General features: G+C 52.2%; 6 protein-coding genes, 1 non-coding gene and 1 pseudogene across 13 annotated transcripts; 4 read left to right on the forward strand and 4 right to left on the reverse strand.

Moving 5' to 3' along the window:
• Positions 1 to 12,246: 12,246 nt before the first annotated feature.
• Positions 12,247 to 24,053, reverse strand: TOB2 (transducer of ERBB2, 2). The gene is made up of 2 exons (XM_069581672.1): positions 21,808 to 24,053; positions 12,247 to 16,122 (listed from the first exon to the last, which is right to left on the reverse strand). The coding sequence occupies exon 2, from the start codon at positions 16,024 to 16,026 to the stop codon at positions 14,989 to 14,991; it is 1,038 nt and encodes a 345-aa protein (XP_069437773.1). The 5' UTR covers positions 16,027 to 16,122; positions 21,808 to 24,053; the 3' UTR covers positions 12,247 to 14,988.
• A 5,978-nt stretch (positions 24,054 to 30,031) lies between these two features.
• Positions 30,032 to 39,366, reverse strand: PHF5A (PHD finger protein 5A). Its single transcript, XM_069586113.1, has 4 exons — positions 38,911 to 39,366; positions 38,456 to 38,479; positions 37,794 to 37,960; positions 30,032 to 30,708 (listed from the first exon to the last, which is right to left on the reverse strand). Exons 1-4 carry the CDS (start codon positions 38,960 to 38,962, stop codon positions 30,619 to 30,621), a joined length of 333 nt encoding a protein of 110 aa, XP_069442214.1. The 5' UTR covers positions 38,963 to 39,366; the 3' UTR covers positions 30,032 to 30,618.
• ACO2 (aconitase 2) lies at positions 39,202 to 85,004 on the forward strand. Its single transcript, XM_069586111.1, has 18 exons — positions 39,202 to 39,532; positions 64,050 to 64,186; positions 68,259 to 68,517; positions 71,617 to 71,709; positions 75,127 to 75,285; positions 75,515 to 75,665; positions 76,015 to 76,119; positions 77,010 to 77,101; positions 78,068 to 78,173; positions 79,322 to 79,479; positions 79,593 to 79,666; positions 80,258 to 80,369; positions 81,407 to 81,529; positions 81,709 to 81,864; positions 82,659 to 82,850; positions 83,240 to 83,372; positions 83,877 to 83,998; positions 84,472 to 85,004. The coding sequence occupies exons 1-18, from the start codon at positions 39,497 to 39,499 to the stop codon at positions 84,604 to 84,606; spliced, it is 2,343 nt and encodes a 780-aa protein (XP_069442212.1). The 5' UTR covers positions 39,202 to 39,496; the 3' UTR covers positions 84,607 to 85,004.
• TRNAS-GGA (transfer RNA serine (anticodon GGA)) lies at positions 43,267 to 43,338 on the forward strand. The gene has a single exon. It is a non-coding gene; the product is annotated as a tRNA-Ser (tRNA).
• LOC138438504 (small nucleolar RNA SNORA11) lies at positions 61,590 to 61,741 on the forward strand (annotated as a pseudogene).
• On the reverse strand, positions 84,863 to 97,405 carry POLR3H (RNA polymerase III subunit H). Its single transcript, XM_069586112.1, has 6 exons — positions 96,939 to 97,405; positions 94,175 to 94,271; positions 89,113 to 89,199; positions 88,663 to 88,726; positions 87,207 to 87,408; positions 84,863 to 86,343 (listed from the first exon to the last, which is right to left on the reverse strand). Exons 1-6 carry the CDS (start codon positions 97,047 to 97,049, stop codon positions 86,290 to 86,292), a joined length of 615 nt encoding a protein of 204 aa, XP_069442213.1. The 5' UTR covers positions 97,050 to 97,405; the 3' UTR covers positions 84,863 to 86,289.
• Positions 97,406 to 107,210: 9,805 nt separating this feature from the next.
• Positions 107,211 to 123,101, forward strand: CSDC2 (cold shock domain containing C2). Of its 3 annotated transcripts, XM_069581676.1 has the most exons (5): positions 108,632 to 109,046; positions 116,710 to 116,905; positions 118,736 to 119,034; positions 120,346 to 120,468; positions 121,225 to 123,101. In XM_069581676.1, exons 3-5 carry the CDS (start codon positions 118,859 to 118,861, stop codon positions 121,385 to 121,387), a joined length of 462 nt encoding a protein of 153 aa, XP_069437777.1. In that variant the 5' UTR covers positions 108,632 to 109,046; positions 116,710 to 116,905; positions 118,736 to 118,858; the 3' UTR covers positions 121,388 to 123,101. The 3 variants fall into 3 exon arrangements, with proteins under 3 accessions (XP_069437778.1, XP_069437776.1, XP_069437777.1); XM_069581677.1 differs by lacking the exons at positions 108,632 to 109,046; positions 116,710 to 116,905 and adding an exon at positions 107,211 to 107,580; XM_069581675.1 differs by lacking the exon at positions 116,710 to 116,905 and having other exon boundaries at positions 108,436 to 109,046.
• Positions 123,102 to 123,326: 225 nt separating this feature from the next.
• Positions 123,327 to 133,690, reverse strand: PMM1 (phosphomannomutase 1). 5 transcript variants are annotated; one of them, XR_011255350.1, is made up of 10 exons: positions 133,204 to 133,678; positions 130,571 to 130,688; positions 129,043 to 129,119; positions 128,820 to 128,911; positions 128,527 to 128,626; positions 126,611 to 126,704; positions 125,901 to 126,063; positions 125,022 to 125,097; positions 124,240 to 124,355; positions 123,327 to 123,866 (listed from the first exon to the last, which is right to left on the reverse strand). XR_011255350.1 is itself a non-coding variant. In XM_069581674.1 (8 exons), exons 1-8 carry the CDS (start codon positions 133,288 to 133,290, stop codon positions 123,744 to 123,746), a joined length of 789 nt encoding a protein of 262 aa, XP_069437775.1. In that variant the 5' UTR covers positions 133,291 to 133,690; the 3' UTR covers positions 123,327 to 123,743. The 5 variants fall into 5 exon arrangements, 1 of the variants encoding a protein (XP_069437775.1); XR_011255348.1 differs by having other exon boundaries at positions 125,901 to 126,071; XR_011255349.1 differs by lacking the exon at positions 125,901 to 126,063.
• Positions 133,691 to 138,581: the final 4,891 nt, after the last annotated feature.

A 138,581-nucleotide genomic window follows, 5' to 3' on the forward strand; every position in this document is an offset into this window, starting at 1 on the left:
CCAGGCCTCACAGCACATCACGCCTGGTGCGGACGGGGTCCCGTCTCTCCTGGCAGTCCCCAGTTTGAGCATCTGGAGGCGGGTGGGGACGGTATGGATGGCTGCCATGGGGATACAGGGGAGAGGCGGGATGGAAGCCCTGCCACCTCTGCTGTCAGGGTGTCCTGTTCGGCCTCCCTCCCATCCCTCCTCCATGGGCTCCAAGCATCCACTCAGGACCACATCTGTCCTCTTGGCCTGGCCAAGAGTCTCCCTGAACATCCAGCCTCATCTCTCACCATGTTCCTTACACTCAGACCTGCTGAACTGCTTATAGATTCCTTCAGGGATTGCTATTTCAGGCCACTGAGCAGTTGAACAAGATGTTCCCGCTGCTGGAATGCCCCCTCCTGTATCGTATCTTCACAGGGAACTTCTATTCATCCTTCACAATTCCACTGTGAGCCATCATCGCTCCACCAGATCACAGTTATCATTGCGACGGTAATTGCTGTTTGCTGCCTGTCTCTCTTCCTGGACTGGCAAGTCTTAAGGCCGAGCACTACTCCAAACCCACCTTGGATGAACGAATTAGATTGAGTTTTATAATGTGGGGGCAAGGCCCATTTTGCAGGAGAATGGTGAGATCTGTTGTATCCCTTAGCTGGCTTTTCTGATGGGGTTGGGAATGTTACATGAAGGCCACAATTCATTCTCTGGCCAAGTCCCCCAGTCTACCCTCCCCCCAGGCCCTTAATTGCTCTGCCCTAACCTCTCTGATGGATCATCGAAAAAGCAAGAGAGTTCCAGAAAACCATCTATTTCTGCTTTATTGACTATGCCAAAGCCTTTGACTGTGTGGATTACAATAAACTGTGGAAAATTCTGAAAGAGATGGGAATACCAGACCACCTGACCTGCCTCTCAAGAAACCTATATGCCGGTCAGGAAGCAACAGTTAGAACTGGACATGGAACAACAGACTAGTCTCAAATAGGAAAAGGAGTACATCAAGGCTGTATATTGTCACCCTGCTTATTTAACTTACATGCAGAGTACATCATGAGAAACACTCGGCTAGAGGAAGCACAAGCTGGAATCAAGATTGCTGGGAGAAATATCAGTAACCTCAGATATGCAGATAACACCACCCTCATGGCAGAAAGTGAAGAAGAACTAAAGAGCCCTTGATGAAAGTGAAAGAGGAGAGTGAAAAAGTTGGCTTCAAACTCAACATTCAGAAAACTAAGATCATGGCATCTGGTCCTATCACTTCATGGGAATAGATGTGGAAACAGTGGAAACAGTGACAGACTTCATTTGGGGGGGGGGGGGCTCCAAAATAACTGCAGATGGTGATTGCAGCCATGAAATTAAAAGATGCTTACTCCTTGGAAGAAAAGTTATGACCAACCTAGACAGCATATTGAAAAGCAGAGACATTACTTTGCCAACAAAAGTCTGTCTAGTCAAGGCAGTAGTCATGTATGGATGTGAGAGTTGGACTATAAAGAAAGCTGAGTGCCAAAGAACTGATGCTTTTAAACTGTGGTGTTGGAGAAGACTCTTGAGAGTCCCTTGGACAGCAAGGAGATCCAACCAGTCCATCCTAAAGGAGATCAGTCCTGGGTGTTCATTGGAAGGACGGATGTTAAAGCTGAAACTCCAATACTTTAGCAACCTCATGCAAAGAGCTGACTCACTGGAAAAGACCCTGATGCTGGGAAGGATTGAGGGCAGGAGAAGGGGACGACAGAGGATGAGATGGTTGGATGGCATCACTGACTCAATGGACATGGGTCTGGGTGGACTCCGGGAGTTGGTGATGGACAGGGAGGCCTGGTGAGCCGCGGTTCATGGAGTCCCCAAGAGTCTGACACCACTGATCGACTGAACTGAACTGAACCTCTCCTCTCCATCCTGCTCCATCAAACCAAAGAAGGGGTAGTTCCAACCTGCCACCCTCCTGCTGTCTGCTTTCTCCCTTCCCCCAAAGCAACCACAGGACAGATCATTCCCAAATCTTAGAAAGCTCAGAATTCTCCTAGGGAACATGCTTCAGATGCAGAATCCCAGGCGTCATTCCCGGGAGGCCCACACAAAGGGACCTGGAGCGGAACACCGGAATCCACATTGCAAGAAGCCTTCCAGTGGCCCCAGGATCCTACTTTTGGAGCTTTCTGGGATGCCATGACCACCAGGGAGGGAGAGCCAGTGCCGTCCAGGAGGGACATGGGGCTGGGGATGACCTCGGATGGTAGTTGCCACGCGTAGGCGCAGGGCTTCCTCCGTCTACGCACCAAAGGTGGGCCCAGAGGCCCGCATTTGCTGCACCAGCTGCGTGTGCAGGCCTCAGCGCCGGGCTTGCAGCCGCCTCCCCTCGGTGCTGGGGAGACAGACGCGGTTATAAATAACAGTGAGGCCGGGTGGATGAAGTAAGTGCGAGCAGGGAGGCAGGAACCGCCGCCGGCGAGCGGGGGAGGCAGAGGCGCTCCAGAGGGCCCGGAGCTCCCGGGTGACCTTAGGGACGGTGGGGAGGGGCGGGCTGCGGGGGAACTTCCAGGCCTCGAGGCGGGGCCGAGTCGCCGCCGAGCTTCCAAGCCAGGCCCAAGCTGGAGGAGTGACCAGGCCGGGTCAGGCTCTGGAGAGGAGGCTGCGAGGCGCCAAGGCCGGGCACTGGGGAGCCAGTGAAGGGCTGAGTACAGGGCTCCCCCACGCCCCGGGGAGCGGCCTCGGCCCCTCCGCACGCCCAGGCCCGGCCTCGGCGACTTCGCCGATTCTGCTTTAGGCCTTGGTCTCCCCAGTCTCAGGCCCCCCTGGTACGCCAGCTCTCGGGGGCCGAGAACGGGGTTGCGGGAGGTGAAGGGATGGGGGGCGCGGAGGGGGCTGCCCTGCTGTCGAGAGGACGGAACAGCCGGGCTCTTCCCTGGAACTGCTCTTCCCCCAGCGGCTCCCCTCCCCTTCCCCGCCTGCACTGACGCTCGCCCCGCCCCGTCCTGACGCTCGCCCCGCCCCACCCCGCCCTGACGTTCACCCCGCCCCGCCCCGCCCCGCCCTGGCGCTTGCCTCACCCTGCAGGGGCGCTCGCCCAGTCCCGCGCCACCGGTTACGTAACCCCGCCCCTGCCCCGCGCCTTCCCTATTGCTCTCTGCTGGTGTCTAGGAAAGGATCGGCCTGGGCCCTGTCTCGGCGTCAGTTTTCCTCTCGCAGCACTTTCCCCTTCTACTTAACGCCAGAGGGGAAACTGAGGCAGCTGTCCAGCAGAGCACAGCGAGCGGGGCGGTGCACGGGGGGATGGGAGTGACCGCTCTCGCCCGGATCTTGGGGCCCCCGGGGGAGCCTAGATTGCGGTGAGAGCCCCAGCTCCGGTGGGGCCCGCGCTTCCTCCTCTGAACAAAAGTTCCCTCCCTGGCCTTGACCCTGGGGGCTCTGGAGCTCCCCTGCTGAGGAATCTTACGCACTGTGCGTGGGCCACCGGTATCTTGAATTCTAAAGTCAGGCAGTGAGGCCCAGTGGTGACTGATCCCTCCGCCCACCCTCTAAGTGACCTTGGGTAAATTGCCTCTGAGTCTCAGTGTCCCCACCTAGGAAATGGGGCTGCTCACGGGCCCTCCTTCTCATGTCATAGGGAAGAACCCTGCATGTCAGCACCTGCTGGGTACTTAACAAGGTAACTATGAACTGCCCTCCACTCACCCCTCCCAGGACCTGACACAGTGCAGGGCCTTGGCCGGGCGCTGGGCTGGTAGGCGGTGCCCCCGCCCGGCCAGTCAGCTTCCAGCGGACCTTGGCTTTTGCCCAGGGAGCACGTGGTCCCGGTCTGCCCTGTGGCCTGGCTGGCAGCTGCAGGTGGGGCTGATCCTGCAGGAGCCGCTGGTGACACACAGCAGACCCTGCCCAATTGCCCTCCCACGAGACCCCTGGAAGCACCTGGGCGTTCCCTGCAGGGCCACCCTTGTTTGCACTCTGAAGTAGCCCACCCAACATGGTTTGAGGACCTTTTACAAGCAGGCTTTGGGATGAGAGATATCTGTCCAGACCTTTGTGGTGCTTAGACACAATGGGAGCCTCAGTCTCTCATCTGCAACATAATCACATCTCCCTTCCCTCTTGCTTAGCCTCTGCCAGGATGAGATGAAATGCCTCTAGCCCTGCTCCCCTTTACCGGGCCTGGAGTGTGAGCGCAGGGCTGTATATGTTCATTTTACCTTCAAACAGCAGGTTGAGGTGAGAACTGGTGCCCTTTTACAGCTGACGGCAAGCGGTGGAGCAACTCCTCCAGGCAGGTGATCAAAAGTCCTGGTCTGCCCAGGCCCAAAGGCACTTTCAGTGGGAAAACCAGGAGTCCCCAGGCCACACGCATCTCACAGGTGACAGTGTCTGAGTGCAAAATCTGGCAGTCCAGCTCTGGAGGCCGCATGCGACAGCACCAGACTGTCTTTCCCTCCATCCATATTTGCTGGATGAGTGAAAACATCTCTTCCCTGACCTGCCCCCAAACCTTGCTGAGCACCTTGGCTCACAGTCTAGTCTGCTCTCTGCCAAGAGAGTCCTAAGGGAAGCAATCGTGGTCTCTGGGTTCTGCTGCTGAGTGTCGAGGACCCCCTTGCCCTCTCCCTCATTCTGCTCTGCAGAGGGAACCCCCAGGGTCCACCCGTCAGGCTCCTCCCTGTTGGGGGAAGCTGGGTTCCCTTGGGGGCGGCCCACTGCTCCTTGATATCATCTGTGTCCCTTTGTTCTACATCTCAGTTTCCTCACCTGTAAAAGGAAGGTGATAAAGCCTGCTTTCCCGGCACCCAGGAGGCCTTCAATATATTGATATAAATGTTATTATAATGTGACTATAGCAAACTGTTCCATCAGTGGTTCCCTCTGTGAGGGTGACTATCCTGAATGCTTTCCATGCGCGCCTGCATGTGTGTGTGTGTGTGTATGTGTGCACACGCGTGTACCCACTCACTCAGCTGTGTCTAACTCATTGTGACCCCATTGACCATAGCCCATCAGACTCCTCTGTCCATGGGATTTTTCAAGCAAGTATACTGGAGTGGGTTGCCATTCCCCACCCCCATCAGGGGATCTTCCCCACCCAGGGATCGAACCCTTGTCTCCTGCGTTTCCAGCATTACCCAATTATAGCAAACTATTCCATCAAGGGCTTCCTCTGTGAGGGTAGGTATCCTAAATGCTTTCAAGTACTAAAGCCCAAGGAAGGCGATGCCATTTTCCAAGTGGAGCTCTGTGTCTCAGGGAGGTTGTGAACTGCCTCAGGCCACAGCAGTGAGGGGCAGGACCTTGGTTTTCAGGGTTCTATATTCTTGGCGAACTTAGCTCCAGTGGCAGTGGCTGTGGGTGACATGCAGCCGCTAAGGCCCAGTGTAGGGAGGGATTGCTGGAGTCCCCACAGGGCGCCAGGCCCCCTGCCTGCCTCCCAGATAAGCTGGCCCGCTCCTTGCCCAAGGTGGCAGGACAGGTTGTAAGAACCAGCCTTTGCTTGGGCCAGGCTGCTCCCCCACACTGGGCTGGCTGCCAGAAGCCTCTGCCAGCCACTGTTCCCTGTCCACCAGCCAAGCTGTGGAGTAGTCCAGGACATTGTGTCCAGAGAGAGGGCCAAGTGGGCCCCTCGCCCCTGGCCGATGACCTCCTGCTCCACCCCTCTGGGCCTCAGGCCAGCCTTCCCTGTCCCCGGGCCTGGCACGCCTTGGCCCCTCCTGCCTCTCTGTGAGCCCTGCTGAGGAGGGGTGCCCGCTGCTCCAAACCATACCCTCTCCCCAGCAGATGACCCCAGTCCAGAGAGACAGGCTCCCTGGTGTGCCTTTCCCACCAGGCCAGCTGGGTTCCTGAGAAGCATGTTTCCCTGCCCCTGGCAGTTTTGCTCTGCCTGTCCCTGTCCCCAAATCCAGCCAGGCCCAGGTGAGAGGCCCCCTTGGGCAGAGAACCAAGACGGGAGAGGCCACGGCCTTGTCTCCCCGCCCCTCGCGGCCCAGGGCTAAGAAAGCTGAGCTGCAGAGACAGGCGGGGGTTTGGGCAAAGCCCCGCGGTGGCTGAGAGCTGAGTTCACGGAGAGTGGGGCAGGCAGGGGGCTGCCTTGAGGAGTAGGGGCACAGAGAGGGGAGGAACACCGAGGCTCCGTCCCCCACGGCTCCCTGCTGCCCCCTCTGCCAAGTTCTCGCCATGTGGTTTTGATACTCTGAGGTTATTTTCTCATTTATCAGGATTACTATCTATCTTGCCCACTGGAACATGAGCCCAGTGCGGGCAGGGACTATGACTTCTCTCACAGCTTTATCGAGGAATAATTGATAAACAGTGATGATGGTTTCATAGTATATAATATGTCAAACATGAAATTTTCAGTCACCCCCCCAAAATTTCTATGTTCCCCTCTTTAATCCCCCCTTCTGCCCCTTCCCCTCCTCCTCCTGTCCCCAAGCAACCACTTATCTGCTTTCTTTTGCAACCTGATTAGTTTACATTTTCTAGAATTTTCCATAAGCAGATTCAAACAGTATTTTTTTTTTTTGCTCTTTCACTCAGCATTAATATTTTGAGCTTCATTCATGTATCAGTACTTTTTTTTTTTTAATTGCTGAGTAGTTTTCCATAATGTGGATTACTAGGGTTTGTTCAGCCATTCACCTCCTGAAGGACATTTGGGTTGCTTACAGTTTCGGGCTAACCCATAAAGCTGCTATGAACATTTGTATACAAGTCTTTGTATGGACATTTATTTCCTTTTTTTCTTGGTGAATAGAATGGAATGGGGGGGATCATGTTGTAGATAAATGCTTAACTTTTAAAGAATCTTCTAAATTATTTTCCAAGGTGGTTGTGCCACTTTCCATTTCCACGAGCAGTGTATAATAGTTACTAATTCCTGGAACCTATGTCTCCTGGCATTGGCAGGCAGATTCTTAACCACTGGACCACCAGGGCAGTCGGAAACTGCCCTGATAACTGACTTGTAACATTGTATTAGTTTCAGGTGTGCAACATAATGATTTGATACTTGTATATACTGTGACATAGTATAGTTGAGTCTTGAAAGTTCCTCATGGATTCTCTATGAAAACTCTTGCAAAGACTTTGTTTCGCAAATGTCTTCTTCCAGTCTGTAGCTTATCTTTTTATTCTCTTAATAGTATCTAAGGGAAGTTTTTTATTTTGCTCAAGTCCAACTTATCAGACTTTTATGGATCATTCTTTTGGAGTCCTAAGAAATCTCTGTATAACTTAAGATCACAAAGATTTTCTCTTCTCTTTCCTTAAAATTTTTATTGCGTGGGGTCTTCGTTTTGGTGCTGTGGGCCGTAGGCTTTAGGGCCAGTGGGCTCAGTACTTGTGGTGCATGGGCTTAGCTGTCCTGCAGCATATGGATCTTAGTTCCCCGACCAGGGATGGAACCTGAGTCTCCTGCAGGAAGGCGGATTCTCAACCACTGGACAGCCAAGAAAGTTTCTCTTCTGTTTTCATTTAGACGTCTTATAATTTTAGTTTTGCTTTTCCACCCTCTGGATATCTCTGTCGCTTCGTGAAGGAGGTCATCTGCACTTACTGTGCCCACAGCCGTACTCCCTCGCATCTCTGCTTTCGAGTCTTGTTCCTTTTCCTGCCTCTCTACCCACTGCAGGGAGCCCCTCAGTGCTGAGTCTAGGTGCCATTGTACTTGGCTTGTGTGCTGCGCTGTGGCTACTCCCCCATGACCCTCTGTCAACCCTCTGAAGAGCCTTTAGGCTGGATAGGAGCCTCCTCTGGGGCACTTAGTCTTCCCTGGTGGCTCAGATGGTAAAGTGTCTGCTTGTAGTGTGGGAGACCTGGGTTTGATTCCTGGGTTGGGAAGTTCCCTTGGAGAAGGAAATGGCAACCCACTCTAGTACTCTTACCTGGAAAATTCCATGGATGGAGGAGTCTGGTGGGCTACAGTCCGTGGGATCGCAGAGTCGGACACTTTCACCTTCACTGGGGCACGTATGGCTCCCTGAGCATCCTTCTGCCTTGGAGTTGAGCCTGCAATGGAAGCGCAGAGTCTTAATCACTGGACCACCGGGGAAGTGCCTTCATTCCCCCAGTAGTTCCCCTGTCCTCCAGCAGGCCCATGACCAGAGCCCGGGCCAGGACCTGCCACCAAGAAAGGGCTCTGGGAAGGTTTGTTGATTGAAGGTGTGAGAGAACTCTTTTTCTCTGCTCCCAGCCTGAGCAGATGGGGCAACCTGGGGATGAATGACAGCACTCACACTGGAGATTAGACCCCAGCTCGCCATCTGGGCTGGGGGCCCATGATGTTGCCCTGAGAACTTCCTCAACCTCATCTTGTGCTGCTTGCCTGTCTCTTTTTAGTCACTAAGTCATGTCTGACTCTTTGCGACCCCATGGACTGTAGCCCACCAGGCTCCTCTGTCCATGGGATTTTCCAGGCGAGAATACCAGAGTGGGTTGCCATTGCTTTCTCCAGTCCCTTGTTTATGGCTGGTCTTTCCATTCCCTGGGCACACCATGCTTGTTCCTGCCTCACCCGTGGATGTGGCTGACTCTTCTGTTCTCTCTGCTAGCACTCTTGTAATTCAGGTCGCAGGTTGAAATCTCCCTCCTTGGGATGGTTTGCCTTCCCCCGACCAGCCAATCTCAAGGGATTACTTGGTCACTGGCTGCCATCCCCAGTTTTGATTGTCTTAGTGGAGCATCCTCACCATCTGATATAACCATCACTTTTTTTTTTTTCGTGGTTCATAGAAAATAGCTTCATGAAGACACCTGGGGGACTTCCCCGGTGGTCCAGAGGTTACAACTCCATGTTTCCAATGCAGAAAGTACGAGTTCCATCCCTGGTTGGGAAACTACCCGCATGCTGCATGCCTGGAACCGTGTCCAGGACTAATGGGGGCTCCGTATAGTATAGAATGGTAAACCTTGAATGTTGGGTGATTTCCTACTGCAGGTGAGGGCAGAGCCGGCCTCAGGAGCCAGATGTCCAGGTGGCTGGGCCAGGCATCTTCTCCTCCCTGGACTCACCCAGCCCTGCCACAGCCCAGCAGGATTCTGTGTGAGTCCTCATGCCTGTGGGGCTCTTAGCCCATCGCTTTTTGCTCCCCTCTCTGGGGAAGGAGCCACAGCCCATGGTCCAGGGCCCTTACCAGGGCTTGGGACCCAGTGGGGCAGGAAGAGGTGCTGGCCAAGGGTCCAGCCCCAGTGGCCTAGCTGGACAGGGGCCGAGACTCACTGCCTCTTGTACAAATGGGACAGAAGTCAAGGGGAGAGACAGATATTTGAGGTTACACAGAGTCGGCAGCTATGAGGACCCATTTCTTTCGCTGGCAGTTGAAATTCCCCAAATTAAAACCGAGCAAATCAGCAGGTTCCTGTTGCCCGGGCGGGTCCCAGCCTGCCCTTAGGCCCTGCCCACTCAGAACTTGGCCAGAGTGGCCAGATCCAGGGAAGGGAGGACGGAGCACAGGCATGTGGCCCTCCACCCCATGACTCACTGGGGGGCGGTGGCAGTGAGGGGCCCAGACAGCGGCATCCCCTTGGCCTCGGAACTGGCACTGATTCAGGCATGCGGTGGCGAATGGAGCTGGGTTCTCCAGCCACCATGACTCACCCCTCCCCACCCACCTGCTCTCCAGGGAGAAACTCCCAGGCAGTTTCGGGGCTCACATCCGGAGTGACCGGCATCCTTCCCAGGACACTGCCTTGCTGGGCGATAGCAGCTTCCCACCCCTGCGGAGGGCAGGCTGGGGGCCAGCCTAGCATCTGCCCTGAGAATGGAGTCTCTTTTTTCCACCCCAGCCTAGTCTTGCTGTCGGCAGGGTTGGGTTTCTGCTTGTGTGCTGAATCAAAGAAGCCTCCTGGACTTGTTGGCTGGTGGTGTTTGAGGATGGATGATTATGGCCTTGATGATGAAATGATACTTGTCATTCATTTACTCTGGGCCAGCAACCGTGCTCAGCATTTCCCACTCACTATTGTAGTTAATTTTCACAAGTAGGTGTAATTATTATCCCCATTTTAGAGGTGAGGGAACTGAGGCCCCTGAGTAGGTGGATTGGTTGCTTGCGGTCACCCAGCTTGGGAGTGGCAGGGTTGGGACTGGAAACCTCTTTTTTCTCAGGGAGCAGAGTCCAGACGCCTCCCTGCTGGGTGCCCTCTTGACACATTCCCTGGGGAGGGGCCATGGCCTTGCTCTGCCCCTTCCTGGCTCTTCTTCGCCTCCCGATCCTTGGGCTCCCAGGCCCCCTGTGCACACCTATCCTGTTACTGCTGTCCCCCTGCGCCCAGGGCAGTGGGTACTCACGGAGCGTTTGTGAATAAATGAGCCTTTTCCCCAAGGAATTCTGGGTCTACCCAAATGTTCTTTCTCCCCTGACGCCCAGGTCTCCCCCTGCCCCACTTCAGAGCCAGCCGTTGATGATTAAATGGACGCATGGACCCGTGAACCAGTCGCATCTGTGCCTGAGCTGCGGAGAATTTGGAGGTGTGCTCACATCTGGAGTCCCCGGTCAGCTCTCTCGTTGCAGCGCATGAGCTTCTCGTTGCAGTGGCTTCTCGTGTGAAGCACGCGCTCTAGGCTCCTGAGCTACAGCAGTTGCAGCCCAGGGGCTCAGCAGTTGCAGCTCCCGGCTCTCAAGCACAGGCTCAGTAGTTGTGGCACACGGGCTTAGTTGCTCCGTGGCGTGTGGGATCTTCCCGGATCCGGGACCAAACCGGTGTCTCCTGCACTGGCAAGTGGATTCTTCACCACTGAGCCACCAGAAGCTCTGGTGTTTGTTCTTTCAGCTGGAGGGGCTGGCTGGGGAGGCGATCTTGGCACCTGAACTGGGCCTCCAGGTGCCTCCCCCAGGCCTGTCAGCTCCCTGGCACGTGCCCAGGAAGTGGGACTGAGTAGCTGGGGGCCCCAGCTCTAGCAGAGTCTGTGCTAGGTGTTTTATTTATATTAACATAAATAGGGGTGAACATGTGAGGGGCTCTGGGGTCCACAGGCAATGGGCTGCCTGAGCCCAGGGACACGGAGACAGGCTGGGCTTCTCCCTGCCAGGGCCCGGGAAAAGGAGACCTCTGCCAGGCCTGGCACCCTGGACTGGGGCCTCACTCCTCAACAGGCTCTGTTGGGGGAAGTGGCCCATGGAGGGGCTGGACATCAAGGGCTCCTGGGACCTTGTGCAGATGTGGTGCCTGGCTTGAGAGCTTCTGGGTCCAGTCCACACACTTGGGTGGGCAGGGATTGGTGGTGTCCTGTTTGTGGGGAGCGGTTAGGGGCCTGAGGAAACCCCCATCCTGCTGATGCCCCGGAAGAGCTGCTTGTCCCTGCCCCAGCCTAGATGGAGGGGGCAAGATCAGACCTCCCATGCCCACCCCGTGTCACTCTTCCATGACACTTACCATAGTTTTATAAAAAGGCCACACATGGGTCAAAAAATCGACTTCCCCATTTATCAGTTTTATGAATTAGCAGATAGTCTAACATGGAGGCCATTTCTCAGTTGTACTGTGGAGATCATACCTGTTATCATCAGGTTGTTGTGAGGGTGAAACAAAATTCAACAAACACAGCCGCCCTCTTCATTCCATGGGCCTTGCGGGGCTGGTGTGCATCCTGGCTGGGGAGGAGGTGCCAGGTCCCACGGTAGAGGAGATGGTGGAGGGTAGAGGAGATGGTGGAGGGTAGAGGAGATGGTGGAGGGTAGAGGAGATGGTGGAGGGTAGAGGAGATGGTGGAGGGTAGAGGAGATGGTGGAGGGTAGAGGAGATGGTGGAGGGTAGAGGAGATGGCTGAGTTCCTAAGAAAATCAGCAGATGGCAAGGCAGGGGGCCGGCTCCTCCCCAGGCCCAAGCTCAGGTAGGCCGCTTCACCCGTGAAGCACCTCGGGAATCGTCCAGCCAAGAAGCACCAGGTTTTTGGACGGAACCTGACCTAGGTAGGCGCTTCTCCTCCTCGCCCCCTAAGGGTCTAGCAGCCTGAGCTGGAGAGCAGGCTGGAGGCTGAGCCCTCCCTGGGCTGCTGTTCCACAAGCAGGTGTGTCCTGTTCTCACCACTATAGGCAGAGGAAGCGGGGCAGTTCCGCACTTCATGGAACCGGTTTCCAGCGTGGGAGTGGGCACCCCAAAGTGTCCTGTGCTGATGGGCTAGGTGATAAAAAGAGGCCCGCAACACCGTGACCCTCCAGGGGCTCACGTGAGGATGGCCAATCATTTCTCGAAGCTGACAGTGGTCACTTCCAACTCTCCCTCTCCCAAAAGGGGCCCCGGAAACAAAACAAGCAGGGAGCCAGCAGGTTATTATATATCATGCTTTTAATACAAACTTAAAAAAATCTGGAACAATATAAACTGTACAGATTTGATCAATCTTGTTTTGTTTTTAAACTAAATCTCTAAACACACCAATGTTCCATTCCAAAATATTGCACAACATTCTGAATACAAAATGCTTGATTGTATTCCTCCTTCACTAAAGAAAACAAGTTCATTACCCTGCTCCCCCAAGCTCCTCTGCGTGTTGCCTCAATGCCCCCCTTCCCATCCCTAGGGGTCACACTAGAGAATCTACAGCTCACTGCATTGAGAAAAAGACATCATTCTGGACTAAAAAGTTTACATTCTTTACAAGACAATCCACCTTTTGATTTGTTCCTGGGAAAGAGGGGTAGACAGAGAGAGGATGGGGAAAGGGGAGAAATAGGTTTTATTCTCCTCTTTTTTTATTTTAAAGTTTGTTTTTCCTGAAAAAATATCTTTCTCTCCTCTTTTTAAGAAAAAATCTTGAAAAGAAAAAAATTACGTTTTTTACGTTAGAAATATACATATATTATATATACCTCTTACATTTTACAAATGTAGCAAATTATTCAATACAAACGGACACCAAAAAATGTAAAAAATAAAAAAAAAAAGTCTTCCTACGAAACCAGGTAAATTAGTGCAGATTTCGGTTTTGTTTTCTTAAAAAAAATAAAATTGAAGCAAAAATGCCTAGATTTGAGACAGACACACTGAAGTGGGCCCAAGAGCCCAGCCGAGGAGTCATGCCCCTGAACACACATTTTTTCTTCTTATTTCAAAAGACACTAAGGGGTTGGTCTCCCCCTCCCCGTATGTGGTGAGAAACGAGCCGACCGGGTGTGGCGGGTGCCTGTGTGCGTGAGTGTGGGGGGAAGGGCTGGGAGGGGGCATAAGGCAGCATCCAACCTTTCCCAGAGAACAGCCTGGGCCTGTCACCTGTGCAGGAGCTGAGGGCTAGGGAGAGGGTGGCCCAGATTGGGCTGGCCCCTGAGAAGTCTAGGGGGACAGATGGTGCTGGGCTGAGGAGCCAGGGCATTGCCCTGCTCAGGGAGGTAGAGCTGGTGCCCACTGCAGGGAGAGGAGGCTGGCAGTGTCTGTCTGGGTGGGACCCACTGCTGCAGCAGTTGCCCATTTGGGGTCACTGGGGTGTGCCAAGGGCTTTGGGACTTTCTGGGGATGGGGCCCCTGGTGCCCACACCCACCTGCCAAAGCGTCATGGTGTGGAAGGCTAGCCCGTTGGGGTCAGGTCAAAAAAAACAACTTCTCTCCAGCAGAGGTGGGGGTGGGGTGGGGGCCACGCGCCTGTCCAGCCCATCACATCCTCAGAGCATCAGGGCCCAGGGGGACTGGGTCGGGCAGTGAGGGGAGGGCAGGAGGTTCCCCAGCAGGCAGAGGAAGAAATGTCCTAAAACAACAACAGCCCAAAGATCAGTCTCAATCCAAGGCTTAGGACTGCCCACCGCAGTGCTGACCCCGAACTCCCATCCCCTCCACCCCAGGTCCTCAGGGGAGCAGTTCCTACCTACCCTGCACTGAGGTCACACAATAGGAGGGTTCGAGTCCAGGGACGACTTCTCTTAGGTATCAGAGACTGGATGTCTCCTTAGCCCCTCACTGCTGACCTTTTCTTTTTTTTTTGGTCAAAAACAATAGAAAGTGCAGATCCCTCTGCAGCTGGGAAACCAGTGGTTTCTGCACTGCTTTGCCCTGGGGGTGTCAGGCTCAGCCAGACTCACCCTCTACGAACCACGGAAGGACCGACAGCACCCCCTCAGCCCTTTCCCCAACCTCACACATAAATAAGCACTTGCTGCAACCCAGAGTCACACCTAGAGACCAAGTTTCACATGGCTTGGAATCCCATACAACAGGACAGCAAACCACGCACGCATACCACCGACACTCACCCCACCTCCCTGCCCACCAGCCCAGGAAAGAGGGGGCTGTAGGAGAGGCCGCCTGTGCCAATGGCTGGGGCTCCAGGGCCTCGGTGACTGTCTGGGCCAGGTGGGAATGGTGGCATGGGGCCACAGGGCAGAGATGAAAGGGACACCAGACAGACTGCTAACCTCCCTGGAGTCACAGACATCAGCTCAAGGGGGGAGGGTGTCAGGCGGCCAGCTGGCAGCTCCCTAAGGCCCAGGCCGGAGAGGGGGCGGGGGCTGGAGTCAGACCTATTTGGGTGGTAGGGCCCGAGAAGGTCTGATGAGGTTGGATGGCTTTGAGTCAGAGGACAGCCGGGTGATGGAGGCAGTGACACGGGGCAGTCTCTCCCTGTTCTGAGGAGGGCTGGGCTCCAGCTGCAGTTCTTCCTTCCCTGTGAGCTTGGACAAACCAGCTTTAAACCAGGCGTGTGAAGGAGGGAGGGTGGGAGGGAGCAGGGAGCAGCAATTCACATCTGGACCATTCTTAGCACAGGAAGCCACTAATTAAAGATGTTATATAGAAAACTACATGTAAAAAAGAAAAAAAAAAAAGAAATATAAAACCCAAACCAACCAAATAAATCAAGAGGCAGGCAGGAAAACAGCAGGGGGGGCCGAGTTAAACCCAATTCGCTGCTTCGGAAGCCCCCTCCCACTCCATGCCTGGGCTGGATCTTGTTTCTAGAAGTTAGAGTGAGAAGATTGGAAATCTTGTTGTGTTATCTTGCTTTTCCTCTCCTTTTTTGGCCTTTCCTTTCCTTTCTCTTTCCTGTGGTCTTGGGTGCTCCTGGCCCCGTGGGCAGGTAGGCGGTCAGTTGGCCAGCACGACGGGCTGGAATGGCTGGCTGGGATACTGCATGGTGTTCAGGTTGTAGCTGAGGCCTTCCACGAAGGGTGTCTTCTCCAGAAAGAGGCTGTTGGCACCACCACCAAACACCTGGGCCACGTCGAAGCTGCTGCTGTTGCAGGTGCCAGCACCGCTGCCCCCAAAGGAGGCCGGGGAGCCACTGCCTGGGCCATCGGCCCCATCAAAGAAGAGGCTGGGCGAGCCACCGCCGTTGTACACGAACTCCTTGGCGTTGGGTGAGAGCTGGGACTGAGGGGCTGGGTTGGCGGTGATGAAGTTCAGTGAATGCAGGGACAGAGAGAGGCTCTTCTGCTTCAGCAGGTTGCTGGTGGGAGAGCGGGCCAGGCGAGGCTGCTGCTGTGGGGGCTGTGGGCCGCCTGCACCCCCGCTGGCCACCCCACCCCCACCTGTGGCCCCACCCCCCTTCTTCATCTTGGTGGAACCAAACTTGGTGGCTGCAAAGGAGGCGGTGGTAAAAGTGATGGGCTGGGCCGAGCGGGGGATGAAGGTCGGGCTGGGTGACTGGCCAAAGGACGGGGATGGGGAGTTGGACAGGGAGCTGTCCTGGCTGCCGATGGGCACGAAGACCTGGGCGTCGGGGTTGAAGCTGCTCTTGATCTCCTTGTCCAGCTCGGGGGCAACACAGCCCTCGCTGTCATCCACGTACAGCACTTTCACAGCCCCCTTCTCACCAATCTGGTAGGACACCTCGAAAGGGTCAATCCAGACACTCAGCTCCTCGGGCACATTGGCCCGCACGTCCTCCACCGCCAGGCCACTCCGCTTGGCGGCCAGCTCCACCACGGGGTCCACTATCTCCCCGATGTGGACACAGCGGAAGCCAGAGCCCTTCAGCGGCTTGTCGGGGTACCAGTGGCCTTCATATTTCTTTTTCAAGAGTCGCTCAAGCTCCTCGCCAAACAGGTCTGCCCGGCGCCGGGGCAGCTTGTTGTACAGGTAGGAGATGATGAAATTCAGGGCTACTTTGATCTCCAGCTGCATGGTCCTCTCCTAGGCAGAGAATCAGCGCAGGTGCGTGCACAAGTCGAGGCGAGAGGTAGGAAACGTACGGTGAGCAGCCCTGGGCTCCAGACAACTCTGAGAAATGAAAAAGAAAGGCTTCATGAGTGGACATGCAGAAAGCCGGGGGGTGGGGGGTGGATGACACCGAAAAGGCAGAAACCCGTAGGCCCAGGGTCCCATTTCTGCCCCACTAGTGGCAGGCTCGTATGTGAGGCTGTGGGTAGGCCACTTTCTTCTCAGCCTTCCTTTCATCAGTGACATGATATTTCAGGAGGCACTTGATAAATATTTTAAGTAATTCTAAAGAAATAGGGGTGCTGTGGTTTCCACTATTTTGAGAATTCAGGTCACTGTGAGTGACACCAAAAAAAAAAAAAACCACCAAAAAACTGAGCTCCTAAATCAGAAGGAGAGGGGATGGTTCTTACTAACTGGTTCCCGCAATGTCGCAGGGAAGTTGTACTCCCAAACTGTCACAGGTTAAGACAGGAGTTTAGACTCTTCATTTCTCCCCCTTAAATGAAAAGTGATACGGGTCCCTGAACAGGAAGTAGCACCACCAGCATTTCATGGGAGGCTGATATCCAGTCATACCCCATTTGCTACCCTGGGCTCCCTGGGTGTGTATGTGCTCTGGTTCACTCGGCATTTGCAGAACTATTTTTTTTTTTTTTGGCAGAACATGTAACCAAGGTGTGCATTTCCATCCAGATAAATCTCCAAGAACAGAGACTGGAGCACAATTCCCCCCCAAAAAGCCAAGACCTATCACAGTCAGACACACAGACCAACAAGGGAACTGCTGACTAGGGGCTGCCCCACAGAAGCAGAGGAAAGGAGAGGGGAGCAAGCCTTTTAGGCAAACAAAGCCTCAGGAGCAGTACTGGTGTGGCCTCAGGGAAATCTCTGCAGTTTCTGGCTGTGATGGGTGGGGGGGGCAGAGAGAAGAAATTTTCCATCACCCTACAGCCTCCAGCTGGGGACCCATCATCACTCAGACTCCCAGGGACTGCCTGACCACCTGTCCTTGGCACTGGACCAGATTTATCAAGTGTTTGGAGATCCCTGGAGAGGAGGCAGCCCAACAGAAACACTCAGCTTGTTATTTTGGGATTCTCTCACAGCCAGATCCACAGAGGTCAGAAAGGTTTATTCCTGGGGTCTGGGCCAGCCTCATTTCTCAGGAAGACGACCTGTGAGGTCCTGAGAGCAGTGATCCTAATCGGCTCGCTTTCTCCACAAGGGTAGACCCAGGCCCCTACCGTGGGAGACCTGAACCGAAAAGGGCCATCTTTGAGGCCGACAGAGTCAGAACATGTGACCCGCCAGACCCCTGGGTGAGACTGTGCTGCTGAGCTCAGCCCAGAAGCAAGACTCATTCACCACCCAGGACAGACATCTTCTGTCCCTGGAGCTGGATTTTTGACTAAAATCCCTTTAGGGTCCAGCACAGAGTATCCAGGTGCTCACTCTAGGCGTGAGGATCTCAAGCTTTCTGAACACTTGCCCCAGCTCACTACACTGCAATTGTAGGGTCTGGGCCCATGGTTCCCTGGGGGCACTTTAAGGAATGAACTCTCAGGCAAAGCTCTCTGAGGTGAGTATCAGAGAAAACGCACTGGGTCAGTATGGAGTATCTGATGACACTGGGCAAGTCTAGTGCCACCCTCATCTCAGGTCTGAGAGGTCACGGGCAGCATCAAAATAAATGTTACGAGCGTGGCCTCTCCAGAGCCCTCCACAGGGAGGCTCAGGGCTCAGGAGACCTTTTTCTTCTCCTCTGTTCCGGCCTCCAATACAGACTCTCCATATGTCTTCAAATGCCTATTCATGGTCACCAAAGGTTAATTCCAGTGTCCCTCTAGGTTTAAAGAAAAGAATGGTAAAGATAAGCAGCCTTCTGTTTATGAGGACTGACTTCACCACCAGATGCAAAGCTAGCCACTGGGACTATGCCCCCCACTCCCCCAAGAATGGAGGTCTGTAAGGGCCACAGTGACCCACTAGGAGAGTCCAACACACAGGAAACTAAAGAGCTGTGCAGAAAGTTGGCACTGATTCCCACGAACGGGCCTGGATTTAAGGAGACCTTGAACATGACATATGACACTTCTCCCAAGGCACCATATGGCCTCTTGGTATGCCATGGTCCAAAGGGGCTCCTGTGCCCATCTATGCCTTCTCAAACTCTACTGCCTAACTGCCTTCCAAGTCACCTCCTCTGAACAGTTCAGTATCAAAATGGGAGCGTTTTAAATGCAGGCCAAAGTCATTGGGAAATAAGCCTCCCACCTCAAAATACAATAGAATCACTGTCATCAGCCCTGCCTAGCTAGCCATTTTCTGCAGCATAAGCAACTAACGCTGCACACCAATTTATACCTCTGTGATGCTGCTGCACAAATAAGGAAGTATATAATGCCACCTTCACTTCTTTAATTGGAGAACAGGCCAGGCCAGATGGCTGTGGGGTGGAACCTTAGAAAAATGCCGGACAACCAGAATAAGCTTTTCTGCTTTATCAGCTCAGGCTCTAATTTTGACTTCAAGAAGCTTATGGAACAGAGGATTAAAGCACTACTGCTGTCTTTAACTAAAGACAGGAGTGACCGCTCAGATCAGTTTGTTCATTTTTTCAAGGCTATTGTACAAATTCTAACGCTTATCTACTAAATATTCATACAATGTGGTAAAATTAGAAAGCTTAAAAATAAGGACCTTTCAATAAAAGGAACAAGTAGATTTAAGGTAAACCACAGGAGAGGACTCAAAGACTTTCTACAACTCTGACTCGGGTGCAAAAGGCAAGAAAAGTGACAAAAAGGAAAAAAAAGACTAAGTGCTTAACAATAGCAAAATTGACCTTTTGTCATTAAAAAACAGTTGAAATAGGAGATAAAAATTCTGTCTGCTTTTACTTTTTTAATATTTATTTTTATTCATTTGGCAGCATCAGGTCTTAGTCCTGTCATGTGGCATCTAGTTCCCTGGCCAGGGATCAAACCTATGCCTCCGGTATCGGGCGTGCAGAGTCCTAGCCACTAGACTACCAGGGAACTCCCTGTCAGATTTTATTTAGGATTTCATGCTCTTTCACTTGCTTTACTTCCAGCAATAAAGTTAATCCTGGATTCAGATCCCTGTGTTGGCTTGTGTTTTAAAAGAGTAAGTGCTCAAGAGAATGTCAAAAAGCGGGGGAAGAAAGAAGCTGAAAGGTGGCTGCAAGTCAACGATATGGTAATGGAGACGCCAGAGAAGTGACAAAAACGTGAAGGACAGTTTTCAGAAGAAAAAGTTATCTTTTAAAGGCGAAAAAGAGGGACGGTGAGGGAACCCACTGGGCCCCTAAACTCTGAGTACGTGTAAATTCAGACACCACAAGCCGTAACATCCAAATCCTCCTACTGGATTCAAGTGAGTGTTGAAGGAGACTCAGCGATCTGTTTTGACAAGGCCAGTCGATGTCATTAACCGGGTGCTGGGCAGTGGGGGCCTGGCTCTCGCGGGACAGGGGGTGGCCCTACCCCACTGGTCTGGAAGGCGGTGGCCCAGACGGCGGGTGTGGTTGAAAAGCTTCCAGGACTTGCGGCGACCGACCGCAATACCCCGCCCAGTGTCTCACACTATGTCCCTCAAACATGGACCATGCAAGCCCAAGCTGGCATGCAAGGCTCCTTCCAACTAAGAGGGTTCGTCCTATGCAGACCAGGTTTCTCTGAATCCAGGAAGACCTGACGCCCCAACGTAAGACGGGCGGGCTCTTCATTCTGGGAATTGTAGTCTTTAGAAACCTCACGCTCAGGTTGGAGCAAATGACCTACTTTTTCTGCACACTACATTTCCCTGCGTACTTTGCGAAGACTCAGACAGGGAACTACGCATGCCCGACGGAGGGTGGGAGAATCCAGGAAAAGTTTCCGCTGCACATGCGCGCTGTGGCAGGCTGGCGCCCCCCCACCCCTTCCCCGCCCACGGCCTAATACATTTTATATAAATTCTATCCTTAAAGCCTACTCTTCATATTGTATCACCCCACCATATCCAAGTCTCGGCTTCTCAAGAAACTAAACTTTTCCTCCTTCTGTCTCTTCACTGCCTCGCATGACTGCTGAATTAAGGATCAGCTTCTAATGAGTTTTTTGTTGTTTTTTTTTTCTGGGTGAAGGTGGTAGGCTGGGATAGATAGGGTCACATTCCTACTCCGCCTCAAACCCCCGCCACTTTAATCAGTATTCTTTGGGCTCGGTGGCTTCCTTTTGGAGTTGCTATAGAGCTGGTGGGTTCGAAGAGAAAAGAGCCTTTTCCCCTTAATGCTCAGCGGGCTTCGCTGCAGCACCCTCACAGCCAGGAACGGACAGGCAGAAATTCAACCAGTTCTCCCGTCCTCTCGGCCAAATAAATTCCCAGTTTTGAGCTTCGGGGAGGCGCTGGGCCGACAATCAAAAGGCCCGACGCCAGCAGGGCCCAAGCCTCACTCCTCTCCTAATCCAAGTCCGAGTAACCGGAGCCGGCTAGGTAATGGGAAAGAGTTCCCGGGCAGGGAAGGAAAAACGGTACATCTGACACCTGAACAACATCTTTTAATACTTAAAATTGTTGATGAGTCTCCTCCCACTGAAAGACCTGCGCTATGGACCAGACTTACCGGATCCTAGGCAAAGCTCCCCTACAGGGTGTTAAACCTCCCTAATCCTTCCTCCCACACAAGCTTCTTTCCCCTCTCTGCTTAAGAGGGGGATGGGGGCAGGCATCCAAGAAAGCAACAGGGGTGTTTTTCTGCTGTTAAATCAAAGATGAGGGACCCTTTCCCAGGGTAGGGTGGGTAGGAAGGCAGGGGAAAAAAAGGTTAAGATACTGAGCAGACATCCGGGAACCCCCTCGGCTAGCCGCTAGATTGTCGCCTGATGTGTGGCGTTCTGGCTCTTCTAGGGGGTGAGAAAGGGCTGCCAGCTGTCGCTCGTCTCTCTGCTCCCTCCTCCCCCTCCGTTTCTGGTCAAGGGCACAGTCCATCCTCTGGACAGGAGCTTAGGAGTAGGGCTCTTCCTCTGAGGCACCTCACCAGGTCAACCAGTATCCACTGATACTGCTGGAAGGGTACTTTTTTTCCGCCCAGTTTTCCCTTGAAACACTGACGAGGATAAAGAGCTCAAGCCAAAATGGTGAATTCTGGCTTGGAGACCAGAGGACAGTCATCATTGACCGGTCCAAAAGGGGGTGTGTGTGGGGGTTGTCCATTCTCCATCCCTTAGGCTCCACAGGGCTCAAAATAAACCCTATTAATTATTACCACCCCCCCCCCTCTTCCCCGCACACCGGCAAAGGAGGAGCAAAGCTAGAAGGCCTGGATCCTCTTCCTTCCTCTTGATTTATTTAATGGTGTTGAGAGTTGTTTTGGGTGGGGGGCGGGGAGACAAGGAAAATCTAGCGACTCTCTAGGATATTAAGAACGGAGGGAGGAAACGCACCCCACCCAGGAGGTGGTCACAGTTGAAACTGGGAGAGACAGACTGTGGGATACCCCAGGATAAGAGCGAAAGCGAGGGAAAGAGGAGCACGGGCAAAACGTGGGCTCCAGTGGGAAGGTGGAAAGGGGGGAAAAAATGCTGGCCAGGTGTAAGGGGGTGCGACAGCAACGTGGAGCGTCCAACAGAGCGAAGAGCCGGAGTGGAGAGAGCGTGGGGGAAAGCATCTCCTGCCTGTTTGGGTCCTTGGGGGGGTGCACCCCACCCCCCTCCGCCCGCACGGCCCCCATTCACTCACTCGGGTCTCCGCCGCGGCGGGGCTGCGTGCCGGCCGCGGGGCGGCTTCTCCCTCCACGGTGTCTCCTGCGAGCCGAGCGGAGGTCGTTCTCCTTTTCCTGGGCACCGCCGGGCCCGGGGCCGATGTGTCCTTTGCTTCGTGGAGGGTTGGGGGGAACGAGTGAGAGGGGCTTATGGGCTATGACTCTCAGTAATTCTTTCCGCTTTTTTGGAGGTCGGGCTCAGCAGCAGGGCGGCGCGCGGAGTGGGCGGGGGGGGGGGGGTGGTTGGTGGTGGTGGTGGTGGACGCAGGGCTGGCGGGCCAGCCGGCGGCGGCGGCGGCGACGGCGCGGGGATGGGAGGACCAGGAGGGTGGCTCGTGTCGCGGAGCGGAGGACGGTCCGGGCTGTGGCCGGAGGACGGTCTTGCCCTTCTGGCTGCGCGTCGCCCGAGCCGCTCGCTTCTCGCCGCAAGACGACGACTCGCACCTTCCCGCTCCCCGGCCCGAAGTGAGCAAAGTCAATGAAAAGTTTCACCCTTAGCAACCCTGCGCACGGATCCGGCTTCCCCACCCCTGCGTGATGCGTCCCTCCGCCCTGCAGGGGCGTGGCCCGGCGCCCGGCCGGGACTACTTCCAGGCCGGCTGGCGGCTTTAACCCCTCCGGGCGCGCGGCCAGGTGCTCGGCGTGGAACCCGGCGGTGGCCGGGCCCTCGCCCTTGTCCTACCCTCTGGTGGCTGGCCGGCCCGCCTCATCACTCAGCTCCCTCCTCGCTCAGATGTCTGCGAGGCTGCTTCTGGCCGGCCTGTGTCACGTGGGCCGTCTCCCCTCCCCATCACGACTCTGCATCGTAGTTTATTTTTTTTCTTCGTGCAACACCCCCCCCCCCCCCCCCCCCGCCGCACAAAACCACTCAAATCGTGCTTATCGTGTAAAAGTGTTTCCCGAGGTTAGACAGCAAGTTCGAGAGGGCAGGGGTGTCTGGCCTGGGACTGCGCGTGTGCTCACTTGGTGTGTTGGCTGAATGGGTGTGTCGCGGGAAAAGGGAGACTTTTCCCCCCTGTGTCTTTCGGCCCTGCACCTGCACGGTTCGGTTTTGCTCGGCCGAACCGTCCCCGCGGCCACCTCAGCGAGTCCTTCCGGCTCTGGGCCTCTTTGACTGACATTCCCCGTGGCGCTCGCACCGCCCCAGTTACGGGTCTCTTCGCGGGTCGGGGAGCTGAGGGGACGACTTGAGCTCTGGAAAGGTTTCGGACCTTTTTATCAAACTCGGCTCTTGGTCCGAGTCTTCCGAGCCCCTCATGCCTCGTCAGGAGGACCCTTAATGTCGAGGGGAAAACCTGGGCTCAGGCAGCGCGGGTGTAAGAAAGGGGTGACCAGAGGCCGGCCGGCCAGGAAAAGGAGCCGAGCGACACATGAACATGCCCCCTTGCCGCCTCTGACGCCCGTTAACCTCGCGTCTGGGGCAGCGCCAGCCCCAGCCCCGCGCAGGCGCGCGAGCGCGTCCCCTGCCCGCTCGGGGCAGGGCTCGGCCCCTCCGCGGACGCCCCCGTAAGGTTCTCCCCAGTCGGCGACCACCCGCCCCCCCGAGCCACATTTCTTCTAGTAACAGCCCCCGCTGGCGGGGGTGGCGCCTGCTAGGGCCAGAGGCACGGGGCTCGCGCGCCCGACAGTCAGTCGGCGTGCGGACCTCGGGCGGCGGACTCAGGTTCGCCAAACCCGGGGACCCACACACGCCAGACCTGAGCGCTCGGCTCCCCTGACCCGGCTATTGGCCACTCGGCTTTGTGACTGTGCGAGGTACCGCACAGTGGGGAGGATGTGTGTGTGTAGGGAGGCCTGAGTCTCCAGGGAGGTCACAGGCAGACGGGACTGCCCTTGGTGAAGCCCGGGGCCGCTGGGAGGTTGTACCTGAAGTCTTCCTATCCCTTCTTTAATCGCCCATTCCCCAATTCCCTCCCTACCCCCGACCTTAATTCTCATTCCAGACGGTTCCAGCCCAACGGCAGCCGCCAAACCCACGTGGGGTGGCGAGATCCGAAAGTTTCCAGCTAGGAACGGTTTGCAGTTTTTCCTTGATCACTATTTTTGGCAAGGGCAGAGAGCAACGCTAACGAGCGGCTTTAAATGCTCTTCGCTGTAGAGAAACGCTCGACTGGAGGGCAAACTCCAAGGGGACCGAAAGCGGGAGGAAGCCTGAGCCGTAGAACCCCCCATCCCCCACACTCAGAGCGGCTCAGCCCCTGGGGCTCCTCCAGGGACTACTTGCTTGTGCGTCAGCGAGTGCCAGAACGTCACATACACGCCCCTCCGCCTAGCCTACTCCACCCCTCCCCTTCTTATTCCTCCTCCACCTCCTTCCCCACCCTTCCTCTCCCCTGCACCCCCGCCCCCGTCCCGCCTCCCTCTCTTGTCCCCTCCCCTCGCGAGTTCCAACCGGGCAGTGAGAGTTGGCCGACTCAGGGTTCCGGAGCCCTGGAGAGCTAAAAATATACCCGATACGTTAGCAACAGTCTTTCCATTGGTGGGGAACAGGGAGCGGCAGCCCCTGATTGGGTATTCGAACCAACCTCTAGGACAGGGAAGTGGGGCCGAAGAGCCTAGGAGCCCAGCCCTTGGGGCCGGGGGTGGGGGCGGAGAGTGCGGTTGCGTATAGGGGCATTGCAAGGGATGCTGGTATTTGTAGTCATTTATTGGAGGTCGCTGTGAAAATTAGTGGGTTTGAATCCCAGTTCTGCCACCAGCCGTTTTATCTTGATTTAATGGCAGTAAATCTCTTTACATCAAAACGTTTTCTCATCCTTAAAATGGAGATCGTGTGGGGATTAAATCTTATACTGTATGTAAAGCCTGTCTCAAATAGTTGTTTCTTAAAGGTCACAGTCCTGGCCAAATTGTATCCTACATGTGCTGTGCTCAGTTCGGTGTGTATTCTGCAATAGGAAACCATACACGACAGAGAAAGGGGAGAGTGAGCTGAAACGAATTCTCCTAGGGTATCACAAGAAGGAGGGACGGAGTCCATGTAAGCAGATAAAGGGTACACATTTCCTACCACTCAGTGCATGTTGAAGGAGTGAATCCCTGGAACGAAGGTGTTGAATTTCTGCGCGTTCCAGCATTTATTCCAATCTCTCCTGCAATGCTGAAAACACACCAGCCTGGACCAATATCACTGAAACAAAACTGAGAAACTCAGCATCCCTGGCAAGTGGGAGCGCTGGATAAAGGGTTAGCATATAAACAGGAAAAAAAAAAAAGGAAAAAAGGTAATCATCATTTTTTACTGCTGAAGTCTCCATTTATCATGTGGTAAGGTGGATGTTTTTTGCTTTCCTCAACGTGTGATTTCCTCTTGTCAGGGCTTAATTGTGTGCTGAGTTCCTACTCAAGCATTCCAGAGTCCCCTCCTATTTTGAATAATCACAGGTTGTAAGACATACACTTTGTTTTCAAGATGGTGAGCTTCAGGAGTAAGCATGTGCTCAGAGGGTGGAGGCAGCTCCCCTGTCTGAGAGTAAGCAAGTTATGCCAGATGTTTTGTTGTGACAAGTCAGGCTGGTCATAATTAGCCCCAATTAATTCTCAGGGGTGAGTCACTCACACACACATGTCCGGGTGAGAAATTTTGTAGTTTCTTAAAGTTATCTAAGAAAATAGAAAATTTGATTCTTCAGATCCACTGCTCCAACTGGGCAGGAACAAAGACAGCCACAACAGAAATTAACTTTGGAGAAGAGTGATTGGATGGATGCTGAGGGCAAATGATATGCTGTTTATTGACCTCATTTACCTCTAGTAAAGGAGGTAAGTGAACAGACCTGTTTCTGGCTAAGATACTAAAACTAGAGTGTCCAAAGGGAAGTATCACTTTAGCCTTGGTGATGGCAGACAGGCCATTTGGGGATATAGTTGATAAGGAACTAAGTAACTGGCAAAAGATGGAAACTGGAATTTTTTTTTTTTTTAAGGCAGGAAAGTTCCAAAGCAAAGAATCTTTGACCTTTATGTCCTTGGTTCAAGCTCTAAAGAACTACAGGTCAAAATGTAGTGATATACAATCTCTTTTAGTTGAGTTTGATTCCCTGGGAAGTTAGTTTTCTTAATTTAGAAGCTACTAATTGCAGGCCAAGGTCCACATCTGGTGGCTCTATTGCCTTGGCATATACTGACACATTAAAAAAAAATTTATTTTTCTTGGCTGCGCTGGGGCTTTGTGTGGCTGTGCTCCGGCTTTCTCAATTTGTGCTGAGTGGGGGCACTCCAACTCATTGCAGTGGCTTCTCATGTCGCAGGACATGGGCTCTAAGGTGCTTAGGCTTCAGCAGTTGTGGCTTAGTGGTTGTGGTACAGGGGCTTAGCTGTTCCATGGCACGTGGGATCTTCCCAGACCAGGGATCGAACCGGTTTCCCATGCATTGCAAGGTGGATTCTTAACCACTGGACCACCAGGGAAGCCCCTACAATTTTTGAAGTGAGTTGACAGACAACACTTAAAAGTTGAGAGGTCGTACAAAAATGTCTTAATTTGTCACTTGTTCTAAATTCAAGATATGGTAACACGGCATTCAAACTGGCTATTGTTTCAGTTGAATAGCAACTGTTCCCTGTAGACAGGGCCTGTGCTCTCTGGTTCCAAGCTTCCTAAACTCCCTATTGTCCCCCATACACTGAGGCCCAGTGCCACATACCAGTAACCATCATGTTTGGGCTGCTCTTCTTACATCCCTCCCATGTTTTTTTTTTTTCCTGCACCATGAGGCATGCAGGATGATCCCCGAGCGGGGATTGAACTGTGCCCCCAGCAATGGAAGGGTGGAGTCTTAACCATTGGACCACCAGGGAAGTCCCATCTCTCCCCTTAAAAAAAAAAAAATTTATTTGGCTGTGTTGGTTCTTAGTTGGAGCATACAGGATCTTTCGCTGCGGCACACAGGCTAAGTGAGGGCACAGTACTTGTGGCGCGAGGCATGTGGGCTCTTAGTTCTCTGACCAGGGATCAAACCTGTGTCCCCTGAACTGGAAGGCAGATTAACCACTGGACCTCCAATAAAGTCTCCCATCCCTCCCTTTTAATCACTTATATTACTCACCCAGACTCCTGTATTTGTGAGTACTTTTTCTAGGTGTTTTTTTTTTTTTAAGAACAGAATAGATTGGAAAATACTGTACACACAGTAAATACTTCAGGAAATGTTGGTTTCTGTTATACATATGTACCAGGCGTGAAAACAGTCCAAGTGAGAGATTGTTGTAGGGTATGGTGCATCTGGCAGCATTCATGTTGGGAGCTTAGAAAAGGTACAGAGTTGGCTGGATAATGTGACAGTGCAATGGTATTTCAAACAAAGGAAATGGAGAGCCAAAAAGATGCGCTATGTGTGAGGAATTCCCTCTATGAATAGAAGAAAACCTGAGGGGTAGGGAAAAAGGGGAACCATGTGGAAGACCTTCAATGCTAGGACTTAAATGCTTATCTATGAAGTAGAGGCCCTTTGTAAGAACTACCATTGAAAAAAGTAAAGCCTTCCCGGTAAAGGTCAGACATTTACCAGGTCAAATTTAATCCTTACAAACCAAAGTGGGAGGCATTAATGTCCTTATGTAATAGATAAGAAAAAAAATGTCCCCAGTACAAAGATCAGTATCACATCAGAATTCAAATACAGGGCGGATAATAAAGCCAATGCATTTCTCATTACACTTTTTTTTTTAGCAAGAGCAATGTGTGATGTTTAAAGGAGATTAAATTACCATATGTGTACCAAGCATATTTGAGAAGCTAGAAGCAAGACACTCAAAACACTGAATACTTACAGTAATCATAAACCTGGGAAATGAAATGGCTTTCTTACTGAACTATAATGAATTTAGTTATTTCAACTAGACTTGTGTAAGTAGTGTCTATTTCAACAAATGAGAAAAACAGTAATTTTTAAGACCATTCTGTTTTTTTGTGGCCATACAGTTGGCTGAGATTATTATTCTAATTATTTCCAAAGAACTATATACAATTGGAGGTTAAAATTCAGTTTGTAAGCAATATTTTCTCAACAGAGAATACTGTCATTATTCTGAGTTTTAAAACTGAAAAAGATTTATTCTACGGTCCAAGGTAGACAATAATTAAGGACTTGAATTTGAACACTGTTTATTTAAGATGGTCTTTAAAAAAAATTTTTTTTTGGCTGCTCCAGCGCTTAGTTGCATTAGGAAGGATTTTCAATATTCATGGGCATTTGGGCCCTAGTTTCCTGACCAGGGATTGAACCCAGGCCCTTTGCATTGGAAACACAGTGTCTTAAGCCACCAGAGAAGTTCTTAACTTACTCATATCCTTCTCTTGGCCTCAAACAAATGGAGAACGGGATTGTGAAATTAGGTGACACAGGAACAGCGTTCAGCAGAATTCACTGGGCTGAGATTGAACTTGCCTGTCACTGATCAGTATGGAAATCTCACTGGGCATTAAATTTTAAGCTCCCTTGCAAGAACTTTTAGAGGCATGCACACTGACGCTCACACAACACAGTAAGGTGGTATTTTGCTAAAACTAAGCAGTAGCTTTTCAAATACTTGTAGATCCACGATGTTACATGGACCAAGGTGGTCAATAAGTCTTTTTTTGGCGGGGGGCAAACCTCAAGGCATGTGGGATCTTTTCTCTGACCAGGGATCAAACCAGAGTCCCCTGCATTGGAGTTTTAACAGCTGGATTGCCAGCAAAGTCCCAATGAACAAATTTCATAAATTGTTTAGTAAAACAAAACATTATGACTTAATATTACATGTTAAAACTAAAGTTAGTTAGAATCAGTGACAGATTCTAGTTATAATCTGGATTATCTGGTGTCTACAACTTTTGATATACCATAACCCTCACCTGATGCTTTAAAACTGCTCAGAGCTCCCCAAACACATCACCCTGTCCAAACTGTTTCCCCCACAAAAATGTGGATTATCAGCAGACCCCGTCCCCTATGCTGGGAGGTTCCAATGTGGCCTTCAAAGCCCAGTTTATTACTTGGTTTCTATGACTTCGATTATTCATTCAACACTGAGTACCTGCTACATGCTGGACACAACAGACTTGTTGCCTGCCATCATGGAACACAGCCTTATAGATGATAGTATCACCAAATGCTAGAAAAAAAATGCTCATGGTGATATGTACGAGTATGACAAGAGGGACTTTGATTGGGGGTTGAATGAGGCATCTTTAAGGAAATACTTAGCTAAGGTCTGAAGGATGAGTAGGAGTTAGCTGAGCAGAAGCAGAACAGAGTTTTACAGGTAAAAAGAACAGAAGCAGGAGGGAAAGCAGCCATTTGAGGAACTGAAAGGAGTCCTCACGACAGTCCTATGGCTATGAACTTCCTCTAGCCTTCCTGAGGTGCCTCTCGCTAGGCCCTTGCTTTGTGCAGCCCGAGTTGCACTGAGCTGTTTCTGTTAAGCTCAGTCACTAAATTCCTTGAAGGCAGAGATTATCCTAATTCTGTTTTGGACATTCAATACATCACAAATAAGCAAGTATACATTCAACACAAAACTCCAACAGATGTCAGAAGACTCATCTCTTCCTTTAGCTCTGCCACTAAGTTGCAATGTGACCTTGGGCCAGGTCCCTGGATCCTGCAGGACTTAGAAGCTCTTTCAAATCCATTATCTTAAAGGCTTACTTGACTGGAAGTCTCCGGTTATGAATATGCCTTCTCCGGATAACTTATTGCCTCTAGCAGACAAAAAGTACAGATGGTTAAGTTAGGGTAGGATACATCTAAAGTTAATTTTACTTAAATCACACATCCGTTCACATCCTTTTTTTTTGGCCACACCCACAGCATGTGGAATCTTATTTCCCTGACCAGGAATTGAACCCACACCCCCTGCACTGGACCACCAGGGTGGTCCCTCCCTTACATCCTGAATGTGAGTATATATATGTACTTTACGAAAAAAAGTCAATCAAGTTCAGTCTTCCTAACTCATTGATTTGAATACGTTTTGTCTCACTCCCTTCACCATTACTGGAAGCCACCTCTTCAGTTCAAAATTCAAGTTGGGCAGGAAGGAAAAAGCGATGTTTCTAAAAATAACTTCGATTTACTTATCATAAAAGGCATGAGTGGTTTTGAATTACAGTAGTAATAAGAGAACAAGGTGCTTAGTTAATCCCAATACCTCTATTTTGAATCACAAATTTCTAGGTGACTAAAATTCCTAGTTAAAATTAAATTGGGAAGGGGCTGAAAACCAGAAAATAAACACCTACTTTATTAATATAACAGCAAGAAAAAGGGTTTCCAATTTTTTAGAACAAAAATAACATGAACCAGCACCACCTGGTAAAGGTTACAAGATGAAATGCCCACATTTATTGTTCTGCTGGCCCCCCCCAACACTGCAGATATTAGGACAACTGCCATCAGAGATTCTCTAAGAACACGCTTTTCACTGCAGGTAGCTTCACAGCTGGCTCTTCAAATAGAAGACGGAAATGACATATTATTTCTATGTCTAAATAAATGACATATATTTAGAAGCTTTTGGTATGAAGAAATTCTTGATGTGGATAACACATCCTTGCTTCTAGAATTTAAGGAATACCATGAACTAATCTATCAATTTTTCTGATATAGTCTGCCAGAGTGCTCTGCGAAGAATCTTTCTTCCATTCCTACCAGGTCCAGGTGAGAGGAGACAGTGGTAAGGTGCCCTGTGCTAACAGGCAGATTCAGGTGATGCTCTGCGCTCCGCTTCCTTTCTGCTGGCAGTGGTAGGCATTTCTTTCGGCAGCTGCAGCAGTTTGATGGGGGGAAGAGGCAGCCCACCAATCACCTCTTCTTGAAGCCATATTTTTTGCGTTCATAGAAGAGATCTGTCTTAGAGCTTCCCAAATTGACAATCTTTGGGCAACCATCTCTCTGGAAAACAGAAAAGTTGTTAAAAGTCTCTGAGCTTGACTTGAAAGGAATCTAAGATAAAAATCTGGGCTTCCCTTGTGGCTCAGCTGGTAAAGAATCTGCCTGCAACGCGGGAGGCCTGGCTTCGATACCTGGGTTGGGAAGATCCTCTGGAGAAGGGCAAGGCTCCCACTCCAATATACTGGCCTGGAGAATTCCACAGACTGTATAGTCCATGGGGCTGCAAAGAGTCAGATGTGACTGAGTGACTTTCACACTAAAATAAAAATAACTTTTGGATTAATGGTTCAGCCATTCATCTTACCAGTTCAGTTATCCTATTTGATCAATCAAGTATTTATTAAGCACCTAGAATTTGCCATCTATCCAGTAGCCTGCACTTAGAATGCTGGATTCTTAGCCCACTTCTGTTGCTAATATGATATAGTGGAGGCAAAATCTTAAACACTTTAAGGTGAACTTCCCTGATAGCCCAATGGCTAAGGCTGTGCTTCCAATGAATCGAGCATGGGTTTGATCCCTGGTTGGGGAACTAAGATCCCACATGATGTGTGGCCCCCAAAAATAAACAAAACTCTTTAAGGTGTTCAAAGGATTTTCTCCAAGTGAGAGCTAGGAAATGGTAACAATCATCTACAGATCAAGCTCTTCAGCTTTCTTTCACCATCCCAAGAAAGGAGAGAATACCAAGGGAAAAAAACTGAAGACTTTAGGAAATAGTACCTTATATTTTAAGTATCATAGGAGAATACTAAGTTTGATGTGTCCTTATTAATTCACTTGCCACACGGTCTTGGGAGAAGAGTGCTCCTGTGCTAGAGATCGCTGTTGACAGTCCATACTCTGATTTGCAATGTCAGGCTCCCCTGGCCATTTTGTAAGCTTGAGTGGTTTCAGTGAAGCCCCTGGGAAACTGTGTTTTGCAGGGATGATGGCTCCATCAGTTGATTTGGGATGATGGGAAGAAAACTAGGGGAATTACTACCTGAAGAAGCCTTCCTAGATCTGATGATTTTATTAAATGTCCATGTCAAAGGTAGTTGCTTGACATTGGGCTATGGAATGAATGAATGAATGACTCCAGTCCTCAGACAACTTACTTCTAATTCAGCTGATTTCTTTTTTGGGGGACTGATACCAACACTGTAAAAAGCCACATGGTTATGTGGCTCTTCCAGTGGTTAAGAGCCCGCCTTGCAATGCAGTGGACACTGGTCTGATCTCTGATCCGAGAAGAACCCCCATGCTGGGTGAGAACTAAGCCCCTGCATTACAGCCATTGATGCCTGGCACCTGGAGCCTGTGTGAAGCCACACAGAGAAGCCACTGCAAGGAAAAGCCCACGCACCACAACGCAAAGCAGGTCCTACTTGCTGCAGCAAGAGAAAGCCTGTGCACAGCAGAAAGACCCAGCATAGCCAAAAATAAACTAAAACACAAACAAAAGTAATGGAAAACCTCAAGAACTTTTTGATCAATCCAGTACCATGTATTACATTGAGAACTACCGTCTGTGGAGCTCAGTGTGCTGAGGGAGCCAGGCTGTGGGGAGCCCAGCCCCACCAGTGCTAGGTGCTAGGTGAGCTCAAGTAAGCCACGTAATCTGTACTGGGAATCTTGGTACAAATGTCAGAAGAACTGCCTCTCCTGACCCAAGATAGCCTGCTACTAGACACAAGAGTGCTCGAAGCCCTTTAGGGATGCTATGAGATTCTGCAGTATGACGACAGCCTGTTCAGGTTTACTATGCCTCACTGACTTGCATGACTGGGCAAGCCACTTCTGTCTGGATTCATATCCAACTATAAAATAAGATGACTGGTTCAGGTCAATGTTTACAAACTGTATTTATAGAGCCCTAGAGTCCTGAGAGGTGCCAGGTGACTGCAGGACTCATCCCCTGATCTGTACAGCTATGTTCTCACTCATATTACGAATGTAGGCTCGGGAGACAGCCCACCTGAATTCTGAGAAGTTATTACCCTCTTTATGTCTCTTTTTAGTCATATTATTAAATTACTACAATGGTAGAACCTACCTTACAGAGTTAAGAATCAATAAATGTACTTAGAACAACACCTGGCATATAGCCAGCCTTTAATAAATTATAAGAAATTGCCCAAAACAAATAGCAGCAATTTCATAATGGTCCAACCTAACACACCCACGGCTTCTTTGAAGATAGAACTCCACGTGTTAAAAAGTTGAAAAAAACATCGGAAAACCAATGTTTTAGATTAGCTCTTTGGTTTTTATGGCATTTTCTCACTGACATAAATTTCCTATTTTCTTGCCTAAACTCCTGTTTTTATTTTCTACATGTCCTGTGGGTCTAGTGGTTGTTCCCAAATTCTAACAATACTGTGAAAAGTGAGGATGTGTGCACTGGCTGGCTTTTGTAAATGTGCCTGTGAATGGAGACCATGAAAACGACGTTTAAGAAAACCTCAAGGACGGTACAGAGTATTCGTGAGCTGAGCTAGGGAGTATATTAAAAACAACCTGCAAATGTCTGCCTGGTGCCAGTAGCTCTTTTAGCAACTGTATGCCTGATACAAATTTCAGCCTTTCTCAGTCCTCCCAGAGGGTAACAAATTTCCCCATTGTGAGCATAGGGAGCTTTTATTTTAGGCAGCTACAGCTTGAATTGAGTGTACACGTTGCATGGCCACTTAATTTCTATAATTTCACACACAAAAAAGTAGACACTAGACTGCCAAATGCTTCTTTCCATTATACTAAATATGTCTGTGAAAACATCCCCATGTGTGCATGCTAAGTCAGTTCAGTTGTGTCCAACTCTATGTGACCCCATGGACTGTAACCTGCCAGGCTCCTCTCTCCATGGGATTCTCCAGGCAAGAATACTGGAGTGGGTTGCCGGGCCCTCCTCCAGGGGATCTTTCTGACCCATGGATTGAACTGAGTCTCTTATGTCTCCTGCATAGGCAGGCAGGTTCTTTACCACTTTAGGGAAGCCCCTAAAACATCCCCAGAAGCCTAAGGTGGGCTCCATTACCAACCACCAAGGAGAATTCAATGCCTATGGATTTCCTTCCTGAGGAGGGCTGAACGTCAAGTCCATTTCTATGGCACGAAAGCAAGCTACAAAAATTACCCCGGACCTGGTGAAAATCCAGGACTTTATAAAGTAATACTTAAAAAACCAACACTGATTATGTACCAAAATATAACATACCATGGGGAAATGCGTACAGAACCAAAATGCAGGAAAAGGCAATTTACAAATTTTGAGATCAGAAACAGGATTATAGAAAATGGGTCCACACGTCCGTTTCTTATCATCAGTAGCAAAGAATTACCAACAGCAGGCAAGGCCTGCTTGATTAACAGAAACTAGAAGATGAAACACTGATTCTTCCAGCAACTGTTTAATGAATACCTACAAGGTAAAAACCAGACTGTACACTGGTTTGAGATCTTAACAAGGGCATCACATTTTCTATTTGAAACTTGAAGCTCTCAGTAATGTATCCAGGAGGTAAAAGGGATTACTACTACCCTTTGTGGGCTGGGGGTCAGGGTGAGATTTCCTCAAAGCCACACACAGTATCTTAGTAGCAAAGCCAAGACCTGAATTTGGGCTTTCTACCTCCTACTCTGGTGTTTTTTGTAACAGAGCTTCCTGGAGGCAAACCCCAAAACTTTCACAAGGTTTAGGCAGTTGCAGAGAAGGGTAACTTGTGAATTACCTTTGAAAATTATCACATATCTTTTCTATATATCTAACTGCTCTGCAGTTTACTTAAATGGGGAGAAGCGAATGGTAGACGTAGCATGAGACAGAGAGGTGCATCCTTAACCATCTTGAGAAGAGAAATATGATGAGTGTTTAGGGTAAGTGCTTTGAGTTAGTTGATGCATCTTCAATAAGGATGAAAACATCTTTGACATTACAGTGGTGTGTGATCTGAAGCTCACCCTTACCCAACAAAATCTTATCCAACTTTAATTCCTCTTGTTGTGGAGAAAATGTAAATAAAGTTTTTTGGCATTTGAGATCTTAGTTCCTCAACCAGGGATCAAATCTGTGTCCCCTACAGTGGAAGCACAAAGTCTTAACCACTGGACCACCAGGGAATTCCCAAGAAAATTTAATTTGGATTTTAACCTTTCTCCTTTAGTGGAGGGGCGATAATGAAAAACAACCACCACCCCCTCCCCCCCCAAAAAGAAAGAAAGAAAGAAAAACAACCACCAAAAAAAAAAGGCTGAGAAAGAGTTACAGAGACCTGGGTTCTAATCCCATATCTGCCATTTATTCATCATGTGACCTTGGGCCAAATCTGCCTTTAGGCCATTCACTTCCTCATCTGTATCATGCACAACTTTTAGACAAGAAAGACCAGCACAGTACCTGGCATGCAGCAAGAGCTCCAAAAATACTAGTTGCTATTTTTCTTGTTATCGGGTTGGGAGAGTTGCGGAAAATGGTTAAGTAAAAGGAGTCAAGGGTACAGGGAGATCAGTAAGATGCCACATTATAAGAAACCACAAATTGGTCCTTTGGCAGCAGTGCCCACAGATATTGTCCCTGACCCCCGAGTATTCTCGAGGCTTTGAAAAAACTAGGGAACACCTAACTTAGCTTACTGGGCTAATTCTCTTATAAACTATGGAAGTGGCTGGAAGAGAGCAGTAAGAGGGGTTGCTTTGGCTGTAGGAAGATTTGTGTGTAGGGAAGTCTTGGGCACTTAATCTACATCATGATCTGTAAGGCTGAGAGGCTGGATCATGTCACTGGACTGTTTTGTGTTCCTTGGAAACTATTGCTGAGTAAATGCGAGCTAGATGCCATCTCAAATATCCTCAGAACATTCCTGTATAATGTGAAGTAAGGGAAGTGGCGACATCTAGAATGAGGCACAAGGATCCGGAGAGATCAGGTCACCTGCCACATGCAGACGAATCAGACAGCAATTAACCTTTATTAAGTACTCTCTGGCTGTAAGTGTATCAGATAAGAACTCCAGCTACAGTCATGGAAAATTCAAGAAAGTGTTGTCCTTAATAGATTCTTTGGTTAGTTTTAGCTAGTTTAAGACTTGCTTGTACTGTTTTTCACTGATATTGTCTCACCATGGTATAGACTGTAATCATCCAACACCTACTGTGTACCAGACGCTCTCTAGCAGGAGCTCCTACAGATGATTTACAGGAGCAGCACAAAAATGTGGACCAGACTTACACTATATGCCGGGACTATACCAAGAGCTGGGGCTTCCCAGGTGGCTCAGGGAGATCCTCTGGAGAAGGAAATGGCAACCACCCCAGTATTCTTGCCTGGGAAATCCTATGGGCAGAGGAGCCTGGTGGCGGGGCTACAGTCTACGGGGTCGCAAAAGAGTTAGACACAACTTAGTGAACTAAACAGCAGCAGCATACCAAGAGCTAGAGAAAAAGGAAGACATGAGCAGGGTATGATTTGACAGTCAAAGACAAACGCAAATCAGAGTTTAGGATAAGAGAATGTTCAAATCGGGGACATCCCTGGTAGCCCAGTGTTTAAAAATGCAGGGGACATGGGTTTGATCCTTGGTCAGGGAACCTAGATCCCATACCTTGGAGCAAGTAACCCTGCACACCACAAGACCCAGAGCAGCCCCCCAAAAGAGAGAGAACGTTCAAATCACCAACTGAAATTATGTTTCTGGTACTTTATCTACGATCGTTCTCACTTCCCTAAATAACAGAAGACTTTACTGGTGTGAAAAATAGGTTTATCTGCTCTAATATGTCCCACTTATTAGAGGTAGACAAAATCTAACTGCAAAGATTCTGAGGTAGCTGAATCGTCTCTCTTCAACACAGGCACATCACAGACTTATGAAAGGACACCACAAGGTTTAGTCAGAAAGCTTGGGACTTGACACTTATTAGCTGGGAGAGGGGCTGTAAAATGGGGATAATAATACCCCCTAATTAACAAAGCTATTGAAGAATAAGGGAGATAAGATCTATATAGAAGGGGGATCTTCCTGACCCAGGGATTGAGCCTGTGATGAACCCGAGTCTCTCACACTGCAGGCAGATTCTTTACCATCTGAGCGAACTGGGAAGCCCTATATATATATATTTAATTATCTACTATTTGTAAAAGGGAATATAAAGAATTATTTATCTTTTGGGAATTCGCTGGCAGTTCAGTGGTTAGGATTCTGCATTTCCACTGCAGGGGGCCTGGGTTCCACCCCTGGTTGGGGAACTAAGATCCCCAAAGCTGCCCAGCATGGCCAAAGAATTTCTTATTTCTTTTTTGCCTTATGTCTTATCCTAGATTAGGTAACCAGATACCTCATATTAGCCTATTGTTACTGTATCACACTTTGTTTTACTGTCATAAGAACAGAAGGTGATTCATGGGTTGTCCTCCTCTCCTCCAAGAAACCTGTTTTTGGTACAGATCTATAACTCTCTATTGTATCCTGGCAACTGGCTCAATTGCATTTGCCAGCATACAATGTTAAGGGGAAAAAAACGTCCAAACAGAATCCCAAGCAATTCTGAAAAATCAAAGCAAAAGTATTCTCTAGCTACTCAGAGCTGAAATCAACTTGAATAGTCCCAAATTCAGAAGTCAATACATCCACCTGAACAGTCCTTAATGATAATAAAGAGAATTACTGAATGGCTATTATACACCTTGCACCATGCAAGGACTTAAAAATGCAGAATATTGGGAGTTTCCTGATGGCCTAATGGTTATGATTCTGGGTTTTCACTGCTGTGGCCAGGGTTCAAGATCCTGTAAGCTATGTGGCACAGTTAAAAAAAAAAAAAAAGATATTGTTTGTGAATAAAAATGAGAGAGACATCAAAGGAATAGAGGGCTTTCGAAATTGCCAGTGTTGACCAAAATTTGCTTCTCTTGCACTTTTGTCCTTGATACAAAATAACTGCCTTTTGTTGGGCTACACCCAGTTTGGCTCACAGACACTGAAGAAATTATAACCTAGATGACTAAATGAACATATTCATCCACGGACCATACAGTTTGCTGTGGATGGCAAAGTGATACTAAACACAAGGGAAAATCAGATGAAAAGCTTCCTATATATACTCACATCTTTCTCCTGGATGGTGCATTCCTTACAATAATAGGCATCTGAAACTCCAGGGCCTCCACAGATCACACAGCGTCCCTGGTAAGAGCCATAGTTACACTCGTCGCATATGCGCACCAGAGTGCAAGGACGCACATAGGAGTCACAGATCACACACTTGCCATCACCTATAAGAAGAGAATGGAGTTACACCCATGTGCAAATACCTCAAGTCCTTTGCCCTCCTCCCGCTATGGGGACTACACCAGTCTCCTAACAGTGACTTGAGGACCCTCTACTTTGGCATCACAAAACCTGACTTACCTCGTGTCCATCTCAATCGCTACAACACAAAGGAAAAGTTAATCAACTACTGGGTAAAGACCTTAGAGGAGCACCTGGTAGATACGTCTATATAAATTAGTTGGCAGAACGCTGTATATGTCGATGGGGTCATGCTACCTCTGGTCCAAAGCTAAAGATTCTCTCAAAACCTAGTGTCTAAAACGTGCAAGCTGGAGTGAGGGTGGTGGCCTTTAGTTGCAGCCTGGCACTGTGTTGACATTCTTTGGGTCACGTCTACTCCAAGTCCTCCTAGTGCCACCGCTGAAAATGCTCGTTTGCTTGCTCTACAGAAACTGAGTGGGCCAGGTGGGCTAATTGGGGAGGCGTGTTCCACTCACACTTTTCACACAGTCTTCCAATGGCTGCAAGATAAAAGACGGTAAAGAGCACAATTAGGATTAAAGTTTTGACGAAGAGGGGACAAACATCTTCGAGCTTGCGGTGGAGACAGGAGCAGCGACTGCAGTGAGCCCTGAGGGGATCTATCCATCTTATCCTCTTAAACTTCAATCCGAACCAAATCCAGAGCCTCCTGAAGCCCCTCACAGGTCCTGCGCAAACTAAGAATTTCTCCCAGCCCCATTCCGGCAGCCTGCCTCCGGCTCCCAGCACGCGAGCCCCCGCCCTCTTTTCATCAAGAGACCGCAAACGCGCGCGCTCCTGCACTTTCAACCTAGAGGCGGGAAACGTGGCGCCTCCCGGGCAAGACCCTAAGCAAGTGACGGGAACCCCGGACCTCTTAGGTCCTAATACCATTCCCACCAAGAGAGCCGGGGGCAGAAGGCTGCCTCACCAACACCAGCCTGCTTGCGGCAAAAGATCAAGTCCGGGTGATGCTTAGCCATAGCTCCCTCTCAAACCACCGGAAGCTTACAGAACTTCCGTCCGACCTTTAACCTCCGTTGCTCCTGCCTCTTGGTCGCCGTGATTGGTTCTCTAGACGTCCGTCAGCGTTTATACGCTTTGCACCAAGCCCCGCTGGTTCTCGCGAGATCAAATTTCAAAGCCAGGTTTCCGTCCTAACGGGGGTCAGGTCCTGGCAGGTGTATGAAAGTTATTTAAAAAAAAAAATCACAATCTTTCCAGAACTAGAATGGGAGAGGCAAATTGCAAAGTACAAAGGTGAAATTTTCACTTCGATAAGACATCTCTTGCCCGGCATCTACTTCCTTAAGTGTTTTTTTGTAGTTTTGTCCTCTCCCCTTTCGAGTCCTCACTCGGGAACTCCGCCCAAGGCGCTCGCAGAAGTAGGCGCCTCGGCCGAAGCCCAGCCTTCACGAGGCCGCGTTTCTCTTCAGGCCACGCCCCCAGCCTGAAGGCTTTAAATACGCTGAGTGGCACGTCACTTTCAAGCGACCTCATCTTTGTCAGTGCACAAAATGGCGCCTTACAGCCTACTGGTGTCCCGGCTGCAGGTGAGCGAACTGAGGGCCCTCTGGGTTCGCGGGGGCGGGGTGCCTCCTCCTGTGATTGCGGCTGTGGGCGAGGCAAGACGAGGCAGGCCCGACCTCCGGCCGGCTTTTCGTGTACCTGTCCCTGTCGCGGGGCCAGCACCCACGCTCGCTCCTCCGGCGCCCGAGGTCAAGGCGTCCCTGGCTCTGTCAGCTCTCTCTCTGCTCTGTCCCCGCCCAGCTGGAAGCTTGGGTCTAAGAAGCGGCAGCTAGGTGAAGAGTGGAGGCACCTCTTTCTCGTTTTCGTGGACCTCACTTTCTACCCCATAGAGTTTTGTTTTCTGTTCCTCAAGGTGAGGACAAGGTGACTGGGGGGGCGCGGTGGTTGTCGAGCCCGCTAGGCCCAGAACCCGAAGGCCTCACTTCTCATCTCTCAGCAGCGGAGACTTGCTAGGCAAGTGCATCAATCGTTGTCAAACCCGAAGTCTGGAGAAAAAAACTATATTCCATCTTGAGGGGATCCTGCAGAACATACAGCCAAGAGTTCGAGGGGACCTTCCGTCCCCAGCCGTAGTAATTAGTAATGATAACAGTAGTCTCACCTTTGCACAGATTGCAAGACCATTCCTCATCATATCGCTTAATTTATATGATCATTTGGTAGGATGATTATTCTCATTTGATAGGTGATGAAACTGCTAGGTAAAAGTTCCTGCTCTGAGTGTTACCCAAGTGCTGTGGCGTTAGCATCTGCCCTACTACCCCGCTGTTCTCTTTGTTCCTGTCACCCTGCCCTCAGAACTTTTTGAGCCAGAGTGTGATCCTGGAGCTGACATTTGTATTTGTGAGAGTACCAGAATGGAGTATTTTGAGCCCACTTTCAATTGCTTTTCAATTACTAGATGGGGTGGTAAAAGAATCAACAGTTTGACCTTGACAGTCCTGTTATGAACCATCTAGAAAATTGACTGTGACTGCCAGATGGCTTTTTCACTCCTAACTTGACAACCCTAGGAAGGTGGTGTTACACACAAAGGTTCAATGTCAAGCGTGTATTTTAATAAAAATAAAGGAAGCAAGCATTTGTGGACATTCTGTGCAACTTTTTACATTTAACCTGTGCATCTACTTTGGATCAAGTAGCCAACTCTGCTTACAGGTTTGAAGAAGATGTACTGTACCCTCAAAAAGTTTTGTGTTACCAGAAGTTATTTATTAAGTCACATTGCTTAAATTTAAACCTTTTAAAGTGAAGTCCTCATTTATGTTATTTATACTTACGGTCTCTCAGTTCTGGCAGAAACGGGATTTGGCGTAATTGTCTCTTTAGGTACTTTGATTCTCCAGGTTAACAACGTGAAATAGTTGTTTCTTCCTGATCCTGCTGTCACATGATCTAGTGAGGTTATATAAGGTTGTTTGATAAGGTGAATTATTACAGATTTGTTGAGCTTGGAAGAAAGAACTGATATCACAAAGAATCTTGGAAAGCATGAGCATTAGATGCGCATAGGAAGAGAGCTGAACTCTTCCATGTTAACCCATATGCTAACCCATCTAAGTGACCTTGAACTCGGAAACTGGATCCCAGTTTCTTCCATCTGTCGTTTGGAAATTATGTTCATTGACAAACGTTTAGTGAGTACTTGGTGATCAGTTTCCATTCATATTGTTACAATAATTGTTACAAAGCAATGAGAAAGAATATATTTGTTTATGGTCATCATGTTGTCCACCTTCTTCTTTTATAGATAGACACTCCAAGACCTTGAGAGCCTGGGTCTCCTTGTTTCTGCATTTAGCTAAGATGAATGAACAGCATTGTACCACACTGTCTGCTATTAGCCAGGCTGTCTTAAGTAATGGCCAGCTTCCACTGTTCTCTAAAAAGTTGGTAAATTTACCTCTTTTATGTTTAGCTACATTTGAGAAGTGATGGTACTACCTTAGTTGTTGTATGACAGAACCCTGTCCATGCATGCAGTTTATTTACCGCATATTAACTGAGTACCCTCTGCTTCCTCCGGAGACAACGAGAAGCAGAAAGAGCAGACAATTCCTGTTCTCATGGAACTTCCACTATATTCTAACATATTCTACTGCAGAGGATCTTGGAGATCTTTCTCAGCTGAAGTATTTTGGGCAGACCTTGATTGAACCTTGACTGGACCAAAGGTGATGGCAATTACTACTACCACTAAGAGCAGCTAACATTTAACTTAACTGTGTGCCAGTAGCCTCGCATGACCCTGTGAGATATCACAGATTTATTAACCCTGTGTTATAGATGAAGAAATAGGAGCAGAGCAGAAACACAGTGTAATGGCTAAGAGTGTAGATTCTGGCATCCACTGTCTTACTTTAATGCTGACTCTGAGACGCACTAGCTGTGGCTTTGGGCAAGTTACTTCCCCTCTCTGTGCCTGTTCCTTACCTGTAAGATATGGATAATAGTACATCTGTTTTATCTAGTAATCATAGTTGCAAAGTACTTAGAACCCTCGTTGTCGTGTCGTGAAGTCGCTCAGTCGTGTCCAACTCTTTGCAGCCCCATGGACTGTAGCCTACCAGGCTCCTCCCTCCATGGGATTCTCCAGGCAAGAGTACTGGAGTGGGTTGCCATTTCCTTCTCCAGGGGATCTTCCCAACCCAGGGATTGAACCCAGGTCTCCTGCATTCCAGGCAGACGCTTTAACTTCTGAGCCACCAGGGAAGCCCACTTAGAACCCTGCTTGCATCTAAAAGAGCTATATAAGTATTTGTTGCTTAAATTAAAATAAGCTTGTCTAGGGCCTTATCACTAGTTGTTAGTGGATGTGCTTTGAATCTGGTACTTTCTGACTCACAAGCTTGAGGTCCCAGCACCTGCACCATACCACTGGTTCCCTTTGCCATCAAGACTCAGCCTGTCAAACAGGGTACCATTAATGGTCAATAACCAGAGAACAGTGCTCCACAAAGGTTTGTATTGTTTGATACCTGCTACCAGGTAGAAAGATAGAAATAAAGTGTAGGAAATGGAAGTGAAATTTTTGAAAAACCATGTCTATTCTCCAGTTTTTAAAATTAACTTTCGTGTAAATGACCATGGATCGAAAATAAAAGGGGGTGGACACTTCCAGATACATTTTAGTCTTTGGTTTTGCCTTGAGATACTGGGATGCTGAGTTCTCACCATGTGACCTTGCGGAAGTTATGTAACTTCTTGCATGTAAATCTGAAGAGTCTGTTAACTACAAAGAAATCTGACACATTTGCAGGTGTTAAAAGTGCCTCTGTAAAGTGCCACGTTAAAAACAAAAATCTTGCTTTGAATTGGGAAATACATCGTTCTGGTTCCCTATTCACTGTGGTACCTTCTCAGGTGACCAGTAGTTAGTTGTTGGTTTGAATTAAGTGAATGGATGAACAGATGAGTAAACTTCCAATCTGAAATTTGGGCAGAGTGAGTAGAATCTTGAGGATGAGGGGAGCACACCATTGCCTTTTGAACAGCCTGTTCCTAAAACATTTATTGAACACTTACTATGTGCCTATCTCTATTCTGGGCTTCCCTTGTGGCTCAGCTGGTAGAGAATCCGCCTGCAATGTGGGAGACCTGGGTTTGATCCCTGGGTTGGGAAGATCCCCTTGGAGAAGGGAAAGGCTACCCACTCCAGTATTCTGGCCTGGAGAATTCCATGGACTATATAGTCCATGGGGTTGCAGAGTCGCACAAGACTGAGCAACTTTCACTTCACATTTAATTGTTAGGGGCTTCCCTGGTGGCTCAGAGGTTAAAGCGTCTGCCTGGAATGCAGGAGACCCGGGTTCGATCCCTGGGTTGGGAGGATTCGCTGGAGAAGGAAATGACAACCCACCCCAGTACTCTTAGCTGGAGAATCCCTACAGTCCATGGGGTCGCAGAGTCGGACACGACTGAGTGACTTCACGACACGATCTCTATTTTACACTGAGAGAGTAATGATCAACAGGAATAGTGGGGCTTGTATTGTAGTTCTGGGGAGACAAACAAGTGGGCAAGAAAATTCAGCTGTGAAGTAAGACAATGAAGATACAGGATAGTGTGGTCAAGAGAGTAGAGGTGAGGTTGTGGCATAGCTTTTGACTGGAGTGGTTGGGGAAGGCTTCTCAGAAGAGGTAGCATTTGAGCTGATTGATAAGAAGACAGCCCTTCAGGATTTTGGGAAGGGCCCAAAGTAGGAGGGGAAGGAGCAGTATGTGCAAAGCACCTGAGACGGATCTGAGGATAAGAAATAAGGCCAGTGTGGCTGAGGTGATGTGAGGAAGGTCTGAGCAAGTGGCAGGAGCCAGGGTCCTGTTGGATCTGGTAAGGAAATTGGGTTTTACTCCAAGTGTAATGAAAATCCACTGGAAGATTTTAAATGGTGAGGTGACAGGATTTGATTTATAAGTGAGAGGGATCATTCAGGCTGTATGAGTACTGGTGCTTGAGCAGTCTTGTCTTCATCGGCCCTGGTGGTCTTTGACACCCCTTGTTTTCCCAGCATGTGGTTTGGAAAGCAGTGGTGGGCTCTGCGCCCCTCAGCATGAAGAAGAGGAGGGACTGCAGGGCGGCTGCATTGGGGGAGGGGGGCGGGGAGAACTGGATGAAAGTTGTCAAAAGGTGCAAAGGTTTATAGTTATAACTAAGTACTAGGGATGTAATGTACATGGTGAGTATAATTAACACCACTGTATGTTGTATATGAAAGTTGCCAAGAGTAAACTCTAAGAGTTTTCATCACAAGGAAAAAAGATATGTCTCCATTTATTTGATTTTGTATCTAAATGAGGTAGATGGATGTTCACTAAACTTAATGTGGTAATTATTTCATTGTGTAAGTAAAATCATTATGCTGTACACCTTAAAACCTACACAGCTATGTCAGTTATATCGATAAAACTAGGAGAAAACAATTTTTTAAATAAAAATAAAACGAAAAAAGGCAGCACATAGGATATCAGGAATCTTAGGAGACTTCCTCTAACCCATTCTTACCATGTGGCTTCAAGCAAGGCCTCAACCCCCTGTAGCTCTCTGGTTACACATCTGCAAAATGGGACAATTCATAGCTACCCTCTGATTGAGAAGGCTCCTGAAGACCTAGTAATGTTGGAAAGCTCTTTAAACACTTGGTTTTCCCTGGTGGTTCAGATGATAAAGAATCCACCTGCAATGCAAGAGACCCAGGTTCGATCCTTGGGTCAGGATGATCCCCGGGAGAAGGAAATGGCAACCCACTCCAGTATTCCTGCCTGGAGAATTCTATGGACAGAGGAGCCAGGTGGACTACAGTCCATTTTTAGAATGGTCCTGAAGACCTGGTAATATTTGGAAGGTTCTTTATGGACTATAAAGATTTTTGAATAGTTTCTAATGTTATTTTAAAAATAGGCCTTTTCTAATATTGAGACAAAGGACAGATTTTTTTTTTTTCCCTAGATTATTCTAGAATGAACCTGTGGAAGCTCTTCTTTATTTAGTGGATCCGAAAAGGCAGGGAGAATGATTTTTTCTTGGATTCATTGTGCAAAGCCTGGGTCAAAGGAAAAGGTAGCAACGTTGCTGTGTGGCCCTGGGAAAAGTAGCTAAGTTCCAGAGCCTCAGTTTCTTCATCTATAAAATGGACACTGTACCTTCTGTCTCTGGGCGATCGTGAGTATTAGGTGGGACTGTGTGTATGAAGTGTTTGGGGGAAGTTGACGCAGGATATATGGGCACTTGGTGAGAGTTAGTCTGTGTCTCCACTCCTCCAGATGGTCTGCAGCCCCCATTGCCCAGCGTTTATCTTCAACTCATATGTCTAAAAAGAGCCTTGGGACTTCCTTGGCGGTCCAGAGGTCAAGACTCTGTGCTTTCACTGCTCTGGGCCCGAATTCCGTCCCTGGTCCAGGAACTAAGATCCCGCACACTGTGAGGTACGGCCTAAAAAATAAAGAGTGGCTCTAGTGAAACTGCTTGCTCCTTCTGTAGTGGCCGTGGATACTGGGTGTGTAGTACTAGTGCAGGAAAATCTTTTGGGTATGGCTCTAAGAGAGTTGGGAGAAGAGGAGCAAATGAACACGGATTCCTGTTTTTTAATTTTCTAAGTTGAAGGGCAGCATTGAGAAGGCGAGCTCTAGAATAACATTTGCAGTATTTCCATCAATAAAGATTAAGTTCCTTGGGGAATTTAGGCCCAGTGAGGAGCATTTCTGTTTTCACCCAGCAGAAGTTGAGACAGTTTCTCAGTGGGAGCTTTAATTCTGTGGCCGGTTGTGGGGGGCCCAACGAGGCCTCAGGAGCTCCTTCAGCTCCTACACTTCTGTGCTCTGTTGCTGGGCACTTCACCTTCAGCTGGACACTGGTGTTACTGTTGTGTTGCCACTGCTCACTGAGAGAACTACAGAGCTTATTTAAAGGGCCTGGCCTGTGAATGAGCTTCTGTGCTGGTGAGGAAGAAACTGCGTCTTAGCAACTGTAATAGCTTGTGCTGAAGCGAGGAGGGTGGGGGCATGCTAGGTGGAGCTAAGTCCATGCCGGCCCGTCCTACTTGCTTGAGTGATGGCATGTTCAGTCTGCCCCACCGCACCCTTGGCACTTAGAAGATGCTGATACTGAGCTGTACTCGTCACTGAACTAGGTCTTGTTGGACAAACACTGCCTCACTTGACCTTCACAACAACCTAAGATGTAGGTGTCATCAGCCTTGCAGAGTTTCGGAAATTAACTAGTTTTAAATCTTTGTATGTGGCCAAGGAAAGGAGGGCTGGAGAAGTGAAACAGTTAAACAGACCCCAGTTGGTTAAATGGCCTGCCCAAGGTCACAACTAGTATGCAGCTGAGCCAGATTTTGACTGCAGAACTCAGGGTTTTTACCCTTCAGTCAAACTGTTTCCCCAGAGGACTCCCCTGAGTATAGCAAGTAGAAACTGGATCTCTGCAGAGTAGGCTAGATGGAGGGGACACAGTTCGGTTGGCTTCGTGTCCTGTTGGGATGTGGAGATGTTTGAGGCCGTGATTGCCTCCTGCCCCAAATACCAGCAGAGCTTGAGAGGCAGGGCCCAGAGATGTGGGTCAGCCTCACAGGCTGCCTGTCGAGCTTTCAGAGGAAACTATTGCCCCAGGATGGGCGGTAGGGGCCAGACCAGGGCTCAGAATTTATATGCAGTTCATGGTGTGCCTGGAGTCTGCTTCAGATGCCAGCAAAGGAGAATTAGGCAGATGAGTGAATATATCAGCTGACTTCTTAAAGGAACCCCTACTGCCTTGGACCCCATTTAGAGGCTGTGTCTTGGATAGACATGGCTCCCTCCCCCTTCCCAAGCCTCTGAAAAGGACTGCATCACTTTTGTGCCTGCCTGTTGCATAGCAACCAAGCTCATTGATTGCCTAGGGATAGGAGGGAGTTGTTAAGCTTGGGAGTCTTAGGAGGGTTGCCAGACATTCTCCTACCAGGAGTGGGAGACAGTTGTTAGAAGCAGCAGAGATGTGGAGAGATGACGCTTCTTAAGGAAGGTGCTGACTGACGTGCATTCCTGCATTGCTCACCTAGACAGAGCCTCACTTGAGGCTTCCCTGCCAGGAAGAGCTGGTTGCTAAGAGCTGTGAGGCTAAAGGCCATTGAGGGTTATGGTCAGAGGAACCAAGAGTCTTTCCCTTCCTGAGACCTTGAGGGCATCTTGCTGATGAAACGGGTGGCCTCCTGTGGTAGTGCGTTCCCCACTGCCAGAAAGGGTCTCTCAGGCATTCAGGGGCAGAATGGGTGGATAGATGGGACCTTTTCAATTCTGAGATGTGCTATCCTGGGGCTTGGGACCTGCTCTGGGGCTGGGAGGGACCTGCTTTGACAGCTGGGAGGGGGGCAGAGGGCATGGTCGGAAACAGCAGGTCATGTTCTTTCTCTTAACATGTAGGCAGGATGTATGTGAGAGGCAGCAACTCCTCCCAGGAGAAATGAGGAACAGCAGCTTACATTTATTGAATGCCTGCCAGGAACCCAGCTGCTGAGCTCTGTGTTTTCCATATATTTTTTCCTTAAAGAAGACTGTGTTTAAAAAAGCTCTCTTTCCTTCTCCCAGTTCTGGTTCCCAGAGGCAACCACTGATAGGAATTTTATATTTATCATTCCACACTTATTTTTTTCTGCTACATTTACAAACAATACATTGTTTCTGGGCTTCCCAGGTGGTGCTAGTGGTAAAGCCTTCTCCTGTCAGTGCAGGAGATGTGAGAGACCTGGGTTCGATTCCTGGGTCAGGAAGATCCCCTGGAGGAGGGCATGGCAACCCACTCCAGTATTCTTTCCTGGAGAATCCCATGGGCAGCGGAACCTGGTGGGCTACAGTCTGTAGGGTTGCAGAGTCAGATGCGAGGGAAGCGACTTAGCACACACATTGTTTCCAATCCTCACAAAACCTCTGCTCTTTTACACCAGTTTTACAGAAAAGGAAGCAGAGGCTCAGAGAAGTGAAGACTCTGGTCTGAGGCCCCACAGCTAGGGGAGCTGAGGTTCTGGGCCGGGCCCCTCCAGCTCTAGAGCGGATGCCTTCCCTGTGGCTAGACTCTGGGGCTGCAGCATTGTTGCAGTGGCACTGGGCGGGCCAGATGGGGCCGGCGACGTCTCTGTCTCCTGCGGAAGCAGCTGCCTTCAGAGACCAGGCTGCTCCAGGATCCCGGCCTGTTTGGACAGCTCTGCCACCTTCTCCTCCGCTTGCTCTGGGCTGTAGCGCCCTCTGACACATGGTTCCCTGAGGCAGCTGGCGTGTGGCGTGCTTCGCAGTGTGGACGGAGGTCAGACTGGCCCAGCCAGCCTCCCCCATGCTTTGGCTCTGTGAACAGGCACGGAGTCTCTGCACAGCCTCTGCCAGAGACGCTCACAACTTGAATTGGAAAGCAAGATGAAGAGCCTGTGTTCAAATCATGGTTCTGCCTTCATCCATCTCATCATCAAGCGTTGGTGTCCTGGACTCTGTGTCCTAAACTCTGAGCCTGTCGTGGTGACCACATGGGACAGGCCTTCTGCCCTCGTAGAGCTTAGCTCTTAGTGCAGTCTACCTTCTCACCTGTCAGAGTCTGTTTTACCCTTAAAACAGAAGACAAAATGACCTATGACACTCCCACTCGGCCCAGTTGTTGGGAAGGTGACATAAGATAACCTTTGTGGTCCTGCCTCACAGTTTTGTTGGTTCGTTTCATTTTATTTCTTAGTGATTCCCTGGCGGGTCCACTTGGGTTATAGTCCTTCCTTCAGAGTTTGTTCTGTGTCAGTTAAGCACAAGATCAGGAGAGCTTCCCTCACCCCTAGGAGCCCTGGAGGTTCATATCCCAGCCAGCAGAGGAGAGGGCACGGTCAGACCAGGAAGCCAGATTCCACCAGAGACACTGAGCCCCCTGGAGGACTGAGCCCACCTGGCTGCCGGGCCTGAGGTTGGGAGACATTGTCTGTAAGCACGCTGAGAAGGGCACGGCTCAGCAGGTTCCCAGCCATGTGACCTTGGGCAGGCCACTTGCTGTCACTGAACCTCTGCATCTTCAGGGCGGTTAGGGAGGCTGAGCTCTGTCCAGCCAGGGTTATAAGAGACACTGTCCTGAAACTGTGGGTCAGCTGTTGCTGTTTACTCCAAAACAGATCCAAGGGCTTTCTGGTCACCCTGAGGGGAGACTCCCACCCAAGTGGATGGAGTTTTGTAGCAAGGAAATACTATAGGAGTGCTTAGAATGGAGAAGACATGGTCATGGTTTTCAGTGATTTGAAGGGCTGAAGCGTGGAGGAGTGACTAAGCTCGTTTGATCTGGTTCCAAAGGACAGGGCTAGGAAGTGTGTCGGTGACTGGGCTGGCTGCTTTTACGTGGGTGCTCTCCTTTAATAACCCCCGCAGCATTAGAGGGGTTCAGCAAAACCACACGGCATCACGCCACTTGTCAGGGACAGAGCTGGGATTTGAGCCCTGGTTTCCATTGCCTGATAGGAAGGAGGTGGGTTTCAGTTCAGCGTGAGATGCATTGGTTGTTAAGTGTTAGAACTGTCTAGTAGTGGAATAGGCTTTCTGGAAGCATATGAGCTCCTTAGAATAATCAGGTTGAATCCGGGCTCTGTAGAGGTTGCTGAAGAGAGGTTTTCTGCCTTGAGGCTGCCCTCGACTTCCTAGTTCCTGAGAAAATGGAGGTTGAGGGCTTATCTGGAAGTATCTGTTCTAGATAAGGGCCTGGTACTTACTCATGAGAATTTCACACGGCCTGGGACTTGGACTTCAAGTGTGGGGAAAACATTTTCCCATTTCCTAATTGTTGTGACATCTGAGTGGATGGCCAATGGATGATCGCTGGAATGACCGTGGGGCTAGGTTGAACCAAGCATTATGTTTTTCTTTTGGATTGAGAAAACGAAGACAAAACCCCAATAATTTTTTTTAATATACCCAAGTCATCTTCCTTCTTTAAATAATACTGATCTGGACTACTTATCCTCCAGCCACAGTGGTCAAATGTTATAAGACTCAGTAATAGCTATTTTTAAGGTAGAATTAATTTCTTACCTTTTTTTTTTCTTATTTATAAAGATACCTATTTAGGAAGCTTGGAAAATACAGAAGTATAAAGAATACCATAAAAATTACCTGTAATTATTCATAATACCCAGAGATAACCCACCCCACCTGGAGATAACTACCATTAACATTTTGATAGATTTCCTTGTAAAGTTTCTAAAAATTTGTAATTAAAATTAAAAATGTTTAATAATAATGTATTTACAATTTATATTTCTGTAGGTTTTCTTCTGATTCTAAAATTAATCCATGTACAGTGTTAAAGGTTCAGATTACCTAAATACAAAAAACTGTCCATAATTTCACTCTCCAGGGATAGCTGCTGTTAACAGTTTGGCATCTATTCCATTTTGATGTTATTTGATTTCTTTAATTCATTTGTGTCCAACTCAGTACTTAAAGTTGCCAGGGTTCACTTGGTACTTGGAGGTTTCGGTGTTTAGGCTTAGAGCCAGGCTGTCTTTGAATGCTGGCGTATCTGCAAGACCTTGGGTGAGTTACTATCCTCCTCCAGCCCTTAAGTTCCTCATCTGTTAAATGGGGCTCATATACATTAGGGCTGTTCATCCACATAACCCTTACTGCTGCTACTAGTAATTATTATTATTGCCATTGTCTTTGCTGAGACACCTCAGCTGTGGCACCCGTTCAGTTTGGGTTCAGTGGGTACCCTGGTCCTAGGGGTTGTGAGGAGATGTGGATTCAGCGTGGACTGGTGTTTAGTGCCCTTCTGGGAATCACCGAGTATTGAATTCCACAGGGTACCTGGCATCAGGCCGGGGAGTCTGGTGGAGGGGTGGTGGTGGTAGGTATTTCTGGATGATCTTCAAGGAGTTATAAAATTTTGTGTTTTCTAAATTTTCTCCAAGAAACATGTCCTACTTTTTTAAATGGGAGGAAAACCTCTAGTAAAAGCTATTTAATAAATAGCCTTCAGTCTCTCCCAGCGTCAGGGTCTTTTCCAGTGAATCAGCTCATCACATCAGGTGGCCAGGCATTGGAGCTTCAGCTTCTGCAGCTGACCTTCCAACTATTCAAGGTTGATTTCCTTTAGGATTGACTAGCTTGATCTCTTGTCCAAGGGACTCTCCTAAGAGTCTTCTCCAGCACCACAATTCGAAAGCATCAGTTCTTCAGCACTCAGTCTTCTTCATGGTCTAACTCTCACATCTGTACATGACTGCTACCCCAATAAAAACTTCAAAAGAGAAAGCTGGGTTCGAAGGTGAATCCTTGGCTTGACAGCACACAGCTAGTAAATGGTGGAGCTGGGCCTTTGAGCTGTATCTAAGTTCTTTTCACTGGGTAAATAAACCGCAGGTCTTAATTCAGCCTCCTTGGCCCTCCTGGGTGTCTGGCCTGACCCTCCACCACTGCCTGCTTTGTCTTTTACTTCGCACCATTTTGGGTGATTTCTAGCTCCTGCTCGCTTCGCTTGACGATTCTGTATCATCTTACATGCTAACTGTCCTCTGAGTGCCTTGCAAACCCTCCACGGCCCTGCTCAGTGGAGGCTTGCCCAGGAGAGTTCATTGTTCCCTCTGCTGTACTCCTGCCCCTCGTGTGTGTTTCCTTCTTCCTGCAGGTCACAGTGGGTGCACTGACATGCTGATTGTGGCCAGACTATGTAAGTGTAGGGACTGTCTTACTCTTCTTGGTATCCGTGTCCTGCTGACTGGCACAGGATAGATGCTCAAGTGTGAAAATACAAATGTGCTCATGGGACGTAAGTAGGTTACATGATAAGCCACTGTCAACCTGCTTTGGCCCCCTTGAGTGCATTATCTACGTGGCAGCCACAGTGACTTTTTATTTTTTTAAGGCAGTTATAATCCTGCTTCGATGGCTTCCCATTACTTTTAGGATCAAGTTAAATGTTTAACATGTCCTACTGTAAAGTTCATACATACTTATAAGAAGAGACCAAGGCCTGACTGCTTGATCAATAAAGGTGCAGTGAATCCCTTTCATATTCAGACAGTTTGTTACTTAGATACAGAATGAGAAGAAGAACAAGCTGAAGGTGCCAGCTCCCTGGGCTCTAGTTGCATACGCTGAAAAGGGCCACACACCGGAACACAAGGAGCTGAGGACTGAACCGAGAGCCGTGGCGGCCTGGCACCACTGAACGGGTCTGTATTCTGCAGTTCTAGTCTAAAGAGTCCAGGGCAGAAAGCTCCATACCTCAGCAGGTCCCTGGGAGGCGAGGAGAAACTGTCTCATGACTGCCTCCCAGGGAGGTAAGGAGTCAAGTGGGAGATGACTTCAGAGCTCCTTTAGAAGCCTTCTGCCCTCTGGTGTTCCGAGATGTTTCACCAGGTATTCCACCAAGATGAAGAGAGGCTTTAGTCAGGGTTGCTGGGGGCCTTTCCTCATGGATCTGCAAGGTCCTTTTCGGTGCCTGGCTCTACTTTACCTCTTAGCTCTATCTTCTGCCCTCTCCACTGCCCTTTGCTCCAGCCAAGCTGGCTTTCTCTTTCTTTTTTCAACTACCAAGTGCTTTCCTGCCAAGGGGAATTTGCACCTGCTGCTCTCTCTGCCTGCTAGGTTCCCTGAATTCCTTCTCCTAAACCACACTTTATTTGCTTGACTAGTTCCTAGTCATGTTTCAGTTCTCAGATGAAAGATCACTTTCTTGGAAAAAGCCTTTCCCCCGCCTGGATTGGGCTCTCCAGCTTAATGCTGTAGCTGCCTCACCTTTCTTTCACAGCACTTACGTCATTGCTTCCATGGTCTCATGAGTGATATCTGACTTGATATCTGTCTTCTCCACCAAACTGTGAGCTCACCTGTGGGAGGGACTGTGTCTTGTCTTGCTTATCTTATTAATTCAAGCACCATAGCACAGAGTCTTGTGTTTGTGCTTAGTCGCTTCAGTCGTGTCTGACTCTTTGCAACGCCATGGACTATAGCCCACCAGGCTCCTCTGTCTGTGGGGATTCTCCAGGCAAGAAGACTGGAGTGGGTTGCCATGCCCTTCTTCAGGGGATCTTCCCAACCCAGGGATCAAACCCGGGTCTCCGGCATTGCAGGCATCTCCTTCACTGTTTGAGCCACTAGGGAAGCCCAGCACAAAGTCTGAGGCTGGATAAATATGTGTTTAATGAATTAGGACTACTGCAGTTTTAATTAGGGAGAGGTAGTATGGTGGAAAAAGTTTTGACTTGCAAATTAAGTGACTTGAGTTCTGCTTCAAACTGCTGGATGTGTGTGTTTGTTTTGCTGTGTCACGCAGTGCGTAGGATCTTAATTCCCCAATCAGGGATCAAACTTGGACCTCCTACATTAGAAGTAGAAGTCTGAACTACTGGACTGCCAGGGAAACCCCCAGACTGCTATTAACTAGGTATGTGTGACCTGAGACACTCTTCATCTGCCAGGTGAATAAAAGATACTTGGTGGTCTGGGGTCACCTTGGGTTCTGATAATCTGCTTCCAGATGGACCATTTATTAGCCTAGTTCTAGAGGGAAGGGACCTAAAATGAAAATCCAGCTGCCTACTTGACCTCTCCACTTGGGGGTCAGACAGGCAGACTCCCAGGCTCACCCCAAACCAGCCCTTCCTGTTACCTTCCCGATTTCAGTGTATAGCAGCTCCATTTTTCCAGTTACTCAGGCCCAAAACCTCAGTGGCATTCTTGACCTACCTCTCATGCTTTCTTGGCCAGTTTGTGAGCACAGCCTGTCGGTAGAACGCCGCCTCACGCAGCTCTTCCTAACTATCCTCCTTTGAGTTGCACCTCTCCCCACTTCCCTGGTTCACTCTCCCGTTGCTCTGCTCCCTTCTCTCTGGTGACGCTTACTAATGTCTGACTGAGATTGTGCTTGTTTCTCTGTCTCTACTTGACTGTCTCCCCTCCCCCCTTAACCTCCCGGAATGTCAGTCCCAAGAGGGCAGGGAGCACTGAAACATTTTATTCAGGGTTGTATCCTCAGTGCCCGGAACAGTGCCTGGCACCCATAATCACTCTAACCAGTTGATAGATGGGCAGAGTGAGTAAACAGATGGTAAAGTTTGGTGGTAGGAGGGGGGGAGACAGGGAGGATGACAGTGAAGATAGATGTTTTTCACCAGAGTCAACCCTGCTTATCATTTCTCAGATTTCTGGCTGCTGCTGAGATAATAGGGGTAATATTAAAACCTAGCCTTTTCCTCCTCCTTGTATCTTACTTCTTCAGTGTCCTCCAAAGACACTTTTGTTCTGGGAAAGTTGCATGATAGGGGGCACCAAAGTGTACACATGGAATTGAAGGGATCAACCTGAGGTTACAAGTTTTAAATTTTTTAAAGTAAGGACACCAAAACAACAGCAAACCGAACCAAAAAGCCCATCAAATCACCCTCTACTGTCACCATTATTTCCTTAAAGGACCTTTTTAACATCAAAGATATAGGAAGGCTCAACAAGGGATGTGTTTTAAGTGTAATAAATTTGACTGAAAAAATAAAAAACTTGTTACGTCGTCTTTATTTATCCCATTTTCCCGGTGGATATTTGTGTGTGGACAGGCACCTACCTAGTAGGTGGGCTGAGGTGGGGGCCGCTGGTGCAGGAGGTAGAACGCTGCAGAGGATCTAGGAATGCAGATGCCCGCGGTGGCGGTCCCTCGTTGTTTGGCTTTGATGTTTGTAAGTAACATTTTAAAAATTTGAGTTACACTTGACATACAACTTTCCAATAGTTTCATATATACAACATGATTATAGATATGTATGTATTGCAAAATGATGACCACAGTAAGTCTCGTTAACATCCATCAGCATGCGTTACGTAACTTGATATTTTTAATTGAAAGGAGTCCCCAACCTCAGGGATCTAATGCCTAATGATCTGAGGTGGAACTGATGTAATAATAATAGAAATAAAGTTCACAATAAATGTAATGCATTTGAGTCATCCCTAAACTATCCTGTAGAAACATTGTCTTCCATGAACCAGTCTCTGGTGCCAAAAAGGCTGCGTTAAGGAAGTACTTTCAAACTGCCTGTATTGACCTGTTACTGGATCATGAAATTAATGGGGTGCAAGTTACTTTCAAAAAAATAATACAGAAAGCTAAATGGAAAAAGCCTGACCCAGAAGGCCACCTATTGTATGATTTCGTTTATAATAAATAGCTGCGATAGACAAATCCATAGAAACAGCAGATCAGTAACTGCCAGCTGCTGGGACAGGGAGGGTGGAGAGGAGGAGCAGCCGCTCGCTTCGGGTGGTGGAGAAGTCCTGGAACGAGACCGTGGTGATGGCTGCACACTGACTTGTACATTTAACAGTTACAGTGGTAAATTTTATGTGCGCCTGTGTATTTTACCACACTGAAAATAATTAGAGAATAAAAACTGTCAGTATACATTGCATATGTCAGGTGTGACACTTTTGAGTTACATGCGCTGTCAAGTACCTGCTGCTGGATCACACCATAAAGTGTATTTTGTGCCTGTGTGTCTTCAGTCAAAACTGAAAAGTCCTCTCTGCAAAGGGTCCTTTCAGCCCAGAACATCTTGTGGCCAATATTTGGATGTTGCTAGGATACTACAACGGACTTTGAATGACTTCTTCCTTCCCTGATGACTCTCCACAAACGGCATTCGATTTGGGGCAAATCACTCATTCTCTGTTTGACTTTTGCATCTGTAGCCAGTGTTTTTGATTTAAAACCAAACATGATCTTGTTTGAGCCTCAAGGAGGTCTCAGCATCCTTTTCGCTTCGCCGTTGTCTTTTCCTAACTTCGCTGACCCCTGTATACAGCAGCTACCCTGACATACTGCCACGCTGTCTGTTTCCACGTCTGTCGCATCCCACCAACTTCTGGTCTTGAGGGAGAGCATTGTGGTGGTCTAGAGTCCAGTGTGGTACAACTAAGCTCCCTTCAGGAGTCTGTAGCAAAGAGCATACAGGTGTGCGGAGACAATGACCCTACCCCACCCCACCCCCAGCAACTGAGGCTGCCAGTTGCCTCCTAGCAACAGCCTGGTATGTTTACCACAAAGAATTTTGTTCACGGACCTTGAAGTTTGGAAACCACTCAGAGACAGTTTTTGGGATCTAGGAACATGTTCATTGTTTGTTAAATGACAGGGATTATTTTCCCTGTTTAATAATTATTTTAAAATAGTTTGACCAGGCAGGGAGCTAGTCATCACTGGAGTGTTCTGAATCTGGCTTGCTTTCTGTGACACTATACTGGGTTGCATTTGATGTGTGCACATGTGCACATCTGTGAACAAAGGGCGAAGGCTGTGGCTGCTCCAGAAAGACCTGAGCCCTGGGGGTTTTCTTCCTTGATGCAGATAAATCTGTTGTGATGTTGCTATGCTTTCCCCTAGGCCTTTGGGGAATTAGTGGGTTTATCTGAGAGTCCGCTTGCTGGGGAGGAGTATTTATAGAATCTCTAAGCTGGAACGCACTCTAGAGAGCATCTAGTCCAGTAGTTCCGAGACCCAGCTGTGTCAGAGTAACCTAGGCTCTTACTGATGCTTAGGTTCTGCCTCTGGTGACTCTGATTGAGCGGTCTGGGAGCCCGTAGGGGCTGGGCACCATGTCTGTGAAATCTCCCAGGTGATTTTGGAGCACCCAGAATAACCTGCTTCTCCCATTTTATAGAAATGGAAAAAAGGCACGGAAAGTCTAGGCTTTTTATCCAAGGGGACGTTGTGACCCAACTCTGAGGCCAGGTCTCTGGATTCCCACCCCTCAAATGTTCCTTCTTGGCCCCCACCGCCTCCTGTCACTGTCCACCAGACCACACACAGGGAAGTGACCCACAGAGTGGGCACTCTGAGCTTGGTACCTTCCCCAAATGTTGGATTTCAGAACTGAGGTTCAAGGACAAAAATATAATGATACTAGGGAACATTGGTTTTTTTTCTACACCGTCTGAAAACAGTATCACCTTGATGGAATTTGGGGAATTATAGGAGAAAATAATTTTCCATCTTAATCCAAACAGTTTTTTATAATGTTCATTGCCTTTATATATTTAGAATTATTTCTTGATGATAGAGTCTCAGATACAGAATTATTGGGTCAAACGTATGGATGAGCCCGTGGGCATCTTATTGACAAACTGCTTTATGAAAAGATTGAATTATCAATCTTTTGCTTACAAGCAGTCTATAAGAGTATTTCTTTGGTTCTGATTTAATTAAAAACTAATGCTATCTACATTCTTTCTCATTATAAGAAGTATTACAAAATGAATCTTTTGTAGAAAACTTGGCAAATACAGAAAAACCAAGAAGGAAATTTAGGCTGTTATATCTAGCACATGGATTTAACTGTACTTGATGCCTTATTTAAAAGATTTTTTTGTCATGACATTTTTTTAATTTAAATTTTATTTTTTTTACTTTACAGTACTGTATTTGTCATGACTTTTTACATGTAAGGAAATATAGAAAACAGTACAAAGGATACCCATATACCTACTGTCCAGAGTCAAAAGTTACCAACATTTTGCCTTATTTGCTTTCTTTACTTCTCCCAAAAGTATCTTTGGTTTCTTTCTCTTTCCACATCAAAATCTAATTTAAAAAAAAAATTGCACTGTACTGACGTGGCCTTTGTAGTCTCTCTTAACCTAGAACAGTCCCTCCTGCCCCCTCACACACACACACACACCCTTTTCCTCTATGACATTGACTTCAGGAGGAGACCAGGCCAGTTTCTTGTAGACTGTCCACACTCTGGATGTAACTGATTATTCTTTTATTCCCTGCATTTGTCTTAAACTGGAAGTCAGGTCCCAAAGCTTTCTTCGGTTCAGTTGAATATTTGTTGGCAGGGACTCTTCCCAGGTGGTGCTGTCTGAGTGGAAGGCACAAACAAGGCGGTCTTGCTATTGCTGACGCTCTTTGGACTCTGGGTTAAGGTGGTGGTAACCAGGTCCCTGTAGTGTGAAGGTACGTTTTTTCCCCCCTTTTCCTTAGTAATGATAAATTCCTGTAAGTTAACTTGCTGAAACCAAGGGTTTGCACATTTTAAAAAACTAGAATGCTTTTGATTGTTGCCCAGATGCTCCTCCCTGATCTTGCTGTGTATGCTATACTACAGTAAACGTGCTTTTCCTTCAGTGATTTGTCTCGTCCATTTTTTCCCCCTGATTACAAAAAGAGCTCACATGTGTAGCATTTGGAAATACTTAGCCTAGAACATAAAAGTGCCCATAATTCTAATCTCTGCAGATAATTGCTGTGAACAATCTAAGCAGATCTTACCAGTTTTTTTTTTCTGAGCATATTTACATTTGTTAATTACTATTATTATACAGAAATGGGCCCATACGATAGTACTATTTTGCCAATTATTTTCACCTAATGTCATGGAATTTTTTTTCCTGCCAATAAAAGTAGATCTACTTCCTTTTTAAAATTATGGTAAAATACGTATAAAACTTGACATTTTATAACATTTTCAAGTGTCCAGTGGCATTAACTACATTCACAATGTTGTAAGACCACCACCATTACCTTGTTCCTTTTAAACAGCTGTAGAATGGCTTTCCTTCATGGGTAGACCAGAATTTATTCAACCAGTGCCCTATTTTTGTACAATTAGGTTGTTCTTTTAGAAACAGTGATGTAGAGAATGTTCCTGCCAGTCTCTGTGTTCTTTCAAATGAGTGTTTTTATGAGATAGCTTCCTGGAAGAAGAAGAAAAGTTAGTCATAAGATAGAGACATTTCACATTTTAATAGGTAGCGCCTAATTGTCTTTCAGAAATGTTCAGCCTGTTTACAATCTAACCAAAAGCATCTGAGACTGGTAAATTATTAATTTGTCTTGTTAGCTGTTTGCTGTTACAAGATTAACTGAACTTGCTCTGTATTCAACCTTGTTCAATAAGGAAGAACTGGTTGGTAAAGTAAAAAAAAAAATCCTTTGGTTTAATTAACCGATGTTTATGTAACACCTCCTGTGTGTCAGACCTGGTGTTCAGTCATATGGGGAATTTTATTATGAAGACACAGAGACAGTCTCTCCCTTAGTGGATCTTACAGAGTAGTGGAGACAGATAGCATCTCACAAATGAATGTTAGAAAGTAGTAAATGGGCATATATGAGAGGAGACTGCTTGGATTGAGAGTTCAAGAAGTTTTCCTAAGAAAGTGAAGTTAGTTTGGAACTTGAAGGATGAATGGAAATTACCTACATGAAGTGCAGATTGGGAAGGGATGGACAGAGCTTTCTAAGCAGAAGAAACAGCATGTGCAAAGGCCCAGTGGCAGAGCCCTTTGGGGTGTGTACTGGGTAAGGAAGTTCAGTGTGTCTAGTGTCCTGGAGGAAAGCAAATTCTGAGTTACTCAGAGACCAAATAGATGAGGTCTCACTGCCAGGACCCCATAAGTAGAAGGGATTTCAGAAGGATGGGAGACTTTCCAAGGCAAATTCTAACAAATTGCAAGTTGTCTGAAGGAGAGACAGAAGAGATGTACCTATAGACCTCAGCTTAGATTTTCAGAATGTCTTGGCCAGAGTTGGAAGGAGGGCAAATAACTAAGGAGAAATACTAAGACAGCCGAAATACCAAGACAGACAGAAGAGGGTCAGGAATGTCAAAGGTCCACATGAACTAAGGCTTCTGAAAAATGCTGATCAACCAAAAGCAGTGTTTGCAGTAAGCAAAATAAAAGGCATGCCTCTTCCGCCAGAATCCAGAAAAGGAGCACAACCTTATCTAATTTTGTGTCTGTCTCCTCCATGAAGGAAAAGAATACAGTGAGCACATATTCTATGAACACACTTTGTGCCAAGCACTTAGATTGTTTCATTTGAAGTTAATGCCAACATTTATCTCCCATTTTCTCTATGGGGAAGCTAAAGCTTGGTGAGGCTAAGTAACTTACCCAGGGCCACAGCAGTTTGGTGGTGCTGGATTGGGTGGTCTGACTATAGGTCTTGTATCTGAACCATCACACCAGGCTGCCTTCAAATGGGAAAGGATGGGCTCTGTGGGGCAAGAGGGCAGCAGAATCCAGGGGAATTGGCTCATCTTGAAAGAGGCCCGTGCTTGCATCCTGGATTCACTGCTTTCACGTGTCGGACTTGTGACTTAACCTCTTTGACCTTCAGTTTCCACATCTGTAAGGTGGGAATAACAATCATCTCACACAAAATCAGACACAGAAAATGCCTGGTGGCATAGAGCAGGTACCAAATAAGTAATGACTGGGTTTGGTTTTTTTTTTCCCCCATCAATTTTGATATTTATTTTTTATTTACTTGGCTGTGTTGAGTCTTTAATGCTGCACGTGGGATCTTTGATCATCCTTGTGGCAAGGGAGATCTCATTCCCTGACCAAGGATCAAACCCAGGTCTCCTTCATTGGGAGCTGGGAGTCTTAGCCACTGGACCTCCAGGAATGTCCCTATTCTTATTTTTATTCTAAGATCACCCATAGCCTAGTGTTCATTTTACATGTGAGATATACGTGGTCTGTGAATGAATGATACGTGGTGTCTTTGCCCTTGAGGTCAGCCTCTTCAGAGTTACACGTGCCACTTCATGCACTCCAAACCTCTCAGCTCAGCTCTGAAGCAGGGAGTACGGCTGAGGTTTCACCCTTTGAAAAGCTGAGGCCTGGAGGAATAGAGTGAATTGCTTACAGTCTTACAGCCAAGCTAATAACATCCTTTTACTTTTTTGTTGCAGTTAGTAGATCAGTAAAACAGTGAGTGCAAGTGTTGATTTCTGTAGGACAATTGACAGGTCAGTCCGGCTGTCCCTAACCGTGAAACATAAGTGATGGCTTAGTGACATTTCAGTCAGGTGGTTATTATTATTGTGGGTTGAAGACCTGGGGACTGTCACTAAATAGGTTGGCCTGACCAAATGTCCACCCTGGGGAGCCTGCCCTGGAATGGGTCGCATTTGCGCTGAGACTTGAATGAACAGCCTGAGAGTTGGGCCTACTGTGTGTGTGGCTGACGTCCACTGGGAAGGCCAGCCTATCAGACCTGGGGCGACTGACCCGAACTCCTGTAGACCACAAGGGGCTAGAGGTGGATAGAAACCGGTGCTGAAATTAAGTCAAGGTTAAGATATATTTATAACACACCATGAAATTAAAAGACGCTTACTCCTTGGAAGAAAAGTTATGACCAACCTAGATAGCATATTGAAAAGCAGAGACATTACTTTGCCAACAAGGGTCCATCTAGTCAAGGCTATGGTTTTTCCAGTGGTCATGTATGGATGTGAGAGTTGGACTGTGAAGAAGGCTGAGCGCCGAAGAACTGATGCTTTTGAACTGCGGTGTTGGAGAAGACTCTTGAGAGTCCCTTGGACTGCAAGGAGATCCAACCAGTCCATTCTGAAGGAGATCAGCCCTGGGATTTCTTTGGAGGAATGACGCTGAAGCTGAAACTCCAGTACTTTGGCCACCTCATGCAAAGAGTTGACTCATTGGATAAGACTCTGATGCTGGGAGGAATTGGGGGCAGGAGGAGAAAGGGACGACAGAGGATGAGATGGCTGGATGGCATCACTGACTCAATGGACATGAGTCTGAGTGAACTCCGGGAGTTGGTGATGGACAGGGAGGCCTGGCGTGCTGTGATTCATGGGGTCGCAAAGAGTCGGACACGACTGAGCGACTGAACTGAACTGAACTGATAACACACCAAACAGGAATCTGGGTTATTGTGACAAGGGGCACAAAACTTGTGACCTTACTGTAAACAAACACCCAACACGTGTCCCCCTGTACCGCCACGTGGCTGCTGGCAGGACCTGTGGAACAAGGCTCAGTTTCGCTTAGAAAGCTACAGTGATTGGTTGCGGTGGGGGGGTTTGCCGCCTAGAGCCTGTCCGGTCCATGCATGCGTGGGCCATGAGAGGTTAAAGGCTTGAACCTCCCTTTTCAAGGAAAAGAAGAAAAATAGATTCCAACTATATGGTATTCTGGAAAAGGCAAAACTATGGAGGCAATTAAAAGGTCAGTGGTTGCTAGGAATTTGGGGGCAGAAGGGAGATGGATGTACAGTACAAAAGTTTTTATGAGCTGTGAAAATACTTTGTATGACAACATAGGGGTGGCTGTAAATACTTTGTATGACAAAGTAGCAGCAGCAGTAATGGCAGATGGATGTCCTCATATTTTTGTCCAGACACACAGAATGTACACCACTGTTCACTTCATTAAAGTGGACCCTCAGATGAACTGGGGACTTGATGCGTTGCACAGTTCATCCTTGGTTAAAAAGGAAAAAAACTTAAAATGACTTAGGATAGACGATTTGTCAAAACCTTTGTTTCACTGTTATATATGTATATGTATTATACGTTTTTGTGTATTTGTTGGACGGTGATATAAAATGTACTTTTTAGATCAAAAAAGTTTGCAGGCTACTGTAGTTAAATTGTACTGGCGGATAAAGGCACAGATTAACCTCAAGGAAAAAAAAGATCAAGGTAGAGCTCTGCACAGCTTTGCTGGCTGTCCAGTGGTTAAGACTCCATGCTTCCCCTGCAGGGGACATGGTTCGCTCCATGGTCAGGGGACCAAGATCCCACAGGATGTACTGCCCCCTCCCCAAAAAAGCCCTTTGATTGGCGCGTTCTTCACCCAATAGAAGAAGGGCGGGCAGTAGAGTCCCTGGTGGATTTTGAGCTGGAGGGCAGGTGGGCCTGAGGTCTGCATTGGGAGGCCGGCCGCTCCTGCTGTGCTGGGTGGGGGGTGTGCTGTTTCCTAACAGGGTCTGCTCTCCTCACTGGGTGACCTGCACAGGGAGCGGCCGCTACGCACTCGTAGGGGTTCAGATACTGAGGTCAGCAGGGTTTGATGTCAGGGGCGGTGGCCTGAGCTTTGCCTCTTTGCTTGCCCAGGGTGTGAGCTGCTAGACCCGGGGCTCCACTGTTCTTTCCCCGCTGTCCCTTCATTGGATTCATTGATTCTTCCTTGGTCATAGTGCACTCTGTGAAGTTTGTCATCCAGTTTAAAATGAACTAACACAGACCTGACAATTTAACAATCATTCATCTGCTGCTGCATTAATAAGTTGTTTCTCCCAAACTTGGAGGATTCAAACAACAGTAAACATTTCTCGCTCCTAGTTCCCTTGGGCCAGGAATTTGGGAGCATCTTGCCTGGATTGTTCTGGCTCTGACTCACTCAATAAATTGCGGTCCAGATTGCTGGCCAGGCCCCTGGTTATCTGTGGCTTGTGCTTTGGCTGGAGCTCTTCACCTGCTTACAGATGGCGTGCTTACCTGCCTGGCAAGGTCATGCTGGGTTTTGGCAGGTGGTCTAGTTCCTCTCTAGGCGGGCCTCTCTCAGGACTGCCTAGATGTTTTCACTGCAGTGGTGTCTTGCCCTAGAGCAATCAGAGAGAGCCGGGCGGAAGTTATCCTTTTGTGGCCAGGTCTCAGGCCCCGTAGCAGCATTGTGCCGCGTTCTGGCCAGCTGTAAGTCTGCTGCACGTGCCAGGGGAGCAGGGTTAGCCACCGCCATCTCAGGGAGGGAGGAGCCATCCGAAGCTCATGTGCAGATTTTCCTCACTAATTTTTCCATCAGTTCAGCTGTTATTCAATCTCTAATGTGCCAAGTAGTCCAGATAGAGATAAATAAGACAAAGTCCCCCGGACTTAGAGAGCAGGTAGGACAGCAGGGACTATTTGGGTGGTGCTTTAGAGCTCAGTGAGAGCCTCCACACACGTTCCCGTTCTGCCTTGCCAGTGGCAGCTGTGTGATCACTACAGCTGCTTTGCCCTCGTGGCCCATCTCTTCTGGCCCTCAGATGATGGAGGGTTTTCTCAGGTGGATAGAACTTGACTTTGTGACTATAAATAGCCATTGTGACTATAAATCTCTTGCACTTTCTCCTACCACAGGCTGTGTTCCTGGTGGCTGCTGTATCATTCTGTGCTCAGGCGAGGAAGCTGAGGCTGCACTCACCGAACAGCTCTTGACTCTATAATTCCTTGCTTTTTTCACCATTCTGCGCCGTCCTTTGGGGTGCAGCACCTTAAATACTCTGCTGACAGTCACTGTTGTCTTCTTGCAGAAAGCCCTGGGTGCACGGCAGTACCATGTGGCCTCAGTCCTGTGCCAACGGGCCAAGGTGGCCATGAGCCACTTTGAACCCAATGAGTACATCCGCTATGACCTGCTCGAGAAGAACATTAACATTGTCCGCAAACGGTAAGGCTGCAGGGCGAGCGGTGGAGACCGTTAGAGGGCTTGGTGTTTCTGGTGTTTCTTGCCCCTCTCAGACAGTGTGGGAGGTGCTTGGCGGAGGAGGATGGTGGCAGGATCTAGGCGTTGAGGGCATAGCGGTCCCTGCTGCGGAAGGGTGTTCTGGATCACTGGTGGGCCTTCCACCCTCTCTGCCAAGGAGAAGCCTGGAGATGTGGGCCCTAGAGAAGATCTCAGGCCCTCTTTGGTGCTGTGGCCTGAACGTCCCAGCTACCCTTTCCAAGACAGACAACTGGCTCTGGGCCATTCCTCTGGGGTCTGCCAGGTCCAGGGACTTCAGAATTACTATATTTCCTCTTTGGTCCATCAGCTCGGGGGAGAGCTCAACCTTGAGACTCAGAAGGAAGCTCAGATGGGCACTTGAGCATCCCTTTTTTCTGGACCTCTCTTTGCCCATGTAGTGAAGTGGCAGCTGTCTTGCTCTGCTGTCCTGAGTGCCAGGTTCTGGGCTGGATGCCGGCTCAGGAGGGGAGATGGATGAGATCCCACAAGAGGAGGGATGGGGGCTGGTCCTGCATGGCAAGCAGCACTACTCCTGGAGCTTGAACCCCTGCAGACAGAGCTGCGTGCCCGCCTGGCAGGTGGCATGGCCCTGGCAGCACGAGGGAGCCAACAGGAGCGCACACAGAATTCCCACTCAGGGCCGGCGAGCGGGCTTAGGTGGACGGGGCCACACGGTGAGGGAGCGACTGGACCTCACCCAGTGCTCTGGCCACTGTGCCGCACGTGCTCCCCGTTGGCACTTGCTTCCGCCTTACTGGCGTCCTCACCTCCGTTTTAAGGGTCAGGGACTATCTTAGTCTTTATCTCCAGCAGCCTCCAGCATAGCATCGTCTAATTACAGTAAGGACCTATTCATGTCCATCAAGGGTGTTCATCTGATACAGGTGGCATGAACTTAACTAGTCAAAATGTGGCTCGTGGATCAGCAGCGTCGGTACCAGCAAGCAGGCCTGGGGGCTTGTTAGACATAGAGAACCTCAGGCCCCGCCCCAGACCCACTGAGTGAGAATCTGCGGTTTTCATAGGAGCCCCAGGTGACTGAGTGGACATCAGACTGTGAGGAGTGCTGGCCACTTTCCCGGTTGGTTCTGATGTGCAGCCAGGGTTGAAACCACTGTCCTCATCACTCTGCAACCTTGTACAAATACTGTTTCCCCAGAAAACGCTATTTTATTTATTCTTAGAGCTCTCAGATCACAGCTCAGTGGAAAAAGAATGGATTTTCCTTTAGTCTGCAAAAACACCTCCCCCTGCTTGGGAGAAGTAACACAGAAGCTTGCTTTCACATACCTTGACAAAAGAGTCTTTACCATTTTGTCTTTGCTTCAAAAAGTTAATCAAAAAACTTTGATTTAAATTTTGGTTTTAAAATTTTTTTGTTTTGGTTTAAATTTTTGTTTAAATTTTTTTGGTTTTAATTTTTATCAGCGAAATTAACTCTCCCCTTAAAATTTTTCCTTTGCCTTTTTATTCCAACCCTGCACCAACCAGAAAAGTCCAATCAATAACTCTGGGCATTTTCCAGATTAGTATAGATTAGGGATGTTCCATTTTCATTCTTGTCATAGAGAAGTGGTTCTCATTGAGGGTGGGGGTGAGGGGTTGATTTTTGTCTCCCAGGGAAATATAGCAATGTCCGGAGACGTTGTACGTTGTCCTAACCCAGGGTGGGATGGTGGTTGACTGTTATCTAGTGGATAGAGGCCAAGAATACGGTCAGATACCCTGCAGTATGGAAGACAGCCCCTGTAATAAAGAATCATCTGGCCCAAACTGTCAGTGGTGGCACAGTGGAGAGACCCTTCCATAGAAAAAAGAAGGCTAAAGTGGAGCCATTCTAGAAAGATGCTAAAGGATTAGGATAGATGTGAGGGTGTTTTAGAGGGCCAGGGGGCCTGCCTGGGGACGACTCCACCCCATGACAGAGGAGCCTGATTCTGTTCCTGGGAACCGAGTCTCTGTCGTTCAGTGAAGCTGGGCGACAGATGGACTTTGAGGATCCATTTTGCTGTCCTCACTTAATCCCCACAGAAATGTGGTGATGAACTCGTCCTTAGCTTTTTTATACAGCTTCAGGCATTTGCTGTCAAGGTCTTTGGTTTGAAAGCCCGTGTGCTATTTTTCATCGCCCCTGGGACGCAGGAAGAGGGGCCCTGCTCCGCGCAGTGAGTCACTGCCTCCTCACCAGCCAGGGAGACGCTCCACTAAAGGGGGCAGGCTGTACTCCAGGCCAGGCCTATTTTTACTCAAGTTCTCATGACAGCAGAGCTGAGAGGCTTTCAGAATTGGCGGTTGCTCTGCTGTTGCCCAGAAAACCAGCAGCCTAGGGAGCCCTTGCTCTCAAGGGGTGAAGCCCACTTGGGGGTGAGGGGCTGGAACCCAGGCCAGCAGAAGGGCCTGTCTTTGCTTCCCCGCAGAGTCGTGTTGGTAACAGCAGTAGCAGTGAGGATAGTCGTGGAGCACTGGCTACAAGCCGGGCTGGACCCTGAGTTTCCAGGTGTAATTGAGAAGACAGTGTAAGGCCACGGTGGCTCCTTGCCTTCCAGCTCGGCCCCTCACTACCTCAGGACCAGGGTCAGGGTTCTTCACTTCACTGGGCCTCACCTTGCTCCTCTGTGTTGTGAGAATAAACTGACTTCTGTACATCCAAGTATAGATGCATGTAGACCAGCTCTGCCCTGAGCACTGAAAGCGCCAGGAAGAAACTAGGACAGAAAGCAGATCAGTGGTTGCCGGGGGATGGGGGCAGGAGGGAGGGGTCATAAAGGGGAAAGAGGAGACTTCGGGCTGGTGGGTGTGTGCGTCGTCTCGGCGTGGTGACGATTTCATGGGTACACTCATATGTCAGAATTGATCAGTTGTGCACTTAAATATGTGCAGTCTGTTCCGTACCAGTTATACCTTGGTGAAGCTGTTTAAAAAACGCGTGCTGTATAAGCTCTGTTATCTGTTTCCAGTACCAGCCCTCGACTTTAGAGATGGACTGGTGAGCTCCCTGGCTTATCTGGTTACACAGTGGGTTTAGTAATTGGGTCAGGTCTAAACCCAGAGCCTCTAACTCTGAGTCCAGTTTTGTGTGTGTGTGTGTGGTTCGTTGGGTATGAGTGGAACTCTGCCCTTTTGAGGAGGCCTTGGGTTTGGCTTAAGCTTTGCGAGTGGCGGAAGGCAGAGTGTGAGGTCCAGGCAGATGGGCTATGCTGAGAGGCAGTGGGGGTTGGTGAGAGGTGGCCCCCACAGAGGGAGCTTAGAGTGCAGCGGGGAGGCTGTAACGAGAAGGCAGCTGGACCTCCCCAGGGGCCCTGACGGGAAGGGAGGGGTGGGCCCCACAGGGAAACAAGGTCTAGGAACAGGGTCTCGTGAGGCTGGCATCAGTTTCTGTTCTGAGAGCTGGCAGCCTCACCCGTCTTAGTGGGGTGAGAGCCAGCGGGGCTGATGGGGAAGGCTTTTGTATAATAGGGTGATGAGGCCTCCACCACCTAAGGTGGAGGGTTGTGGGTGCAGGGAGGGGAGGATGGGGTGAGGGCGTCTCTGGGTGGATTCTCTGTGTCCCGGTGGGCCAACTGCATGGGGAAGGTGGCCGTGGCCCAAGAGATGTAGAGGATCCAGGGTGAGACTCCTCCTGCGAACCTGAGCTTTGAACATCACTCCTCTGAGTCTCCATTAACTCTAGGTCATTTTACTAACAACGAGGCTACAGTAAGGATTAAGCCATGAGACATAGATGAAAAAAGTTCTCATCAGATAATAGGATTTTAATACACATGGGAAAGTAAATATCCTTTAGGGAAAAAAGAAAACCCTCCCCCTCTTGTGGTGGTGTTATTCCTCAAGTGATTTTGGACCCAGTGAGTGCCAGGCGCTATGCTGTGTGCTGAGGGTACTGGTTCGTCTCCACCTTGGACGCAGGGTGCCCTCCCTGGCTGCCGTCGAGGTTGCCTTGTACTTGAGAGGGCCTGGCTGTGGGCAGACAGGATCGTGCAGCTGGAACCAGGCAAGCCCCTGCTTCTCCCACCAGGCTGAACCGGCCTCTGACCCTCTCAGAGAAGATCGTGTATGGACACCTGGATGACCCGGCCAACCAGGAGATCGAGCGGGGCAAGACGTACCTGCGGCTGCGGCCTGACCGCGTGGCCATGCAGGACGCCACGGCCCAGATGGCCATGCTGCAGTTCATCAGCAGCGGCCTGCCCAGGGTGGCCGTGCCGTCCACCATCCACTGCGACCATCTGATCGAGGCCCAGCTCGGCGGGGAGAAGGACCTGCGCCGGGCCAAGGTGAGCTGGAGGGCTGCAGAGGCGGGCGGTGGGGGTGACGCGGGGTGGGAGGCACCGCCCCCAGGTCTAAGGGGCTCTGGTTTAGTCTTGTTCTCTTCTGCCTCTAAAAACACTGCTTGCTCTTTGTGAAGATGTTAGAAAATACTGAGAAAACCTAGAGAAAACAAAAATCATCCCCAGTCTTAACCATACTAAAGGTATTCTTCTCAGGTCCTTTTTCTGTAATAAAACAGAGTATGAGGGAAATTGTGCAGGTTCTGATCCTTGTCTCCAGTTGCCCTGGAGAGTCATCACTCGTGTTCTTCCCAGGCCCCTGGGGACCTCGGCAGGGAGGTGGGTCAACAGTGTCGCTGTTGGTAAACTTGAGGCGTCCAAGTTGTGTGCAGTCCCACAGCTGCACGGGGGTGAGGCTAGGGCCAGACCCTTCTCCCAGCTCCCACTGACCAATAACCCCTGTGGGCTTTCTTTGTCTGTGAGTTTTGCTTAATGAGGTGGAAGGGGCTGGCTGCCACACTGAACACCTTGGCTTACCCTCTCTTTCTTAGGAAGCCGAATTCGTGCACCTTCCTCCAGGCTCTGCTGTGGCACCTTTGTGTGTGCCCACTGTTGGCAACATGCGGTCTCTCCCAGCTCTGGGCCTCCACCCTCTCCATCCAGTCATGGAAGTGGGCCCCGCTCCTGGGGGCCGTTGTCAGGAGCTGAGTGCTGGCAGGGCTGCAGCCCGACGGGTGCAGAGCAGAGTGCTCCGGCTCCCAGGGTCGGCGGCTCAGCCAGCCTCTCAGACCCCTGGGAGAGGCGCAGGGCAGCCTGCCCACTCAGGCCCCCCTGCCCACCCGCTCACTCTGTCCTGGCCACACGGCGACTCCCCTCAGCCGGCAGAGTCCAGCTGGCCGGCCGTGGTTCCCATGTAGCAGCAGCCGTGGCACCTGGTAATGTGACGGGGTCCTGCGGTGCTGGGGATTGGGTCCCCAGCTTCAGCCTGAGAGATGCATGACCGCCCACAGGAGAGCCAGCCCCCTCGGAAGTTGGCCCTCTCCTGACTTTTTGGATTAAAACCTACTGGAGATGAGATTCAGAGTCATGGGGTCTCAGAACCCAATTCCTGCTTTACTTCACCCATGTTTATTGAACGTTAATTTTACGCCAGGCACTGTGCTGGGATCCAGTATGAACATGGATCTTGGGAGTCCAGTAGAGAGACAGCAGCTAAGCAGTTAGCAGACTGGTAACTGCCAGTCTGTACGTGTGTTCTCAAGGAAGCCTGTGGGGCCCTGGAAGATACATGTGGAGTCGGGGGGATGTAACATGTTAGCTGAGACCAGGACAGATGAGGAAGCACATTCTGGACAGAGCAGAGTTCCTCAAGGCCTTGAGGCTGGAAGAAAGCTGATGCCTTTGTGGAGCTGGAAGGGGCCTGTGGGCCTGGGGCTCTGAGGTGGGCAGGGCAGGAGCAGGAGGGCCTTGAGGCCTCTGGGCAGGAGCGTGGTCAGACTTCCATGTATCTGTAAAGGTTCCCTCTGGTTGGAGCTCAGAGAGGCAGGTCTCTGTGTCCAGGGTCACAGAGACCACCAGAGAGGCATCTAGGCTGAGTCAGGTGCAGACAGCGGCGCGCTCCGTGCCCACCTGGCTGTCTCCCCCGCCCCCCGCATGGACACAGGAGCAGCTGCGGCCACAGCCGCCCGCCTCCTGCCCTTGGGACCAGTTATATCAGTGACTGATTTGTAAATGAGGAGACCAACGGATTAATTATTAATCAGAAAGAGACTGCTGTGGGGACCCAAGCTCTTTATCCGCCACTCTTTCACTTAGGGGAACCACACGTGCCCTCAGAAGGATGTGTGGTTGGTCTGCAGTTTTTTTTAATTATTATTATTACTTCTAATCTTTATTTATTTGGCTGCACCAGATCTTATATGCAGTATGTGGGATCTAATTCCCTGACCAGGGGTCGAACCCAGGCCCTCTGCATCGGGAGCGTAGAGTCCTAGCCACACTGGACCACTGGGAAAGTCCAGTTGGTCTGAAGTGTAAATGAAGGGGACTGCATGCTTTGAGGGTGTTCCTTGGAGGGCCTAGTGGAGCCCACAGTGAGTCCTTCCTCTGCCTATGGTCCCATCCCTTTTGTCCCTGAGGTCTCACCTGTCCAGGGACATGCTTGGTTGTCCAGTTAAATGTTGGCCTCATATCCATGTGCTGGGATAGCCTTCCCTTCCCCCTGAGGAAGTTGCCTTTGAATTATAGGCATACTGGTTACCGTCTGCTGCCTGTTTGGCTGAAACCTACAGTTGGGAACATGGTCCATCTGACAGTCTTTCATTTGGGGCCCATGAAACATATTACCAAGTGTTGACCACCTAGCACGCGTTAGACAGTGGTCTAGGTGTTCTGAGATGTCGCCTCTGTGAGGGCAGTAGCTTTGTTCCTATTACAGTGTAACGATGGGCTCTGGCTGGACAGGCCTGGATTCGAACTCTGACTTGTCTGTTTAACCCTAGGGTCTTGAGCAAGACCTCTGAGTTTCTGTTTTTGCGTCTGTAAAATGGGGTTTGTTTTGGCGTGGTACCACTTCAGTAGTGGGCATTCAGTAAACGTTAGCCAGAATTACAGGCAAGGCATCCGAGGCTCCAAAGGAGAAACAACACCCAGCATGAGGCGTGGTGGGACCGGGTGGTCCACTCCGTCCCACTGCTTCCCCTCTGATGGTTTCCCTCCCCCCACCATGTCCCAGTTAGTCCTGTGGTGTCTTGCCGCCCCCTCGCTGCTGGCCTTGACCAAGGACTTGAGTGCCAGAAGGACCCTTCTACAGATAAGGAAGCTGAGACCTGAGGGGTGGGGGAGGAAGGGATTTGTTCTGGACCTACTCCCTGGCCATGTGTCACAGAACTGGGCTCCGCCTCAGTTTCCTGGTCTTTCTCCTGGGCCTGCCGGCCGAGACTTGCGGGCCAGCATCCAAGCCTTTTGGGAATTATTTGTAGAAGGCCTCCAGGAGAGGGCCTGCCTTTCCAGTGCCAGCATTTCAGTCATAGGGGAGAGGAGGTGGAGGGAGGGAGGCATGAGCAAACTGTTTCTAATGCCCTGGTTATTGATTTCTCTCAACAGGACATAAACCAGGAAGTGTATAATTTCCTGGCGACTGCAGGTGCCAAGTACGGCGTGGGCTTCTGGAGGCCTGGCTCTGGAATCATTCACCAGGTAAAGCAGGGTCTGGCCAGCCTTTGGGGGTGGGCAGAGGAGCAGGCTGCCCTTTGGACCTGGGCAGCACCTCCCAGTCTGTATGAGCAGGGGCCTCAGCGGGCAGTTAGATGACGTTTTCCTCAACCCTTAGACTCCACTTTCATTTTACAGTTGATTTTCATTGTGTCAAGTTACACATTCTCAGTCTCCATGTGAGAATTTAGAGTAGTCCCTTCTGAGCGGCATTTTCAGGTTGGCGTATTTTGTGCTGTACCTTCTCTGAACGATCGTGCGTATCGCGGTGGTTTTTGCTTTGCTTTTCTCCACGAGCGTCATTCCTTGGCTGGATTGCTAATACTTGGTGCGATAGGCACTCTGCAGATAGTAACTTATGCAGTGCTCGCCGGGACCCGGTGAGTCTGGTGGTTTTATTGTCCGCACCTTACAGGTGAGGAAGCTAAGAAATGGAGATTTAATCTCCTTGCCCAGGGACATCCAGCTGACCAAGTGTGGAGTCAGGCTCCTGCGAGCATCCGGGCAGCCTGGCCCTGGGGTCCGTGCTCTGCCCACTCTGTGCTCTCCTGTCACACCAGGGCTCATCCCCTCTCAGTGCAGGGGGTGCCCCTCAGAGTCTGGCCACTGGCTGGAGTTCTGGAGGGGGAGGTACCCAGGTCATGTGGCCACATCAGCCAGGAGCTCTTCTGGGTCTCCCCAGGGGTGAATATTCTCTTGACAGGAGAATATCGTGCGTGCGTGCGTGTGGTGTGTGTGGTGTGTGTGTGTGTGTGTGTGTGTGTGTGTGTGTTTCTGGGGAGATAGTTCATTAGCTGTCATCAGCTGGTGTGTGTTCATCTGCCATCCATCCTGTGTGTGAAACCTGCCTCTTTGTACCTTCCCAAGGTGACCCTTCTCCCCACCTCCAGCCTAGGCCTCACTTCCAGATGCGCTGAGTCAGGCTGTAACCCGACCCTGCCTGGGCTCCCACACCGCCCCACTCTGAAACCAGAGCCCGCAGATCACCACTCTGCCCTTTGAAACCCTCACCCTCGCCAGGAAGGGGCTCCCCGCGAATGGCAGGTCACATTGGTCTGCAGGGGCCAGAAGGCTTCTCTCAGCAGCAGGGCTAGGGATCAGGTGGCCCCAACCTTGGCTTTTTGTCATCAAGGGGACCCCAATCCAAGCGTCCCCCATTCCCCCTGAGTACAGATGCCCAGGCCTTTTTGGGAGCTTTTGGGCCAAGGTTTTTAAAAAGAAAGTTCCTAGGGACTGTATGATCTCTGTGCGGCTTTCCTCTTCCTCCCCCCACCCCCCAACGTTAGGCAGCTTCAGTCGCCATGTCCACAGCAAACCTTACTCCCTTTCCCTCTGCCTCGAATGCCCTGGCTGATCCCTCCTCCACCGTGCTGCTTCCTGATTCCCTCTGTGCAGCCCTGGCCCTCCGGTGCCCAGCACTGGGGTCTCTGTGACCCTCTGCGGGACCCTTCGCGTTATGGCCACATAGTGTGCCGCGTGCCCTGTGGGGACCAGGCCTGTGGCTTGTTTACTCCACTCCGCTCTGGGCTGGCGTCCAGGTCAGTACAGAATAGGTCCTCAGTACGCGCGGCTCCTGCACATAGATGCTGCATTTCTAGTTTTATGTTCTCGGTGGTAGTCCAGCCTAAAAATACACTTCTTCCCCACCACACCCCCACCTGCCCAACCGAATGCAGCTAACCGCTGAGGTTGCTGTCACAACCAGCTTCTTTGTGATGCTTTCTGCTGCCCTCCAGTCTGCGCCGACCACTCCTTTCTGGATGTGGACCACACTCACAGTCTACACTGTGTGATCATAATGAATTCTGTGTGTCTGGTCTTCATGGAGCAGGCTTTTACAACCTTGAGTTTTGGAAATTAACTGACTAGTTTTAAATCTTTGTATTGGCTGAGGATAGGAGGGCTGGAGAATTGAAACAGGTAAACAGTGTTCTCTGCAGCAGTTGAGTTTGTTAGGGATTCCCTCCGTGTTGGCCTCTTCTCCCAGCCAGCTGGCTTGTTTCTGGGGAAGGAACCAGGTCTTCTAACTTCCGCATTCTCAAGAGGCGAGACCCCTTGAGCCTCACTCAGTCTGCTGAGCAAATGCCTCGCCCAAGGCAGAGGCCCTGGGATTTCTGTAATATTCCAGGGAAGCTGCCCACCTTTCAGTTGGTGTTGACAATTCATAAGAGCCTTTCACCACTCTGATCTCATTTAGCGTCCCTGACATCCATAATACGTGTATGTTGGGACATAAATCCATATGACGGTGAACCACAGAACCTCAGGTAAAGGCTTTTGGCTGCAAAACAAGAAGACTGCCTCTCCCAGGCATTGTTGCAGCTTGCTGCTGCTGCTGCTGCTAAGTCGCTTCAGTCATGTCCGACTCAGTGCAACCCCATAGATGGCAGGCCACCAGGCTCCGCTGTCCCTGGGATTCTCCAGGCAAGAACACTGGAGTGGGTTGCCATTTCCTTCTCCAATGCATAAAAGTGAAAGTGAAGTTACTGAGTTGTCTCCGACTCTTCGCGACCCCATGGACTGCAGCCCACCAGGCTCCTCTGCCCACGGGGTTTTCAGGCAAGAGTACTGGAGTAGGGTACCGGTGCCTTCTCCGATTACAGCTTGAGGGACATGCTTCCATCGCGTCCTTGCAGTGGTCCAGTGAGGAGAGCACTATTGTCAGCTGCTCTTTATAGATGGGAAGCAGAGGCTTGGAGAGAAGCACATTGCCTGGGGCCCACAGCTGGGTGGTGGGGCCGGAACTCAGACCCACACATGGTGCCCTTTGGCCGCAGCTCTCCTTGAGCAACCCCACAGCCGCAGAGCGTCTAGCACCTCAGGTGGTGGGTGGGGCTGCTCTGGGATTGCTGCCCCTATGGCCGCATCAGGTATCTTGGGGGGAAATGCTCACTGCCAGCTCCTCCCTCCACTGTGCTGGAGCCAGGCCATGGGAGACTGTCCGCTCTCTGGAGAAGCCAGATAAGCACACTCCACACATCCACCACGTGAGGCAGAGAGTGTTATCGAAGCACCTTTCAGCAGTCAGCATTGTCCCTGGGCCTGTCCCAGGACACACTTGGATCCCAGGTCATCTGGTTCTCACCACCATCCTGGGGTTGGGATGGTGCAGCCATTCTTAATACTGTACTAACAGATGAGGAAACTGAGGTCCAGGGAGGCAGTTACTAGTCCAAGTCATACAATCGGGAGCTTTCAGAGCTGTTCCTGAGCCCAAGCTACCAGTCTCCCAGGTCTCTGGCTCATCCAGGCTACACTGGAGAGGCCCCGTGCAGGAGGCATGCCTAGGACTAACTCAGTGGCCCAGTGTCGGCAGGGGGCAGTCTTGCAGACCCCACTGGAGCCCTAAGCTCCTTTCTCTGCTCAGGGCTTTTAAACAGAAGACCTTGGATTCTTTTTCAGATCATTCTGGAAAACTATGCCTACCCTGGGGTTCTTCTGATTGGCACTGATTCCCACACCCCCAATGGCGGTGGCCTGGGAGGCATCTGCATTGGAGTCGGGGGTGCTGATGCTGTGGACGTCATGGCTGGGATCCCCTGGGAGCTGAAGTGCCCCAAGGTGAGAAGTGGGGAGGGCTTGTGTTGGGGTAGCAGCAGAGGGGTGGTTGGTGGGGCGAGTAGGAGATGTGGGACCCACAAGAGCTGAGCGCATAGGTCAGGCTCAGCTCTCTCTGGGAAGGAGGCAGGGATAAACAAGCCCGAGTGAGAATTCTAGCAGATAGGTTCCTGGTTGGAATGTGGGGTGTGACACACAGGCCTGTGCCTGCTTTCTTGCCCCACCTATTCAGGTGATTGGTGTGAAGCTGACGGGCTCCCTCTCTGGCTGGACCTCACCTAAAGATGTGATCCTGAAGGTGGCGGGCATCCTCACAGTGAAAGGTGGCACGGGCGCCATCGTGGAGTACCATGGGCCTGGAGTAGACTCTATTTCCTGTACTGGTGAGGACGGCGGCCGCAGGCGTGCTCCCAGCCTTTGCGGGCCCATGGGCCTGTGGTTGAGCTGTAGATGCAGCGGCTGGCCTTCCCAGGATTGAAACTCTGTTCGTAGGGGTAGAATCTTGTGTTCTTCTCCCGGTATCCAGCAGCCACCCCGACAGCCGGGACACTGGGCTCTGGCCCCGTGGTCTCTCTTTCCCTGGCCCTCCTTTTAACCCTGGACCCCAAGGCAATGAGAGCCAGGGAAGAAGTGATGCCAGCTCCCTGGTGCAAAGATGTGTATGCGCCTCTAGCGGGTGTGGGGGCCTCGCCCAGCTGCTCAGCCAGCCCTGTGGGTTCTGTCTCTATACAGGCATGGCGACCATCTGCAACATGGGTGCAGAAATTGGGGCCACCACTTCGGTGTTCCCTTATAACCACAGGATGAAGAAATACCTGAGCAAGACAGGCCGGGCAGGTGAGCCGGTGGGGGTCCTAATCCCGTCTCTGAACTGACTTCAGGGTTCTGAGAAGCCCCTGGAAGTCTGTGAGAGGTTATGTGTGTGACTGCTCCTAAGTGGGTTTCTGTAGCTCTCATCAGCTTCTCAGAGGCTCTGGCCTCTCAGCGTGAAACATCATGGCTCAGGAATTTAGTTCCCCTGGATGGGCATCCTTGGGATTTAGTAACCCTGAAAGGGCATCTGAATTCGGTTCTTCTTGGCCTGGTCCCTGGCGCCCTCTATGGGAAGCTCTGGAAACGACGTGGATTTGCTTCTGTTTGTAATTCCTACTCTAGCAGGGAAGGAGGAAAATCATTTGGTGCAAGAACCACTTTCTCAGCCTCCCCCAACAACTTCCCTGAGCTTAGCTTCTTTGAAACCCAGAGATGGAAATGGGGCCTGGGGAGAGCTTGTTGGGTCTTCTGAAGGGAGGCGACTGGTGGAGCCAGAGGCTGGGGGACCTGGGGAGAGCTTGTCACTTTGCTTCCGAGCTCTTTGTACACAGAATCCTACCTGGAAGACTCTTCCTTTAATTATCAAGTAACTTCTCCTCCTCTAAAATCCAGTGCTTCTCCTCTCCCTGACTCTGAACCCCAAGTCAGTACCTCTGCTCAGTGTCCCCACGTTCCTGTGCGTCTCCCGTATTGTGTTGTAACTTCTGGCTCACTGATGGCGCCTTCGCTAGACTGAATTCCTCGAGGGCAGGGACTGTGCCCTCTGCTGCTGTTTTGTTCCTTTGTTTGCCCAGTCAGTGCCCAGGGCCCGCTGTGTGTGGCGGGTGCTGGGTAACTGGTCCTTATGGATGGATGGAGTCTTGTGACCAGTTTCTGTCTTACATGCTTCAGTCTCCCTCCCTTGTTGATTTCAGACATTGCCAACCTTGCTGATGAATTCAAGGATCACTTGGTACCTGACTCTGGCTGCCATTATGACCAACTGATTGAAATTAACCTCAGTGAGGTGAGGCAGGGCATTGGTTCCAAGGACTTTCTGAGGGTGGGGGTTGTTCAGGTGCCATCTGGAGACTTCTGGTGGGCCTTGGGGAGAGCTTGGGCAGGTCCCTGGCTGCACACCCAGCAAGGCTCTTGGGCTTTTGGTTCCCCAGCTGGTCATTCAGAAACGTTCAGTTTGCCCTTGCCTCAGCTCTCAGAAAAGCCAAGATTTTACCCTTGAGCTTGCTTTGTTGTGAGAATTCAGAGGGCAGGGCCCTAGATTCCAAGCCTGACCCTGGTGCCCTGAGACCTGAAGATCAGGGTAGCATTTGGAAGGCCAGAGGAAGGACGGGCTAGAGGGACCAAAGTAGCAGAACAGAGCAGCTGAGGGTTTAGGCCCTGAAGCCAACCCGCACAAGTTCAAATCCTGACTCTGCCACTTAGCCTGTGACCTTACTTCAGGTCACTATGGGTCTCACTTCATCACATGTGAAACCCGAGGCAGTCATGGGAACTGAATGAGCTAATTCACGTAATAACTGTTGCTGATATTTATTGAGGGCTAATTGGGTGCCAGGCACTTCACTCAGTGCTTCACGTTGGTGATAAGTAGCGTCACGGATAAAATGTCTGGCCTCCAGATTTCCAGAAGTACCACCTCACGGGAGATAACAGGCTGAGGGAGCCGGCAGCCTTGATTCATCCCATGCCTCTGCTGTCTCCAAGCTCGTGACCTTGGGCGAGGCAGGCAGCTCTGCCATCTGCAGGCGGGAGATAATGACCTTGGGGGTGGGAGGGCTGCAGGAGCGGGTGCATGGACAGTGCCCGCTGCTTGGGCGCTTCCTGGGATGAGCTGTGAGCTGTAGAATGAGAGCTGGCCTCCCAGGCCCACCGTGACTGGGCGAGCAGGAGCCAGGCCACCGCTGAAGGGGAGAGGTGTCCTCACACCAAGCTGAGGTCCTCCCCACTGCCACCCCCGCCTCTTTTGCTTCAGCTGAAGCCGCACATCAATGGGCCCTTCACCCCTGACCTGGCTCACCCTGTGGCAGAAGTGGGCAGTGTGGCAGAGAAGGAGGGGTGGCCCTTGGACATCCGAGTTGGTGAGTACCCCCTACCCCCAACCCCAGAGCCAGCAGGTCCACCCAGGGCTGTGGACCATCTCCCGTGCTTACCATGGGGCCCTTCCTGAATGGTTTAGGCACTTTGTGAAATAATTTTTTTCCCCTCCACAGCTTCTTAAAGAAACTACTTTTTCTTGGTGTAAAAGAAATACGTATCAGTGTAGAGACCATTGACAAAACAAGAATTTTAAAACACCCCTAATCTCCACCCTCAGCCAGAACCAGCTCTTTGTACATGCCCATACTGATGTGTGTGAGTTTTGTTTTACGAATATTTCCTCTTACCAATCACCATGCCTGATTTTACTTTACATGCTTTACACACACACACTGGCATGTTGGTACCGCTGTTGTCATCTTTTCGTGAAGCATGTGAACCCCGGTGGCCTGAGAGTGAATCTGACTCTGCCAGTTCATAGCTGGGTGGCCGTGAGCTCATTGCTTCACCCCCTGTGCCTCGGTTCCCCAGCTCTGAAATGGGGGTGATTCCGTTGACCTTGCTGGGAGGAGGGGCGTGTTGAGGGCTGGTGAGAGCTTTTGACGGCACCTAGCATGAGGCGCTGTACAGTGTGTGCAGCCTTATTGGCTGACGTAAATAAAAAGAAATCTTTGGGTAACTTAATAATCAGAAAATAAATCACTGAACTGGTAAGACAGTCTCTCTCTCTCTGTAGACAGTGTGATGTCATCCAGTCTTTTTTGGCTGTTTGAATAACTATGATAGACTTCTTTAAAAGAATTCTTTTCTTCCTGATTATAAAACCAAGTAGAAAGCCAGAGAATGTTACAAAATGTAAAAGAAAATGGGCCCCTAGGTCCTTCCCCAGCAGCGGCCCCTGTCAGTATTGCAGTGGGGGCCCTCCAGTGTGTGTCCACATACAGACGCTGTTCACTCTGAGACAGCGGGTTATACGCTGCCAAGGGTGTTCAGCATCGTGCTCAGTGGCCACAGTTTCTCTTAAGTGTCTGGGTTGAGAGGAAAGACAGCAAGATAGCTTGCTTCCAACTTCTGTCTGTTGGGAGCAGGGTCGGGGAACCCTTGACCGGATGTGGATCGCTTGCGGTCAGGCGGAGGGCTCTGGTCACTCTCCTCCTGACGGTCCGTCCCCCCACCCACAACGCACCAGGTCTGATTGGCAGCTGTACCAACTCCAGCTATGAAGACATGGGCCGCTCCGCAGCCGTGGCCAAGCAGGCGCTGGCCCACGGACTCCAGTGCAAATCCCAGTTTACCATCACCCCGGGCTCGGAGCAGATCCGCGCCACCATCGAGCGGGATGGCTATGTGAGTGCCCGCGTGCCGCGCCCCGGCTCCCCCACCTCTCCTGCAGGGGCCGGAGCTCTGGGGTTCCCGCCAGCCTGCCCCTGACCCCTCCCCGTCCTCTCTCCCCACTGCAGGCGCAGATCCTGAGGGATGTGGGTGGCGTCGTCCTGGCCAACGCCTGCGGCCCCTGCATTGGCCAATGGGACAGGTGAGAAGCACAGGTGGTTTTTTTTAATACATTTTTAAAAATTAATTTATTTTTTAATCAAAGGATAATTGCTTGACAGAATTTTGTTGTTTTCTGCCAAAGAAGCACAGTTTTATAGGACGGCCCCTTGTGTCCTGGGGTACAGAGCCCCAGATGTGGAGGGAGACACCCCTGGGGTGGAGCTTCCAGGGCTGTAGGGTATTAGAAGACTTTTCCAGGCAGGACTAGAAAGTTGGGCTGGAGGTAAAGAGGGTCCCCCGCAGCGCTGAGTGGCTGCCTGGCTGAAGCCTGGGCAGTGGGAAGAAGCCAGGGAGGCTGCATCCTGACGCACACACTGGGGGCTCAGGTGGACCCTCCTGAAAGGACGCCATGGCCCCGGTCAGGGATCGCTTGGCCTCTTGTCTTATGTGTGGCTTCTAACGAACCTCAGTGATGCCTGAGGTTCCCTCCTGCTCCGTGGGTGAGTCGAGTCCTGGGAGGAGGTGACCATTTCCAGGTCTTTCCATTTCCCTGTCCTCTGCCATGAGCTTGGCAGGTCAGGCCACGTGATAAGGCCAGATGTCCCTAACTGTGTTCCCGCCACCCTGGCAGGAAGGACATCAAGAAGGGGGAGAAGAACACCATCGTCACCTCCTACAACAGGAACTTCACAGGCCGCAACGACGCAAACCCCGAGACCCACGCTTTCGTCACGTCCCCAGAGGTGAGGCTCCGCCCTAACCCGGGATGGCCTCTGGGGGCCCTGCCCTGGCCAGTCAGAGCTGCTGAAGGAAAGTTGGCATCACAGGGCCAAGGGTTGTCAGAGCAGAAACCAAGAGCCACAGGCCTTGCCGGCCCCAGGCATCGAGCTCCCTGGGTGTGCCCTGCCTGGCTCCCCTCAGCCCCAGGAGTCTAAGGTTTTGTTAGAGTTACCACCGGGGACAGAAGGCAGTCCTGCCTCCACCCGGCCACATGGGCCAGATCCTCAGTGCCCCGGGGTCCCGTTGGTGACCCATGAACAACGCAGGAGGCGCTTGCACTGCCCGAGCCAGGAGGGAGGCTGTGTCATCACGATGAGCAGCCAGTGAGCTGCGTGCTCTGGGCACTCGGTGGTTGTCCACACACAGCCAGCCCTGTGTGCCCCGTTTTTCCTGCGCTGGGTCTTTGTTGCGGTGCGCAGGCTTTTCTCTAGGGGGTCACTCTTGTTGCTTGTTGGGTTTCTCACCGCAGTGACTTCTCTTCCTGCAGAGCATGGGCTCCAGGGTGCAAGGGCTCCGTAGCTGTGGTGCACGGACTTAGCTGCCCCACGGCACATGGAATCTTCTTGGACCAGGGATCAAACCCATGTCCCCTCCTTTGGCAGGGGGATTCTTAACTAATGAACCACCAGGGAAATCCATGACTTGGTTTTTTAAATGAGCATTCCAGAAATACTTCAGTGAAGAAATGGCCCCCTCCACGTTTTCAGTGCCCATGAAGGAACCTAGTCGTCACGGGAGCATCTCTGTGACAGGGCCTCATGGGGTCCAGCACTGGCCCTGCCCAAGGAGGCGGTGAGATCCAGGCCCTGAGGGGCAGTAGAGGTGGGTGCGTGAATCCTCTGCAGGCCCTGGTCCCAGAGACATTGCTGCAGCTCCCGCTTGTGAGGGGACAATCTGGACATTTCCCGGCTCCATCTCAGTTTCGGCCTAGGCTTCTGCTGAAGTAACAGGATGGGCGGGGAGTTTGGTGTGAATGACAAACTGGCCGCCTCCATTCCAGATTGTCACAGCCCTGGCCATTGCCGGCACCCTCAAGTTCAACCCAGAGACTGACTTCCTGACGGGCAAGGATGGCAAGAAGTTCAAGCTGGAGGCTCCAGATGCGGATGAGCTTCCTCGAGCGGTGAGCAGGCACGGCCTCTGCCACCCGGCCTGGGGCTCAGGGCCGCCGAGATGCTTCCGGCCCGGGAGGGGCGCTCGCTGGGAGGGAGAGCTTGGCACCCGGGGAGCTTGCCTGCCACGGGAGTGTGTCCACGTGGGACTGAGGGCTTGGCACCCAACCTGCCCTGTCACCTGCTACAGGAGTTCGACCCCGGACAGGACACCTACCAGCACCCCCCCAAGGACAGCAGCGGGCAGCAGGTGGACGTGAGTCCCACCAGCCAGCGCCTGCAGCTCCTGGAGCCTTTCGACAAGTGGGACGGCCGGGATCTGGAGGACCTGCAGATCCTCATCAAGGTCAGCGGCTCGGGGACGTGCGAACAGCCCTGCTGCCAGGGCACCCTCCCCTGGTGGGCAGGAGGGCCCGGGAAACTACACAGGCCCCGTGGAAGACACGGTCAGGAGTCAGGCAGGGGCAGGAAAGGGAGGTTTGGCTGCGGGGGAGTGAGGGGATCTGTGTCCCCTATTCTGCTGCCCTGTGCCATGCCAGCTGCTCAGGGGCCTCCAGGGGTGTGGGCAGTGAGCGCAGCATTAGGAGGGCAGGGTGGGCACTGTGATCCTCACAGCAGGCCTCTGTGCACTGGGCTTGACCAGACAGGCTCTGGCGCTGTTGATTCCTGTTCCCGTGGTTGAGCATCGGGTAGGGCCTGTGTCTGGGGGCTAAGCTGACCGGCCAGAGGCCTTGGGCCCATGCCACACAGGCACTGTGCTGTTTACTGCGGGGTCTGCTGGCAGTGAACGGCCACCGTTAAGCCCACGTGGTAGACGAAACTGATCAGTCACTAGGCAGAACCCAGACACGTCCCCGGGCTCCTCTGTCTCTGGCATCAGTCTGCAGGTGGTCTTCCAACCTGGGCGTCTCCTACCTGGGTGCCTCAGGCGGAAGGGCGAGTGAGCAAACACACGGGTCCTTGAGGGGCGGGGGACAGCCTTGCCTGAACCCTCTTGGCCAGAGCGTGGTGACGCCAAGACTGCAACCCGTGTCAGAGCCTGACCCACTTCTGTCCCCACCACCTGCCTCCAGAGGGCCTGTCCATACACCACTCAAAGCCCACACTCCGACCTCTGTTCTCTCTGCTCACCCACCCAAGGTCAAAGGGAAGTGTACCACCGACCACATCTCGGCTGCCGGCCCCTGGCTCAAGTTCCGTGGGCACCTGGATAACATCTCCAACAACCTGCTCATTGGCGCCATCAACGTGGAGAACGGCAAGGCCAACTCCGTGCGCAACGCCATCACCCAGGAGTTCGGTCCTGTCCCTGACACCGCCCGCTACTACAAGGTGGGGCAGAGCTGGCGCTTCCTGGTGGCCAGGTCGGGCACTCCCACTCAGGGAAGGGGCGTCCACACTTGCAGCTCTGCAGTGGAATGGTGTCCCAGCACCACCGAGGCAGCCCCATGTCTGTTGCCCCTGCTGCCCTGAGCTCTGGGTCACAGAAGGGTGGGTCACACCTTCCCAGGCCCTGCGGACAGCCAGGCCCTGTCTCAGCCTGTCTTCCGAGGACCTGGCTGGGGCTGGATTCAGCTCTAACCTCCTGTCCTTGGGGTACAGGTGAGGCGGGGGGCTCTGGCCCCTTGACCTGTGAACCTTAGGCGGCCTGAGGGCTGAGCAGGAGGTGGGCCAGTGCCACCCTCTCCCTCATAAACTCACTCCTTACTCACCCCCGACAGAAACACGGCATCCGGTGGGTGGTGATTGGAGATGAAAACTATGGTGAGGGCTCGAGCCGGGAGCACGCGGCCCTGGAGCCTCGCCACCTCGGGGGCCGGGCCATCATCACCAAGAGCTTCGCCAGGATCCATGGTGAGCAGGAGCCTGGTCCCAGCCCTGCCCTCCTCCCCTCACTGGCAGCCCAGGGTCACTGGCCCGCAGTGCCTGGTGGGGCCAGAGCCACATGGCTGGTCTCCAGGGTGTGTCCACAGAGACCCCACAGCCCCCCGGCCTCCAGCCTCTGCCCCTTCAGGTTTGTCGGTTCTGACACCACAGCTCCCCATCCCTGGCATATACTGGTCTCGCTTCCACACTTGGAGCAGTTGAGATCCAGGCCATGTGGTCAGAGGACCGTCTCTGATTGTCAGTGGCCTCAGGGAAACACAGGCATCCAAGCACACTCGCCTAGGGCCCCACGCCACTGGGAGAGGGACCAAGCTGGCCCTCGTGGTCAGTGGCCCAGGTTTGTCCCCACGTGGCAGGACCCGGGGTGACCCTCCCAGAGCCCTAACTGGACTTGGTTGGTGAGGTTCCTCACAGAGAAGGGAGGGACGGGAGGGACCTGCCCACTATGGACGACTGTCCTCTGCCTTCTAGAAACCAACCTGAAGAAGCAGGGCCTGCTGCCCCTCACCTTCGCTGACCCAGCTGACTACAACAAGATTCACCCTGTGGACAAGCTGACCATCAAGGGCCTGAAGGACTTTGCCCCTGGCAAGGTCAGGGGGCGGGGAAGGAGGGTGGGCCAGCCAAGCCCATTTGTTTCTCCCAGGGCCCTCCTGAGAGGGGAGGGGAGGGTTGCCCTCCTACACCTGGCCCCACCTGTGCCTCCTTCCATGAGCCTTTGCTCTAGCTAGAAGGCCCTGAATTCTCCAGGTAACCCCTGAGAGGGAAGGGAAATGCCTTCCCAGAGATGAAGGTAAAGCCAGCTCACGCCCCCATTCCATCCAGTCCGTGGCCCAAGCCTGGCACTCCACGGCCAAAGCCTATACCCCACAGGGCCCTGTGGTCCCAGGAGTCAGGGCCTCTGGGTCTTCCTGTGGCCAGCCGCCGAGGCCCAGACCTGGCCTAGGACCTGGTTCACCTTGCTGGCCCCAGGCCCTGAAGCAGTGGCCCACGCCCCTGAGCCTCTAGCGGAACCGAGGGCTGTGCTCCCGAGGGCCTGTCCGCCCACACGCGTCCCTCCTCACAGCCGCTGACGTGCATCATCAAGCACCCCAACGGGACCCAGGAGACCATTCTCCTGAACCACACCTTCAACGAGACCCAGATCGAGTGGTTCCGCGCCGGCAGTGCGCTCAACAGGATGAAGGAGCTGCAGAAGTGAGGCCCCACTCAGCCGCCACTGCCGCCGACCTGCTCCTCGGACCCGCTCCAGCGGCACAAGGGCGGTTCCGCGTCACCGGAACCGGATCCGATCCGATCCAGCCGTGGCTCCACCCCGAGATGTGGCGGCCGGGCCTCCTGCCCTCCTCCCCTCGGCCCAGGGAGTGCCCCAGAGCCGGGGGTGGGGAGGCTCTTAACAGCGTGTCACCCCCCCACCCCGTCCTCCTGTTTTTAGTCCGATTCAGATCTTAAGCAGCTTCATGCAACTGTATTTATTTTTGATGACAGACGCCCATCTAAAGTTTTTTTCTTGCCTGTTCATTTCACTGGTGGCTGAAGGATCTGAAAAAATCCTTTTGCTCTTACGAGGAAAATAAGAATTCACATTCAGTGACTGTCGCTGTGTGAGTGGTGGTGTCTGCTGCTGTCAGCTCCAGCAAGGGGCAGGGGGGGTTCCTTCACAGCCAGAGTCAGTGGACACCCCCGAGAGCCATGCCACAGCGTTTGTTTCTCAGCCTCACTGCCCGTGGGGCAGCCTCCCCTCCCCATCCCCACATTCCAGTAGCTTCCCTGATGGGCCTGGGCCCAATATGGAGCCTCTCCTTTCCCCTGGGCTTTGGGTTGCCCTTCGGACACGCAGTGTGTGTCTGTCGTACAGACCGGCCACCACATCCAAGGTCACAGCTAGTCCCTGTGTGCCCTGCCCCCATCCCTTGGCACCGGGCGGCAGCAGGCATGGCTCCTCTCCCTGGAGTGCAGTCCACTGGCACCACCCACGGCTCCAGACCCGTGTCCACGTGAGCCGAAAGGCTGGGGTGGGAGGCAGGCTCCACGGCGACCCCTTCATCAGGACAAGACTTGCCTGACAGAAACATGGCGTCCAGTGGGGGCTATAAAACCATGTCCTAGTCCCAAGAGAGGTTTCTGGCAGAAATGAGTGGAGGGGCAGGAGGAATCTGGCAAAGCCATTCTGTTGAGTAAACGATGAGGCCCGCCTCCAGGATCTCAAATCACAAGGAGACAGACCCACAGCGTGTTCACAGTGTGGCCGAGGTCGCAAAGTGACAGCTAGCCCGAGGCTCCCCACTGTACTGCTGGTGGGAAACGACGGCAGCAGGTCGCCAGCCCTTATCCTGGCTCAGGGGAGCCCGCCGCTGCCGCTTCCTGATGGAGCTGCCTGGCTGAGTCCAGGCCCCCGCCTTCCACATGCCAGTGGGAAGGAAGGTGGTTTCCCTTGAAGGTCAGGCTGATGAGCACCTGGCAGCTGCCCCGGACCAGCCTGTTGCTCTCTGGGTTACTTGTGGGGTCACCAGGCTCAGCTGGCCCAGAGCTTGCCTGAGGCGGCCGGGACCTCTCAGCCCCAAGTCCACCTCTGGGTCATCTCTAGACGTGATCTGGGGTCAGGAAGGGTGTGCTGTCCCGGCTGTGGCAACTTGGTGACTAGATCACTAAGACAAGGGCGGCTCTCCCGGGTGATGCTGTCTTCATTTATTAAATGTCTGCTGTCACCAACGAGCAGAAGTCCGTGAGGACCGTGGCACTCAGGTGGCTCTGGGAGGAGCAGGGGAGGGGACAGCCTGGCAGGGCGCAGACTGCTCCCTGTCTGCACAAGCGGTGGTGGTCTTCAGGGCCAGCTGCGCCTCCTTCCCAAGGGCCAGGCAGGGTCCGTGGTCACAGCGCAGGGCTAGCTGCTCGTCCACCAGGAGAGGAGGCCCAGGCCCGGCTCGCTGATGGATCCCTGCCAGGGTGGGGAGAGGGAACCGGCGTGCTTCATCTACCGCTCAGCCTGGAGCCAACTCAGGCAGGAAGCAAAGAGGGGCCCTCTCTTCTAGGTGAGGCCCCAGGGAGGGTAGGGCACAGCCAGCCAGGAGGCTCTGGGAACAGCCGGGAGCCACACCAGCACCCCAGGGGGCAGGTGGACTCCCCTTGTGCTCCAGCCTCTCAGGCCTATAAGGACAGTGCTGGTTACCAAGGACACAGCCTCTGGCCCCTCACCTGCATGCCTGCCCACAAGGGCACCAGCATGCCAGTCCTAGGCCTGCTCTCCTGAGCTGCTGGTGGTCTGGTCCTGCCAGAAAAACTTAGTGACCTTGAGCCCAGCCTCCGAATCATGCAGAGGGGACCACCCCTCTTCCTGACAAAGACAGCTGCCCTGAAAGTGAACAACCTGGGCCCCATGTTACACTAGAAAACCCTTCCCGCAGGCCCCGAAACCCCACTTGGGTCACGTGTCACCGTCTGGCTTCACGGGGGTAAAAGACAAGGGACCCAAGTCAGATCTGGTGGGTTTCAGCTTCCCCAGGCCCTCGGGCCACTCGGGTTTGCAGTGGGAGCAGCCTTGACGGTCCACCCCCGGTTTCTTAACGCAGCCGGCTCAACAGCAGCCTCATCCAGCTGGTGCTGTCCTCTCATGGGCAGGGGCCTGACTCGCCCGCCCTCCCCAACAGCGTGGCAGCTTTATGACACCGCCGCAAGGACTACTGCTGCCCTGGCCCATAGAAACTGGGTTCCCCAGGCTGGGTCCACCCAAGACGCCACAGCAGGGACTGCACCCCCACCCAATGGGCCCCCCCGCCCCTGGGCCTCATCAGGACAGCTCACCATGAGTGTGTACGGAGCTGCCTTCTTGGGCAACTCCTCGCTGGAAGAGGTGGCCTCAGCCGAGCTGGGTCCCGTGGGGGATGTGTCCACGAAGCTCTCATCCACCACCCGGAAGCGGACCTCCTCGCCGATGTCCATGTACAGATCGTGGGCGCCCTCCTCCGTCTCGTACTCCCACACCCACACCTGCTCTGCCTCGTCGCTGGACAGGGCACACGGTCAAGGCAACAACCAGGCTAGTGGTGAAGCCCTGGGTTTGGAGGCAGGGGGTTCCTCCCATAGTGCCCAAACCCCCAGGGAGAGGCAATTGCAGGCTGACATGTTTTGCCCAGGAAGTCACAGGAAGAGAGGGCTCAGCCCCACATACAAGAGGTGAGGTCGGGCCGCCTGGAGCCCATGGAGTGACCAGAGTGCCGGGACCCAGGCCTGGAACACGGACATCAGAGCAGAAGGAGCTCGGAGCAGAGCACAAGCTGCACCGCCACCCGGACCCCACCTGTGTGCCCTCTCAGAGGCTGGCTCCCAAGTTCAAACCTCGCTCACCGCCCACCTCCAGGCCGGGCCCAGCCTCCGTGCTTCAGGGCCCCTGTCGGTATACCAGGGGCGCTAGGGAGACCTGCCCTCCGGGGCTGCGGCGGGGTGGTAATGACGCAGCACGCGTGGAGGGCGCCCCGCACAGGCCCCACGGTCGACCCGAGTGCTGGCCGGAGCTGGCCATGTGCTCCGCACGGCGCAATCCCGCACGCCTCTGCACGCCTCAGTGCTCTCTGCCGGCAGGCAGCCCAGGAACCGTCTCGGTTTCCAACAGGACAGGGCAGGTCTTCTGACAAGTTTCAGAGTCACACAAAGACCCTGCCCCAGGCCCTGTGCATGCGTACACACACACCATGCATGCACACACGTACACGTGGACGCACACGTGTGCACACACAAAACCAGGGCCCCTCCCTCAGCAGACCCCACACTGAAGGGACATACTGCCCTCCAGTGGCAGCCTGCAGGTGGGCCCTGCCTCTCCTCGCTGCCAGGTCCCCTGCTGGGCACTTTGGGCACAGCTGGGACAAGATGGGGTCTCTCCCGGTGAGCAGTCTTGGGGAGCACCCACAGAAACAGCCACCCCAGTGCAACAGGGCGAGGGCCGGGACCTGCAGCACCAGGCCCTCACACGCGTGCCGAGGAGGGGCGGCGGGCCGGCCAGGGGCCTCAGAGGGAGGCGACCTGAGATGCTTCCTGAGGGGACAACCTGAGCGAGGCGAGCTAGAACCAGGCCTGGCAGCCCCAATGCAGGCGCAGGCCCCGTGGCCCGTGTGGGACGTACAGGCAGGTCCGTGCTTTGGGAGCAAATGAGAAAAGAGGTGGACAGAGGCCAGCAGCATCAGGTCACAGGCCCCAGAGCCACCCTGAGGAGTGGGGACCCTTCTGTGGAGGGGTGCAAGCTCTCACCCTGGGAGGATACAACTTGGCCGGCTGCTGCAGCGACTCCGGAGGGATAAGAATGTCGTCGAAGAACCCTAGGGAGACTGGAAGATAGGCAGGTGACAACGTGAGTAGACCGGCCAGCCCCAAGTCTGTGCTGCCCGGGGACCCCTCCTCCACCTCGGAGCCCCACGCCTCTGCCCGGCCTGAGCAGCCACCCAAACTCAAGGTGGACCCTGCACTACTGGGGCCAGCAGCCCGGGTCACCTCCGCCAGCTCCGGTGCCTCCCTCAGGCCGTCTCAGCCTCCTGGCCAAGGCCCCGAGCTGGCTGGGGTCCGCACTGTTATAGGACGGACGGCTGAGCAGCCCCTCGGGAAGGTTCTGCTCGTCTAGGTGGCCGCTCCCCTGACCACCTGGAGAGGCTATGGGCCCAGCGCCTGCCCCCAGCATGCTCCCAGGTCTCGCGTGAGGACGCAGGGCCGATGTTACCGTGCACTCCCTCCGGGCTGCAGCCTTTGATCTTTCCGATCAGAATCTCGTCCAGGAACGGATGGAACACCACATAGCGAAAGTGAACTGGAAACGGAGACACCGTGGCGTGATGAGCAGGCCGTAAGCAAGGGCTACTCCGGCTGGGGGCGGCCTCACTCACTGGCATGCCAGCCCCCAGGGCTGCACCTAGAGCCCACCCAGCAGTCCATGCCAGGCCTCCCCATGGGCCTAGACCTCATCTCCTGCAAGGCCACTGCTTGGCCCCCACAGGAAGCCAGCAGTGCTGGCCCTGAAACAGGCCCGCTCCCAACCCATCAGCCATGCCTGAGCCCACATCCTGGCCATCAGTGACGCCAAATCAATCTCAGCCTTCCTCCGGGCGCTCTCCTTGAAATTCTAACAAGGGCAGAAGCAACTGGCAGAGAGAACCAGGTTTGGAAACAAGTTCCCCATCTCCCGCTGACCGGCAAAGTTTGCCCCAGGCGCAGCTCTGACCTGGAAAAGGATGCTAAAAATGCCCTGAAATTTGGGGGGGCAGGGAGGTTGGGGGGAGCCAATAAACCAGCAACAATGCCTCTGTGGGTTCTCAGGTTCTGCCCTAGGTGGTCCCTACTCACGTGAGCCCAAGGAAAGTACCAGGTAGGGTCTGTGCCCACATCACAGACTCTGACTCCACGGCCTGGCAGAAGCCGTCCCTTGATCACTGCTGCCCCTTGCAGAGCGCCTCAAAGGGGGTGCCCACTGAGCGCAAAAGGCATACGGTGTCTAGGGCCTGAACTTCGCCAGGGCTAGATAATAACCACGAGGCTGCCCCCGCCCAGCTGCCCAGGGCCCATCTCAATCCGCCCGTGTGAGTGTCACGCTTCCCCACTGGAAGCAAGCGGCTCCAGGAGGTCAAGTGGCCTGCCCACAGCCGCACAGCTGCTCTGCCAGCGGGAGACGCCAAGCCTTTCTGAGCCACCACCCAGATCCACGGGGTTGGGTCTGCCTCCCCTGTTTAACCCCAGACACAGGCTTCTGCGTCCAGCGCCCTCAGCTGCCTGGTCTGCGGCTTGCCCCAAGGACAGCGGGGTCCACCTGCCCCCAACCCCGGCTCCCTGCAGGCTGCTTCCCATGAGTCCACCAGGCAGGAAAGCGTGGGGGAAGGACAGGGGGCAGCTGGTGCACCTCCCTCCCGGTGAGGGGACAAGCACAGCTGTCCGAGCCTTAGAGACAGGAGAGCCGCACGCTGACCTCGGAGAGAGCAGCTGAGGGCCAATGTCCTTAATGCACAGAACGGAAAAATCCCTCTGCCCATGTGACCCAGTTCCATCAGCTCAGTTTAATAAGTCCCCACGGAGCCTCTGCCAGGGCTGTGCCAGGCTGGGCTTGGGCATGGAGCTCTCTGGGGCAGGACAACACGTGATCCTGTGCCCAGGGAGCTCGAGTCTGGAACGACCATAAGCAAAGCACGTGGCGAGCAGCCCAGGTGTCCGTGGACAGACGGATGGGTAATCACACTGTGGCACAGCCACGCAACGGAAGACTGTTCAGCCTCAGGAAAGGGTAAAGGGCTAACACCGGGAACCACACAGATGACCCCTGAGGGTATTAGGCTGCAGGAAATAAGCGAAGCGAAGTCGCTCAGTCATGTCCGACTCTTTGCGACCTCATGGGCTGTAGCCCACCAGGCTCCTCCTTCTGTGGAATTTTCTAGGCAAGAGTACTGGAGTGGGTTGCCATTTCCTTCTCCAGGGGATTCTCCCGACCCGGGGATCGAACCCGGGTCTCCCGCATTGCAGGCAGACGTTTTACCGTCTGAGCCACCAATAAGCCAACCACAAAAGGCCAGCACTGTAGGATCTTGCTCACAGGAAATGTCCAGGAGAGGCAAATTCAGAGACAAAGCTGATGGATGGTTGTCAGGGGCTGGTGGAGGGCAGGGAGTGATGGCTAATGGGCACAGTGTTTCTTCTGTGGGTGACGAAAACATTCTAGAATTAAGACAATGGTGACAGCCACACAGCTCTGTGAATACAATGCTGAAAGCCCCTGAACTGTATGCCTTAAAAGGGTGGATTTCACAGGATGTGAATTATATCTCACTTAAAAACCAAAAGGAGGCCACAGACCAGGTGGAGGGCCAGCTGGGGTAGTGCTGTGTTGGGGGCCACCTCCCAAGAGTCCCCCACTGAAGTTCTAGGGATGTTCAGCCTGAGTAGGGATGTTCAAACCTGAAAAGTCAAAAAGGATGGGTCTGAAGAACCAGTAAGAAGAGGAAGACCTGTTCTTAGTTGTGGGCCGAGGATAAGCAGGGGTGCCTTAGGATGTAGTGAGTGTCTACAAAGGACAAATACCTTGATTCCACTCCAGAGGTGCCTGGAGGAGCCAAATTCACACAGACAGAAAGTAGAGTGGAGGCTGGGGGGGTAGGGGTAGCGGGTGGGTAGGGAGAGGGGAGCGGGGAATCGGCGTTTAGTGGAGACGGAGATCCAGTGTTGGGAGACGATAAAGTGCTAGAGATGGATGGTGGTGACGGTCAAACAACAACGTGAACTGACTGTCATGGAACTATAGGCTAAACATGGCAAATGTTATGTTCTATCACAGCTTTAAAAAAAATAAAAAGAAAAAGAACAAAGCAAATGGCAGGCACAAGACAGGCTGCTCCGGAGCCATGAGTGCGGCCCTAGCTCAGCCGGAGGTGGGGGCAGCGGGCAGGTCAGGAGGGACTTCCTGGGGGCCGGGTCTACCCAGCTTGGAGGGCATGGGGCACACAGGGCTGGTGCCAGGTAAAAGTACCCTAGGTGACACGGGATGAGGCTCAGTGTCACAAATCAAAAGGCTGGCATCTCGCGAGCACTTACTATGTGCCGGGCGCCAGGCCAAAGGCTTCCTGTGGTTTTTCTCCTTGGCTCCTTGTAATCTCTATGTGAGGCAGGTACTATGAGTATCATACTGTTTTCCCAGAAATGAGTCTCAGAGAGATAGGTAAAGTAACCTGGCCAGGGTAGAAGTAAAAATAGAAGAAGTAGAAGGCGACTGGCAAATGAATAACCCTCTAAGCAAAGGTGGAGGCCCAGTGCTGAGCACCCCTCAACACACCCTCAGCCACAGCCCTGGGGAGGCAGTGGGGGAAGGGGGCCCCGGCCCAGGGTCAGCCTCGAAGCCTGGCCACTACCCCACCACAGATCGACAACTCGCCCTGCACGATGCTCCATGGGCCCCGAGGAGCCTGACTGCCATAAGTGTTACCCCATTTTACAGATGAGCAAAGTGAGGCTGAGCCAGGTAGCCACCTGCCCGGGGTCCCCCTGCAGGGGGGTCAGAGCCAGAATTCAACCCCAGGAACACCGGGGACCCAGGCACAGGGGGTCAGTCAGAAAACCAGCAATGACACCAAACAGCAGAAACAACCCAATAAACAGACAGAATCTCTGCATATTTAACTTTTCTCTCCAGTCTCTCTTGAAGTTCTGGCCCCCATACCACTTGTCTCCTGGACAGCAAGGCCCCTGTTCCCCAGCAGAGACTGGCTCAGCTGGACAGCGTCCTTCGCTATAAACAGGGCCCGCGTGGCCTAGTCTCCACATCACCATCTGACCTTTCTGCTCACGAGACCGTCCCGTCCACACACAACTCAGAGCTCCATGGCATCCTCGTGAATGAATTAAGTCTTCGGATTCCTGGACACACACACACCAGGCAGCCTCGCGGCACGTTCTGAAATGCTTGCACATCCCCGTGCCGAGGCTGAAGCCCCCAGTGTGGGTCAGGGCTGGGTGGGAATCACTGCGGGGCCCTCCCCAGAGAATCTGACTCAGAGGGTCTGGGGCAGATGGGCGAGCACCCAGCTGATGGCGAGTAGCATGTCTACACCCTGACTAACCCCAAACCATCTCAACGGCCTCCTGGCCCTCTGCTTCTGACTTGGTTTGTCCCAGCAGGAGAGAGATCAACGCCCCATTTCCTCCCTGAGAGCCCTCCTCCCATGGGGTGCACATCCCTTTGCAAAGTGACTGCAGCTCCTCCCACTGGGGGAGCCCTTCTCCAGCCCTTGACTCTGGCCTTGGCCACGTGACCTGCTCTGGCCAATGGGATCCGAGCAGAGGCTCAGCCCGGAGGCGCTTTGGTACCCAGTCTGTCTGCCTCCTGAAAGAAGAGACCACGTGGAGCAGAGATGAGCAGCCCAGCCGAGGCCTCCCACCCAACCAGTGTACCAACCACCAGACACATGAGACCACTCTACACCATCCAGCCCTGATCAAGTCAGCCCAGAAGACCACCACCGAGCTGACCGACAGAATCAGAGGAACAATTCAAATCAATGAGCTATCAGGGCTCGCTATAAGCCAAGGTCCTGTCCTGAGAGCTTTGTGTGTGTTAACTCGGTAACCCTCAACAGTCCCGTAACTTAGTCTACTCTTAACTGCCTTTTATTGAAGAGGAAACAGAGGCTGCCTATTCCATACAGCAAACAAGCAGCAGAGCTGGTATTTGAACCCAGAGGCCATGAGTTTAACCATTATGCCCTCGTGTCCCTCAAGGTCTCCCACCCCCAACCAGCCTCCTGTGCCCTTCCTCCCTCTCCCCACTTTTATTCAGCAATGCCGACTCCACTATCTGTCCACTCCCCCTACCTGAGCGCACTGACAGCCACGCAGAGGGGGCTCAGACAACACACAGGACCGCAGGCGACATGTGAGCAGACAGAGCCACAGCCTCAGAGCTGGACAGGCCTTGATGGAGAGGCCTCGAGAACCACCTCATCCACCTCCCCGTTTTTATTGGTCACGTTGCACTGCATGTGGGACCTTAGTTCCCCGACCAGGGATTGAGCCCGTGCCCCCTGCAGTGGAAGCACCGAGTCTCAACCACTGGACCACCAGGGAAGTCCCTGCCTCTTTTTTTATAGACAGGAAACCGAGGCCCGGAAATGGGAAGATTCTGCCCATACCACCCAGAAAATTCCTGGCAGAGTGCTCAGGACTAGACCCCAGATCTCCTAAACCCAGACCAGGACCCCTCACCAAAAACTGAGCCCCAAGAAACCCGAAAAACCCAGGAGGAGGGCACCCACCTTTCGTGTGTGACGCACCATCCCCTGGGAACACGTACGCATCCTCCAGCTTGGTGATGTCAAACAGACAGATGCAGAGTCCCACGTTGTACACGACCTGTGTGTGTCCATGGACACGCCAAGTGACTCCCAGGCCCAGCTCCCCAGGCAGTCTCTCCTGAGATTCGCACCTCCCCCCTCCACAGGGCAGGTATCCCCATTTTAAATGCACTGGGGCACTGCCTGAGACAAGGAACTCCAGTGGATGAGCTCTAAAAAGAACAAAGCCTTTGGTGACAAGACAGATTCAAGGCACAACACCAGCCCCACCACTCCCTGTGTGGCCTGCGAGGTCACTTCTCTGAGCTCAGTTTCCCCATCTGCAAAAATGGACATACCAGGCTGCGGGGCTGTTAAATCCAAAAAGAACAGATGTGAAGCACCTAGCTCAGTAGCCGGCTCACTTGCTAGAAGAAACCCTCTGCAATCAAGGATCATTACTACTAGTAGCAAGGACTGGGTGGGGAACCCCCCAGGTTAAAACTACACTTTTCCAAGGTCCCAAGTCCATCCTGGAGCTCACAGTTCAGAGTGTCAGAACCACAGCTAGTCGCTGTTCTGCTCACAAAGTCTCAGACACACAGATGTGGCCGCAGGGACTGAGGCTGGCAGAGTGACACACAGGAGGCCCTGAGACTGGGCAAAACAGGCCGAGGACATCCATAACCCGTTCCCACCCCACGATGCTCCAAAGGACTAGCCGCTCAGTGTCTGCTTATCTGACACCAGCATCATCACATCCCAAACGGAGACCTTGCAGGACTGTTTACGGATTAGCAAGAAGCTCCGAGAAGTGAGTCCTGGCCAGACCTCAACGCAGTGAGGCCCAGAGTCTGGCTGGTTTTGGAAGCACAAGGAGGCAGGCGCCCTTGCCTGCACCTTGGACCACTTTTGCAAGGTCTCCTCCCAAATGATTCAGTAATTCAAATGCAGAAATACTTGTCTGGGAATTCCCTGGCAGTCCAGTGGTTAGGACTCAGCACTTTCACTGCTGAGGGCTTGGGCTCAACCCCTAGCTGGGGAACTAAGATCCCACAAGACTCAAGGAGCAACAACAAAAAAAGAAATACTTGTCTGAACAGACCAGAGAAGGCCCTGTGCCACAGAAGGACCACACTCCCTTCTTGGACTTTTCATAGCTTCTCTCTTTGTCCCCTCAGAAGCCCCCTCTCCTTGTACCTTACAAAGCAACCAGACACCATCCACTAAGGACTCTGTGAGTTCTCGCCAACAACGCCCCAGGTCTGTACACCCCACCTTCTGTGCCTTCAACCTCTATGGCAGGACCTGCCTCCAGTCTCCAGCCAGCCAGTCTTCTCAGCCTACTGCAGATGAAGGCCATCACTCCAGTAGGGTCCTGTGGGCCCTGTATGGGCTGGCTCCCACCACTCTCCAGCCTGCCCTCCCCTCTGCCCTGGCCACATCAGCCTCCTCCAAGCTACGACAGGCTTGATATTCCTTCCTGCCACAGGGCCTTTGCACATGCTGTTTCTGCTTCCTGCATAGCTCTGCTCTGCCCAGAATCCCCTACATGAGTTCTTCCTCACCACCTGATCTCAGCTCAAGTATCACCGGCTAGCAAAGCCTCTTGTCTCCCTCATTGTAGGGGAAGTTCCCTCATTCCACAGGCTTATGAGAACACTCGTCATAATGTAAGTGAAGTAGCTCAGTTGTGTCCCACTCTTTGCAACTCCATGGACTGTACCCTACCAGGATCCTCCCTCCATGGGATTCTCCACGCAAGAATACTGGAGTGGGTTGCCATTTCCTTCTCCTGGGGATCTTCCCGACCCAGGGATCGAACCCGGGTCTCCCACATTGCAGGCAGACGCTTTAACCTCTGAGCCACCAGGGAAGCCCATAACAGTTCTCTCAGTTTGTCATCACACACTCAACTGTGAGAGTCTCTTGTTCATATCTGCTGTCCCCACCACACTACAGAGTAGAAGCGTGTCTGTTTTATTCATTCAACAAACAATTATGGAACATCTGCTCTGTGCCCAGACTCTATGGGGGTTACTTGCGGAGAAGAAAAAGGTCACTGCCCTCGTGTAGAGGAAGAGAGAAAAACAGTAACCCAGCAAGCAAGCAAGGAGAGAGTGTGGCGACTGCTAAGAAGGAAAGAGTGATGTGCCACAGAATAACTGCTTCAGAAAAGGCAGAGGGAAGGCCTCTTGCTGGCACTAAGGCGTGCTGGCCTGGCACGTAAAAGGTGCACAAACATTTCTGTTGAAGGAATGAATGGCTAAACCTCCTGACAGCTGAACTACCACCCATCTTCACAGCAACAATGCATGGTTGGACAACAATGATTATTTCCATTTTGCAAATGGAAACCGAGGCCCAGTGGGGGAAATGACTTGATTTAGATTGCAAATTATCAATAATTTGGAAGTGGGGACGCTGCTGCTGCTGCTGCTAAGTCGCTTCAGTCGTGTCCGACTCTGTGCGACTCCACAGACTGCAGCCCACCAGGCTCCGCCGTCCCTGGGAATATTCCCCAATTACAAGAGCCTTTTTCAAACCCAATTTTTGATTCTCTCCAACATCCTAGTGGGGTAAAGGATGAGTTCATCCCACGTACAGGTGAAGAAACCGAGTTCTGGGACGTTAAGCTCCTTGCCTAAACGCCAAGGGTTGGCAAGGCCAGGCCGGCGGCGGGTGGGTAGGCAGTGTTGGCCCTTCCCGTGCTAAAGGCCTGCCTGCGACCCCGCGGACCCAGTACCTTGTTGGCCAACTTTTTGTTCAACTCTTCGGCGATGGAATCGTTGAGCTTCCTCTCAAACTGCCACGGGGGGATCCGCACGGTGTCCACCATCTCCACGAGGACAAACATCCCAGCCTGGGCCGGGGGCTCTGGGAGCCGGAGGATCAGTCACGCACCAGGGCCTGCGGCGGTGGGGATCCCCGAGCCCGCTCTGTGGAGTCCCCAGGCCGGTAAGGCGGGCTGCGCCGTAGGGCTCGGGGTGTCCCGTGCAGGGCGCGCTCCGATTCGACAGATAAAGAAAACAGGCTCAGCGGCGGCGGGGAGGTCTCCTGGCTGAGCCGGAACGGCGCGCGGCCCGCCACATGCCGCCCCTCACCACGCGCCGCCGTCACACACCGAGCACCCAGACGCAGCCCGCTACCGCAAGACCTGGGGCGAGATTCCGAATTCAGTAGCTTCCGGAGGGCCGACCAATAAGAAGCTTCGGCCCGCCCCCGACGCGGGGCGGGGCTGCCTACTGGCTCGTGCGAGGGGCGGGGGGAGGCGGGGGCGGAGCCTCCCCTTCCGCCTGCGAGGAGCTGTCAAAACCCTCAGACAGCGCTCTCAGGTTGCTAGGCGACCTCGGTGCCACCTAGTCAGCTCTCGCCTAGCCTGTACGTCCTCTCCTTGCTGGTCTCAGACAGTCCTCTGCACTACTGCCCGAGTGATCCTTTCCAAACGCAAACACAGTCTGCTTAGACCCAACCGGATTCTGGAAACGGGGAGAATTAACCGGAACCGGGCAGGCGGGACCTTTTCGGATAATAGAAATGTTCTGTGTCTCCTTTTAGCAGGTGGTTACACAGATGTATCGGAGAAGACAATGGCACCCCACTCCAGTACTCTTGCCTGGAATATCCCATGGATGTAGGAGCCTGGTAGGCTGCAGTCCATGGGGTCGCTAAGAGTCGGATACGACTGAACGACTTCACTTTCACTTTCATGCATTGGAAATGGCAACCCACTCCAGTGTTCTTGCCTGGAGAATCCCAGGGACGGGGGAGCCTGGTGGGCTGCCGTCTATGGGGTCGCACAGAGTCGGACACGACTGAAGTGACTTAGTAGCAGCAGACACAGATGTATGTAATTGTCAAAACTCATCCAACTCAACATTTAAGATCTTTCTTTGCATTTAACTGTAAGCAGATTAAATCTCAATTGAGAAGCAATACTAAATTGGGACCAAAAAGAAAAAGAAAGAAAACAACCCCTCAGTGGCTTCTTGTGCGTACTAAATCATTTCAATCGTGCCTGACTCTTTGCAACCCTATATAGACTGTAGCCCACCAGGCTCCTCTGTCCACGGGATTCTCTAGGCAAGAATTCTGGAGTGGGTTGCTGTGTCCTCCTCCAGGGGATCTTCCTGACCCAGAGATCGAACTCCTATCTCTTATGTTTTCTGCATTGGCAGGCGATTTCTTTACCACTAGCACCATCTGGGAAGGCCCAGTGGCTTCCCATTCAGTTCAGTTCAGTTCAGTCACTCAGTCGTGTCCAACTCTTTACGACTGCAGCATGCCAGGCTTCCCAGTCCATCACCAGTTCCCAGAGCTTACTCAAACTCATGTCCATTGAGTCGGTGATGCCATCCAACCATCCCATCCTCTGTCATCCCCTTTTCCTCCTGCCTTCAGTTTTTCCCAGCATCAGGATCTTTTCCAATGAGTCAGTTCTTTGCATCAGGTGGCCAAAGGATTGGAGTTTCAGCTTCAGCATCAGTCCTTCCAATGGCTATTCAGGACCGATTTCCTTCAAGGTGGACTGGTTGGATCTCCTTGCAGTCCAAGGGACTCTCAAGAGTCTTCTCCATGGGATTTCCTTGGTGGTTCAGTGGTTAAGACTCTGAGATCATAATGCAGGGGACCCAGGTTCGAACCCTGGTCAGGGAACTAGATCCCATATGCAGCAACTAAGACACAGTGCAGCCAAATAAATGAAAAATAAATTTAAAAAAGAGTTCTCCCACACCACAGTTCAAAAGCATCAATTCTTCTGCTCTCAGCTTTCTTTATAGTCCAACTCTCACTTTCATACATGACCACTGGAAAAACCATAGCTGACTAGATGGACCTTTGTTGGCAAAGTAATGTCTCTGCTCTGTCTAGGTTTACCAGAGCTTTTCCTTCAAGGAGCAACCGTCTTTTAATTTCAAGGCTGCAGTCACCATCTGCAGTGATTTTGGAGTCCCCCCAAAATAAACTCTGTCACTGTTTCCATTGTTTCCCCATCTATTTGCCATGAAGTTATGGGACTGATGCCATGATCTTAGTTTTCTGAATGATGAAGATCATGGCTTCCCATTGAACTGGTAATAAAATCTAAAATCTTTCTGGTAGCTCACAAGGCTTTGCAGGATCTTGACACTACCCACAGGCCTCCAGCCTCATTTTATTCTCTCCCGGCATTCCAGTCTCATTCATCTTCCTATGGTAGCTAACGTGGGCTTGGGCTAAGAGAAGTTAGTAACTTAAGATTATGGGTTGCTAAATGGCAGAAGTGGGCCCCACTGGAATCTCTACACTACACAGTCTCTAAAAGTTGGTGGGTCATGGAAATACACTGCAGGGTATTGTGTGTGGTTTAATATTTATTAATTTGGCTACATTGGGTCTTAGTTGTAGCACTCAGGATCTCCGTTGCACCGTGGGGAATCTTTCACTGTGGTGCACAGACTCTCCAGTTGTAGCCCATGGGCTCTGGAGCACTAGGGCTCAGCAGTTGCCGCCTGCAGGCTTAGCTGCTCTGAGGTCTCTGGGATCTTAGTTCCCCAACCAGGGATTGAACCTGAATCCCCTGCACTGGAGGGCAAATTCTTAACCCCTGGACCAAGAGGAAGTCCCTGCAGTATGTTTTAAACAAATAAAAAGAGACTTGGAGTGCATGACAGAGACAGTCAGAAATGCATGGTCCTTCAATTTGCTGATTTTACACACATAGGGATATCTCTGTAAGTCTGGCTGCCGTGACCAAATTTGGCCTTCTCTGCATCTATATTATTTATAGGTCTGTCTGCTTTTCCTAGGATTTGAGCTTCTTGAAGTTGGGAGGAAATGAGACTTTGGCTCTTTATTCCCACAACTGCCCAACATCATTCCTAAGATGCCTTCAGTAAAAGTGTTTAGGAGATCATATTAATTCTTTCTCTCAAATCTCTCGAAGTTTTCCTTCTTCATTTTATTCCCACAACTTACTGCCCTGAAGGACTTTTCATTGCTGCCCCAGAGCTTAGCCACCACACATCCAAGCTACTGGCCTCAGTCTTTCTTGCAACTGACCCACCCACTGTCACAAAAACCTTCCCTTCGTGGATTTTTTTTGTCTACACAGAGAGTTCTGGACTATGCCCAACCTTCCTCTCCAGCCTAACCTCCCTTCTGTCCTCCAGTCACTGGGAGCTTCCAGCTCCAAGGATGGAGAAAGTCCTTTTATAGCCCAGTCTTGAATACTTCTTTACCTGAAAAGCTCCTACTCATTCATCAGAACCCAAATGTAATAACTTTCTCATTCATTTATTCAATACACTATGTGACAACTGTTAGAGTTCCAGTAGGGAAGGAGAACTGGTTTCTAGGCCCAGCTTAAGCTCAGAGGGGTTGGGAGAAGGAGAGGGAGGACAGGGCCAGAGGCTTTGAGAAAACCAAAAAATGTTTCAGTGGGTTTATAGAGGAGATGAAAACTGGTAAGACTGAAGACCCCTGGGCAGGGTCCAGATCACAAAGGCCTTATTATTATATTCATTAACTTTTTGGCCACACCCCACTGTATGTGGGAATCTCAGTTCCCAGACCAGGGATGGAACCTACATCCCCTGCATTGCAAGGAGATTTCTTAACCACTGGACCACCAGGTCCATTAACTTTGAATTCTTACACCAGCTGTATAAGGTAGGGGTTATCATCATCATCATTATCTAATTTATCTCACTATCATTTATCTCATTTCAGTTTGCCTCATCTAAGGCAAAGGGCTTCTCACGTGGCACTAGTGGTAAAGAACCCATCTGCCAATGCAGGAGACGTAAGAGACACTGGGTTTGATCCCTGAGTCCAAAAGATCCCTTGGAGGAGGGCATGGCAACCCACTCCAGAATTCTTGCCTGGATAATCCCGTGGACAGAGGAGCCTGGCAGGCTACAGTCTGTAGGGTCACAAAGAGTTGGACATGACTGAGGTGACTTAGCACGCACTAGCGCACAAGGCAAAGAGAAGTTAAGTAGGTCACTCAAGGTCACACAGCTATCATTCAAGGTCACACAGCTAATAAGTGGCATAGCTGAAATTCAGACTCCAAAGCCCTCCTAACCACTGGGCTTATGCCACCACCTCATTAGCCCAGGGGCAGCAAAGGGAAGTGTTGGAAGGTTAGAACCAGGAAATAACACCAAGACATGTGAGCTGGAGGAATAGTGGGAGGGAGGAAGCTGGTGGAGAAAAGAATACCAGGGAGGAAATTACTGGGTGGCCCCTGTAAGAGGAGGCCCGAGCAGGTTGGTAGCCATGGAGAGCAAAGTTGGGCCGAGTCCAGAGGTCTTTAGAGGGTGGTCTCAGATAGGGTGCAGGACCTGGGGATGGAAGTGGGAGGGGCCTAGGCCTGAGGCCTTTCACTGAGATGGGAAACTGGAGGGGGGCCAGGTTGGGGCGAAGAGGACAGCGCTACTGAGTTCGATGTTTTGGGTTCCCAGGCTTCTTTTATGGTGTTCAGCTTACGGGGTTGTAACAGTGATTTCTTGGCACGATCGGTTTCCTCATTAGTGAAAACAGGGACCAGGCCTCCTTGTTAATTCTCTGCGTCGTTCCATGGACACTTTGAGGTGGCTGACAAAAACACAGAGACTTAGTCTGCCAGCTCCTTGCCGGCCCAGGACTCTTCCGTCGTGTCCCCCTCCATCCTCCCGGCCTAGCCCTGTGCCTGGCACAAGGTCAGGGCTTGTAAATACGTGCTATTTGAAGGAACAAAAGGATACCAAAATAATTGCTAAGAACAGAGGAGTGAGGGAGAAATGGAGTTGGAAACTAATCCTGGAGGAGAGTCCAGTGGGTGGTTAAGGGCATGGAGTTCCCACGCCGCAGCGCACTAGCTGAGCAGCGGCGGCCAGTGAACCTCTCAGCAGCTCATGGCCTCCCTGTAAAGTGGAGATAATAATAGAACCCATCTCAGATGACTGTCCATCAGTGGAGGGCTGGATGAAAAAAGATACATGGTGTACCATTGAGTAAAATAATACAAAGCAGTATGAAAGGATGAGAATGCATTCTGTGTATGGATCGAGAATGATATTGAGAATAAATAAGTATAAATTAAGAATAAGAATAAATTAAGTATAAAAATGCAAGGTACAGAGCAGTCTATATGGGATGTTACTATTCATGTCAAAAAGAGAAAAATAATACTGTGTGTGTGTCTGTGTGTGTTTCTGTGTCTGTGTGTCTCTGTGTGTGTCTGTGCGTTTGTGTGTCTGTATGTGTATCTCTGTGGCTCTGAGTGTGTGTATATCTGTGTGTGTTTGTGTGTGTGTCTGTGTGTATATCTCTGTGTGTGTCTCTGCAACTGTGTGTGTATCTGTGTGTGTGTGTCTGTGTCTCTGTGTGTTTGTGTGTGTCTGTGTCTCTGTGTGTGTGTCTGTGTGTGTCTGTGTGTTTGTGCCTGTCTGTGTGTTCACCCAGGTATGTGTGCACTGATCACACTGGCTGTCTCCAGGGCAAGGAACTGAATGCCTGAGGGATGTGGAAGAGGGACCGGGTAGGAGGGAGAATGTTTTAAATGCCCTTCAGAATCTGTGATGTGTGGGATCATGGGTCACAGTGTCCACGGGCTTTGACCCATTAGGGTCACCAATCAGAATCTCAGGAGCAGCCTGTTGAAATTTCTGGCTGGGAGACGGGGATGTTTGAAAGCCGGAGTTCTCACTGCTGGGGGATTCCCATCACTAGGCGTGCCCTGAGTCGCTCAGTCGTGTCCATCTCTTTGTGCCCCCATGGACTATAGCTCGCCAGCCTCCTCTGTTGATGGATTTCCCAGGCAAGAATACTGGAGAGGTAGCCATTCCCTTCTCAGGGGTTCTTCCTGACCCAGGGATCAAACCCAGGTCTTCTGCATTGCAGGCAGATTCTTTGCTGCCTAAGCCACCAAGGAAGGGCAATGCAGGAGACCTGGGTATGATCCTTGGGTCAGGAGGAACCCCTGGAGAAGGGAATGGCTACCACTCCAGTATTCTTGCCTGGAGAATTCCATGGACAGAGGAGCCTGGCGGGCTACAGTCCATGGGGCTGCAAAGAGTCAGGACTGAGCGATGAACATACTTTTGTATTCTCGTGCAAAATGTGCAGTGATTGTTTTAACCTTATTATAATTTGTATCATGGGAACATATTACCTATTCAAATTCAAAGCAAAATAAAATTTAAATTAAAAAAAGCAATTAAGATTTTTTTGCCATCTTAGGAAAACCCTCTCAAGCCCTCTTTCCCTCCAGCTAGTGCCCCATTTTCTGCTCCCTTTACCAGCAAAACCGCTTGAAGGAGTCAACTGCATTTACTGTTTCCAAATCCTCTCTTCTAGTCTGTCTTCAGCCTGCTCGGTCAGGGTTTTGGCCCTACCTCTCAACCCATGCTGCTTTCTCAGGGTCAACAATGGCATCCATGCTGGCAGATCCAGTGGCAATTCTCAGTCCTCAAGGACCGCGCTTATCCTGGCTGATCACTCCCTCCTCTCCAACACCCAGGTCCTCCTCCCACCTCCTCTCCCCACCTCTAGACGTGGGCAGGCCTCAGGGCTCCACTGAGCAGTCTATACACCTGTCTGCTCACATCCCCAATTGGAGACTCAAATTTCACCTGGGCCAAAATGATCATCTCTTCCCCCACAAACCTGCTCCTGTTAGACTTTCCATCTTCAAAATGGACTTCATCAGGGACTTCCCTGCTGGTCCAGTGGCTAAGATTCCATGCTCCCAACATAGGGTGCCCAGGTTCAATCCCTGGTTGGGGAATTAGATTCTCTCATGCTTCAACTAAGTTTGCAGGCTATGACTAAATGTCGCACATGTCACAACTAAGAACCGGTGCAGCCAAATAAGTCAACTAATTTTAAAAAATAAATTAAATGTCACTCAGAAATTCTCAGTCCTCCTTTCCTGACCTGGCAATGCTCCATCTCACTGGAGGAAGAGCCAGTTCTTGGGACAGCCTTCTTAGCCCTGAGGGGTGCACCAGTGATCCCTATGACCGCGTGCACCCATGCCTCTGGCCTAGGGGCTGTTTCTCAAACCCTGGGCATCCTCCCCACTCACGGCCTCTGCCTGACGCTGTCTCCTCTCCCTAGAACATTCTCCCTCTCAGCACCCTCATGTCTTCCTTCCTCACCTCCTCCAGGTCCATCACCTCAATGGTGCTTTCTCTGGCACCACCCCTCCCATTTTAAATTGCAAACCACCACCCCCCACTCCCTCCCTCACCTCCCTGTGTCATGGCTTTCCATAGCATTTACTGTCTCCTGACATGCGACATGGTTATTTATTAGGTTGTTTTCCTGCCTCTCTCCTTCTTCCTGACTGTAAGTGCCACAAAGACAGGGGTTTGTGTCTGTTTTGTTCACTGTTGATTTCCCACTACAGTACTTAGAAAAGTGTCAAGTGCACAATAAGCCCAGGACAAATATTTATTGGATGATTAAATCAGATGAGGAAAAGAAAACATTAACCCCGAGATACGCATGGTCCTGTAAATGAACTTGCTATTGACAAAGGAAGAATTTGGCTCCAAGATTTCCAGCAGTCAAAACAAAGAGAAAAACATCTCAGTTATAAAATGGAAACAGTTGGTGGTTTAGTTGCTAAGTCGTGTCCAACTCTTGGGACCTCCTGCCAGGCTCCTCTGTCCATGGGATTCTCCAGGCAAGAATACTGGAGTGGGTAGCCATTCCCTTCTCCAGGGGATCTTCCTGACCCAGGGATCGAACACGGGTCTCCTGTATTGCAGGCAGATTCTTTACCAACTGAGCTACAAACTGCTGCTGCTGCTAAGTCGCTTCAGTCGTGTTTGTCTCTGTGCAACCCCATGGTTTGCAGCCCACCAGGCTCCTCCATCCATGGGATTTTCCAGGCAAGAGTACTGGAGTGGGTTGCCATTGCCTTCTCCGAGCTACAAGAGAAGCCCCAAATAGAAACTAACCAATTTTAATTGGTTAGGAACGTTTCAATTATAAAATATAAACTAACCAGGTATCTGGATTTTCCTGATTCTGAGCTCTCGAGGGCCTTCTCCAGGTTCTCAAAGCATGGAAGCTCTGAGGAGCAGGATGATGCCCTTGACCATGTCTGGAAAGGCCCAGGAATGACACACACCCCGCCGTGGACAGCTGGGGAGCACTGAGGAAAGTAGTCCTAGAAGGGACCTAAACAGAGCGTCCCAGGACATTGCCCTGCTCCGGTCTGAGCCAGGAAGCAAGGTAGAGAGAGTTAGTAGATGCTTGCCATGGTTGCTGTGCAGGAGGCCCTGCTCTGGGAGGCTTGTGCCCTGGCAAGGAGGACCCGCAGGGAACAGGAAAACAAACAGAGGCAGGTCCTCTCTCAGGCCTTGCTGTTGAGAAAGCTCACATGCAAAATCTGATGGTGAGGGAGGGGCGACTGCCCCTCTGGCCAAGGCGGTTGGGGACGGCCTTGCTCGGACGGTGAGCGTGGAGGGAGCACTCATTTGGGAAGGCTGGAGGTGTTCAGGACCGCGTATCTGCGGGCAGATGGCTGATCCAGGCCCGCCTCACAGCCATCCCAGGGCCAGGTCAGCTGGGGGTCAGCCTGGCTGATCCAGCCCCAGTCCTCTGGGAAAGGTGCAGGGGAGGCTGGCCGTGGGTCAGGGACCACCCCCCCCTCCCCTTCTCATCACAAAGAGCTCCTCCTAGTGGCTTGAGGAGACCCAGGCAGCTACAGCACGAGGAGATGCTCACCCGGGCACCTTAGGGCAGGCTCCAGCCCCAGGCAAGGCCAGGAGAGCCTCCCACACCCCCAGCAGCTTGCCTGCCCTGACCGCTATGCTGGACGAGCCGTGAGGCTGCCAGCGACACTGTCTCATTTCAGATGGAGGAGCGGACCTCTTGTCAGGCATCCCCCCAGACCCCACACAGCACGGCCTCTGCCCTTCTATTCTCTGCACCAGCCACATCAGAAACCCTAAGTTCCTTGAATATGCAGTGTTTTTTTGTTGTTGTTTTTTGGTGGCAGGGCACGACATGCAGAACTTCCTCATGCAGCAACAAAGACCCAGGACAGCCAAAAATAAAATAATAATAAAAAGAAGAATCCACTTTCCAATGCAGGAGATGCGGGTTCAATCCTGGATGGGGGAACCAAGATCCCATGTGCTTCGGGGCAACGAAGCTCACACGAGGCAACTACTGAGCCCATGAGCCTCAACGAAGACCCAGCGTGGCCAAGTTAATGAATTAACTGAAAAGTAAATAAATAAATAGGAGGCTTGTGGAGGGCTGCACAAACCAGTGACATTTAAAATGAATAAATAAATAAAAATAAAATTGCTAGTACAGGCTGCAGATGAGTCCCACAGCAGAGGATATGGGTGTCCAGGGAACGGAAGACATTTCAGAACAGTGTGATACAGCAGAAAGAACAATAATAATGAAGCCAGAATTCTTGTGCTTTAATTCCAGCTCCGTTACCAGCTGTGTGGTGCTGGTTAAGTTTCTTAAACTCTCTGTGCCGAAGTTTCAGCATCTGTCAAGTGGCACCAACACCTTAGGAGGAGTGTACGTACCTTAAAGGGTTTTATGGATTCAAGGCCGTGGAAGGCTAGGACGGGGCCCCACGGGTGGGCTGATCGTCAGTAACAAAATGGGGATTTTAAAGTTCAGTCGGAACCAACAGGACTAAGGGGCTTCTCTCTCCTGACCCACCTCTACAGCCTCACCAAGTGAGGAAGGATTTCCAGGGGGTGAGCTTTTGAATTCTTGGGTTTTCACAGAAATAGCCTGCATGGCGGAGCCCCTGGTTTTAAGCAGATGATTTCTTTGTTACTCAGCTGCTGGTGGGTGGGTGGGTGGTGCCTTGGGCTGCTCATTTCCTGAATGAACAGCTGTGCCCTCTCGTCTTCATGGAGAATAATCATAATACTACTTCAAACCTCAGCCCAGCCTCCTTCATTCACGCTCCCGGCTGCCTGGCAGCCGCAGCACACGCTCGCCCGCCGGCGGGGCAGGGAGGGCCTCAGAAGGGGAGGCTGGACGTGCAGGGAGGGGTAAGGCCCTCGGCCCTAGTGTACAGCAGACCAAGCCACAGCGTCCTCAGAGCTGGCCTTTGAGGCCCTGCCTCTCGGCCTCCAGACTCATGGCCTACCTCTCCCCACCCGCGCCCCCTCCAGCCACACCAGCCTTCTTCCCAGTGCCCTGGCACGCCAGCACTCACACCCACCGGAGGGCCTTCGGACAAACCACCCCCTTTCCCACAGTTCTCTCTGGACCCTGGCAAGACTGGCTGCTTCGTGTCACCAGAGGCTCAGCTTAAACATCATCACTCCAGAGAGATCCTCCCTGACTACTTCCCTCTGCTGGCCCGTGATCCACTGTGCAGCCATCAGGACTCAAGGCTGGCCCAGCTCCGGACCTCTCTACTTCAGGTACCGCCTTTGGGACTTCCTGGTGGCCCTGCAGCAGGGACTCTGTGCTCCCTACGCGGGGCCGGGGATCGACCCTGGTCAGGGGGCCAGAGCCCACATGCCAACACCAAGACTCAGCACGACTAAATAAATACACAGATATTTTAAAAATATGTTTTAAAAAGTCACTACCCTTGTGCCAGAGAAGTTCTCTTCCTGCAGTTCTGACCACATCATTTGTCCATTGACTCCTACGTCACACAACTCACTGGCTCGCCCTCAGTGCCTCTTGCTAGCCTCTTTTATTAGGTATTTGTATCTTTCTGGTCTCCCTTAAGACTCTCTGCTCCTTTTTATTTTAATAAGACTTCTTTGGAAAATGCCAGGCTGCGTCAGCTGTACTAAAGATATATGAAGGACCGACTTTCTTCTTTCCTGAGGAGAAGGGATGGGTAGGGGAACGAGGAGCCAGTCTTTGGGGGGGGCCTCCTCCAGCCAGGCTTGTACACAAGCTGCCCTGGAGCCTCCAACAGCCCTCTCAGCAAGGGCCTCCTTCTCTGCTTTCCAGAGCTCATGGGGGACCAGAGTCGTGAGAAGCTTGCCCAGGTCACCCAGCTTGGAAGCGCTAGGGCGGAGACTCACACCCAGGCCTTCCCAGGCTGTGGAGTCTGTGTGTGTGTGTGTGTGTGTGTGTGTAGCTACCTTTCACTCCCTTAGGGGCCTCTTCAATTCAGTTCAATCCAGCAGAAACAGCTCAGGGTCTGCCACGGGCTAGACAGAGGAAGACATGAGTTCTTGCGACTAGACTTGCCCACATGGGTTCACTGAGGAGGAGCCCAGAGCCAAGGGAGGAGGGAGCAGTGGAGGGCAGGAGCCACTCTGCCGAGGGGACAGAAAGGAGAGGGAGGCTGGCGAGTCCCTGGGGCCCTGCTGCGGCCTCCACTCTTCCAGACTCACCGTCCACCCCACAGCCTCCTGGCAGACACACAGACAAACACACACACACACTCACCACCCTCCTTGCTCTCTAACTGCCAGGAATGCAGGCTGTCCCCAAGCTCTTCCCCCTTGCATTCCTCAGCAGCTACTCCCACCTGGCAGGGCAAATTATACCCTGGCCTGGCAATAAAAGCCACTTTCCAGAAAAAGAAGCTTCGGGGCCCCCGAGAGACGCAGCTCACTCTCTCACATCGCCCGTGTCTGACTCAGGGGCCCGGTGTCCCTTTAAGCAGTGAGTACAAATTCCCACCCCGGTCCCTCCCTCCTGCTCTTCCTGACGTCAGGAGGAAGGCGTGTGTGAGTGAGTGAGGGGCCTGAGGTGCCGCATGCTCACACACACACACACACACACACACACACACACACGGAGTCAGACACAGAGCACATCTCTCAGACCCATCCCTGCTCATCAGCTCCAAGCACGCCAGAGAGAGGCCGAGTCTGAACGGCTGCGGGAGGCTGTGTGGGACCTTGGCCGTCAGAGAGAGGTAAGGGGCTAGACCCTGGGGCCTCAGGCGCTCCGGCCCTGGAAACTGGCTCTAACGATGGGGGGGCAGAGGGAGGTGCAATGGCGAGGGTGGGGTGCTCTGGGAAGGTGGGCCCCCTCCCCTGGGGCTGGCCCAGCCCAGTCCAGTTTACAGAGGAGAGGCAGGCATGTGTGAGCGTGGAAGAGCCCACCCGGCCATCCCGCCCCCCTCCCTTGCTCTGCCTGGCCCCCAGGGGAAGCTGAGGCTGCATGGTTCCCTGTGAAAGGGTGTGGGTATGTGTGTGTGTGTGTCTGGGACTTATGTCTGGCTCAAGAGGCAGAGAACAGCAGACACCTGCCAAGCTGTAGCCGCAGCCTCCTGTCTGGGAACCAGAGGGGAGAGAAATGACTGGAGAATAATTGGGTTCCTACCAGACGCTGAAAGCAGAGTGCAGCAGGGAGCGACATGGATCGTTCCCCCTGGAATTTGGGGCTGGGGCCAGGGAGGGACCGTCAGGGGTGGGGGGGGCGGGCGGGGTGGCCAGCAGACAGTTGGACCTGGAGCAGCTGTCTCATCCTGACTCTGTTTCTTCCGCGATGTGTTGGGGATAATTGGGCTAATTGGCTTGGAGAGGTGGCTCCACGCTTTTATTTCCCCCTTGGCCTTGGAGCCACCCCTACCAGGAGCTTTTGCTTCTCCCAAGGCCACTCCTCTCCCCTGCAGGCTGGTCTCGAGCTGACCTCCACCCTTGCCAGGGCCCAGCCCCTGGAGGGCAGGGGTGATCAGCCAGGGTCCACTGGATCCCGTGCCGTGGGATTCATGTACTCAGGCAGCCTTGGGTAGTAGTGCCAAGTCCCCAAGTGGCCTGACCCTGGCACAAGGAGTCCAGGCAGAGATAAGGGGTGATGCTGGCACCCACAAGGGAGACAGCAGGTTCCTGCCAATCTGCCAGCCTGCAGACTCTTCCCAGGGAGAGGGGAGGGGGCCGCGGGGAGCGAGAACAATAATAAATACAGACTGTGAACTGCCTCATCCGCTGGGGCTGGGGGAGGGGAGGAGGAAGTGCACCCGAGTAGAGGGTGGGCCACCTTTCCGAGAGCTCCAGGGGAGGCCTATCCCTGGGAAGGGGGCTGTCTGCAGCCCCCTGGGGGATGAAGCGCCTTTCCTGCAGGCCTGGCTCTGTCTCAGAAGCCTCTGAGCCCACCAAATTCTGGGTATCTCCTCCCCTCAGCGTTTCCTTGAAGTCTTTTCCAAAAACATCTATTTCCCATATTTGCCCCGCCCCTCTGGGTCTGTCTGACCCTCCTCCAAAAACAAACAACAAAAAGAAAAGACAGGTGTAAGTAGGAACCAGCTCACAAGGGCCTGGGAGAGGCCAGAGGACAATCTTGGCCACAGAGGTTTCTCCCAGGGATGGGCAGTGGTCACGGAAGTCCACTGGCCGTGGGGGGAGCCTCCCTAGGAGGAACTCGGGGGTCCCACACTGCTGGCTGGTGAGGGAGGGAAACCCGCAGGCTGGTCTGGAGGCAAGTCCCCAGGAGTGGCACCAGCAGAGGGCGCTCAGGGCCTGGCCGAGCTGATCATATTGGTCACAACTAGCGTGGCCAGGATCTGAAGCCTGGTGGGAAGAGGGCTCGGGGCAATTCAGACCTTTGTCCACGCAGACTATTAGGATGGGAGACAAGAAGCAATGGGGCGGGTCTTCCCCCCTGCCCCAAGCCAGCAAAATGATGGGCACCAGGATAAGTGGCCTGGCATCTGAGTTCAAGCTCAGCCACTCTTAAGTGTGACTTTGACCCGTCCATTCCTCTTTCCAAGGAGGGCTCAGAGTGGGAAAGCAACTTGCCCACGGTCATACAGCCCGGCGGGGCTGGGATGTGAGGGCTCTCTCATGGTGCCCATCCTGGCATCCATACCCTCATTAATGCCCACAAAGCCCAAAGGCCTTAATCATAGGAGCCCTCCAGGGCAACCTGGGGACATGACAAGGAGGAGAGTTAAAGGGTCTCAATTAAGCTCGAGTATTGGCTGGGGCAGTGCCCCCCCCTCCCCGCGCCTGCCCCGTACACACACGCGCACACACACATGCACACACACACACACACACGCTGTGGGAGAGGGAAAGAACCAGGTTTAATTAGGTCACCTCCAGCTGCTCCAGTAGCTTTGGCACTGATGTATTTTAAGGAGTGTCTGAGAGGCTGGGAGAGGGCAGGGGCACTGGGGAAGAGCCAGCTTCTGCCTGGTGGGCTTGAGGCTGTCTCCTCGCCTTCCTCAGGCCCACCCTGGGTAAGCCCTCAAAGTCCGGAAAGCCCTTCTGCCATCACCCCGTGTTCCCTGTCCTTCCCCCTAAGCCATCAGACCCACGCCTCCCACTGTCTGTCCCTTCTCAGTGGGGGCTTGGGCTGGGATGCTTTTATGGAGGGTGTTGTTTTTAAGCTTGCCGTAGTTGGCAAGTGACTCACCCAAGGTCACGGTCTGAGTCAGCACAAAGCCAGGAATAGAACCCCAAGCCCCGCTCTTCCTTCTGCAGGGGCAGCGGGAGCTTGCAGGGACGCGCAGGTCCTCCCTCCCTCCCTCCTGCCTGAGGCCTCTGTCCCAGCCCCCCCAACCAGGATGCTAAAGTGCAGGCCCCAACTGGCTGTGTGACCCCAGCAAGACTCTTCACCTCTCTGGGCCTCAGTTTACTCCTCTGAAGAATGGGGTTATAATGATAATTACCTTGTAGGGCTGTTGTGAGGAATAAATGAGGAAAGGGGGCAAAGGGCTTGCACACCTCTTGGCACGTGGTTACTAATCCATCGATGGTGGCCATGATCTTGTTGTGACCAGCCACCCTGTGTTCTTCTTGTCTGTCTGTTCCCCCCGGACCTGGGCTCTCTCAAGGCAGGGCTGTCTCTTCTGTTTGTTGTCCCAGTGCCTGGCAGTCACACTCAGTTACGCGTGTGTTTTTGACAACCTCAGAGGAGAGGTGGAGTGACCCTCATGCGTCATCAGGATCAATGATGATTCATGTAGCCGAGGAGAAAATTGAGGCCCAGAGAAGGGCAGGTGCTTGCCCTAGGTCTCACAGCACCGGGTGGTTGAGCCAGCTTCGTTTCCCTGACCTGCCCAAAAGGAAAGGGATTCACAGGGTCAACAGAAGACTCTGACAGCCATCTCCTGCCCAGTTCTTTTGGGGGAGTGGATAATTGGAGGAGCCCCAACACCAGGCTGATGGTCACCTGCTGATGTGGCTGAATCACCCTTCACAGCCCCATGATGCTGTATCAGGACCTTGCCTAGGGTTATCTCTGAACAGCTCTGCTGTTTTATTTTTACCTCCCCTGGCCTTTTGTCTGCGGAATTACTGGGGCTTGATCTGCATGCAGGGAAATGAAGAGGAGCTTGGCTGGCAGGGTCAGAACCAAAATACTCTCCGGGCACCACTGACACAGCTCCTTGGCTCCTCTCGGAACCTGGACAGGGACTTTGATTCACGCTATTTGACAGATGGGTAAACCGAGTCTCTGGAGAAGGAAATGGCAACCCACTCCAGTATTCTTGCCTGGAGAATTCCAGGTTACAGTCCGCGGAGTCACAAGAGTCGGACACGACTTAGTAAACCACCACCAGAGTCTCAAAGAGGAAGTGTTGAGACTTCCCTGAGGGTCCGGTGGCTAAAACTCCAAGCTCCCAGTGCAGGGTGCTCAGGGTTCGACCCCTGGTCAGGGAACTGGATCCCACATGTTGCAATTAAAGATCCCACATACCACAACTAAGATCTGGTACAGCCAAATATCTAAATAAGTAGATATATTGTTTTAAGGGAGGGTCACCCCGCTAGGATACTCTAGAGCCAGGAGTCAATCCTGGGTCATCTGGGACTCAGGCTGTCCTCTTGCCCTCCAGCTGCTAGTTCTGAAGGGCATCATTCCAGGCCAGAGATGGCCCCAGGCAGGCATACCAAATCCCTCGGGGGTCAGGCTCTAGCTCTGTTTGAGTTGAACCAAATGTTCTATGAACACATCTAGTTCTCTGCTCTCAGTTATTTCCCCTTTGCTTTCTCAGGGAAAATTCTTCTGGGAACTTATCCTCAGAGGAAGACACCATTTGCTTTCAGACAAGATCTGGCCTCTGTCACTTACCTGCTGTGTGACCTTGGGCAAGTCACGTAACTTCTCTGAGCTTCAACTTCCTCATTTGTAAAATGAACACAATTGTAATTTCAACCTTTTGCAGCAACTGGGAGATTTAAAAGTGGGAAATAATTTCTGTAAAGACTCTGTGGGTTTCCCTGGCAGTCCAGTGGTTACGACTTCACCTTCCGCTGCAGGGGGTGCTGTTCTATTCCTGGTCAGTGAGCTAAAATCCCATATGAATGGTGGCCACAAAATCAAAACATAAAACAGAAGCAGCTTTGTAACAAGTTCAATAAAGACTTGAAAAGGACTTTTTTGTAAAGACTATATAGCATTCAGACGATCAAAGCCCTCTCTTCCCTTGCCCCCTTCTGCAGCAACATTCTGGAGAAAGAATCTGAGCTGGAGGCTTGCTCTGCATCCCCTTGTTTGGCTCTCTCTAGTTTCCCAGGCTACCCTGCACTGGGCAGCTTCTTCAAGTCCAGGGCTCTGGCATAGATCAGAGAGGCAAAGACTCTGTCCAAGGTCACACAGCAAGTTGGTAGCAATACAAGGACTGAACCCAGGACCCCTGACTCCCCACTCCAGGGCTCCAGAGTCAGATTGCCCTGGTTCAAGCTCTGGCTCAGACATTAATTGCTGTGTGGCCTTGAGTGATTGAGAGCCTCCCTGAGCCTCAGTTTTCTCACCTGCAAAATAGGGTCATAATAGCAAGAGCCTTCAAGTACTGACACAGGAACTAAATGAAAGGAGAAACTGTGAGGGGCAGGGCAGGGACCTAGTGGGTGGGCGAGTCCTTGGGAAAACAGGAGAGGTGAGAATAAAGGGTGGGTTTGGCTCCAGGGTCTCTTCTTTCACCCACTCCCTCTCCCCCCCCAACCCATGCCCACCTCAGCCACCCTGCCTGGGAGGAGCCCCCTCTCATGTAGCACCTACTCAGTGCTTCCCACACTCCATCCCGTGTCATCCTCACTGACGCCCTTGGAGGAGGGGCTCTCGTAATCTTCATTTTCCAGCAGAGGAAGGAGAGAGGGGAGATCCCAGCCCCAACTCCTTCCCGAAGGCCCACTCCTCACCTTCTCCCGGGGTGGGTGGGGTGATGGATGGGGAGTGGGAAGGCATACATGTTCTGTCGCTGCTGGTTTTTCCATCTCCTTCCCCTTCCCCTCTGCTGCCTGGCCCACTGCGGGAGGGGAAGGAGGAGGCTACCCTCCACCCCTACCTGGGATAGTGCCCCTTACCCCTCCCCATTGCCCGCATCGCATGGAACCTGAGAGCCGGGCTCGTTCAGTCTCGGGTCCGGAGGCCCGGCTGGCCAGAGCAGGGCCCAGCTCAGCTGCATCTCCCTGGCAAGAGCTGTGGACCGCCTCAGCCCCTCCCCTACCCCCTTCCCTCCCCTCCACCCCCCGCGACCTCCCAGCACAGGCTGTCACTGCCAAGCACAATACCAGGCCTGGGAAAGCCGTGCAGTGGGCAGCCCAGGACCGCCTTGCTTCCTGGAGAAAGGGAGGCTGAGTTTCTCTCCCTGCCACCTGCCACCCTCACCCAGGTAGGGTAGGGGGCATCCAGGAGTGCACCCCAGGGCACCTCCTGCTTTTCTGCTGTCATCCTGGGTAGCTTTGCTCCCTGTCTGCCTTTTCCCTAACAGTGTTATCGAGGTATCATTCCCACACTATATAATTTATCTGTTTATGATGGACAAGTCAGTGGCTTTTAGCGTATTTATAGAGCTATGCAACCTCACTAGAGTCAACTTGAGGACATTTTCATCACCCCCTAAAAGAAACTCTGTGCCCATTAGATGTCACTCCTCATTTTCCTTCGCCCTTCCCAACCCCTAGAACCACTAATCTTCCCATCTCCATGGGCTTGCCACTTCTGAACATTTCACGTACGTGGAATCAGGTAACATGCCGTCTTTTGTGACTGGCTTCTTCCACCTAGCGGCATGGCTTCAAGGTTCAAGGTTTCAAGTCCAGCTGTCGTAGAGCTCTATCAAAACTTCATTTCTTTTTATGGCTGAATCATGTTCTATTTCACGGGAACCACATAAAGACATAAACCACATGTTCATCTGTTTATCTGGGGATGGGCCTTTGGGTTCTTTCCACTTTGGGGCTTTTATGAATAATGCTGCTGTGGACATTCATGAGCAAGGTTTTATGTGATTGCTTTTCTTCTTGAAGCTTCAGTTTTCTTCACTAAAATGGGGACAAGGGGATTCCCTGGAGGTCCAGTGGTTAGGACTCTGCTCTTTCACTGCCAAGGGGGCGGGTTCAATACCCGGCTTTTAAAAGTTAATTGATTAGTTTGTTGTTGTTCAGTTGCTCAATTGTATCAGACTCTTTGCGACCCCACGAACTACAGGACGCCAGGCTCCCCTGTCCGTCACCATCTCCAGGAGCTTGCTCAAACTCATGTCCATCGAGTTGGTGATGCCATCCAACCATCTCATCCTCTGTCATCCCCTTTTCCTCCTGCCTTCAATCTTTTCCAGCATCAGGGTCTTTCCCATTGAGATGGCTCTTCGCATCAACTGGCCAAAGTATTGGAGCTTTCACTTCAGCATCAGTCCTTTCAATGAATATTCAGGGTTGATTAAATTAATACAATTAGTTAACTAAATGGGGATAACAATGCTAAACCTGGCCCCTGCCTGCCTCCTCAGGTGGGCTCAGAGAGAAAAACCGCACCTCAGCGTGAGGGACCCTGAGGGGCAATTCTGACCCTCTGCCTGCCTCCCCACACCCCTGCAGCAGCTCTCCTGGCTGGATGGGATGTGCTGGGGGCCTGCTGAAGGGGCGGGACACTGAATCTCCATCCCCAGGGACGGCAGAGCCAGCTCATCCCCTTGACCCAGAAAAGTCCCACCTGCTGTAGGACATTGAACAGTGGCCAGGAGACCTGCCAGGGAGTTGAGTGGCGGTGACTCCTCAGCTATTCCGGTCCATGCAGGGCTCTGGAGTCCGAAGGCGTCTTAAACTCTTCCCTGGAAACTATGGGTTTGCAGGGGGCAGGGCAGAGATGGAGGTCAGAAATAGACTTAGCTCAGAGGTTCACCTCTGGTCCCAGGGTGGTGGGGGGAGTGAAGGAATGGGGGTGAGGGGATGGAGAGCCTGTCACCCTCACTCCTATATGTCATGGGCCATGGGCAACTCTTTGCATCCCTGCTTAGTCAAGCCTCACCATAGCCCATGAGGGAGTGAGGCAGGGTGTCTCAGCTCCATTGTGCAGGTGAGGAAGCTGTGGCTGTTCAGTCACTCAGTCGTGTCCTGCTCTTTGCGACCCCATGGACTGCAGCACGCCAGGCTTCCCTGTCTTTCACCATCTCCTGGAGTTTGCTCAAACTCATGTCCATTGAGTTGGTGATGCCATCCAGCCATCTCATCCTCTGTTGTCCCCTTCTCCTCCTGCCCTCAATCTTTCCAAGCATCAGGTCTTTCCCAGTGAATCGGCTCTTTGCATCAGGTGGCCAAAGTATTGGCGCTTCAGCTTCAGCATCAGTCCTACCCAAGAGTACTCAGGGTTGATTTCCTTTAGGATTAACTGGTTTGATCTTGCAGTCCAGGGGACTCTCAAGAGGAAGCTGAGGCTGGAGGAAGTGCTACCCAAGCCAACAGCTAACATGCAGTGAAATTGGAGCTCTCTTGGTCCAGGCGTCCTACTGGCCCCGCTGTGGCAGGCCACCAGCTCCAGGCTCAACAAATAGTCTAGCATCTCTCGGAGCCCAAGAGTTTCCGATCCCAGGGGACCCTGAGGGTGAGTGGGTGCACGGATGGGGTAACTACATTCTTTTCCTCCACAGAGAAAAATACAGGATGAAGGACTTCCCTGGTGGTAGAGTGGTTAAGAATCAGCCTTTCAATGCAAGAGAAACGCAGGTTTGATCCCTGATCTGGCAACTAAAATCCCACACACTCAGGGCAACTAACCCTGATCGCCCAAAGAAAGATCCTAAATACCCAACTAAGACCCAATGAAGCCCCCCCAAAATAAAAAGGATGATTTTTTTTTTAAAGTTTATCCAGGCCCTGAGCTGTTGTCAGGGGAACTTCTATTGATTAGCATTGATAATAACAATTTATTGGGTATCTGCACTAAATCATTGAAGCCATAGTCACTTTGCACGGTAAGCATTCTCAACTTTCTTTTAGAGAGGAAGAAACTGGGGCTAAGGAAAAATCTCCAACATTACAAAGGGCTCACCATACCCCAGTCCTGTTCTAAGCACATAGAATGTCATCTAATCCTCACAGTGACCTCTCTATGAAATAAGAACCAATGCTTTTCCCATTTTACAGAACAGGAAGCCAAGTCAAAGGCCATGAGTGTTGACCAAGGCTGCACAGCCAACAGGTAGAGACGGATTCAAACCCAGGTCATTGGGGTCTGGAGCGCACACTCCCACCCGCCATGTTGCAACTGTTGAGTGGCTTGCTTGAGGTCACCAGGTTACAGGTGACAAAGCTGAGATTCAGACCCAGGTCTGTAGACTGGAAACTGCTGGCAATTGTGCCAAACTGTGTTCCAGGTCATCGGCCACTTTACGCATCCCACCTCCTAGGCCCCCAAGTTGAAGAGCTGAACTACAGGCTGGAAGGACTTTGCGGTTAGTCTCAGTCAGCTCAGTCCACCATTAACAAAACACCACAGACGGGGGGCTCCATGGAGACATTTAGTTCTTCTGGTTCTGGAGACTAGAGGTCCAAGTTCTCTGTGGCAGCATGGTCTGGTTCTGGGGAGTGTTCTCCTCCTAACTTGTAGACCACCCCCTGCTAGGGCTTCCCAGGTGGCTCAGCAGTAAAGAACCTGCCAACACGGGAGATGCACGAGATGCGGGTTCGATCCCTGGGTCAGGAAGATCCCCTGGAGAAGGAAATGACTCTTGCTTGGAGGATCCAATGGACAGAGAAGCCTGGCAGGCTACAGTCCATGGGGGTGGCAAGAGTGGAACAGTAATGAAGCAACTTAGCACGCACGCACGCCCCCTGCTGGCTGTGCCCTCACAAGGCAAGAGCAGAGGAGGCAAGCTCTTGGGAAGGGGTGAGGAGGGAAGGGTCTCTCCTTCTAAGGACACCGATCCCATAATGGGGGCCCCACCCTCCTGAGCTCATGTAAATACTTTTTTTATTTATTTGGCTGTGCCGGGTCTTAGTTGCAGCACTTGGGAATCTTTAGTTGTGGCACGAGAACTCTTAATTGCTGCACGTGGGATCTACTTCCCTAACCGGGGGCCAAACTTGGGCCCCCTGCATTGGGAGCAAAGAGTCTTAGCCACTAGACCACCAGGAAAGTCCCCTTCCTTACCTCATCTAAACCCAGTTACCTCCCAAACGGTCCCATATCCAAATACCATCACACTGAGGGCTTCAGATTTCAATAGGTGACTATTAGGAGACCACAGTTCAGCCTGCTACAAGGTTCTAAGACCCTTTTGTCTTTCTGGTGAGGACCCTGTGTCAGGGAGGGGCTGTGAGTGGCCTGAACTCACGGTTGGGAGCAGCAGGCAGGCCCAGCCCTCCAGACGTGTGTCCAGAAGCTGCCCACCCTGGACCACACTCACCTGTACCTCTCTCTTCCCCCTTCCAGACGGAGCCTGTGGCTGGTGAGGCCGCCGAGCAGGGCCAGGCCGGGCCCTGCCCGTCAGGACGCCCAAGCCCTTCACCGGCCCCTGCGCCTGGGAGCCCACCCGGCTCTCCCACTGGCCCCGCCATGACTTCGGAGCCTACGCCGCCCGCGGTCGTGCCCCCGCTGCACTCCCCCAAGTCCCCTGTCTGGCCCACCTTTCCCTTCCACAGGGAGGGCAGCAGGGTCTGGGAGCGAGGCAGTATCTCATCTCGGGACCTGCCCAGTCCCCTGCCCACCAAACGGACCAGGACGTATTCAGCGTGAGTACCAGCCCCTCGCCCAGGCTCTGCTGATCTTTCCCAGGATGGGGCTCCAGGTGGGGCTGTCCGGTCTCTTCCTCCGCCATCCCCTGCTACCCTCACCCCAGGGCAGGGGAGCTGTGTAAGGACCTTCTAGTAACTACGAGCGTTCATTCATTCAGTCTACCAAGCTGTATGGAGCTTCTTCCCCAGGGGATCCAGTGATAAAAAAGGCAACACTTCAGTCCACAAACTGCTTATAATACAGGAGGAGTTTGTCCACAGTTCACGACAGCTGGCAGGGTTGGGGGAGAGGACCCAGTGTCGGGCATGAGGACCCAGTGTCGGGCTTCGGGGAAGATATCCTACCTGGCCTTGGAAGATGTATCAGGAGAGGAGGGAAGCTGGGTGCTCCTGCTGGATGAAACAGCCTGGGCAAGAACCGTGGCACGTGGCTGACCTCTGGAGAGAGGTGGGCAGTCTGGACAGAGACCAGCCCTGGGCCTTCGGAATTAGGTCACTGGGGGGGTGGGGAGTCAAATTGAAGAGGAGGTTTGTGCCAGCCATCTGAGCTTCCCTGGTGACTTGAACAGTAAAGAATCTGCCTGTAGCGTGGGAGACCTGGATTCGATCCCTGGGTCGGGAAGATCCCTGAAGGGAATGGCTACCCACTCCAGTATTCGTGCCTGGAGAATTCCAGGGACAGAGGAGCCTGGTGGGCTACAGTCCAGGGGTCACACAGTCGGACACCGCTGGTGACTAACACTGTCACTCGTGGGGGCCACGCGGAGGCTGGTTTGGCCAAAGGAGGGGTCTGATGGCAGGTGCGGATTGTCCCGTGTCCACACCAAGGCCAGGTGCAGAGCAGAGGCTTAATAATTGATGCATGAAGGGCTGAATGACCAATGAGTGAATAGGACGGAGACTGCTGCTTCGGGAGAGAGTGAGCTCCCTGTTCTGGGAGGTATTCAAGCCTAGGCTGCACATTCTTCACTCAGCATTCTTACAACAGGAATTCGTGTCAGCCAGACCAGCCTCAGGTGGGGAGGGTCCTGTGTACAAAGAGGGGAACTGGCTGGCAGTCAGACGACCCACTTGCTGGGCCACCCGGGAGAACCAGTTTTCCCTCTCTGGGCCTGTCTCCTTATTGTCCAGTGGGGTGATGAGAGGACTGAACTAGTCGCAGGATAGGTGGTTTCTGCTCCGGTCAGGGCAGGGTTTTCTAGGCAGGCTCTGCAGGCAGGGCGCAGGAGGGCTGGGGTGGGGGGCAACCAGGGACGCAGGGGGCAGTGTGCTCAGGCCACACGTCCAATCCTCCTACCCGATCTTTAGGACAGCCCGTGCCTCGGCTGGCCCCGTGTTCAAGGGCGTCTGTAAGCAGTTCTCACGCTCACAGGGCCACGGCTTCATCACCCCCGAGAACGGGTCGGAGGACATCTTCGTGCACGTGTCTGAGTGAGTCCCTCCCAGCTCCCCGTTCTCAGCTGGGCCCTGCTACAGGGTCCCAGCAGTGCCTCCAAAATGCCTCCTTAGGCCTCTGCCCTCATTGGCTGAAGCCTGTGGTCCTGGCAGCTTTTTTTGCTCCTAGGGCCTTCAGGGACAGGGGTGGAGGAGGGCTGGGGCCAGGTGGAGAAGGGGGAACCCCAGAAGCCCTGGGACCCACCGCCTGAGTCCTGGATCCTATTCCCACACCATGGGGGTTAAGAGGGCTGGGCCAGCCCCTGGGCCTTTCAGCCTGGAGGGAGGCTAGGAAAGGCGGGGTGGTCTTGGTCTAGACCCCAGCCCTCATGCTAGGCATGGCCTGTGGAGTCCCTGAGCTCTGAGCCTTGGGGACCTCCCTGAGTCCCTCTCACACTCTCAACATTATAGCAGTGGTCCCTAACCTTTCTGGCACCAGGGACCAGATTCATGGAAGACAATTTTTCCATGGACTGGGGAGGGATGATGTCAGGATGATTCAACCACATTGCATTTATTGTGCACTCTGCTTCTATTATTACATCAGCTCTACCTCAGATCATCCGGCATTAGAGCCTGAAGGTTGGGGACCCCTGCTTTATAGAGAGGGGCAGGTTTGATTTCTCTTTTACGAGTCTGGCTCTGGCTCCACGGCCTAGGGAAACCCAGGGTGAGGCTGACCTCAGACCAGACCACAGGGGTTGTCCAGGGCCAAGGCCTCTCCTGGGCTGACACCCCTCTCCCCACCACTAGCATCGAGGGGGAGTACGTGCCGGTGGAAGGCGACGAGGTGACCTACAAGGTGTGCCCGATCCCGCCCAAGAACCAGAAGTTCCAAGCTGTGGAGGTGGTGCTCACCCAGCTGGCCCCACACACTCCCCACGAGACGTGGTCCGGCCAGGTTGTGGGCTCCTAGGCTGGGGGGCCCCCGTGCCAGCCGCCGAGGGAGGGAGGGAGCCACACAGGGTAGACGGGCCGCAGCCAGCCCTGCGCCCCACCGCGCCGGCCGAGCCAGTCCCCCGGGTGGCCTCGATGTGAACATCTGTGTGTCTGTGCTTGTGGACATGAGTGTGGGCCTCCATCCACCCCGTGACCCTTGTGTGAGCTGGACCGAGGCGGAAGCCACCAGACCTGCCTTCTCTGCTTATCTGCGCTGTCATCCCGCCCCTCCCTGCCACATATGCATTGGACCCCCTTGCCCTCCTAACACCCGTCCCAGGGTCCACTGAGCCTCTGAGGGCCAGTGTCAGGCCTGGGGCTGGGTGTCAGGGCATTGGTGGGCTCTGCCCTACCAGCTTGCTCCCCTCGCCTCTGCCTCAGGCCTGGCCGGCGGGGTTGTGGGGAAGCCAGATTCTGCCTGTGCCACTCACACCTCCCCCTCTGGGCTGGGGTCTCCCCCTGGGACCTGGATCTCTTTCCCCCAGAAGCCAGGCCAGTGAGTGCTTTGGGGGAGCCCCCTGGCCTCTTGCAGGGGAAGAGGGTGAAACCTGGAGGCAGACAGCCCCCTTCCCCCACTGCCAAGGCCTAGCTCCGGCTCCTTCCTCCTCTCCCCCCAGCACACTGGAGAGGCAGGAGGCAGTGGGGAGCTCCTGGCCAGCCCTTCCTCCGCAGCCTGGCAATGGCTGTGAACCCCAAACTGAGGCCATGTCCACTACCCTAGGCCGTGCTGAGCCTCGCTGCCTCAGCTCTCCTTGGAGCTAAGGGTCTTCAGTGGGGTGGGGGCATAGCTCCCCCAGCCTGGATGGAGCCACCCCCTTTGCCCTGACTCACAAACCCCATGCCCACCCATCACAGCTGCGAGGACCCAGCGGTAGACACACACACACCCCTCAGGCAGGGCCAGGCAGGGGCACCCACCAGAATAAGCCGTTAGCCTGGGAGACCACCAGCCCTGCAGGCCCCTTGCTGGACCCTGTTCCCAAAGCCATGGGGTAGAGGCTCCCGCTGGCCCCCAACAGGCCAGTGGCCAAGGTGTGGTCCCGATCTTGTCCATCCCTTAAATGTGTGGCAGCCCTCTCCCCTTTGACCAGGACGGGTTTGTGTGCACTCTTGGGTAGCAGGCCCCCCCCCACCACCACACTCCCTTCCAGAGAACACATCACCTGTGGGGGAAAAAATGGGGTTCAAAGGAGGGCTTGCCAGGGAGTCACCCTTAGGAGACCCAGTCTGAGTAAAAGAGGGGCCCAAATGCCCACGATGGGGGTCAGTGACTGTCTAGGAGGATCCCAGCCCTGTGGCTATGTGTACCCCATCCCTGTCCCGAGGCTGGAGACCAGAGCTGTTGGGGTGCACTGGCCAGCCCCCTAAAACTCAGAATGGCCCCAGTTTGAGCTGAGCCTACTCAAGCAAGGCCTGGAGCCTTTCACCTGAGGAACAGGCTCCCTGGCTTCCTCAGAGAAAGGTTTACTGGTGCAGGTTAACTCCTGGGAACCCCCAAGACACCCCCGCCCCCACCAGGAGTAGGCTCCCCCCTTTTAGGCACGAACCAGGAGGCAGACTGTGTTAACAGCAACCCTGGGCCACCCCACTCATGGCCCCACAGTGTCCAGTCAGACCTCCTGAGACCCCCACCAGCCTCCTGGATCCCCCATCCTTCCTGACACTGGCAATAAACCCTCAACTGTGACTCAGCCTGGCCCAGAGCTGCCTGTCTATCGGGTCCTGGGGGAAGGGGCTGGGGGAGGACACCCCAAACAGCTCTTGTTTGGGGTTCAGTGGCCCACCCTCCTGGACTGCATCACATCTGCTGTGACCTGGGCCAAGTCCCTGCCACATGCGTCAGTCTCATCTGCAAAGTGGGGGGCCGGAGCAGTGTCTGTGCCTGGGGCCAATTAGCCACTCGGATATCAGCCATATCATGCTCCACAGGGTTTAATATCCATGAGATAAAGTTCTCACGAATGTGCATGGTCCCCACTGCTCTGCACCCCATGGAGGGCAGGCAGGCAGGCAGGGCGGGCTCTATCTCGTACCAACATTCGCACACACTTCCCACGTAGACAGAGACCTGTTCTGCCAAGAGTCCGGGCAGCAGCTGCAGCCAGGGCCATCGGGTCGGGCTGAAGGCTGGAAGCCAGGCCCACCAGGAGCTGACCGGCTGCGGGTGGCTGTCCACACAGACCCTGGGCCCGTAGAGCTGGGCCTTCAGCAGCTAACACGAGGCAGGGGTGCTGGGCCAGAGGAGGGGCCTGGCACCCCCAGCGCTGGAGCCAGGGGCTCTCTCGGCGTGGCCAGAGCTCCCTGAAGTCCCGAGGGGCAGGTGTGGGCCCTGGTCACGCCTCGTGGGCTGTCTCTGGGAAGAAGAGCTCGCGGCATCGCTGCACCGTGTCCTGCGGTGACACCACGCTGTGGCCAACGGTCCGGGGGTCGGTGTAGATCTCAAAGTCGTTCCCGCCCTGCACACCGAGGAAGGGCAGTGGAGGCATGTCGTACATGCGTGGTGCCTGGAGGAGGATCCCAGGCTCGGGGACCAACACCCACCCGGGCCTGGGGTCCCCTCCCCACACTGGCTCCTACACAGCTGCTCCTCTGGCCCCCCTCAGAACCGCCAGGAGGCCCACCTTCTTCACAGCATGGGCCCTGACTTGCTCTGTGACATAGGGCACGTGTGCAACCAGCTCTGGGTCCCAGCCTTCCAATCTGTATAATGGGGCTGGTGAACTCTGACTGCTTTCTGGGAGTTTCCCAGGAGGTGTGTCCCATTATCCCGTGTCCTGGCCCTGATCTGGGGGGCTAAGGGCACCTGGGCCGAGCCTGAGGCACACTTACAGGGCTGGTCTCGTTCCCAAAGAAATGGATGGTGTCGAAGCAGTCCTGGTCCAGGCTGTCGAGGCAGTAGCGCTTGTCCCAGCCCTCGGGGAAGACGTCAAAGCTGATCATGCCTCCTGCAGGGTGTGGGGAATCGGGCAGACAAGGTGAGCAGAGGGGCGGCTCACCGGGCCTTGGGCAAGGCCCTTCATTCGTTCATTCATTTCAACAATGCCTGAGTGTCTACTGAGCACCAGGTGCAGGGCACGGACAGGCTCAGGATCCTCACGGGGTTACGATCCAGGTGGGAGGAGGGGTGGGAAGTGACCAGACCACCTCTCAGCTCATGTAAGTCAATGGCAGGGGTCAGGGGTGGAGGGGTAGGGAAGCTCCCCAGCTGGTGTGTTCAGGGGACAGCTCTCCAAGAAGGTGACACTGAGCTGAGACCTCAGCCAGAGTGGCAGCTGGCCGGGAGCCATATGATCCTCAGGGCAGAGAAGGGGTGTGCAGGGCCTGGATTTCATTAAAGTCAGAGGGAGCCTCGGAAGGGCTCTAAGCAGGGCTGTGACGGGCTGTTTGTCCACAAGGCTCCCTCCGGCCACTGTAGGGGGAAGTGGCAATGAGGGTTGCCTGGGTTTAGGGAAAGCTTTGGGGGCTAGGGTCCCTGCCTGTGTTGGCTCAGCCTGCCCTTGATGTACCTGGGGGACTGGGAAGGGTTTCTGAAAATGCTCAGGGTGCAGCCTGGCCTTGGCAGTGAGGCCCTGCGTGGTAGACCTCTCAGGCCCTCCATGGGGTGGACGTACCACGGGAGAATCTCAGTCCTTTGCCAGCAAACTCGGTTTTCAGGGCTTCCACGAACTTCTCCCGGATCCTCTCCTTCTGCAGAAGGGGAGGGAGCAGACTGAGGTTTAGGGGGCCACGTGTGCTGGGCCCTGGGCTGGGCAGACAGTGCCTGTGAGTTCACTGAGCCTGCCAGGTGGAGGCCATGACCCCCACTTTACAGATGTGGAAGCTGAGGCTCAGAGAAGGCCGATGCCTTGTTCAGGGTCACCCAGCCTCAGAGGCAGGGCCAGAAGTCCCGCAAGTAAATTCAGTGCCAGGTGTGCTAGCAGAATCCGGGCAAGGTATCCTGAAGGAGGCCTTGGAGCAGAGACTAGAGGAGGAAGGCTGAAGGGATGGGACGGTCTGAGTCCTGAGTCACAGTGTCCACCTCAGGTGGGGCTCAGCCCTATCAGCTCTGCCCAGCCCAGCCACGGCTCAGAGTGTGAAGAGCCAAGAGCATGCAGAGACCTGTGAGCAAGAGGCACTGGTGGTTTAGCTGCTAAGTCGTGTCCGACCTTTACGACCCCATGGGCTGTAGCCCACCAAGTTCCTCTGTCCACGGGATCCTCCAGGCAAGAATACTGGAGTGGGTTGCCATTCCCTTCTCCAAGGGATCTTCCTGACCCGGGGATCGAACCCAGGTCTCCCGCATTGCAGGCAGAATCTTTCCCAACTTAGCTATGTGGGAAGTGGCAGCAAGCAAAGAAGTCAGCAGGAGTTTGGGACGATCACAGCACCCACCACGGAGCAATGTGCCTTCATTGAGCACCTTCCACGTGTTCCTGGTTCCTACCCCTCTGGGCGGGACCTTGGAAGCCTGCAGCGTATCTATGGACACCAAGAAGGGGACACTCACTCACCAGCCCAGGGATTCCCCAGCCTGGCCTTGCTGGGGCCACAGAGGGGAACAGCCGCACTGGGCCTGGAGGGGAGCGTCTTAGCTGCTGAGCTGACGGGGCCCATGGTCGCGGGAGCAGACGGCAGGCTCGCTGTGGCCGAGGCACCAAGGTGGGCAGCCCCCTTCTGGCCACCTCGAAAGATCAGCAGGATGATCAGCACACAGAGGGCCTGGAAGCCAGGCTGGGGAGCTTGGACACATCCCAGGGGACCAAGAGCCACTGAGGATTTCAGAGCATGGGGGTTAAGGTGCCCAGTTCTGCACTGTAGTCAGTCAGTGATGGGTAGGACTAGAAATGGAGGAGACACAGGTGGCGGCCAGCAGTCTGGAGCCTGGAAATGTGGTCCAGGGAGCACATGAGAGATAAAGGCAGGCTGCCTAGGTCCCAAGCCCAGCCGCTGTGCCTCCTGGCTATGACTCTGAGTCGATTTCCTGGGCTTAAAGATAAGAGGTGTATTGAATGAACCCTGACATACTCTCATGGGAACAGAGATGAGGGATATAACCTTCCCAGAAAGCCTCGGCTTCCCAGGGAGACCAGCATCTATCAGAGGCCACTCTGTGGGTCCAGTGTTAGCGCTAAGGGTGCCCCAGGCTCAGAATAAATGGTCCAGAGCAGCTGCACTGTCTGTCTCCAGAGAACCAGGCTGGTCACCGGACAGCCCCACGTACCAAGTCCAGCCTTAGCAGAGACCAGCACGGTGTCCTCAGGCTGGTTCACATGCTCTCTGGCCTCAATGTCCTCAGACCCTGTCCTCTGAGGCGGCTGAAGGGAGGTAAAACATTAGTATTAGATCTGTGCTGGTGAACTGCACTCAGATCAGAAGGTTCATGTCCCTCTCCAGTATCAGAAGAGGGCAGAACAAGACCCAAAATATAAGAGAAGACCCTGAGGGCTGTGGGAAGAGTCAGTGTGTTCCACCTCATGAGATGGGAACTGTGATCATTCCCACTTTACAGGTGAGAAAACAGAGGCACGCAGCAGAGAAGCCCCTTTTCCAGGTTGCTGGGCAAGTCGGAGGTGGAGCTGGGATGGGAAACCTGGGTGGTCCGAGAAAGGGCCACCTCTCCATATGTGTGTGGGAGGAGGTTCTTGGCCAGTGGTCAATCACCCACTCCAACAAGGAAGTCTCCATGCCCGCGGGCATTGCCTGTGGGCCTTGGGGCCCCGGGTGGGAATGGGGATGAGCTGGATAAGCTGGGAGTTGTCACCAAGTCCCACACAGCCTCTGGGAAACATCGGAAGGAAGCAAGCAGAAGGCCAAGTTCAAATCTTTGGGCTTCAACTCATTCCCTACATAACCTTGGGCAAGTCACTTTTCTCTGGGCCTCAATTTCCTCATTCATAAAATGGGGATAACATCATCTATTTCATTCAAAAAGTATGTCTCGAGCACTTTTGTCAGGCTTACGCTGGGCCCATGGATCTAGCAGGCAACAGCCACAGAAATCCCAGCCCTTAAGGAGCTTACAGTTTTACTGAAAGAGACAGATAACCAAGATCTAAAAACAGGTGATGCACTGGATTAGTGGGTGGTAAAGGCTGCCTGGGAAGAAAGAAAACTTTGAAGAGGAGGAAGTACAAGGAGGCTGGGTTATGTGTCATGCTTAGGGAAGGTGATACTGGCAAGGTGACACAGAGGTGACACTTGAGCAGATGTGATGGAGGTGAGAAGACACAGCCCTGAAGCAGGAGATAGTCTGCTGTCTCTAGAATGAGTAGGGAGGGCATGGCTACGGCAGAGACAGCAAAGGGGGGAGCAGAAGGGCAGGCCAGGGAACCTCCCTGGCGCTCCAGTGGCTGAGAATGCGCCTTGCAATGCAGGGGACGGGGGTGCCACCCCTGTTCAGGGAACTAGATCCCACATGTTGCAAGGAAGACCTGAGGCAGCCAATAAATAGAGTTTAAAAAAGGGCAGCCAGTGGGAAGGTCAGAGACGGGCTGATATGAAAAGGCCTGGGGGACGGCCTCCAGCCCTGAGATTGGAGGGCAGGGAGTGATGAGTAACATCCAAGTCAAGGTCAGTGGGGGCAGTGCACCCAAAGGTGACAGGGACCTTGGTGTGTTCCAAAGACAGACACACAGGGAGAGAGTGTCTGAGCCAGGCAGACCCCTCAGGGCTCCAGAGACCACGGGAGGTTGGCCGGGGGCCCATGGAAGGACTGTCAGGCAGGGCAGCCAGATGTGCTTCAGAAGGTTCTCAGTGGCACTGCTGGAGAACAGGTGGGCAGGGCGCAGAGGCACACACAGGGGTGAAGGGTTTTTTTTTGAGACCAACTCGAGCGGCTGAAACCCCAGGAATTACTGTTGGGCTCTATGGGGTGGGAAGGTGGAAGAGATGCCCCAGGTCTTGGCTCAGGCGAGCAGGCGGCTGGTGGTCCTGGTCGCCAAGGGCAGTCACCGAGCCAGCAGTGCTGGGAAGACACAAGTGCCGACAACCACAGCACAGAGCGGGTGTCCGAAAGGGTACCGGTCGAATCAGAACAGCCTGGCACCACCGATCCTTTTCACGGATGAGAAAACAAAGGCTCAGAGAGGTCAAGTGACTGAGGTCCTAGAGACTAAGGCTGACAGTGGGTGGTGGCACCTTGTCTAGTTCGGAGAACTCGATTCGCTCCTCCAGGGTGCAGCTCCGGCCGATGGGCGAGATGTTCAGCATGCCGTTCCGGAACTCGATGAAGGTCCCACTGGGGGCGAGGGGGCGGGTGGAGGGGCGGGGAGGCGGAGCCAGAGAGAAAAAGGACCCTGAATTCAAATCCAGTCCCACCGGGACTTCACCGGGGACACGCATCCACCCCTGGGCAAGTCAGAGCCCGTCTGCGAGAGCCCAGGCCCACCACTCCCATTCCGGGAGGGGGCCCAGGAGGGGCGGGGTCTCACCGCTTCTTGGGCAGTCTGAGCAGGGCCATGTAGCGGAGGCAGAAGTTGATCAGGTCCTGCAGAAGCTCTTCCCCCAGGTGGTTCTGGATGGTCTGGGCAAGGGACACAGGGCTCTGAGGGCAGTGGGCACGGCGCCCCTCCCCGCCCAGGACAGAAGGCACCCAGGGACTGTTCCACTGTGGAAAAGTGTCCCAAGACCCAGGGGGAGGGGCAGGGCACTGACCTGCTTGGAGAGCAGCCGTCCATGCTTATACTGCACCGTCCCGTTCTCAGCAAACACATAATCAAACTTCTCGATAACTTCAGGTCCACGTAGAGGCCAGGGGGAAAGACACAGTGTGAGACCAGATACCCAGAGCCAAGGAGAGAGGTGAAACCCACACTCCTTGGTCTGGCATTCAAAGCACCCTCGTTCCATCCCCAACCTGCTTTTCCAGCCTCCTCGCCTTCGCAACTTGGTTTTTTTCCAAACATCCACACAAGCCCGTCACAGCCCTGGGCCTTCCCTCCTGCAGCTCCTTCTGCCTGGGATGCCCTCCCCCCTCACTTTTCCTCCAAGCTCCAGTTCCCTCCTCTGGAAGTCCCCCAGGACTTCCCGGCAGAGGACATCATTTCTGTCCTGCACTCCTACAGGCCCTGGGCACAGGAACTTCCATCACTGTGCCATCGAGGCTGGTTGCACGGGGGATGTTTTTGACTCTGACTGCCACCAAGAATTGGCTGGAGCACAGCCAGGAGGCTGCTGCGGGTTTGGGTAGGGGGAGAGCACCCGGACGATGGTGGGGTGATGGAGACACAGATACAGAAGATCAGGGTGTGGGGAGACATTTTTGGACTTGCTGATAAAATAGACAAGGGGTTGGGGAAAGGGGGCTTTCTTAATGGCTCAGATGGTTAAGAATTCACCTGCAATGCAGCAGACCCAGGTTCGATGCCTGGGTCGGGAAGACAACCTGAAGAAGGAAATGGCAATCTACTCCAGTATGCTCACCTAGAGAATTCCATGGATTGAGGAGCCAGACGGGCTACAGTCCATGGGGTCATAAAGAGTATGACAGGACTGAACAACTAACACTTTCACCCTTGGGGAAAAGTCTCTAGGTCCGCAGAACTGCCAGGATGACTTTAGAATCCTCCTCTGTTAAATGAGATTATCATACCCACCCTAAAGCATAGTTGTGAGGATTAAATGAAAAGAAGTTAATACAAGGTCATTTTCAACCTGTGGTAGCCCACTTTAAAGATGAGGAAATCAAGACTCAGCAGGGAGAACTAGGAAAGGAGACTATGTAAGGGCTGGATTCTGTCTGCTTGGTTCCCTGCTGTTTCTCCAAAGTCAGCACAGTGCCTGGCATATAGGAAGTGTTGAGGTGTTCGTCACTCAGCTGTGTCTGACTTTGTGACCCCATGGACTGTAGCCTGCCAGGATCCTCTGTCCATGGAATTCTCCAGGCAAGAATACCATTCCCTTCCCCAGCGGATCTTCCTGACCCAGGGATTGAACCCAGGTCTCCCACATTGCGGGCAGATTCTTTATCGTCTGAGCCACCAGGGAGGCCTGGCACATAGTAGGTGTTGACCAAATGTTTGTTAAATCCCTGGAGCAAACACCTGCCTATTCACTCTGCTTCCTTTGCCCCACAGAAGCAGGACTGGGTCTTTGAAGGCACATTGCTCCAGGGGTCTCCCAAACTCCCCACACCCTCCACCCCCACCGCCCAACTGTGGAATGGGTTCTGGCCTCTCCTTACCTTCATCCCCCTCTCCCAGCTGCTCGGCAATTTTCGAGTAGTCAGAGCCGCCCACCACACCGATCTGCACCCTACTTCGCAACTTCTGCAGGAAGGCAGCCACCTCTGGGTCGATTTTCTGCAGGGGGCAGGGAAGCACAGGCTCCGTTGGCATGTCTGGGCCCTCCAACCAGCCCTCACTCAGGGCTCAGAGTCCTGGAAGCCCATATTCCACCCACATCTGGGGCCAGTCAGGGTTTAGAACCCAGATCTCCAAATTAGAAGCGCTTGGGTTCAAACTCTGGCTCAAGTTCCTCAATAGCAGAATGACCTGAGCAAATGGCTTTGCCTTTGCCTCAGTTGTCCCATCTATAAAACGGGGATCCCAGTAGAACCTGGAGAGGGTCACTGTTAAGGATTAAATGAGACAGTGCTTGGAAAAACAACTAGCAACTGGCTTCCCTGGTGGCTCAGTGGCAGAGGATCTGCCTGCCAATGCAGGAGACAGAGGGTCATTCCCTGATCCGGGAATATCCTACAGGCCACGGAGCAACTAAGCCCGTGAGCCACAACTACTGAGCTTGTGCTCTAGGGCCAGAGACATGCAACTACTGAAGCCCAAGAGCCTGTGTTCCACAGGAGAAGGCCCCACACTGAGAAGCCCAAGCACCTGCAAGGAAGAGTAGCCCCTGCTCTCTGCAACTAGAGAAAGCCCTCACTCACAGCAACGAAGACCCAGCACAGTAAAACTAAATAAATAAACAAAACAAAACAAAAACAACTAGTGACTAATCACTTGAAAAGATGTCCCCCCAAGGAAATGTAAACTAATGAGTTTCAGTCCTCGTTACTCAAAGCTGACACTATCTAGGGTGGACATAGGAGAAATGCACTCAGATGTTGCTGGTCAGAGTGTAAATTGGTATAGCCACTTGGAGGGTAATCTGGCAAGATCTAGCAAAACTTTACATGCCAGGACTCGTCACCCAGAATTCCCCGGGTGTATATGTTCACTGGGTGAACACTGAAAAACTGCAAATAAGCTAATCAATTGGAGAATGGCACACAGCTGCTCTGAAATTCTATCCTGTGCTTGCACAGAATAAGGCAGGACTGTGTTCCCAACATAAGAGAGCACCAAAACCCGCTGTTAATGGTTAAAAGCAAGTTGCAGGAACTTCCCTGGTGGTCCAGTGGGTAAGACACCGAGCTCCCAACGCAGGGGGCCCGGGTTTGATTCAGGGAACCAGATCCTGTATGCTGCAGTGAAGATCGAAGATTCCATGTGCCGCAACTAAGATCTGGTGCAGCCAAATTAATTATTTAAAAAAATTATGATATCGACTATTTTTTTTAAAGCAAGTTGCAGAAGGGCACACACAGTATGATACCAGTTGCTAAAAACAAACAAACACACAAACTCACAACTCTGGGATGCGGCTGGGCCGCAATCCTGACTGGTCAGAAGGGACTTTACCCTTCTGTTACGCTTTCATTCTTTACAAGAGAATGTGTTTGTGAATATGCGTACAATTAAAAATTAACTTAAAATGTACTATGGACAGATCTTAGGTGGATGGACAGACAGCACTGACACTCTAGTCTTGTTTAGGCCCCGGGAGCAGTGGGAAGGCAAGGTGGCCAGATTGCCTCCTGTGCCCCCAGGGCTCTCATTCAGGGGCCGGGATGCTAAGACCAGGGTTCCTATAAGCCCCTGCCTTACCACCCAGATCTAGCAGCTCCTGCTCTAGGAGATCCCTCAGTAGGTCCTGGTGGACCCAGACCAGAGGGCAAGAAAAGAGACCTGCTTATCCACGCACCCAGCTGCGGGAAGCGGGGGTTGGGGGGGGTAGATGGGGGTGGGAGGCTCATCCTGAGTTAGATCCAATGGGAGAAAAACTAGGTGTGGAGCAGAGGTTGGAGCATCAACCCAGTGAGATGCTTTTAGAAAGAAAACCACACTCCCACCCACTCTGTACCACAACATCCCTAAGAAGACCAGACCAGCCCCCCACCCCTTACCTCCAGGAGGAAGAAGCCCCCAAACTCAGCCTGAATGGTACAGAAGCCCTCCCTCCCTGGAAGAGGAGAATGGAGGTGGGAGAGAAAGTAGGGAAGGGGCTTGAGAAACTAAATGCAGGCCAGCCCGATTTTGCAAAGGGATGGCTCCGAGACCCCCACCGATGGCTCTCGCGCCCCACCGATCGGGACTCTTAACGCTTGGGTGTGTTGTCCTGTATGGAAACCCAAGGTTCAGACGACAGCTCCGGGCTACTGGTGTGACCTAGGGCTGAACTGGGGGTGGGAACCAAGGCTGGGGAGACGGGGGCGGGGGCGGGGGTTGGCGTCCCAAGGCAGGCCTGGCGGGGGAGGGAATTAGGCCCCTGCTCGCAGCTTCTTCCCTCAAGAATCCGACCCATTCCCCTCGCACCCAGGCAGAGAAAGTGGGCGCCGATGCTCGGGGGGGCTGTGACGTGGGGAATCGGGAGGGCTCATTCCCAGCGTGCAGCCCTGGGGTGTCAGGGGCCAGGTGTTGCGGCAGCCCACGCACGGTCCCGGGGGATCTGGGATCACGCCGCTGCAAGTCACTCATTAGGCTTCTGGGTGTCCACGTGACACCCCCAACGGGAGCTTCTGAACGAGCGGGGTCCTACCTGGCGAGCCGGCGTGAGGGTCCCGTCCACGTCAAACAGGCAGAGGACGCGCTCCTTCCTGCGGGCGCCCTCAGCGGTGACGGCCATGGTTGCAGCTCCCGGCGCCCAGCTGAGACTACTGCTGGGGCCGCCGGAGCCGCTTGGGATAGAGGGCGGACTGGGCGGCGCCTAAGGGGGCGGGGCCAGCAGGCAGATCCGAGAGCGCCAAATTGGGAAGGGGCGTGGCCCGGATGCGGCCGACACCGGGCCTGCGCTGACGTGGGACGAGAATTCTGATGGCACCAAACGGAGAAGGGCCGTGGCATCGGGAGGGGCAAAACCTCGCAGGTTCCGTCAGTTCAGTTAGTTTAGTCGTTCTGTCGTGTCCGACTCTTTGCGGACCCCAAGAAATGCAGCACGCCAGGCTTCCGTCGGATTTTACCAAGCCGAACCGGAGGCGGGCCTAGGCCTCGGCCCGGAAGTGAGGGATGGAACCCGGAAGGAAGGGGCGGGGCCAGCTTTGGCCCTTGGCGGGGTGGTTCCGAAGGCAAGTGGGGGCGGAGCGGGGGCGGGGCCTCGGTCCCGCAGTGCAGAGTCCGCGGGCGAGGCGGGGCTCAGCGCCCCGCCCCCTCCCTCTAGCAGTATCTCTCCCCTGCCCCTCTCTGCCCAGTCCGCCACTCACCCCCCGGCAATCAGTGCCTCTAGGGCTCACCCCCTCCCTCCTAATGCCTTTGACCTACAGATCTCCAGCTTTAAGAAATCTGATGGCCTTTGCTCAAGGCTCTGTACTTTGCCGAATGGCCTTCCCTGACCCTTCTCCAGCTGTCATTCTGCCCACCCCATGAAGTGAAATGAAATGAAATCGCTCAGTCGTGTCCGACTCTTTGCGACCCGATGGACTGTGGCCTACGAGGTTCCTCCATCCGTGGAATTTTCTAGACAAGAATACTGGAGTGGGTTGCCATTTCCTTCTCCAGGGGATCTTCCCGACCCAGGGATCGAACCTGGGTCTTCTGCATTGTAAACAGATGCTTTTACCGTCTGAGCCACCAGGGAATCCCGTCCACCCCTATAAGGTGTAGCTAATGGTTTACTTTCTTTAAGAAACCTTAAGACTTCAGGCCTTCACTGCAAGGAGCACAGGTTCCATCCCTGGTCGGAGAACTAGGATTCCCTGCCAGCCTTGCGCTGCACTGCCAAAAAAAAAAAAGTATATATAAAAAAAGAAATTTCTTGGACCCCTCTCTATTCACAACTATTTAACCATCACGGTGACTTCTTCCCAGGTTCACGATCTATGTGACTTTGGACAAGTTACTTGACCCCTCCAAGCCTCTTACAGATGTGTTTCCATATGTAATGGAGAAGGAAATGGCAACCCACTCCACTACTCTTGCTTGGAGAATCCCATAGAGGGAGGAGCCTGGTGGGCTACAGTCCATGGGGTTGCAAAGAGTCAGATAGGACTGAGCGACTTCACTTTCACTTTTCCATCTGTAAAATGAAAAGAACACCACCTATTTTGTAGGGTTGCTTTGCTCATGAGAAAGAGCCCACAGAGTAGCCCCTCTCTGGATGTTGGTTTTATGGCAAATTTCAAAGTTCTTTCTGCTCTTTGTTTCCTCCTTAGAAGCCAGAACCAAAGCCCCACCTCCATTCCCCTCTGTATCCCGATGGGTTGGTTGCCTGCGTAGGCAGGCATTTTTGCTACACCCACCATCTTTACCCTGATACCTGTGATTGCCTCTGGTTGTTTTGGTCATACTGAGACACATGTATCCATTGCTGGCCAAAATCTTGGCTTTCTCTGCCTGCTGAAGCATAATAAAAAAAATACAGAGACAGAGTTTGGAGGAAGTAGAAAGGTGGCTTTAATTCTCAGCCAGTGGAGAGGGGAATACAGTGGGCTAATGCCTCAAGAACTGTGCCCCCTCATTCAGGAGTCTAGGGGCTTGTATAAGATACAGGAGCTGGTGATGAGAACAAAGGTGTTAGGATCTTGACTTCTTCCTCTCGCATTGTTTCAAAGACAGTCATAGACTGGCTGTCAGTAATCCAATAATTGAGTCTGGCTCTGTGGCCTTCTTTCTGATATGTAACTACAAAGGGAAAGGTGTTGTAAGGATAAACACCAGATACTGGGTGTATTTAGCATAGAGTCAAAGGAAAAATAGGTGTGAACTGTAGCTCCTACAGAAGTTCAGTTCAGTTCAGTTCAGTCACTCAGTCGTGTCCGACTCTTTCCAACCCCATGAATCGCAGCATGCCAGGCCTCCCTGTCCATCACCAACTCCCGGAGTTCACTCAAACTCATGTCCATCGAGTCAGTGATGCCATCCAGCCATCTCATCCTCTATCGTCCCCTTAAGAAAGCAAGCTTAGTTATAGACATGCACAGTTAGGAGCAGTTAAAAAAAAAAGGGCTTCCCTGATGGCTCAAACAGTAAAGAATCTGCTTGCAATGCAGGAGACACTGGAGACTTGGGTCCGATCCCTGGGTCGAGAAGACTCCCCTGGAGGAAGAAATGGCAATCACTCCAGTATTCCTGCCTGGAGAACCCCATGGATAGAGTCCATGGCTATAGTCCCTGGGGTCACAAAGAGTGGGACAGGACTGAAGTGACTGAGCTCACAAAGTGAAACAAACGCTAGGAACGTTTGCACCTGCTCACTGTTCTCTTTATCTTCTTCGTCCTCAGGAAAGGGGAAGAGAAAAACTCATTCTTTTTTCTTTCTTACTGAAACACGTTCACACACCTGTGAGTCAATGCTCTTGATAGGCCTGTTTGTTTTCCCGTCTTGGTAGCTGTGGTACCCTGGGGAGATCCCTGGAGGCAGAGTCCGGAGAACTGCAGTGAGGGGTCTGATAATTTAGGGTCTTGGACAGGTCACCTTCCTTTGCTGGGCCTCTGTTTCTTCATCTACATTAATGAGGATGTAATCCTGGCCTGTTAGGACTGTGAGACCATTGTGGCCAGGGAGTGTTGCCTGGCATCCTCTTGCAGAGAATACCATACCTGACTCTGTGTTGGAACTGTTTCTTTTGACTTGCTTTTCATCGCTGTTACTATAATCATACATAATGGCCTGTCGCAGAGGACCCTGCCCCTCTACCTGACTGTTAAACTAAAGTAAAGCAAAGTGAAGTGGCTCAGTCGTGTCTGACTCTGCGACCCCATGGACTGTAGTCTGCCAGGCTCCTCCATCCATGGGATTTTCCAGTCAAGAATCCAGGAGTGGGTAGCCTTTCCCTTCTCCGGGGGATCTTCCCAACCCAGGGATGGAACCCAGGTCTCCCTCATTGCATGTGGATTCTTTACCAGCTGAGCCACAAGGGAAGTCCTGTTAAACAAAAGGACCTTTGTTTAGCTCACAGGGAGATTATCTGACCCTGCTCACCTGTGAAAAGAAGAGATTAACATATCCCTTCCAAAGGCTTCCCAGCTGGCTCAGTGGTCAAGAACCTGGCTGCCAGTGCAGGAGATGCAGGTTTGATCCCTGGGTTGGGAAGATCCCCTGGAGAAGGAAATGGCTACCTAGTCCAGTATTCTTGCCTGGGAAATCCTATGGACAGAGGAGCCTGGCGGGCCCAGACCATGGGTTGCTCAAGAGCCAGACATGACTTAGGGACTAATCAACTACAACAAAGGAGCCACAACTAGAGAGGCAAAGGGAAAAATCTTTCTTTCCAGGACCTGCATCAGAGTTTGTTTTAGTCATTAAACAACACGTTGGGCCAGATACCATTATGGGTCCCAGCAACACTGCAGGAACAAAACCAGAGCGCTGACTGTGGTGACTAAGCATGCACGGGACATGTGGGATCTCAGTTCCCTGACCAGAGATCCCTGGAAGCAAGGAGGCTTAACCTCAGGACCACTGGGGAAGTCCGAGGAAGCTTTTGTCTTTTGTTGGATGCAGATAGCAAATGGAACCCTCTCGGAGGAAGTGAAGACTGAACTCTTTTTTTCTGCACTTCCTGTTCCTTCTAGATCTGGCCTCTGGGACTCTGGGTGTTCCCAGGGCCCACGACCCCTCCCAGGATCTACCTAGTTTACAGGCAGTTGGTGGGGCTGGAACTACCTAGATCAGTCTCTAATATCTCACAGTCAATACCTGTTCCTTTGCTTAAGAATTCCTATAGAGATTTCCCTGGTGATCCAGTTGCTAAGACTCTATGCTCCCATGGAGGGGGCCTGGGTTCGATTGCTGGTCAGGGACTAGATCCTACATGTTGCAACTAAGACCCAGTGCAGCCAAATAAAATAAGTTAAAAATATATGTTACAAAGTAAAACGTACTATATGATTTCAGTTAAAAAATATGGGCATGAGAAATGCATAAATTGTGATATATTCCTACAATGCTATACAAAATCACAATTAAAAGAAATGAATTAGCCCTCATGTATCAGTTACATAGAGCTCAAAACTATATAGCTGAGCAAAAAAAAAAAAAAAACAACCAACAAAAACAGTAAGAAAAAAAAGAATTCCTATAATATCCATCACATGCTCAGTCGTGTCTGACTCTTTATGACCCTCATGGCCAGGCTTCTCTGTCCATGGGATTTTCCAGGCAAGAAAAGTGGAGTGGATTGCCATTTCCTTCTCCAGGGGATATCTCCCACCCAGAGATTGAACCCTAATCTCCTGCATGGCAGTTCAGTTCAATTCAGTCGCTCAGTTGTGTCCAACTCTTTGCAACCACATGAACTGCAGCATGGCAGGCCTCCCTGTCCATCACCAACTCCCAGAGTTTACCCAAACTCATGTACATTGAGTCGGTGATGCCATCCAGCCATCTCATCCTCTGTCATCCCCTTCTCCTCCTGCCCTCAATCTTTCTCAGCATCAGGGTCTTTCCCAATGAGTCAGCTCTTCACATCAGATGGCCAAAGTACTGGAATTTCAGCTTCAGCATCAGTCCTTCCAATGAACACCCAGGACTCATATCCTTTAGGATGGACTGGTTGGGATCTTCTTGCAGTCTGAGGGGCTCTCAAGAGTCTTCTCCAGCACCACAGTTCTAAAGCATCAATTCTTCGGCACTCAGCTTTCTTCACAGTCCAACTCTCACATCCATACGTGACCACTGGAAAAACCATAGCCTTGACTAGACAGACCTTTCTTGACAAAGTAATGTCTCTGCTTTTTAATATGCTGTCTAGGTTGGCCATAACTTTCCTTCCAAGGAGTAAGGGTCTTTTAATTTCATGGCTGCAGTCACCATTTGCAGTGATTTTGGGGCCAAAACAAATAAAGTCAGCCATTATTTCCACTGTTTCCCCAACTATTTGCCATGAAGTGATGGGACCAGATGCCATGATCTTCATTTTCTGAATGTTGAGCTTTAAGCCAACTTTTTCACTTTCCTCTTTCATTTTCATCTAGAGGCTT

Source organism: Ovis canadensis, chromosome 3 (assembly GCF_042477335.2).
Source record: "Ovis canadensis isolate MfBH-ARS-UI-01 breed Bighorn chromosome 3, ARS-UI_OviCan_v2, whole genome shotgun sequence".
Taxonomy (NCBI): Eukaryota; Metazoa; Chordata; class Mammalia; order Artiodactyla; family Bovidae; genus Ovis; species Ovis canadensis.

What these genes read in the sequence shown, in the direction of transcription:
- TOB2 (XM_069581672.1), bottom strand. Translation starts at nt 16,026, where the DNA reads ATGCAGCTGGAGATCAAAGTAGCCCTGAATTTCATCATCTCCTACCTG.
- PHF5A (XM_069586113.1), bottom strand. Translation starts at nt 38,962, where the DNA reads ATGGCTAAGCATCACCCGGACTTGATCTTTTGCCGCAAGCAGGCTGGT. An exon ending in TGGAAGACTGTGTGAAAAGT is followed by an intron (nt 37,961 to 38,455) that starts GTGAGTGGAACA and finishes CTCTTCTTATAG; the next exon opens with GTGATGGCAAGTGTGTGATC. An exon ending in GCACCATCCAGGAGAAAGAT is followed by an intron (nt 30,709 to 37,793) that starts GTGAGTATATAT and finishes TCTGTTTTCCAG; the next exon opens with AGAGATGGTTGCCCAAAGAT.
- ACO2 (XM_069586111.1), top strand. Translation starts at nt 39,497, where the DNA reads ATGGCGCCTTACAGCCTACTGGTGTCCCGGCTGCAG. An exon ending in TGCATTGGCCAATGGGACAG is followed by an intron (nt 79,667 to 80,257) that starts GTGAGAAGCACA and finishes CCACCCTGGCAG; the next exon opens with GAAGGACATCAAGAAGGGGG. An exon ending in ACACCGCCCGCTACTACAAG is followed by an intron (nt 82,851 to 83,239) that starts GTGGGGCAGAGC and finishes CACCCCCGACAG; the next exon opens with AAACACGGCATCCGGTGGGT.
- POLR3H (XM_069586112.1), bottom strand. Translation starts at nt 97,049, where the DNA reads ATGTTTGTCCTCGTGGAGATGGTGGACACCGTGCGGATCCCCCCGTGG. An exon ending in CAGCCCGGAGGGAGTGCACG is followed by an intron (nt 88,727 to 89,112) that starts GTAACATCGGCC and finishes CCTATCTTCCAG; the next exon opens with TCTCCCTAGGGTTCTTCGAC. An exon ending in CAGCTCCGTACACACTCATG is followed by an intron (nt 86,344 to 87,206) that starts GTGAGCTGTCCT and finishes CCACCCTGGCAG; the next exon opens with GGATCCATCAGCGAGCCGGG.
- CSDC2 (XM_069581675.1), top strand. Translation starts at nt 108,885, where the DNA reads ATGCTCACACACACACACACACACACACACACACACACACGGAGTCAG. An exon ending in ACCTTGGCCGTCAGAGAGAG is followed by an intron (nt 109,047 to 118,735) that starts GTAAGGGGCTAG and finishes TCCCCCTTCCAG; the next exon opens with ACGGAGCCTGTGGCTGGTGA. An exon ending in ATCTTCGTGCACGTGTCTGA is followed by an intron (nt 120,469 to 121,224) that starts GTGAGTCCCTCC and finishes CCCCACCACTAG; the next exon opens with CATCGAGGGGGAGTACGTGC.
- PMM1 (XM_069581674.1), bottom strand. Translation starts at nt 133,290, where the DNA reads ATGGCCGTCACCGCTGAGGGCGCCCGCAGGAAGGAGCGCGTCCTCTGC. An exon ending in CCCTCACGCCGGCTCGCCAG is followed by an intron (nt 130,689 to 133,203) that starts GTAGGACCCCGC and finishes TGCCCCCTGCAG; the next exon opens with AAAATCGACCCAGAGGTGGC. An exon ending in AGTTCTCCGAACTAGACAAG is followed by an intron (nt 125,098 to 128,526) that starts GTGCCACCACCC and finishes CCCCTTCTGCAG; the next exon opens with AAGGAGAGGATCCGGGAGAA.